At 55.1% G+C, this 139,272-nt stretch overlaps 4 protein-coding genes across 11 annotated transcripts in view; all 4 read right to left on the bottom strand.

Moving 5' to 3' along the window:
* The window catches only part of KIF21B (kinesin family member 21B), a 50,455-nt gene extending 15,110 nt beyond the window's left edge, over positions 1-35,345 (bottom strand). For 2 of the 3 annotated variants that reach the window (XM_028120298.2, XM_028120299.2), the window contains exons 1-26: positions 35,067-35,345; positions 21,290-21,512; positions 20,802-20,984; positions 18,538-18,687; positions 18,320-18,454; positions 17,741-17,908; positions 17,285-17,400; positions 16,616-16,811; positions 15,290-15,479; positions 14,249-14,312; positions 13,930-14,148; positions 13,518-13,599; positions 12,943-13,060; positions 11,970-12,161; positions 9,929-10,128; positions 8,018-8,125; positions 7,458-7,526; positions 6,819-7,051; positions 6,328-6,475; positions 5,907-6,101; positions 5,706-5,807; positions 2,026-2,191; positions 1,771-1,822; positions 1,525-1,582; positions 587-792; positions 434-508 (exon numbers count right to left, since the gene is read on the bottom strand). In XM_028120298.2, coding sequence (XP_027976099.1) covers positions 434-508; positions 587-792; positions 1,525-1,582; positions 1,771-1,822; positions 2,026-2,191; positions 5,706-5,807; positions 5,907-6,101; positions 6,328-6,475; positions 6,819-7,051; positions 7,458-7,526; positions 8,018-8,125; positions 9,929-10,128; positions 11,970-12,161; positions 12,943-13,060; positions 13,518-13,599; positions 13,930-14,148; positions 14,249-14,312; positions 15,290-15,479; positions 16,616-16,811; positions 17,285-17,400; positions 17,741-17,908; positions 18,320-18,454; positions 18,538-18,687; positions 20,802-20,984; positions 21,290-21,512; positions 35,067-35,107 — 3,689 coding nt within the window. In that variant the 5' untranslated portion in view covers positions 35,108-35,345. The remainder of the gene's footprint in view (positions 1-433; positions 509-586; positions 793-1,524; positions 1,583-1,770; positions 1,823-2,025; positions 2,192-5,705; positions 5,808-5,906; positions 6,102-6,327; positions 6,476-6,818; positions 7,052-7,457; positions 7,527-8,017; positions 8,126-9,928; positions 10,129-11,969; positions 12,162-12,942; positions 13,061-13,517; positions 13,600-13,929; positions 14,149-14,248; positions 14,313-15,289; positions 15,480-16,615; positions 16,812-17,284; positions 17,401-17,740; positions 17,909-18,319; positions 18,455-18,537; positions 18,688-20,801; positions 20,985-21,289; positions 21,513-35,066) is intronic. The other variant, XM_028120300.2, reaches the window with a different exon arrangement.
* Positions 35,346-48,128: 12,783 nt separating this feature from the next.
* On the bottom strand, positions 48,129-115,883 carry CACNA1S (calcium voltage-gated channel subunit alpha1 S). Of its 2 annotated transcripts, none has more exons than XM_088017123.1 (44): positions 115,732-115,883; positions 113,905-114,010; positions 98,871-99,010; positions 96,961-97,103; positions 96,629-96,781; positions 93,773-93,978; positions 92,274-92,377; positions 90,299-90,444; positions 89,769-89,850; positions 87,696-87,856; positions 84,362-84,587; positions 83,386-83,593; positions 82,289-82,409; positions 81,330-81,444; positions 80,164-80,257; positions 79,435-79,504; positions 77,000-77,132; positions 76,209-76,338; positions 75,085-75,144; positions 73,376-73,482; positions 72,790-72,877; positions 72,450-72,557; positions 69,986-70,038; positions 69,554-69,700; positions 68,877-69,078; positions 68,244-68,402; positions 66,781-66,891; positions 65,994-66,077; positions 60,292-60,348; positions 59,307-59,435; positions 59,044-59,109; positions 58,373-58,464; positions 57,781-57,940; positions 56,678-56,805; positions 55,589-55,685; positions 55,158-55,260; positions 54,082-54,183; positions 53,658-53,782; positions 52,130-52,258; positions 51,077-51,330; positions 49,691-49,776; positions 48,868-48,959; positions 48,515-48,658; positions 48,129-48,380 (listed from the first exon to the last, which is right to left on the bottom strand). In XM_088017123.1, the coding sequence occupies exons 1-44, from the start codon at positions 115,881-115,883 to the stop codon at positions 48,129-48,131; spliced, it is 5,625 nt and encodes a 1,874-aa protein (XP_087873249.1). The 2 variants fall into 2 exon arrangements, with proteins under 2 accessions (XP_087873249.1, XP_027976007.2); XM_028120206.2 differs by having other exon boundaries at positions 51,080-51,330.
* Positions 115,884-117,727: 1,844 nt separating this feature from the next.
* Positions 117,728-118,300, bottom strand: ASCL5 (achaete-scute family bHLH transcription factor 5). The gene has a single exon (XM_028120349.2). It carries the CDS (start codon positions 118,298-118,300, stop codon positions 117,728-117,730), a length of 573 nt encoding a protein of 190 aa, XP_027976150.1.
* Positions 118,301-135,828: 17,528 nt separating this feature from the next.
* The window catches only part of TMEM9 (transmembrane protein 9), a 19,473-nt gene continuing 16,029 nt past the window's right edge, over positions 135,829-139,272 (bottom strand). For all 5 annotated transcript variants that reach the window (XM_028120047.2, XM_028120048.2, XM_028120049.2 and 2 more), the window contains one exon: positions 135,829-136,882. In XM_028120047.2, coding sequence (XP_027975848.1) covers positions 136,730-136,882 — 153 coding nt within the window. In that variant the 3' untranslated portion in view covers positions 135,829-136,729. The remainder of the gene's footprint in view (positions 136,883-139,272) is intronic.

Genomic DNA, 139,272 nt, shown 5'->3' with positions numbered 1-139,272 from the left:
TGACCAATTAGAGACTTGTCCACTGTTCTGCAATCATCTCCTGGTTTTTCTTTAAACGTCTACACTCTTCTCACACGACAAGAACTTAGAAAGGGCTGAGGCCTCCCGAGGACCCCTGGTCATGAAAAGGAGCTGAAGCACATCAGCACGATGACTAGTTTAAGCCACTACAAAGCCACCAACATTGAGCCCACAACAGCCAACAGTTTTTGGCAGTGGGCTTAGCCATCCAGTTCAAGGTGCTTATGGAGATTATATTTCCTGAGTCCACGTCTGACAAGATGGGGAAGGGATCACTGCGGGGAGCGGAATGACTTAGTGATACTGGCCCAGATTAAAGTAGGCCCGATGACCTCCAGAGTAGAACATCACAGCGACTCATGCACCCCAGGATGGCCGTGACTCTGGTGTAGGTTCGGAAACATGCTCTCACCTGATGGGCTGCCCTCGGTCATAAGACTTTCTTCGGGTCAGAGGGGATGTCTCTGTGCCTCGAGACTGCCGGGGGCTAGAACAGAAGGGTCCTATGAGGCCCAGATCTGACTTCCTGCCCACCCTGACCCACACCCCCAGCTCCCCTCCTTACAAAGTACTGCCTCTGGTCGGCAGGCTGATAGTGCGCGAGACCTTGTCCCGGTAGTAGGGGTCTCGGATGGAGAAGCCTACTCCGTTCTCTTTGATCTCAACAAGGGAGGCCAGGGACTTGGTGATGTTCTTGGTGGAGATATCCAGCGGGGGACCCAGGCACTCGGCTGACACAGCCTTCATTTGGGCAGACAGCTTGGGCTCACCCTGGGAACGGAAGGACTACGGTGAACCAACTTGCCCAAACATAAAGGGGGGCCGGGAATAATGCCTCTTGGCCTGTGGTAGAACCACTGATGGAAGATCCAGGAGAATAGCACCCAGAGACCCTTTCTCGAGGCTTCTAGGGAAGCCAAAGCAACTAAAAGGGTTTTACTGCCCTTATTCAGATTCTGCACACACAGAATGCTCAGACTGACCTCTTTGCTGGTCACCACCTAATCAGTTTATCCAAAAACTATGCACAATTCACTGTTCCCCCCAACCCTTCTCCGTTTAATAAATCCTGTTTCTTAGTTCAGACTAATAACTGATCCCTCGTTGGCGGGTGAACTACCCCAGTGTTGACTCCCATACTGTTGGATCAGTAATCCGCATGCAGAATAACTAAAGGTCTAGACTTAGTCTTTGACCCAGAGCACAAGGCGGAGTCTTAGGTGGGGAATGGGGAGATTTTTGAAAGCAGGGCCTCTGGCTCTGGTGACATCACTAGGCAGTGACTCCAGCCATTTCTCCCACCTTCCACACCCGCAAAGAATGGGTTATAACCGGCTACATATCTGGACACCTCCCAATTCCAACCAGGGCACCTCCATGCCAGATGGAGGCAATATCGGGTCAGGGCTGGGAGGTGAGGGCAGAGGCACAGGAAGGTGGAGACCAGGCTGTGGGGAGACTGGCCCTGTTGCAGCCTACCATCTGCCTTCCCGTGGTACTCACCTTGAACTTGAAATCATCATGGCTGGTGGAACCTTTCATGGTGAATGACTGGGAGAAGCTAAGGAAGAAGCAAAGGGAGTTCAGGATCCTGAGAGCCTATGCTCTGGCTCTCTGAGCCTCAGACTTGTGGGTTTCAAAGAGCCCCCAGATCTAGGCTTAGCCCTGGGACCCTATGGCAACCCGCCACCCCCAGCCCCAGGTTCATGCTGTGTGAGCTGACCTCTCCCTCTCGCCTTGGAAACTCACCTCCCCTCAGAGAACTCTGAGATCTCCTCATCCGTGCTGGCGTAGCCATTCTCTGGGGAGGGAGGAGGGAGGAGTGTTGAGAGGCCCCAACAGAGTGAGGGGAGAGGGGGTGGCCTCCTCCCACATCTCATCCACTGGCATCAGCTTGGGGCTCCTGAGGGAGTTCTGGGGAGGGGAGGGTCCTCCCAGGGATTGGAGCTAGGGAGCACTGGGAGAACCCAGAAGCCTCGAGGCCTTTGCCCACAGCCACCATACCCTGCTGCACATTGTAGATGAGGGCCTGAAGCTCTGGGTGTGCCTCCGCCTTCTCTCGGAGGGCATCCAGGAGCAGGTGGTTCTGAGAAGAACCTGCTATGTCTGTCTGCCTCAGCCGTCCCTCCAGCAGCCGGATCTGGGCCTCCTTCTGTGCCACCTGTAGCCCCTGTGGGCAGAGAGCCAGGCCTGAGGTCACCCTCCCCAACCTGGGATTGTGAACACCCACATCACCACCCTCACAGAACCTGCTCCTGAGACACCCTGGGGGGTGCCCTTCCCCAACATCACCCTCAAACCAGCCCCAGAGCTGGGCTAACTCCCACACATCACCCTCGAACCTGCCCCAGAGCCAGGCTAACTGCCCGACATCACCCTCAAACCTGCCCCAGAGCCGGCTAACTCCCCGGCATCGGGCTAACTCCCCGGCATCACCCTCGAACCTGCCCCAGAGCCGGGCTAACTCCCCGGCATCACCCTTGAACCTGCCCTAGAGCCGGGCTAACTCCCCAACATCACCCTTGAACCTACCCCAGAGCCGAGCTAACTCCCACACATCACCCTCGAACCTGCCCCAGAGCCAGGCTAACTGCCCGACATCACCCTCGAACCTGCCCCAGAGCTGGGCTAACTCCCCAACATCACCCTTGAACCTACCCCAGAGCCGGGCTAACTCCCACACATCACCCTCGAACCTGCCCCAGAGCCAGGCTAACTGCCCAACATCACCCTCGAACCTGCCCCAGAGCCAGGCTAACTGCCCGACATCACCCTCGAACCTGCCCCAGAGCCGGCTAACTCCCCGGCATTGGGCTAACTCCCCGGCATCACCCTCGAACCTGCCCCAGAGCCGGGCTAACTCCCCGGCATCACCCTTGAACATGCCCTAGAGCCAGGCTAACTCCCCAACATCACCCTTGAACCTACCCCAGAGCCGGGCTAACTCCCACACATCACCCTCGAACCTGCCCCAGAGCCAGGCTAACTGCCCGACATCACCCTCGAACCTGCCCCAGAGCCGGCTAACTCCCCGGCATCGGGCTAACTCCCCGGCATCACCCTCGAACCTGCCCCAGAGCCAGGCTAACTGCCCGACATCACCCTCGAACCTGCCCCAGAGCCGGGCTAACTCCCCGACATCACCCTCGAACCAGCCCCAGAGCCGGCTAACTCCCCGGCATCGGGCTAACTCCCCGGCATCACCCTCGAACCTGCCCCAGAGCTGGGCTAACTCCCCGGCATCACCCTTGAACCTGCCCTAGAGCCAGGCTAACTCCCCAACATCACCCTTGAACCTACCCCAGAGCCGGGCTAACTCCCCAACGTCACCCTCGAACCTGCCCCAGAGCCGGGCTAACTCCCCAACGTCACCCTCGAACCAGTCCCAGAGCCGGGCTAACTCCCCAACGTCACCCTCGAACCTGTCCCAGAGCCGGGCTAACTCCCACACATCACCCTCGAACCTGCCCCAGAGCCGGGCTAACTCCCCGGCATCACCCTTGAACCTGCCCCAGAGCCAGGCTAACTCCCCAGCATCGGGCTAACTCCCCGGCATCACCCTTGAACCTGCCCCAGAGCTGGGATAACTCCCCGACATCACCCTCAAACCTGCCCCAGAGGCAGGCTAACTCCCCGGTATTGGGCTAACTCCCTGGCATTGGGCTAACTCCCTGGCATCACCCTCGAACCTGCCCCAGAGCCAGGCTAACTCCCCGACATCACCCTCGAACCTGCCCCAGAGCCGGGCTAACTCCCACACATCATCCTCGAACCTGCCCCAGAACCGGGCTAACTCCCCGACATCACCCTTGAACCTGCCCCAGAGCCGGGCTAACTCCCACACATCACCCTCGAACCTGCCCCAGAGCCGGGCTAACTCCCCGACATCACCCTTGAACCTACCCCAGAGCCGGGCTAACTCCCCAACGTCACCCTCGAACCTGCCCCAGAGCCAGGCTAACTCCCCAACGTCACCCTCGAACCTGCCCCAGAGCCGGGCTAACTCCCCAACGTCACCCTCGAACCAGTCCCAGAGCCGGGCTAACTCCCCAACGTCACCCTCGAACCTGCCCCAGAGCCGGGCTAACTCCCTGGCATCACCCTCGAACCTGCCCCAGAGTCAGGCTAACTCCCCAACGTCACCCTCGAACCTGTCCCAGAGCCGGGCTAACTCCCACACATCACCCTCAAACCTGCCCCAGAGCCGGGCTAACTCCCCGGCATCACCCTCGAACCTGCCCCAGAGCCAGGCTAACTCCCCAGCATCGGGCTAACTCCCCGGCATCACCCTTGAACCTGCCCCAGAGCTGGGATAACTCCCCGACATCACCCTCAAACCTGCCCCAGAGGCAGGCTAACTCCCCGGTATTGGGCTAACTCCCTGGCATTGGGCTAACTCCCTGGCATCACCCTCGAACCTGCCCCAGAGCCGGGCTAGCTCCCTGACATCACCCTCGAACCTGCCCCAGAGCCGGGCTAACTCCCACACATCATCCTCGAACCTGCCCCAGAACCGGGCTAACTCCCCGACATCACCCTTGAACCTGCCCCAGAGCCGGGCTAACTCCCACACATCACCCTCGAACCTGCCCCAGAGCCGGGCTAACTCCCCGACATCACCCTCGAACCTGCCCCAGACCAGAGACTTGGCCCCCACCCTCCTTAACTTTCCTCACGTCCACATGTTAGTGGAGGTTGCCTTAGGCTACACTTCCTTGTTACGGGATGAACTGTGTCCCCACCCTCCCAAATTCCTATGTTGACACTCTAACCCCCAGTACCTCAGAATGTGACTGTATTTGGAGATAAGGTCTTGAAAGAGGTAATTATGCTAAAGTGGGGTGTTTAATCCAATATCACTGGTGGCCTCAGAAGAAGTTAGGACACAGGCACACACAGAGGGGACACAGCATGAAGTGAGAGGCAGTCCTTTACAAACCAAGGAGAAAGGCCTCAGAAGCAACCAGTCCTGCCGATACCTTAATCTTGGACTTCTAGCTCGGAACTGAGAAAATCAATCTGTGCCGTTTGGACCCCCAGTCTGTGGTACTTTGTCACAATAGCGCTAACAGACAGACTAACACAGTCCCCTGTAACACAGAGTACAGCTGGAGCTTCCTGAGGACAGGAAGTGAGTCTCCCCAGCCCCCTTGCCAGAGTTACGCTGCGTGCATGCTGTGTGGTGTCTGTCCCCAGAGACCACAGGCCCCAGCAGGAAGGTGGCACATCCTCTGGCCAGCTGTCAGGGAGAGAGGACAGGAGCCCAGGACATGCCAAGGGACATCCGAGGTTCCAGTGTAAACCTTCCTGAGTGGAACGTGGTCTGTCTGTTTCCCACTGCCCCAGCCCCAACATACACACTTCTCTAACACACTCGAGCCCTGCTGGGGACGGGCCTGGACCAGACACATAGGGTCACTTCTAAGGGAGGCCCTGCTATGTGACAGGCACCGTGCAAAGCCACTGGCATGCATCACCTTGCGAGAGCAAGCAAGGAGCTTATTGTCACTGCCCCAGCTTTAGAGCTTCGGAATCAGAGGCTGGGAGGTGAGGCAACTTGCTCTGGCCTGTAAGTGACGTGGTCAGGAGCCAGGCCCGTGGGCTTCCCCAGGAGGGGAGAGGACAGAGGCGCCTGTGACTGCAGGCCCCTGACCCCCACCCCAGGAGGTGAGCTGCTGGCCCACCTTGTCGATGGATGCCTTGAGGAAGTTGTCCAGCAGGAGGCGGGCTTCAGCCAGGGAGCAGGAGCTGATGACCACGGATGTGTCCGTGGAGTCCAGTTCCTCCTATGATGGAGAGGCAGGGACCCCTTGTCACCGAGGCTGCCCCCCCCAACCCCGCATCCCTCCTGCCTCCACCCCAGCCGGGCGAGGCCCCATGGGCACCTTGGTCTCCTCCAGCTGCACAATGGTGGCCTGGCAGTCGGTGATGCTGTCATTGATATAGTCAATGTTGGCCGCCAGCACCTCGATCTCCTCGGCCAGCTCCTGCAGGCCCTTCTCCTCCTCTGGGCTCTCAGCCTGCAGCCGCTCCCGCTTCCTCCGCAGCGCCTCCTGCAGGAGGAACAGCTCCTCCCTTTTCTGCAGGGAGGGTGATGGACAAGCCTCGGGTTGCCGCCCAGCCCTGCCCACCGTTCCCCTCAGGCCCCCCTGTGCCTCTGGATCCCAGAGCAGGCACAAGGAGTGGGTGGAAAGGGGATGAGGAGGTCTGATGAGCCAGGGACGTCAGAAATGGCAGAGGACCGGTGAAGGGGAGATGGCAAGGGAACAGGGGCAGGAGCCCCGGGCTCCTTGTGGTCAGGCCCACCTTGATGAGCCGCTCCATGTCAGCCTCTAGGTTGACAATGGTCATCCTCTGCATGACGATGTCAATGATCCTCCGTTCCAGGGACTGCCACTTGAGCCTCGCAGCCTTACTGAAGCTCTGGCTGGCCCCCTTCTTCTGGAACTTCTTTCTGGGAGACAGATGCACAGGGAATTGGTTGGGAGCACTCCCCTTTTTAAAGTTTTTTTTTTTTTTTTCAGGTTTTCTGTATGTGTTCAGTCACTTAGCACTGTTAATAATATGTTCTTTGGGGGAAACATGCATTTTTTAAATCATTTTGTTGTATTTTATTTTAATTCCCACTCCCTATTTCCCCATCCCCCTGCCTACCTGGTTAGGAGCACTCTCAACCTCTGCAGCTCCACGGACACCCCTGCACGCCCCCCACCCCGGAGTTGATAGCCATGGTGACCCGTCACAGGACCCCACTTCCCCCAGGCTCGCCTCTCCCTGGCCCTGCCCATCCGCCTCACCTGGCAGGGCGGGCGCCATTGACAGCAGGTGCAGCGTGGTCCCCCAAGAAGTGGTTGATTTTGCGGTTCCATTGGCGCACGATGCTGGAGACAGAGCGCGCCCCTGATTCAGCCTCAGAGGAGGTAGTGCTGGCTGACACCTCAGCCCCCGAGTCCAGCATGGGCGGCTTCGGTCCTGCACGTCCTGCCACCCGCTCAGACATGGGCTTGGCCAGGCGCCTCAGTGCGGAAACCTGGGGTCGAGAAAAGAGGAACCCAGTGAGCGGAGGGGGGGGGGCCCTGGAACTGGTGAAAAGGCCCAAATTGGGGGGGTGCCAGATGGGGCAAATACAGGATGGAGCTTGCTCCATCCTCGCCTGAGCTTGGGACTGAGAAAGAGCCAAGGGCTCTCTGATGTGAAATGAACACAGGGAGACATCAACCTTTTTCATTAAGGTCTCAGACCTCTGGGACCAGAGCCCGCAGCCCTGCCCTTCATGCCTCAGCCCTCTTGTTGAGAAAGGCCCTCGTAACGGGCCTCACACAGCCTCTGCTCCACTCTGCGTGCTGAGTGACAAAGCAGAGCCAGAGCCACCGGTGTGACTTGGTCCCTCCTGACTCGGGGAGAACTCAGGAGAAGGGGAGCAGCGTCTCTCTCACCTCCTGGGTTTTCCTCCTCAGGACCATTTCCTGCTGCCGCTTCTGGGACTCCAGCGCTCGGATCTGAAACTGTGGGTGAGAGAGGGGGGTTGGAGTCCACACTCAGGCTCCACGGCCTGGTCTGCCCAGCTCTGTAGGCAAAAGCCTGGCTTTTGGGCGGATTCTCGTACAGCCCAAACCTATTGTTAATATGGGGCCCCGAGTTCGGCTCCCCTTCCCAGAGGTCACAGTGCAAACCCTTCTCTTGGTGCAGGAAATCCCCTCAGCCTCTTGTGCACACCATGGCCGGGAAGCTGGGACCAGCAGGCTCCGGGCCGGGAGCCACACAGTCCCAGCTCTGGCTTGCCGGCAACCCTGGGCAAGGGCCTGCCCTCTCTGGGGCTCGAGTCTCCCCCCACCCCCCTGCACTACAGGGGGTGGACCAGAAGCCTCTTGTGCTTGTTCCCTCCCATGCCAGGCTGCATCCTGCTGCAGGTGCGACTGTTACTGCTTAGGGTCGTGGGAGCCAAGGGGCAGCCAGGCACACAGTGAGGCGGTGGCCCGCAGGGGCTGCCCCTCACCTCCTGGCGCCGCTGTTCCTTCTTTAGCTGAGCGATCTCCCGGTTCCTCTTAGTCTCTACCAGCCGTCGCCGCTGCTGCTCCTCACGCATCTGCTTCATCAGGGCCACCTGGGATGGGCAGGGGTGGCGGTGGGGCGGAGGGGTGAGGTGGGGCTGGGCAGTGGGGACCCACACCCTCTGGGGAGCACCTGGCTCTGAGGATGTTGGGCAGGGGCGGTAGCCTGCCAGGCAGCACTGGCTTGGGGCTCAGGGGTCTGGAGCGAGGGGTCTGCTCCTATTCCTCCTTGGGAGATGAAACTGCCCCAGCACCTGGGCAACCTGCTGGAAGGAGTGGCCTTCCTGCCAGCCCAGCTGTGCCGGTGCAACCACTCTGCAAGGTTTAACTCCACCCCCCACTTCCAAATGTCACAGCCCCTGGTGGCCCCTTCCCCAAGCCACCATCCTGGGTCTGGCCATTCGAGGACCAGCCAGGGGTTGCTGGAGGCAGGTTATCCCACGTGGGTGGAACACTTTCCTCTCTCCCACAGACAGCTGAGCAGCAGACAGGGCTGAGGCGAGGGTCCAAGCCACATCCCAGGGCCAGGCTCACAGTGACAACAATAAGAGCCACCACCGTTTATCGAGAACATGCTATACACCAAGCACCGTTCTCACAACAGTCACACGAGAGAGGCATTACCATTCTCATTGTAGAAACAAGGAAATGAACCTCAGACAGACATGCACGGTCAGACTTTTGGCCCAGGTCATTTTGCCCCCCAAATCTAGCTCCTACTATAGCCCCAGGGATGACAGCATGCCAGTCCAGAGCAAAGCTGGCGATCAGGTACAGACAGCCTGGAAGCTGGAGTTGTCAGAGCCATGGAGAAGGCACAGAGAACACCCTCGGTGCGGCGGGAGATGACCCAACCTGATAGAGAGCCGTGCACCTGGGACACTGCGGCGTCTGCCCCCTCCCACCAGGTCCCGGTGCCCGAAGCACGACAGTGCAACGTACACAGGGCTTTAGACACTTTCCCAGTGACAGGGAAATGAGAGTCGCGCGGAGGCTGATCCTTCCTCTGCCACTGAGGCCTCAGACATGACGAGGAATATCACCAGCCTGCGCTGCCCTGAGGACAGTCTTGAGAGGAAACGGCCTGGGAGGGAGGGAGGCAAGGCTATAAGGGGGCTGGGGGTTGGGGGGAGGGGGTTGGCTTCTCTCTCAGAGGGAAGGCTCTGCAGGGGTAAATCTACAGACAAGAGGAGGGCTCGCTGCTGCCGGGTCTTCAGGGTCCAGAATGAGTGTTTTCCCCAAGGACTGGCACTGAACAGAGCAGCCCAAGCCTGACCTGAGCCGGTGGTATCTGCTGGGGTAAGGGGTCAGAGGCTTCCTGGGGAAGAGCTGTGTCCCCCTAGACGGAGGGCCATCCGCCCAATGTTGCACGCCTCACTTTCCCATGTAAAAAATAGGAATAATAACAGGACCTCCTTCATGAGGATCTCCTCAGGATTTTAGTATGCTCATGCATATTAGGCAACTAGCCTAGAACCTGGCCACAGTAAGCACTCAAACAATGGTAATTATTGTTATCATTACCATAGGCAAAGCCTGCCCCCAGGAGAGGCCTCACAGGTACTCCCGTGGCTTGGCCGCAACTCTGGTGCAGGTTCCTACAACAGGGGGCAGTATTGAGCGGCACGCCCTGGAGATCCACACCTGCCCCTCTCCTGGGAGAGGTGGTTCCCCCCCCCACCCCCCCCACCCCGGGACGAGGACCGGCTTAGAGGACAGTGTCCAGGACCAGGACAGGCTGACTTATGCAATGCTGCTGTGTCTCAAGAAGGCTGTCCACGCTCATAGTGATGATTATTTTTAACACGGTAAGTGGATTCTAAGAAGACATCCATGGCCACCCCCCTGACCCCTACCTTGGCCTTCTTCATCTCAGCCACCTCGGCCTGCAGCTTCTTCAGCTCCCTCTCGTAGCGGGACTGGTTTTTGAGCAGCCGCGCGTGCTCCTTCTGCGCAGCCTGCAGCTTCTGCAGGTCCCGGTTCATCTCCCGCAACCGCTTCTCGTAATCCGCCTTGATCTTGTTGGCCTTCTCCTCCGTGTAGCATTCCATGGTGCCTGAGAGCGGCAAGAAGCGGCTGTCAGTGCCACGTGCCCAAGTGTTCTATCAGCTTCGGGCTCAGAGGGCGTGTGGCGGGGAGCAGGAGCCTGGGTTCTAGTCTCCCTGCAGGACCGTGAGCAAGTCACACCCGTCTGTGTGCCTGTTTCCCATTTACACAATGAGGGGATCAGGCTGGAAGATGCCAACTCCCCTTCCTGCTCCGACATTCTATTGGACCTTGAGGGAGTGTTTTCATCTCAAAATCTCTGAGCCCCCAGTCACCAGCTTCCTGCGAGGGTACTGTGGTCCACTCCTGCTGGCTCGGTTGGGACCCATGACTGGAGGAAAGGGCGAGGCCAGGGGGAAGGAAAGAGCTAGTAAGAAGACAGTGATGTGGGCCAGAGCAGAAGGAATAAGCAGATTCTCTAACCTTGACCTTTGCTACCTGAAATGCCTACAGGCGTCTCCATGGAGATGTGTCGCAGACATCTCCAACTTAAAAGGCACAAAACCAGACTCCCAAGCTCTGTCTCCCTCACCCTAGCCAGGCTTCCCCATCTCCACAGATGTCATCACCACCCTTCCAGAAACTTGAAGCCCGGAAACATCCTTGGCTCCTCTTACATCCTCCACCCAGTCAATCAACAGAACCACCACTTTCATTCCCCTTCTGAGCAGCCAGTGACCCACCCCCAACACGCTCTTAAAACCTACAGCCCATCCCTCTCTCCAAACTCCACACCTTCCCGTCTTCCTCAGAGAAGAAAGTGATGTCCTTAAAAATGACGGGCGTGACCTGGCCCCTGTAGTTCTTCCATTATCCCATCTCCTGCCGCTGTGTTTGAGCTGCCTGCCCCTTGTCATTCCACCACATGCCAGGCACACTCCCGCCACCGGGGCTCGGCATCTTCTCTGCCTGCGGTGCTCAGCCCGTGCTCACTCTCCGCTAGCCCTCTCTCACCTCCTTGGGGTCTGCTCACATGTCACCTTCTCCGTGACGTCTTCCGTGACCACCCTTTATAAAACTCCACTCTACTCCACTCCCCGCCGTGCCCTGTCCTCCTTCCCTGCTTCATCTTTTCCATGGTACTGATCACCATCGGGCACGTCACAGACTCTGCTTATTTATCTTATTTATGTCTGTCTCTCCCCCCCCAGAACGTACACGTCACGAGGCAGGGATTTTGCTCACCCCAATATCTCTAGCGCCTAGAATAAGGCCAGCTCTGTAGGAGTGAATGAATGAAACCATGATTGAATGAATGTGCTAAAGAGCAAGTATAAAGAAGATAGAACGCAGGGCGCCTGGGTGGCTCAGTCGTTAAGCATCTGCCTTCGGCTCAGGTCATGATCCCGGGGTCCTGGGATCGAGCCCCACATCGGGCTCCCTGCTCAGTGGGAAGCCTGCTTCTCCCTCTCCCGCTCCCCCCTGCTTGTGATCCTTCGCTCGCTGTGTCTCTCTCTGTCAGATAAATAAATAAAATCTTAAAAAAAAAAAAGAAGAAGAAGAAGAAGATAGAATGCAACAGTCGGTTTGTTAATCGGTTTAAAGGAAAATATGCAAGGAACTGAATGTAGAAAAAAAGCTGAGGACACATCATGCCCATGGCACATCATGTCCATGTGCCTAGGGAAACAAAGGATTCTAATACTCAAGATGCTAATAAAATAATAAGAAGTAAAACGTAGCATAGAAGTCAGGTCGGGCATAGACGTAGGTGACAGTGGGCCAGAGGGCCACAGTCCAAGGGTCAGAAGACCAGGTAGATCCCCAAGGTGCCAGCTGCTGGGGGGTTTGTGAGAGCGGAGGGCCCCAGGGGAAAGCGAGCACCGGGGTCGGCGGGGGGGGTGGCCTCACTGAGGTTCTGCAGCACGCGGTCACGCTCCAGCTGTGTGTCCCGGATCTTGTTCTGAAGCAGAATCAGCTTCTCCTCGTACTGGTGCTTTAGAGTCTGCAGTCGCCTCTGGCTGTTCTCCAGCTCATCAATCAGCTTCTGCTTGATCTCGATCTCACACGTCAGGTCGGCCAGGTCGGCCTGGAAGTTCACCTCTGTGGGGCAGAGACAGGCTCCATCCAGTGCCAGGGGCTTAGGGCGGGAGGGGGTGCGGGGGCTTTCTGTTGGTCGGCCACGGCCAGTCAGTGGCCAGAGGCTGGAGGCAATGGTAAGTCCCATGGTGGGTAAGGGCCGCCAGGTGAGGCGACACATTGGAAGACTGGCCTCAGAAACTGGAGGCTGGCCCAGGATCTGGGGGCGGGGGGATGTCTAGGCATCCCACCACCCCTGCTGTGCCCTAGAGGCCAAGGTCTATCTGGCACGGGACCCAGCCTAGGGGAAGGAGGGCTGTGGGTCAGAAACGGTGGCAGGGCAGAGCTGACAGGGCAGGTGCCCCCATTTAGAGGAGTGGGTTTCGGCACCATTCGAGGCCCGGCTCTGCACCTACCACGCTGGGTAAAGTCACTAGACTTCTCTGGGCTTGGGGGAGTTCCGAACACCTATGCACAGGGTTGTAGTGAGGACTGAAAACCCCATGCCACATGGAGGGTTGAGCGCAGTGGTGCCTGGCATATAATGAGCACTGTCATCCTTATCACTACTGTTGTTTTTGTCGGTGGTGGTGGTGGTGGCATGTCTGGGAGTTCCAGGCACTGGACGTCCACATTCTTTGAGAATTCAAGTAAGGACTGACCCCAGCCAAGGGGCATCTGGCCCAGGGTCTTGTAACTGGAAGGTCTGAGCAGTTTCTCCGGGCCCAGTGCTGACTGTCAGCCCACCCCCAGCACCTGCCATTCGGCAAGTCGCCTCCCCCTGCCCCAGCCTGGGCACACGCACCCTTCTCGTCAGGGTCTGAGTCCGAGTCCACCAGGCTCCCCTCACTGCCCGAGTCCTCGTCTTCATCCTCACGCCCCTCCTCCTCCTCACAGCCGCTCTCGTCTGGCTCTTCCTCCTCCTGAGCACCAAGCACCATCAGAGGTGGCCAGTGGGCCCTCCTCACTCAGCCTGGGCCTGGCCTCAGGGAGGAGAGCCCAGAAGCCAAGGGAGTCTGGACAAGGCTTCAGGTGTGTCAAGAGGGCGGGGAATGGGGCAGACCACGGTCAGGGCCCTTTGTGCCCACCCCCAGTCCCAAAAGAGTACCACCTGACTCCCCCAACAGCCTGGGCAGAAACCCTCTGGGAGAGCCTCCCTGCCCAGCCTCACCCATTTGGGATGAAGTGGGGGAACTGAGGGATGGAGACCACCAAGGCAACCAGTCAGCCATATGAGGAAGCTCAGGGACCAATTCAACTGGAGGCAGGCCTAAGCCCCTCCCCCACCCTGCCAAGGTGGTCATGGGGTTCCCTCCACTCAGCAGGGGCGGTGGGGAGGGATAAGCATGGAGAGGGGAGGAGACAGGGGCAGTCCCTCACCTCCTCAGCCTCATTCTCGTCGGTCTCCTCACTGTTTTCCTGTTGGAGTTTTGCCCTCTTTTTGAAGGCCTCCTTCTCTGGGCTGCCCAGGAATGAAGGGTAGGCCAGGTTAGCTTTGAGCATGTGGCAAGGGGTGTAGGAGAGGGCAGGAGGATGGGGCTGGGTTCCTGTTCTGCAGAGAATCTGGCTGCTCCTCTCTACCCCCAATCTAGAATTAACCCTGGGTCATCTCCACCCTCCCTCCCCTTGGGGCAAGGTGCAGCATTAGAGAAAGGTGGGTGGCTTCTGCCCAAAAAGCTAAGCAAATGTGCTCAGTGAGTTCCCAAGCAGCCCCGGGGCAGCCCCCCGCTACAGGCAGGCAGGCAGCCATGCTCCTGGAGAGCCTGCAGAGCCGTGGGTGCACTCCGCTCACCTCTTTCTCCGCTGCCTGACCTCCTTCTTCTTGAGCCGCTCCAGGTCCTGCTTGGCCCTGCGGATCACCTCAGAGGCATCCTCCATGGAGCTGACCGGGCTGCCCCCGAAGGCCGGAGTGCCCGGAGATGCACCCAGGGCGTAGGGGCTCCGAGCCGAGGCCCGGGAGAGGCTGCGGCGCAGGGACTCATTCATGGCCTCACTCTCCAGGAGCTTCGTCCTGCATGGGGAGAGCCAGCAGTTGGGGCCAGGTGAGCCCCGGGCTCTGGCCCGGCCCAGGCCCTCCTCCACCGCTCCCAGATATGCTGGGGCACACTCACCGCAGCTCCTCAATCTCCCGGATGTAGTTCTGGATCAGAGCACCAATGGCCTCATTACCATCACCTGGAGAGGGAAGGTGGCAGAGGGCAATAGAGAAGGTAAGGAACGTAAGGACCTGCGGCTCGGAACTGGTGCTCTGGTACCAGGGCCTCCGATAGGGTACCACACACGGGCCTTTCCCCAAAAGGAATCTACATCGAAGAAACACCAGTCCCTGGGACGGGTATATGCAAGCACTGCTGGAAACAACCAAGCTCCATCCAGAGAGGGCTGCTATCAGTGTTCACCATCCTCACATAGGGAATGCTGTGCAGTTTATAAGAATCAACTAGATTTCTATGTTTTAACATGGAAAGATCTCCAAAGCATAATGCTAAGTGAAAATGGGAAGTCACAGGACAATACATATGGTCTCATACACAGAAAAAGAAAGGGCAGTATATAGTCTCACACACACACACACACACACACATCTATGTGCATATGTACATATGAATATATATTCACACTTGTAGCAAAGGTACTGAGAAAGGTGTGGGAAAATGTGCATGGAGCTACTTCTAAGTAGAGAGGACGTGGAGTGGAGAGTTTAGTGAGGGAGGATTTTAACCTTTATACACCCATGTTACGCAAGGAGGATGTATTCGCGTATTGCTTATGGTCATAAAAAAAGGTTTAAAATCAATTGGGGCGTCTCTGGGGGGCTCAGTCAGTTAGGCATCTGACTCTTGATTTCGGCTCAGGTCATGATCTCAGGGTCGTGAGACTGAGACCCACGTGCGCTCTGTGCTCAGTGGGGAGTCTGCTTGAGATTCTCTCTCTTCCTCTCCCTCTGCTGCTGACCACCCCCCACCTCTCTCTCTCTTTCTCTCTCAAATAAATAAATCTTTAAAAAAAAAATCAACTGGAAAAAATTCATAAATGCATTGCTCTGTGAATTGATTGGCTGGCCCAGCTTGCCTAATATCCTAGGGCAGGTATGGGGAGAGGGGGTCCCGGCCTGTTGGGTGCCTGAGCTGGCCTGGTGCACCCCGACTCACCGGCCTTGGCCAGGAGCAGATTGGCTTCCTGGCTCATGAGATGAGTGACGCGGTTGTTGATGGCATCGATGGCCTCCTGCATGGCCTTCACCCGCAGACGCAGTGCCCCGTTCTCCTTCTGCAGCATGGCATTCTCCCGGAACAGGTCGCTATAGCCCTCGGCACCATCCTCTCCAATCACCCTCTTGCCCTGGGAGGAGGGGCAGGCAGGGAGCAGTCAGGGGCTAGAGCTTGCAGGGCGGGGAAGGGTTGATGATACACCTAGCAGCACCGCCAATCTCCCCGCCCCCACCCCGTGTTTCCTAAGACACAGCTCCTGTCTCCAGGGCTCTCCTTGACAACCGGCAAGTCCAAATTCTATAACCAGCCATTCCAGCCTTCCCCAATCTCACCTTGACTTACCCTTCCACCACCTACCTTCATATCACCATAAGTGCTGACCCAAGGGCCAAAACCCTAAGGGGCCCAGGCAGTTGGCATAAATGAGTCTGAGTACAAAACAACAGGGAGCAGTGGGGACCGGAGTTAACAGAGTCACAGACTCAGTCCCAAATGGTCAGCAACTATGCCACTCTAGACAACGTAGTGCTATATGTTGTTAGGTCTTCACGTTTTTCGGGAAAAACTGAAATTCCCTGATTTTCAGAAAGGTAGGCAACTAAGTTGCATTCTTTTAGAACAAAAGGGCAAGCCAAACCAAAACCCATTTGTGTACCATTCACACCATGGGCTACCAGCAGCCATTGACTTTTGCCTTAGTCATATGGAATTAGACACTTCCCCAAGAAGCACGCATTTTTCCCATCTCTGTTCCTATGTGCATGGCTTGATTGCATCCGGGAATACCTGTTCCACTTGCTTTTGATGATATCTCACCCATTTTTCAAAATCTACACAGAAGGCCCCCTCCTTTGTGAGGCCTTCCCTGACTGAGCACCTGAGTGAAGAGGGCGAGCTCTCTCCTCTGCCCTGCCCCCAGGCACACTGGACTACTCATGTGGTCCCCATCAATTATTCTTATTCTGTACCACAGTCTAGGAATCTCATCTGGCCCAACGCAGCCTAGTCAGCGGACATGAAAGCACAAGGCAGAGCATCTGTCCTGGGCATCAGAGCTATGTTGTGGAACAGCTGAGTGCCCTCCTTGCTCTTAGGTGCTAAAACCCCAGGGGCTCTGACTGTGCTCGATTCACCCAGGTGAGCCCCCTCATCATGGCCGGCACATAGCCAATACTCAGGAAGCAGCGGGGAATGGGTGGAGAGGTGAGGGAGTGGTGGGAGGCATGCCGAAGACCTCGGGCCCACCATGCCTGGGAGTGTGCTCACCGCCTTGTACTCCATCAGCTCCATCTGCAGGCGAGCAATCTCGGCCCGCAGGGCACTGATCTGCTGGCTCGTCTTGTCCTGGTTCACCACCACCTTGTTCTTGATGTTGCGGGCCCGATTGGCGTATTTGAGTGTGTTGAGCGTCTCCATGAAGTCCCGGTCTGAGGGGCTCACACAGGCAATCATGATGGTCTGGCTGGGGGGGGGCGGGTAGTGCCGTAGGAGAGTGAGGTTCGAGGGGCACAGCCAAGCCCCCAGAAGCATCACTCCAGGGCAGAGGCCCCTGCTCCCAACCCATTCCCCTACTGTCTTAATGGCGTAAGGACCTGGGCATTCACCAGGGCAGCACCTGGACCACCTGGCCACGGGGTTCCTTCCAACCCACAGTGAAGGCGGCTGACAGTGTGATATGTATTTCCTTAGTGGTTTCCATCCATTACCCCATTTGGGCTCTATCACTTCAAGACTATCTCTCCCTGATTTCAGACAAGGAAACAGTCTGACCATACTGGCCAAAGGTCATGCAGCATCTCAAGGCTCCTGTCTCCCAAGCCCACAGCCTGCAGTGAGAAGGCCTCCTCGCCCACAAGGCCCTCATGAATCAAAGCCTCACATCAGAATTCTCCAGGAGGTTCCCACCTCCCCTACCCCTTGTTGGCTGTAGAGTACCTGTTGCCCCCCAGCGAGTCTTGGAGAAGCCGAGTGAGCTTCGAGTCCCTGTAGGGCACGTGCACCACCTTCTTGCTCTGGTCCCCCAAGGCGCTGATCACGTTGCCCAAGGCCAACTGTGGGAGACAGACCCCGGCACTCAAGAGGCAGTCCGGGAGAGCGGAGTGGGGACAGGACAGCCCCCAGGCCATCCGTGCCTGCCTCGAGGACCCAGCAGCCCTCAAGCTCCCTGAGAAAGTTTATGTGCCGATGTGATCGTTTGGTGAAGTCAAGAAGCTGGGGGCAAGGGTGAGGGCAAAGGACCAAAGGCCTAACAACAGTGACATAAGGGTGCCCTGGCCAGCAGCCAGCAAGAGGCGCAAGGAAGAAGGGGCAGCCGTGGGTCTGGAGGGTCTGGAAAGGGTCTGAGACTGAGCTGTGCTGGCCACTGGGGCTGGTGACCCGCCGAGTGCCTACCAGGCCGCAGTTGATGGAGATGCCCTCCTTGGCCCGCTCGCCAGTGGCCCCCGTCCGCTTCAGCCGCTCTGAGCCGGCCAGGTCCACAAAGTGAAACTTAGCAGTGAGTGTCTCATACTCACTGGTGGGCGCGGTGCCCTCAGGAAGCCCAGGCACCGCCTCACTGACCTGCAGCAGAAGTTAGCAGCTGACGTGCCTGGCCCTCGCCCCGCCTCGCGGCTCCTCTGCTCTCAGCCCTTGTCCCTCAGGAATGCTGTCTTTGGGGGGGGCTGCGGTTCGGGGCCCAGAGGCAGGGCACACTGCAGCGCCCTCTCCTCTTGCATGTGAGAGCATCTGACCGTGTACTTGCACGTGCCTGATTCTCATGCAAGCCTCACAACCATAGGGGGATGGTTACCCCCATTGTATAGGTGGGGGACTGAGGCTTAAGAAAAAAGAAAAAAAAAATCAACAAGTGGCCGAGGCAAACCCCAAGCCCCTATTTGCTAGCTTCAGACCCATGGCTCCCTCCTCTTCTTGCCCCCCACCCCGGGAAGCGCCCCCACTACACCAGCTCCTGGGCCTCCGTGGGTTCCTTACTGGCTCGGGCTGGGTGCACACTCGCATCTGGCACACATGGATAGTGAAGATGGCGTGTGAGCGGGAGCTCTGCACGTTCATCTGGGTGCTGGCCGTGGTGCGGGACAGGGCCCCCTGCTTCAGGCACTGGATCAGCTGCGGAGCAAGGCAAAAGTGAGGGCAGGAGAAGAGCCGCGGAGCCGGCCCCTACCTGCCCCAGACCTCCGGTGGATGCTCACCTCCTCCTGGGAGTTGATGAGGCGGGAAGTGACACCCGTGGTGTAGATGCCACCATTCCCATCCTCGTGGATCTTGATGTTGGACCTGCGGTGGCGGGCATCAGCGTCACGAGTGCTATCGAACAGGTCGAGGATCTCCTCATTGTAGAGCTGTGGGAGGGGCGCAGAAACAGCTGCTGGGTGCATGTGGCACGTGGCGTGGGGCACCGAGGGGCTTTCCCATGTTTATAAGCCAGCTCTGTTTTGCAGAGGGGGGAACTGAGGCTCTGGGAGGTGAACTTGCCGACCCTGGTCCCCTCTGGGTTCTGGATTCCAGGATCTTTCTCCTAGACAGGAGTCGGGGGCAGCTGGGTCCTGGGCAGAACTATATTGAGGTTATGCTCCCACTCCCCAAAGAACCAGCATTCAGCAGTTTTCAGTCTTGTCAGGGGACTAAGGACCTAAAGGGGACAAGAGGACTCAGGTCCTAGATGTAGATGAGGAAGAGAGGACCATAAATTGGGCAGATCCTATTATATTTGTTGCTAGGCTGGGAAAGGGGGTGGGGACGTGGTTTCGGTTGAGGGAGGGGATGGGCAGAGCTCAGTAGAGACTTGACCCCCATTGTCCCTGGGGGTCGAGGTGAGGATAACCTCCCAGTAGGGGAGGAATGTGGGGACAGAGAGCATGGCACTGGTGCCCGGCATCCTGGGGAGTGCCTGGGGAGACCACTTGGGGTCGGGGGAGGTGGCCTGGCCAGGAGCAGTCACCTTATTTCACATGGTCTCAGCCCTGGAGATTCCTGTCTGTAATCGCTGGCAGGGAGAGCTTCACCTGCTGAAGGGCTGGAATATCCCCCAGGCAGGGAGCCGGGGCTGGGGGCCTGGGGGCGGTGGGGAAAGGGACCGGGCAGCTTGGTCAGCAGCCAGCAGACTCCTGTGGGGGAGGGGCGGGCTGCCGCCCTCCGACATCCGAGGCTTTGATGCCTCAAAGGGACAGAAATACTCCACAGGAAAGGGAAGGGGAAACGGAAGGGACTGGTGCAGATGTGGGTGCCACGGTGTCTGTCTGTCTGTTGGGACAGGCGCACCGGCACCATTTAACCCTTGTGATTCACCCTTGGGCATGAGTTTTCTAGGACCTGCCCTACTCTTTGGGGATCCCCATGGCAACAGGCTAGAGAAAAGAAGAAAACAAAGAGATGGGAAAGCTTATAGAGATACACAACAGTAGGACACACACACACACACAGAGGTAGTCACCTTATCAGAAGCAAAAGTCCAGGAGAACAAAGAAAAACTCTCAAGTCTAAAATACAGGGTCCCCTAAGGGGAAAGCAGCCACTATGAGTGCCCAGGAGGTAGTCATAGTGGTGCAGTGGGCAGGGTGGGCCATGGAAACCCTAGAGAGGGCTCGAGCCACATCCCTCCCTCAGAGGACAACCTGGGTACAGTCAGAGCCCAGGGCAGCCCCATACCCAGCAAATGACCCAGGCCGGCGGGGTGGGGGAGGTCAATGGGTTGGGGTTTCAGATGCTGAGAACTGAAGCCACCTGGTTCAAGTGTCCTAAAGGAGTCAAGTCAGGCACTCATGAGAAGTATCCAGGAACACCTGCTTTCTTAGAGACCCTTCTGAGAGGCCCCTCGATAGGCCAAAGATTCCTTCCTCTACCCGCAAAGTCCCCAGATGCCAAAAGCCTGGCTTGGCACACAGACATTCTCCCAGAGAGAGGCTGGACCAGTTGCAAAGAAAAGCTCCTTCTGGAGGACCTCCCTGCCCTGAGGTCAGAGAAGACTAGAAGCGTCAGTAAGGACCTTGGCCAGAAAGGGACAGGGCAGACTGCTCTGAAGCTGGGGAGCAACCTGGCCAAGGCCAGAAGGATGGGCAGGAACTAGAGTTCTCACTATGTGCCAGGCACATGCTTCCATGCCATCCTCACAGCACCCACAAGGAAACAGATATTACAGCCATCGTGCAGTGGTGACACGACATGCCCAAGGTTACACAGCCAATAAGTGTCAGAGCTGACCATCAGTCAGGGTTTGAAGAGATCTTAAAGGTTCTCAGTGGCTCAAGCCCCTTCTGACACAGGAAGCCTCTTCAGAGTGTCCCACCAAGAGGTCTTCTAGCTCTTGCTTGGATATTTCCAGCAGCAGGATCCTCAACAGCTATAGATGCTACCACGGCTCCCCTAGGCTCATTCCACTGTCCTGGGGTAAGCCCAACCTCCATGGTCTTGCTGTCCCCCAAATTTCCCTCCCGCCCCCACTACAAGGCGACAGTACCTCCAGGAACTGCGCGCTGACTTTGAACTCAGGCCCGGCCACACCCTGCTCCTGTGCCCGCCGCTTGCGCTCTGCAATGCCTCCAAAGAGGTGTGCAATGGCCCTCGGGATGATGCCCTGCTCCTCCTCCGATGTCACAGTGTCGAAGCCGGTGCCCATCGTGTATGTCTTCCCGGCCCCTGTCTGCATCAGCAAGGGTGGAACGAGGGTGTCAGCACCCTTGGGGGGCCACCAGCAAGCCCGGGGACCCCTGGCCAGGCGGACTTCCCTCACCACGTACCCGGGTCACCGGCCCCTCCTGGTCCCCAAGCCATACCCTGAGGGAGTCTCCTCGGAGTGACAGCCTCCCTCCAGCAGAGCAGCATGCTGGGACAATAGACAAAACCGCAGCTCCATCTCCACCGGTCTGAAGGGGGAGGGGGCGCTCTCTCCCACCAGCTGGGGAGACCAGAGTTGGAGGGGCCACGGGTGGGAGTGCAGGCGCTTACCTGCCCATAGGCCAGCACTGTGGCATTGTAGCCCTCGAAGCAGCCCTCAATGAGCTTGCTCACACAGGTCGAATAGATCTGTTCCTGCCAGGTGTCCAGGTCGAAGACAAAGTCATAGGTGAAGGCCTTGTCCTTCCCCAGAAGGACCTGGGGCTCCCCGGGGGTGACAGAGGTGCAGATGTGACAGCCCTCAATCTTCTCCTTTGACAGCTGGGGCCGAATCCTGCTCGGGAAGCGGGGAGAGCCCTGCGTCAGACCCGGCTGGTGGGGGGGCTGCAGTGGCCCTCCTCCCTCACGCTGCCTGCCACGCTTCCACTTCCCCAGGCCCCCTCCAGCCCCCACAAGCTGGAAAAGAAGGAAGGAAGGTCAGGAGCCTCCCCAGAGAACAAAGGCAACTTTTGTAACAATACAATAATACTAATCGTAAGAATAATATCCACTCCACCCAAACATTTATTGAGCGGTTGCTAACATTTATCAAGTACTCTACGTATGGGATCTGGGTTAAAAGTATTTTACATAAATGAATTCATGTATTCTTTACTATAAATCTGTGAGGTACATATTATTTGCCTAATTTTACAGATGAGAAAATGGAGGCTGACAGAGTTTAAGCGACTTGCCCAAGAATGTACCGGGGGCGGGGCATGACAGAACCAACCTCCGGTCTGATGTCAGAGCGCACACTCCTGATTGAAAGCGGAGTCCTAGAAATCAGTGTCCCACAGATCAGGAAGAGAAGACAGCTTGCCCCCTTCTGGGAGGTAAGGCTCAGCACCAGGGTGGGGAGGGACAGGCCTGGCTGCCCCCCAACCCCGGGATGAATTAAAGAGCAGACCACATCTTCTGCCAAGGCCTGCAGGGGCTGCAAGAGTCCTCCAGCTGCAGAGCCCCATCTCAGATGCCAGAGCCTGGCGGAACATTCTCAGGTACCAGACCAAGCACAACTCCGCCAGACCAGGCCAAGGCAAAGTCGGCTGAGAAGGGCAGGACCCTCTACAGGGGACACCGGGCCAGCCACAGAAGGGGCCCAATCCCAGCTCCTGCTGGGCTCCCTTACAAGAGGAAGAAAAGTGGCACTGGAGCTGAGTGGGAGCCAGCCGTAGATAGGGCTATCTCCATCCAGCCGCCTCTTCTCCCTCTTCTAAGCAGCCATTGCCATGACGAAGTCCCCATGGCAACCAAGTGTGAGTCAGTGAGCATGCGCTCTTAGAGACAGGCAGAAAAGCACCTCCCAAATGCCTAAAGCAAAAGGGGGTGGGGGTGGGTTAGGCGCTAATGCTCATGGGCTCACACAAGCCAGCCCTATCAGCCAGGCGCTCACAATGAGCTGCTTGTCAGGCTCCCTTTCCCAAAGCCAACATTTACCAAGAGAAGAAAAGAGTGAGAGGGCCAGGCCAGCATGCATCCAGGGCCGAGGGGGACCTCGCCACAGAGGCAGGGCCACCAAGTTGCCATCCTGTCCCTGTCTGGGGCTGCCCCAGCCCCCAAGGCCCACTCAGAGCTTCAAGCCAGGGGAGGTGCTCCCCTCAGCCTGTTGCCTGCAGTTTGCTGCATAAGGGTCATAGGGGACTGGGGAGGGGGGTAAGTGCCAGGGGAGCATGTGGGGGGAGTTAGCTGTGCCAGGCCAAGTCCACACCATAGATGGTAGCCTGGGTTTTCTCCAGAAGTGTTTTCCCTTCAGTGTCAACAGGTCCTCACAGGTCAGTGGCTCTCCCCTCATTGAGGCTGACAGGAATGGAGGGTTACCACCTTCATCCATGCTACCCAGCTGTTCCAGGTCAAGTTGAAATTAGAACCCAGCCTCTTGGTGTCCCCCCTGAACTGGTTTCTGACTGGGAAGGGAGCGGCTGATTCCTGCTTGTCCTCTCTAGAACCTGCAGACCAGAAACTTGACCCACCAGTAAGAGGTCTGGGCCAGCAGTTCTCCTAACTCGACCACTAATAGTGACAACTGACACAAATTCGCACTCACTGCGTACCCGGGAGGGTCTACACACTGACATATACTAACTCTTGATCCTCAAGAGAACACCTGCGGTGAATACTACTACCCCCATTTGTAGGGGAGGAAATGAGATGATGCCCAGCCAGCCATAGATAGTGAGGGGCAGAGTGGGGCTCGAACAGTGTGTGTGCACTGCCTCTCCACTATTTCTGTGCTACCATGTCCCTGCGGGCAGGGCTCAGGGGGCCGGGGGGAAAGAACGGCTCATGACACAGGGAGCCCCAGCCACAGCTCCAGAGGAGGGGGTGTGGCATGGCACACAAGGCACCAGGTAGGAAGCTGGAGCTCTGGCCCTCAGAGCTGGCTCTGCCCCTGGGCCTCTGGGACCCAGGACCAAACACTTACTGCCCAGGGCCGTCCAGGTGCTCCCAGGTGAACCAAGGGTCTGGCCTGGGCAGGCTCTGAGGAGCTTCCAGCATTGCTGGCTAGCACCAACTCCGGAAGACACACTCCCTACCATGTGGGCGGCTTGTGATAGGATTTCTGGATCCAGTTCAAATACCATTTAATTACCCCAAGCAGATGGCAGTGCTGGTGATTGGAGGAAATCGAATCAGGGTCCCTGGAGACAGTGGGAGCAGGGGAGGGGGAGCAGAAGCCCTGCCTGGCAGAGCCCATCCGGGAGAGGGGCTGCTTCTCCTTCAATGACCAGCCCCAAGAACACGGCGGAGCCCACCTGCCAGGAATAGGAGAGCTGGCAGAAGAACAGTCTGGGCAAGGGGATGGAGGAGAGGGGCTCCAGGGTTTTAGGGTCCAGGAATTATGGAGTCAGTCAGGCATTCATCCTGGGGCCCTCATCCTGGGACGTGAGGCCCAGCACATCTTGATGTGGGGGTCTCTGTGGTCAGAGAGAGCCAGCCAGCCCCAGGCTGGTCCATCTGAAGCACCAGGGAGCTTTGCAGGGTACAGATGGGTGAGCAATGTTACCCAGAGAAAAGGGTACCCGCTGGGAGACAGAGGACATGGGCTTAGGAAGAAGTCACTAATTCCCAAAGCAACTGACCTGGACGAGGGAGAGTGTTGGTCCCAGGAATGGGACTTGATTGAGTAACCAGAGATAGAAGAAAAAGAGAATTAAGATTTTATGTGTGCTTTCCATGTGCTAGCTGGGCCAGGCATCCACTACAGACTACCTCACTTAAGTGATGCAATGAGCTCAGGATTTCCATGACCATTTTCCAGAGAGGAAAGTTGAGGCTTGAACTGGTTAAAGTCAGACACACACAGTAAATACAGGGAACATGGGCATCAACTTCTGCTCTGCCTATGAAACCTACAGGCTCTTCTGCTTCTCCAGCGACCTCCTGCCTGGGAAACTCTCCATCCCCACATGGATAGATAAGCTTTCTCCCACAGCACCCCCATCAGGGCCAGGGAGGCACTCTGGAAGGAACTCTGCTCTATCTGTTCAGGGCTGGCCATCCAGCAGGGGCAGACATCGCATCCCAGCTCTCCTGGGGCTCCCTCCTCACCACACCCTGCCCAGCAGAGCATCCAAACCCACACCCCACAGGGAGGAGACCAGAGGGCTGGGAGATCAAGTCCGGGGTCCCGGACCAGCCCCTGCCCCCACCCTGTTCTGGTTCAGGAGCCACAGAAGGCCACTTGCTTTCTCCTGGGTCCTCTAGATGATCTCCCAGTTTTAACTTTCGAAGAATGCCTTCACCTTCCCCTCCAGCAGCCTCCTCCCCTGGCCCCACCCTGGGTGAGGTCACTTCTGTGGGCTGCCCTCAAAGCAGCAGTGGACTCAGCCAGCCCCACCCCGCCCCAGATAAGGGGATAAGGGGAAGGCGGCCGCTTCCCGTTACAGCAGGGTGGCAGGGATGGGAGCCACTCACAGCCCTGGTCCTTCCTGGGGGCATGGGAGGGCGGATTAGGGATGGAAACCAGTTTCTAGGGTCTTGCAAGTCCCAGTAGCCATGGACCAGATCCAGGACTAGGATGAGGTGAGGTATTTGCCACAAGTTCAAAATTTAATGGGGCGGGACGCCTGGCTGGCTCAGTCGGTTAAGCGGCTGCCTTTGGCCCGGGTCATGATCCGGGGGTCCTGGGATCGAGTCCCACATCGGGCTCCTTGCTCAGCAGGGAGCCTGCTTCTCCCTCTCTCTCCCTCTGCTTGTGCTCTCTCTGTCAAATAAATAAAATCTTTAAAAAAAAAAAAAAAAACAACGGGGCATGAAAAAAACTCAGTAATGAAGATAAATTATAATTTAATGCAATATTTGAAAAACTCAAATCAGCAAACTATGGCCCCGGGGGCCAGCTACGTTTCATCGGTAGTTTTGTGGACCACACATCCAATACCATTTCTGTCCAGGAACCTCCCGACTCTCACCCCAAGCCCCACGCCTGCAAAGCCGCCCTCCATCCCTTCCCAAGGTCGGGGCCCGGAGGGAAGGGGGCGGGCCGGACAGCCCCGCGCAGAAAGGCTCCCGGAATCTCCCCGAACAGAGCCCGGTCTATTTGCCACTTGGCACCCCACCGCCCCGAGCGGCGGTGGGAGCGGGCGCGAGAGCGAGAAAGGGCCCAGGGCTTTTCAGAGGCAGGATCTGGCACGGGCGCGCGGCCGCCGAGCTTCCTCTGCTCACAATTGAGCGGGAGCTGGTGTGATGTGGGTAGTTATTTTCATAGCCCTCCCCCACCGCCGGGGAAGCGGGCACCCAGGCCCAGGGACGCGCAGGCGGCTCGGGCCCGGCCCCCCCACCCGTCCGTGCTCCCGGCGGCGGCGGCGGCGGCGGTCGGAAAAAGGCCGCGAACCCGAGCCGGGCGCTGCGGGAGGAGCTGAGCTCAGCGCTTCCACAGCCCTTTGCGAAGCCAGGGGGACAGGGCGGAAGGGGAGGACAGAGGAGACGGGGAGGAGGCAGGCCCCGGGGGATGCTGAAGGGCTTCCAAGGAGAACAACTCCCTCAGCGATGGGTAACGTGCCCAGAGCCCCACACCCTACCCGCGCCGTAGGGGGTGAGGGGAGGATGGGCTAGCCCCCCTCACGCGCTCCCCTTCCTCGGTGACATCACACAAAGCCAGCCAATCACTGCCCCCAGGGGCTCCGCCCAGCGACCTTGCACTCCTAAGAGTGGGCTCAGCCTCTCAGGTGAAATTAGTCCCACCCAATCAGCCGGCTAGGGCCCCTCCCTGGGCTCTTAACTTGAGTTGCCCCCCCAGTCAGTTCGGAGCTCCTGGAGCTCTTAAGGGGGCAGCTCCAAGGCTCTTCCTATTTGAAGAGTTTTGTCACTGAGAGGTCACACACTGCGATATTAAAATAACTAACCAAGAACTGTTCCAGAGTCCTAAAAAATTCTTACAGTTATGATGTATGGTAATTCCTGACGCCTTTCTTTGCTAGCACCTGGAACCCCTTTACATCTCTGCTTACTCAACTTCCCCAGTTAGTAACTTCCCACACTTATGGAACAAGACTACCTTTTTGCTAGACTCTGTACCTACGAAGCTTTGCACGCTAGATCATTACACAAATCATTTCGTTCTAAGGGGGTGTTTTTGCTCCTAATTTACAAATGAGAGTTCAGAGGAAATTACCTGGGCTCAAGGCCACATAGGTAATAAATAACAAGGTCTCCTAGGAAGACTACCTTTACTAGCCATCAGTCCCAAAGATTCAATCCAGAAGGAGAGCTGGAGAGAACTAGCAAGCATAGCTGCCCACTTGTGAGTAATTTGCACTTTGGGGACTTCCAGGCTGGGAGACACCCTCTCACCAGGCTCTCCCTCAAAGGCTTTGAGAAGAAAAAGGGACTTGGGCTGGAATCACCCCCTCTGAGGGCCAAAATAACCACCATAACCAGCCCCTTTGGAAGAAGCCCCAGGGGGTATAAGCCTATCTGCTCTTTTCTTCTATAGGACCCTTAATGCCTTTCTGGACTCCTAAAAAGGAGCCCCCCGGAGGCTAGTGGAACAGCCCCAAGGAGAAACAGAGAAATGAGGAAGTTCATCCCCTGGTCTCTAGGTGCGCTGCCCCCAAGTCTGAGGTTGGCCAGATTCCATGACCTCCCTTCTGCCCAGCCCCAAGTGGTTTGCCTGGCTCCAACCGCAGGGCAGCAGGGGTCAACTGGAGCTGAGCTGTTGTGTGGAAGTGTGTTTTGGGGGGGGCGGGTGGCGCTCCCCTCTAGTCTGCCTGGCACACTGAGTCACTTAGGCATGCTATGACCTGCCAGGGACCAGCTCTTCCTCATCGGTGACAGATCAAAGGGGAACTCAGCTACAGCAAGAGGGATTTAGATAAGCTAGCAAAACGAACTTCCCGCCTGCAAAGATTGCTAAGCCAGGGGAAAGGGGAGCCTGGGATTCTTTGGAATCTTTTTCCTCAGAAATCATAGTCACTGATACCACTCTTGCTTCTATGCATTCTGCACACCGGTGCCTTGTCTGATCAGGACAATACCTAACACATTTTGAGAACCTAGGTGCCGAGCTCATTTACATACCCGAACACATGTAATGGGTTATGACAGCCCTGGGGAGCAAGGGCATTTGCCCCATTTTACCAAGGCTTGGAAAAGTGAAATTTCACCAGCCCAGAGTCACACAATTCGTAACGGTGGAAATGAAATGCAAGCCAAGCCTGCCCCTGCCCAATCCTGCTATACTCACTAAGCAGCCCTGCACCAGGGCAGGACAGAGGTTGGACTGGAGAAAAATGATCCCCTCAGAGAATCCCTGGACTGATCCTACCAACAGCTGCCCGCAGTACCAGGAGCACTCTGCTGGGAAAGCATTTCCCCCGTTTTGTAGACTTAAGAGAGCGGAGGCCTAGAGCACAGAGAAGCATGGAGCCAAGAACCCAGGAGGCTGCTTCCCTGCCAGAGGAAGGCAGCTCTCCTCGGCAGCAGAAAGAGGGTGTCTACACCCCCACTCTAATGAGCATCCTCTCCTCCTCCTCCCCGTGGCAGCCTGCCAGCTCTGGGGAAGGCGGCTGGAAGCAAAATCCCTGCTCTCTCAGGGGAGTCTGGCTCCCAGACACCCGGGGCCTTTTAGCTGACTTAGCCCAGAGAAGGCATCTTCCCAGAGAGGCTGCTCCTCTCTGGTGGGGAGACCCAATTTGGGGTGCTGGCTCTTTTAGCTGCGGGGATATGGAGTGGGGAGCCACTGGAGCCCTGTGATAGCCAGAGGGTCTTGTCACCCTGTCACCGGACGTTCTCTGGGCCTCTCAGACCCTCCCCCCACAGCACAGTCCTCCTGAGACTGACTGCCCTGAGGAAAAAGACCCAGGCTGGCTCCAGACCCCCAAACAAGGAGGCTTTGTACTGTGGGGTCAAAAAGTATGGGTTTATGAGGCCCTAGCAGATCTGGTGAAATTGGGTCTGTCAACCCTCTGGTGCTTGACTTCTGCCCCCAAACATGTTCCCAAGTGCACAGGGAGAGGGCGCAGACACTCCAAGACAACGCCTTGGGGTGTCGATTCAGGGCACCTGGGGTTCAGCCCCCACTCCTTCCTCAGATGTCCTTGACCTTTCTCTCTCAGCTTATCCAAGTCGTGGCCACCAGCTTCTGGGTCACAACCAGGGACGGGCAGTCCGACAGGGAAGGGAACCTGGGGTAGAGTCTTGTTTGTGGCCCCTAGGGCATCAGGATCTCAGCTCTGCCCCAGGACAACCCCCTGAGAGGCTGAAACTGGGCACAAGAGGAAGCAGGCCCCGCAGAGGGGGGTGAGGGGTCAGAGGCTGGGGAGCGGAGATGCTAGGAGAAGCTGAGGGAGGGGGCCAGGCCCTGTCGTAAGCTGGAAAGACGGGCAGGCCTGGCCACGAGCAGTAGCCAGGAGCTTCCTGAGCCACCAGTCTGACTCCTGTGGGTCTAACTCCTGTGCCACCGGGGCCTGGGAAGAGGGGCGAGCCCGGCTCAGGGAAGCGCTGCTCAGCGGCGTTCCAGCTTGGCTCTCCGGTCCCACTCCCTTCTCAGGGCATCTGGCAGCAGTTTCCCATGACCTCCCAGGAGACTGGAGACTCTGCGGAGTGGGGGCTGAGCAGGGAGTGCCCAGAGCTGTGGCGGCATGTGCATCATGTGGAGGACAGCTCAGTGGGAACTGGGCCCTGGGGACGCTCCCCTGCTGAGGAATGCAGAGGCCAGCCGGCTGCGGCTGCGGCTGCTCCGCAGCAAGCCTCTCCCCCAGCACACTGGCCCTGGTCCTTGGTCCTCGGTCCTCAGTCCCCAGTCCCCACTGCCAGGCTCTCCTAAATGCACCTTAACTCCAGGGTCAGGCAGGACCAGCCAGCCTAGAGAAAGGACAAGTGGCCTCCACCATTGCTCTGATGGTGGGCTTCCACCCTGCAAGGCAGAGGGATAGGGACTCAGGTATTTGGGGACAGGGGACCATGGCCCTGCCTCCCTTCCACACCCCAGAGCAGCCGAAGGTGAGAGAGGGAGTATTCCGGGGGTCAGGGCACTGCCACCCACGGGTCCGCCACCTGCCATGGGGCTTCACAGCCCTTCCCACAGAGCTCCACCACCCCCAGCCCACAGGGATGGAGGGGTAGCTCTCTGAGGCCAAGGCCGACCAGCCCCAGCCTGGCTCCCCTCCCAGGGCAGGGAAGCATCCTCTCTTCTCCAGCCCAGAGGCCTCTCAGTTGCCCCTCCGGCTTTCCTCAACAGGCTGCTATGTCTAGAGGGCAAAACGTGAGGTGAGGAGACCCCAGGACACCTGGGGCTCTGCCGTGTGACAGGTGTGGGGGCATGTAGAGGTAGCAAGAGGAAACTGGGCTGCCCCCAGAATTTCCTTTCCTTTCCTAGAGAGTGGCAAGATGGAACTCGGGCAGGAAAATAAATTCCATGGAATTAATTTCCATGGATCTGGAAAGAGAGAACGGGCAGACTTCTACCCAGTGGGAAGGGAAAAGCTCCCCAAACACAAGAGCGAACAGCACGGCTGAGGAGCTAGGACCGATGGAGGGGACAGGCAGCTCTATGTTAAGCAACCCCAGAAAGGGAAATTCAGACACGTTCCCCCCTCTGCATAGCACTGGACACCTTCTTAAGTACTTTTCCCACATGGCCATTATGGCAACTGGTGGGGTACGGCATATGGAGAAACTGAGGCATAGAGACTCACAGCACAGAGCTAATTAGAGCTGCATTGGGAGGCGGTTGAGAGCAGTCTGAGGAGCATGTGCTTGGAGGGAGAGTGAGTGCCCTGGGTTCAGATCCAAACTCCACCATTTACTGGCTGTGAGTGTTTGCTCATCCATACAATGGGAATAACATCAGTTAGCTGGTGGGGCTCTGGTGGGGTAGAATGGGGCAGTGTAAACATGCTGCCTGGCACAGGGCAAGTGTTCAAGAAGTCATAGTGCTTAGCCACCCCCAAGTTCAGTCTTCTTTCCATCCTGGCATGCTTTCTGCTATAAATAAGTAGAAGGAAGGAAGGAGGGAGGGAGGGAGGGAGGGAGGGAAGGAAGGAAGGAAGGAAGGAAGGAAAGAAGGGAGGGGGGAGGGAGGGAGGAAGGAGGGAGGGAGAGAGGGAGGAGGGAGGGAGAGAGGGAGGAAGGAAGGAAGGAGGGAGGAAGGGAGGGAGGGAGGAAACTCTTCCCTGTACCTAACACTCACTGTAGCTCAAACCAGAGAGACACCTCTTAGGTACACTTTAAGTTAGGGCTTACTTTTAAAACGTTTTATTCACATCAACTCCTCAGGAGCCAACCCTTTACGGGCTGTATGCCTTCTACTTCATCCAAACCACTGCTTTTGACAAATGAACAAATGAGAACAAACCAGCTGTCCCCATCCTCCTGCAGGTGAATCTGAGGCCCAGCAGGACAAACAGAAAGGAAGGCCCATGACCCAGCCAATGGGTGAACTGCATTGGCCCCAGCCCTGCCCTTTGTCCCCAGAGCTGTAAGAGTAAGGGTGCCAGGCTCATGTCACCTCCGCCACTTCCTCAGCCCCTGCCCCACCCCATCTCCATTCTGAGGGTTTCAAGAACAGAGATCCAATCAGCTTCAGGGTAGTCGGGCAGGCTGGCTGGGGGGTGGAGGGGGGATGGTTTCCGGGGCCTGTGGTTACTACACTCCACTTCCTTGTGATGACATAAGCCCTATTTGTGCAGCAGGAGGCCACCGCTAAGATTCTCAGGTCTCCAGGCACAGGAGGTCCTGTCTGGGCCTCGGTTTCCCAGATCTATAAACAGGCAGCATGGGGCACCATTGGCATTGATCGGCCCTGGCTGGCCTTGGGCTGCCAGAGCAGAGGATGGGACTCTGAAGGCACCCCATACCCCACCCTCACGCAGTTTTTTCTGTCTTCTCTGGTCTCTTCGTCCCAAGCCACCAGTTCTTTTGATTCAAAATTTAGACAGACATTGACCAAGATTTCAGAGTAGCTGGAAGCTCTGGAAATAACTACAGCTAGAGAACCCAAATGAGCGAGGACAGGGATACAATCTAACACTGTCCCCTGGTTCCCTGGCTGGTGTCCCTCCAGCCCCTTCCAGCCCCTGCTCCACCCTGCAGTGTCCACGGATGGATGTGGGACCTGTAGAGGGACCTCCCCACCCCAGCCGAGGAAAGGAAAGAAGCTTAAGGAAACCAGGTGAAGATAAGGGGGGTGGGGGGGTGGGGGGGTGGGGGGGGTGGGGGGAGTTAGGACCCACGGAGGGCTCCTCTCATGGTGGGGGCTCAGAACTGGGGGCTTGAAAGGGTCTTAAAGAAACGTACCACGTGTCTTGGCTTCCTTCCGCAATTTCAACTTTGCCAACTTGCATTTCTTAACAGCTACCCCTTCCCCTCCGCCTCCCATTAGTTGGGGCCGGGCCTGTGTTGCAGCCTGGGACAGGGCACAGCTCCGCCTCACCTCTCTCAAGCATCCTTCCCCTCATCCCCCACCCATCCCCAGGTAGAGAGAGGCTGGTTGTAGGCCATCCTTGGGCCCAGGGAGCTGAGTCCCTATCTACAGGGGATTAATGGATAAAGGGATCACAGGGCAGACTGGAGAGGGGCTGGCCTAGGAATCTCCGTGCAAAGGCGACTAGCCGATGTTCAGGGGCAGATGGGCCAGGCTCCAGGGAGGCCTGGGGTAGGGTTTTTAGGGTCTGTTCACACCTACACCTTCTCCCTTTATCCCACAGCCCCAGGTTCTGAAAGTTTCCTCTGGCTCTGCCCCAGCCCTGCCTGCCTTGTGGAGATTTGCAGCCAGCCAGCTTTGATCCTCTTCCCAAGGAGATTATAGGGCCAAGAGCCTGGGGCCTGGCACTTCTCACCCAGTGTAACAGTCCCTGCCAGGACGTCCCCCCTTACACAGGCATGCATGTGTACGCGTGCGCGCGCACACACACACACACACCACACTAAGTCTGGCTCATTCGTGGCCTCCCTGTCCCGAGAGGTGGACCCAGGGCTCGCCATGTTATTCTCATGGGAACTCAGACAGCACTTCAGTTAGATACAAGAAAGGACTTGCAGGAAGTCAGACAGCTGAACCTGACACCGGGTTGGGCCCCGGCAATTCCAAAGCTTTGGCCTTTCCCCACAATGCCCTACTCCAATATTCTACTCCAGCCTGCCACCCAGTCCTTGAGGTGGGACAAGTGACTTCTGGAGGTTGGGATGGGGGGTCGATGGGGATCCAAAAGCACGGATCTCCCCTACAGCTCCTCAGTGACACCATCTGCTCCCTGTCCCAGCCCCAGCCCTAGTCTGGTCCTATCCTCAGCTCTTTGATTAGAAACTGGGTTTTGTCCAGGCATTGTCTGCCTTCCACGGCCGGCTGCCCATTGAGGTCTGGCGTGTGCCAAGCTGGGCACTCATGCTGGAATGGGAGGGGGCAAGTGGGCTGGGCCCTCACCTTCCAGAAGCCCCCTAAAGCCTGGCTCTTCTGATGTTCAAATCTCCCCACCCCTCCATCCGAGATCAGCAACTGGAGGCAAGGAGTGGGGGCATCTGGACACTACTAGAGCAATCTGAGTGGGAAGCAGGGATGATACCCATCACCCCCAAAGAACTGGGTACAGTGGGCAGGCACAATCCCTTCTCTGGAAAGGGTCTCAGAAACCTTCTTTTGGTGGTGCCGAGAAGGCCACACCAGCTTTTCCTCACTCCTCTGCATAAAGTGCCAATCCCATGGGGCTTTCCCACACTTTACCATGCCCCAGTCTAGTCTGGGGAGGCTGACGGTGGTGGTAGTAGAGGGGGGCTTTGTTTGGCTCTCTCCTATAAGATGGAGTCTAAAGGAAAGCCCCCATGGGAGGAGCAAGCACCCTAAGTCCCTTCCTTCCCAGCCCTGGTTCACAGTGAGTGGGGCCAGGGCTTCATTTCCCTTTTATGATGTACTTGGACTCTCCCAGTCTGCTGCAGATGTCATATTTACATTTCTCACTGCCCCCCCCCCCACCGCCGCCCCCACACTTGTACCTCCCTCCCTCGACCTCAACAGAATCCTGCTGCAATGTCAGCCCAAGCAGCAGCCTGGCCCCGCCCCGGCCAGCCCACCAGGCACCTGCAGGGCTCCTCTTTGTCTCTCAGGCTGCTCTGGACCAGCAAGGCTGTGTTCAAGTGATGCTGAGGCCGCGTGATGCATGGGTGGGAGGTACCTCAATCTCCCTTCCCTGACCCCAGAGCTGTGATCGGCTGTCCCCTCCTCCTCTCTGGGCTGCAGAGGACTGGCCAGATGCCTGGGAGAGGGCATCTGCCCTGGGGCAGGAGGGGGAAGCTTTGCCCTAGTCATCTCTGGTCCTGTCTAGAGTGACTTCCATGGACTCTTGGAATCTGGGTCACCTACAACCCAGGGAATCTAGAGACCTGTCTCAGAGACCCACCCTAGCCCTGGACCCAATACTCCCACCCCCATCATACAGGGCTGGAGCAGAGATGGTTGTATTTCTCCACCATCCCTGCCTTGGTGACCAGTCTCAGATTGGCCCTCTCCCATCAACAGACCCCTCTTAAAGAGAAAACCCTAAACAAAAACAAGGAGAGGTGGGGTGGTGTAAAGCCTCTCTGCCCAACACAAAGGACATATATGGCTCAACTTTGCATGATTTCCTGCTTCGCACCTCTGTGTACCCCTCCCAATAGGAGCACCCCCCAGCCATGTCCTCTCCCCATCTCAATTCTGTCAGGACGTCACCGCAAGTCCCAGATAAGGCCATGCACCACCCTACCTCCATCTTATCTGAGAGCCTGAAGATCGGTATCAGCATCACACCCTCCTGCCCTCTCAGAGGTAGAACCTCAGATACACCGCTTCCTCCCTGCCCTAGCCCCATCTCCTCTTGGGACAGGGCCAGCACGGTTCTCTCCAAAAGCCCTTGACTCCCCACGGAAGGCCAAGGCACCGTCCCAGCCCTTCCATTCGTCCCTGCACTCAATCAATCGATCTTTGTCTGCGGAACCGGCTCCCGCCCTCCTAGCTGGACCAAGAGCACAGAACTAGACGACTGGGGTGGATGAAGGGAAAATTCCCCCCCCCCAATATCCCAGTATGAGACAGCAGCCCCAAGGGGAGGCGAAGAGGAAACACACAGACGCTCCGGCCTGGGCCAGGGCTGGGTGTGAAATACCGGATTTCCTTGTTTATTCGATTTTCTGATCATTAAGGGCTCCCAAGAGGGGCCCGAAATTACCACCCAAACAAAGCCACCTTCCAGCAGCCCGCCGGCCGCCGATCTCCTGCGGCAGCCGGTCCAGAGCACTGCGCCCTCCTGCCTGGCCCATGCCAGCCCCTCCTCCCGGGGTGCGGGCTCCGGAGTGCGCCCTCCGGCCCCACGCCCACGCAAGACAAAGCCAGAGCCCCTCCGCGCACGCCCCCCGCCCCGCCGCCGGTCCCTACCTGACGGCCACCTTGACGCAGCAGTCCCCCTGGCCGGCCATGGTCCTCCGGCTCTAGGGTCTGGGCGTGGATCAGGGGCGGGGGTCTGGGGGCCGATGCCCCAGGCAGCGGCAGCAGCTGCGGCTGCGGGAGGCGGGGGCGCGGGTACTGCTGGCGAAGTCTGCCGCGGCGGCTGAAGGTGACATGCTCGCGGGCGGCAAGCCGAGGGGCTCACCCGCGGCTGGGGGAGGCCCCACGGGGCTGGGCCCGCGCGCCTCCTCGCGCCATCGGGCGGCGGCGCGCAGCTAGCTGACAGCCCGCGGCGCGACCCGCCGCTCCCCACGGCGCGGCACACGCGCGCACACACCTCCCACCCTCGCAGCCACCTCCCGCCGCAGCGCGAACAAAGGGGGCGGGAGCCGACCCGGCCCAGGACCCGCCCCCCAGCCCCGCCGGGCCCGCGCCGGGCCCCGCCCCGCTCCGGATTCACCAATCGAAGGTCCGAGGCAGCAGCAGGGGCGGGACTTGAGCCTTTAAAGGGACCTCTTGGCTCGCGTCCACCCGCTCGCTAGGGGGCCGGCGGGATTGGAGGATCGGGGAGGAGGAGGGCCCCGAAGCTGACCACGCCGGAGTCTCTGTCCCCCGCAGTCGCAGAACCTCAGCCTCGATGGGACCTCCGTTTCATAAAGAGGACACTGGGACACAGAGAGGGGAACTTCCCAAGGTCACACAGATTTGGTGGCTAAGCAAGGGGTAAGAGCCCAGGTCTTCCCCGGGCAGAGTGCCTCACTTCAAAGCATCGCACAGCGATTAGCGGTTTATATTTTGAAAGCGCCCTGAAAGCTTCCCTTCTGATTTGTAACAGTGAATTTGTCAACCTTTATTGAAGGAGATTCTTGCTGGTGACTAACAAAAATTCCCTCCACCTCCACCCTGCAGCATTTTAAAATTCATCTTTTGGTTGGTTCCTGGCTAGGCTCCTCGCCCAGATGAGCCCCTCCCTCTGCTACCCCAAGGCGGTTCCACTGACCTTTATGACCCACAGATGACCCTTCTGGGCCTGGCTCACACTCTGTCGTGGCCGTGGCCGTAGGGGCAGAAGGTCAGTGTTGGAGGCCTGAGCTGCTCGGGGAGACAAGGGAACAAAGGGGGCACTCAACTCCAGGCACCTGAGTAGAGGCTGGAGGGGCCAGATGGGTGGGGAAGGGGACAGAGCAGTGCAGCTGCCTTCACATGGATATAAAGGACAAGGGGGGGCCCTGGAGCCTTTAAGCACAGGGCAGAGTTGGAGAAGAACAGTGCTCTGAGAAGCCACAATTCCCTTTCCACTCCACCTACCCTCTCTCTGAGCCCAGACACCTTCTCCCTGCCCCCCCCATACTCCCAACATTGGGGCCATTCACAGGGCCCTCACCAGCTGCCCTCCCTTCCCACACTTCAACCAGCTCCCTCCCCTGGAAAGGGCCCAAGGGGAGGACCCAGCTGCAGCTCCAGATGTGGATCATGCTCTCCGGGGGGGGGGGGGCGGGGGCGGGAAGGGGAGTCAGACTCCAAGCCTCTTGCATCACCCTCCAGTGATGATGAAACTATGTCAGAGATTTTGGCAAGGGTGTGGGTTAGGGTCTGAGGATGTGTCCGTTGGTGCCATCCTCCTTTCCCTCCCCTACTCCCCCGCACAGATAACTGCTCCATCCAAAGTCAAACCAAAACAATGATAACTTCAAACGCAAATTTCAAGGGCAAATCAACACCCGTCTCCCCAACCTGATGGAAAACAGGGCACCACCGGCAGTGCCCCAAGGGTGGAGGAGGAGAGGGAGGAGACTCTGGTGGGATCCTGCACCTTTTATTAGCATTTGAACCTAGAGGAAGCTCTTTCTGGGGCCAGTAGGTCACCCCTCCCAGAGCAGCAGGCCCGCAGAGTGTTGAGTCAGATCCTGGACAGTCTCTCCCCATCTTCCAACCAAAATAAGAGGTGGGGAGGTAGTTAACATTTATGGACCATCTATGAGAACCAGATACTTTATATGCATATTCTCATTTCATTCTCCTAACCTCGTGAGCTGGGCTTTATTATTATTTTTCAATTTTGCGGGGCAGGGGGGTGATGAGTCTCACCCCGCATGTAAGCAACAGACCCAGGATTTGAACTCGTGTGTCTTGTTCCAGATTTCCCAGATCACCTCCAGGCAACTGCCCAGAGGGAGGGAAGCTGGGCTGACCCAGGGTTTTGCTCCAGGTGTAGCCCTCCTGGATGATAGTGCTGCATTTTGCAAAGCTGCTGTCCCGCCCACCAGCCCCTGGACTTCTCTGGGGCTCATCTCTGGTTTCCTGCCTCTAGGAGGTCCCCTCTGACTTCTGAGAGTAGGTGACCCTTCTGACTCACAGCTTCACTGCTGGGAAATGGCGCCGGAGGGGCTGCACCAACTACCCCTCCCCCACACCCATTCCTCCAGACTAAAGGATGTCCAGCCTGAAGAAGCAGGGAGGCGCACGGGGCTGGCAACTCGGGCCACCTCAGCAGCTCCTTCCTGGACCTCCAGGGCAGTGAGATGTCCAGACCCAGCCTCCTGGGCACTGCTGCCCAGAGGTGAGGAGGCAAACTGGGCACAGAGGTCAGAGGGGAATCCAAGTGGCAGGAAGAGGCTTAAACTGTAACTTGGAGAGATTGAGGTTAGATGGGTGATGGGGGGGCCAGGGACAATCCCTGCCCTCCTCAGTCTCCCTGCAGCTTCGGCTCAGCCTCTGCTTCCTCTCTCTGGTCTGTTCCCACCCCCACCCTTTCCCACCGCTTCTCCCTCCTCCCAGCTGCTCTTCTTTCCTTCCCTAACCGTGAAGTTTCTCAGGGAGTTGCCTATACACATATCTCCCCCAACCCCCACCCCTTCCCTCTCTGCCTGACAGAAACAGGTAAACACACATACACGCTATCCCGGGTTTGGCCCCGAGTCCCCTGTTTGGACCGGGATTTGAGCCCCAGTTCTTGTCCTGAGCTGAGGCCTTTCCTCACCAGGCGTCTAGGGGCCTCCATCATTTCCCTTGACAGGAGCAGTGGGTGTCTGGGCAGATGGGAATGTGGGGGAGCTGAGGAGGACCCTCTCCGAGGCAGGAAGCTCCCACTCCTGTAGTTAAAATACTCCAGCAGCAACTTGAGGAAGCCATCTGGCCCAGATCTCTCAGGCACCGCCTAGCTCTCAACAGCAACCCTACAGTAACAAATCAGTATACCTAAGAGATACCCTTAGGCTCTAGAAGTGTCTCCAGAGGTGGCCTGAACTTGAGTCCTATTCCATTTTATCATCTTTAGGATTAGCACTAGGCACTGACATTTGCAGAAACTAGCTGAGCATTGTCCTAAATTTCTGGGGGTGGAAAGTATAGAGTTCTGGACCTCCAGTCCTAAGTGCCGGCCCCACCCCAGCGGCTGTGCTGGTTCCATGGGAGAATGGGCACGAGCCCATCCTGTCAGTCCAGCCATGCCCTCCAGTGCCCACCTGAAGAGGGAGCTCAGCTCCGCCACCAACAGGCGCTCAGAGCCCCAGAGAGGGTCTACGGGGGTGCAGATTCAGAGGTCTTAGCTCAGGCTCGGGCTCATCCTAACTTCCCCTGTTACAGAAGGAGACAGACTTAGTCTTAGAGGAAACCAGAATTTGTTATAAATAGAAGGGAGAGAGAGAACCGCTGTGGATTATAAACACCCTGTCAGTCCTAAAAAACCCCAACTATTTTTGGTTTCAAATGTTAATGACAGTTTAATTAATACTCCATATAACCTCAGACATGGACTCTTCATCTGCTTTCAACTTTGCCATGCTGCCCATGAGGGCCAAAGGCAGGAGGAGCAGGTGTGGGCAAATTCTCAATGTCACAGAATGCTAGGGTTGAAAAGAACCCAAAGATCATCTAATTTTACAGCTTTGTTTTCAGGTGAAGAGACCAAGGCCCAGACAGGTAAAGAGACTTGTCCACAGTTGTATGATAAGCTGGTGAGCGGGGACCCTGGGACTAAACGCATGGTCCCATAGTCCCAGAGCAGGGCAGCTCCCCCAACAGCACGGAAGGACCCAGAGGCCATATGTGAGTTTATGGTTTGGATAAAAGTGAAGACTGTACAAAATAACAGATAGCTTGGAAGCCCAAGTGTGGCGCTCCGAGTCAGAGATCTGGGTTCAGATTCCAGCTCTGCCACTCGCTAGCTATGTAACCCCTTGGTGAGTTACGGAGCTACTGCAAACATCCATTCCCTCACCCCAAAATGAGGATAATCACCCTCACCTCATTGCAGGACTATGATGAGGTGTTGAGATAAGGTAACCTGGATCAAGCACCCAGTACTATGCTCAGCGCAAAATGGATAGTAATTTCCTTCACGTTGCCGTTGCCCATGGATTCTCTGCCCCTTCTTCAGTGGGCCTCTGTCCTCCAAGTGGACATAAAGAAGTTTTTTGCAGGACAGGGAGTCTCCAAGATGAGTGTGGATGAGCCTGGTGCAGACAAGGTGATGAGGTTTGGCTGGCCCGGGTACTCCTTGTTGATCCAGGGAGGTGGAAGAGTTACTCAGCCTCTGCTGGCCACTTAGTGGGGCAGCCCGGGGAAGGGGGCCAGGGGAAGTGTTTGCAGAACGCAGGAAGGAGCCTGGCATGCTGGATCCCTTCTGTACACAAACAGTCCTGGTCTCAGCCCCACTGGAGGTTAGCTGGAGGGCATCTCAGCTTCATTTTACTCACCGCATGTGCTACACTGTGCCAAGGATGTTACATAAGATTTCTCATTTAATCCTCACAACAATCTCCGAGGTAAATACTGTTATTGTCCCCATTTTGCAGAAGAGGAAATGGGCTCAGAGGTCACTTGGCCAGTGCAATAGTCATTAGTGCTGTGCACCAAATATTTCCGGCCCTCTGCTTCTGTCACAAGGGCAGGACTACATGTCCTCTGTGTTAGCTATGGCCATGTGACTGACTTTGACCAGTGACATGTGGGCCAAACTGACACGTATCACTTTTAGGTGGAAGCTTTAGGAGCTCCCGGTGCCCTCACACCACTTCGTGTTTTGTATGGAGTTTAAGTGAGAAATAAACTTTTATTGTGTTAAGCCCCTGAAATTACAGGCTTATATGTTACCTTGGCATAGCCTAGCCTAAAGTCAGTAAAGGGGCAGAGCCAGAATTCAGAGCCTTGGTCCATAAAGATCCCAAAGGGCCCCAGTACCTTTTAGGACTCCTTGTGCATATCTAGAACTCACAGAAGCCCTGTGGGGCCGTAGAAAGGGGGCAGGCAGCCTCTCTGCCTCCGCTTATCTCTACTCCTGATTTGACTAACCTTTTGCCATGTTTCCAGATTGCTGGGTCCCAAATGAGCGTGGTTCCATATTAACCGTTTGAGGGCTTGGGGGTCTCCTGGCAGCTGTCCCGAGCTATCCCTAGGGGATCAGGAGCCACTCTGAGAAGTAATCAGAAGAAATCCAAGGGACTTCCAGTGCTGCTGCCCATCGCTTGCCTGGGAAACTGTTCTCAAGTTGGGTATCAGGACGCACCTGTGTGAACCCCAGTTCAGAGCTCCTGGAGGAAGCCGATCGTGGAGTGGATAGATGCTCTCAGGGCACACGCCGAGCAATGACAGCTACCATTTCGGAACATTGTGTCAGGCATTGTTTAAATGCTTCATGTAGTGCTCACAACAACCCTAGGAGGTAGGAACAGCTACCATCCCTGTATTAACAAAGGACACCAGGAGTTGCCCAGGGTCACACCACAAGCCATAGAGCAGGGGTCGAACCCATCCAGGCAAGCTGATTTCCTGTTTCATCCTGTGTTGAATTACAGTGAAGAATAAGGATGGATCTAGGCTTTGGTGGCTGCTGAGCTAAAAAAACAAGCAGAGCACCCTGAGAAGTCACCTGCTTCATAGGTCCACACAATGCCTTGCACACAAATGTTCATAGAAGTTTTATTTGTCATAGCCCCAGACTAGAAACCCGAATGTCCATCAACAGATGAATGGATAAACTGATGTAGGTCGAATAATAGAATACTATCAGCAATAAGAAGGAAAACTATTGGGGATGCCTGGGTGGCTCAGTTGGTTAAGCGTCGGCCTTCAGCTCAGGTCATGATCTCGGGGTCCTTGGATCGATCCCCACATCGGGCTCCCTGCTCAGCGGGGAGTCTGCTTCTCCCTCTGCCTCTGCTGCTCCCCCTGCTTATACACACACTCTCTCTCTGACAAATAAATAAAATCTTAAAAAAAAAAAAAAAGGAAAACTACCAATGGTACAGCATGGATGAACCTCAAAGTAATTATGCTGAGTGAAAGAAGCCAGACCTGGGCCCAGGGGGCAGTGAGGGTGCAGAGAAGAGGGAGGCAGGGGCAGTGAACAGAGCAGGGAGCAGCAGAGGGGGGATTACTAATAAGCACCAAGAAATTTGGGGGGTGGTGGACAGAGTGGTGTTGGTTCCATGGCTGTGTATACATCTTTCAGAAGTAATCAAATTGAGCACACAGACTATGTGCAGTTTATTATATATTATAACTCAACAAACTTTTTTTAAAAAGGTAACTTGCTCTGACTTCTTTGCTCCAACGGGTGCAGAGCAGCTGGTAACTGTTCCTGGGTCTTCGGGACAATGAACTGCAGCCCTGTGCCCTGCCCCAGGTGGCCTGTGGGCTCATTGAGGGTCCCCTCTCCCCCAGAAGGGACAGGGGTGGGGAATTAGCAGACACAAAAGGAACAAGCAGGGAGCCAAGCAGGGAAAGCAAAAGAGAGGGGAAGAAAAGAGATGATGCCAAGGAAGGAGGAAGGAAAGGGGCAGAACCCCTAGCCCCAAACGTGGTGGCGAGGAGGGGGCCTCCGAGGCGGTCCTAGCCAGGAACCCAGAGAAGCCACGTCCCCTTGCTTCAGAGGCCACCCTGGTAAGCCCCTTCCCTCTGAGTAAGTTGACAAATAAGCCCCACCCTGCCTAGGAGCTAGTGATTTCGAGTCCCCAAGGATGCAGCAATGCCTTGGATTTTAATACATATTTGCTTCAGCCAGACCACGCAGAGCAAATTGCCAGCAAACAAACATTTAACACTTTAAAAATAGGAGGAGATGGGGGAGGGTGTCAGAGACTTGGAGGGAGGTGGTGGGGGGAGATCGCACAAGATTAACCTCTGAAGGACGCCTTTACACAAATATACCAGGTTGTGAATTTTACGGGACAGTAATGAATGCCAGCACACCAGGCTGTGTGTGCGTGTGTGCGTGTGTGTGTGTGTGTGCGTGTGCGTGCACGCTGAATCTCACGGGATGATTCTAGGAGAATTTCAAAGGCCCTTTGACAATGACAGCCTGCGTTGGGCTGAGGTGACATAATCTCTTGAAAAATTAATCTGTGTCTTTCCCCCCACGCTTGTGCTTCCTGACACTTGTCCCTCTGAGAGAGGAGACGCTTCACCTTGAGGAGAATTAGCCAGGCCTGGGCGGATGCAGGGACATCTCAGCGGCGACAAGTGCTGAAAGCCGCCCCCCCCAGTCAACCTCGGTCTGCATGTTGCCCGAGAACAGTCCCACATGGGACACCCACCTCATTGAGCCCTCATCCAGACTGATTTGTATAAACTGCCCCAAAGCAGAAGGTGGGGTCTCTGCCTCCCCCCACCAAAGCGGCAGTGGTGGTACTTGGGTGTGACAGGAGAGTGGGGTAACCACCCTCATTACAGTAGGTTAGACATGAAATTGCTGTTTTATAGACAAAAGAGATAGAATATCAGCGATTTCAAATGATTCAATCTAATACACCCGGTTTAGCAGTCGACGTGGTGTGCTGTCATGCATTCACCCTCTCTCCCTCCCCTTCTCATCTCTCCCTTTCTCCCCTCCTTCTTTCCTCCCTCCTTCCTTTGCGCTTTGCTGGGGATACAAACTTGATAAAGAAACTCACTGTCCTTGAGGAACTCTCAGTAGAAAAAACAAACTTTAAACTCCTGGTTACACTACACGGTAATAAATGCCGTAATAAAAGTTATCACACAATACAAAAGCCCTAAGGAAGAGACAACGGAGTGGAGTGTACCCAGGCCATCGGGGAAGACAGAGGTCGACCGCAGCGGCATTTGCTGGGTGCAGAAAGGCACCGCGAGTGGGGGCTTGTGAGTGTGGCCTGGGCCAGGAGGGGCTGCGCTGAGGGTGGGGCCCACTTGGCAGGGTGCGGGAAGGGTCTTGGGCCAGGTAAGCGGGGGACGGGGTGGGGGTTGGGGGGCATTGTCGGGGGGATCCTCACAACAATGCAAGAAGTCAGCAGCTCAAGAAGAGGGTCCAGGCTCTTGTCTGGCCCCTGGCATCACTACTTCTCGGCCAAGTGACTCTGGGTAACTCACTTAGTCTTTCCGAAGGTGTGTTTCCATCACAGAATGGGATTCACAAGGACGCCTAGTTTACAGACGGTGCTGAAAGACTGAATGAGATGTCGCCGGCCGGGCACTTAGTGAACTGGGCTCCCTGAATACCAGATCTTGGAAACCAACATCTCACCGGCCTTTCTGAAGTTCGACAGAGGCTGAGGTCTCCTCCTGGCTCCTCCCACTGACTTGGGAAGTTGGGTGTCTATGGCTCTGTCCTTCTCTGGGGCTTGGTTTGCTTTCGCTGCATGGAAAGAGTCACCTGGCTCCATCAGCTGTCAGCCCCACGGCAGAAGTGACATGTTATTGGGATCAGATGCCAGAAAAATGGGGGTCAAGGTCAACTCTGGGTTGGCAGTGCCTTCCATAGTGGCTTCTCCGGAAGCAGGAACTGGCCTCTCCAACCACGGGCTGTCCTGGGAGCAGGCAGGGCCTGTGGGGGATGCGGTCTAATGCAGAGATCCCTGGGCTGACGGTCACATTGCCCGGCTTTCCCTAAGAGGCCCAGGACGTCCCCTGAGCTCAGTGTCCTCCCAACTTAAGGGTCTGGCTCTCTCACTGGCCAGCATCAGACAGAATCAAAAGCCACAGCTTCTTACCAAGGGCTGGGTCTTTACATGGTCACCATCACACCTTTCAACACCCTGGAAGTAGGAACTAGTCCCCCATTTTACGGAAGGAGGAGCAGAAGCTTAAGAGGATTGTGTGAACGGCCTGACATCACAGCATGGAGGTAGGTGAACGGGATTCAGGTGTAAATGGGTCTGGCTTCCAAGTCTATGCTCTGAAACCCGTTGCAGAGAGTAGCCATATGTTTCCTTTAAGAATCACTCAGCCCCATCGAGAGCAGGGCCTACACATGCATGGAGACCAGAGCCAGGGAGCTCCTCCCTACTCTGAAGATAGTCTGGAACTGGGCCCATCCTCACTGGTTTTCCAGAGACCGTCCATCTGAGCTTCACACCTGCCAGATGGGAGGGCTCTTCTAGTCTCCACGGCCGGCATGAGGCTTTGTGCCCATTCCCTCCCACCAGCGGCACCCCCGCCCCTTTTGGCAGACCCCGCACCCAGCAGCTGGGCCCCAAGTCTGCAGGGAATCAATAAGGAGAAGATAGGGGTCCAGCAGACACTGCCTCTGGCCTGTGTCCCCTGGCGACAGAAGGCGGCCCCCCCGGCCCCTCCGGGTACAGTGTCTCTGTCCGACAGTCCTGCTCAGCAGAGGGGCATGTCTCCCCGCACGCCGGCCTGCTCCCCTCCGCTCCTACCTCCGTCCTCCTCCTTCCACACCGTTCCTTTCAGGCTTTATGGGAGCAGCCTGGCAGCCAGGCGCGTGTAGGGCTGAGGTGAAGTCCGGCTTGTTGCCCCTAGAGGCAGAGCACCTCCTCCCTGCCTTCCCTGGCCCGGACAGACAGCCAGTGTGGTGGAGGCTGCCGAACCCCGGCGGGTGACGCGGGGCAGGGAGCTGGTGGAGGGGAGGGTCCCCGCTGCTCACCCTTGTCCTGCATTTATTAACAGTTACGGAGACACTGGTCTGGGTTGAAAAGCGCTCAGCTTTGGGGGGATAACTTCAAATAAAGTGGACCTGCTCCTGATTTCGTGAAGCTAGCCCCTGGCTAGGGTAACAATAAACAAGCAGTTATGATCCCCGCTGTACTGGAGGTGGGGGAGGGCGCCATGTTTCTGGGCCAGGCTTCAGAGGGTTGTTCAGGGAAAGCTTTCTGCAGGAAGCAGTAGCAAAGCTGAGCATTGAAAGATGACTAGGGAGGGATCCGTAGGACTGAGGGTTCTGGCGGCAGGAGAGGGGGAGACCAGGCCCTGTGTGAGGGCTAGGCCTGGGGGGGAGCGGGGGAGACGTGTAAGCAGAGGCAAGGGTTTGCACGACATTCTGAGGATTTGGGGGTGCCTTGAAGGCTTTTAAGCAAAGGAATACGACAACAGACTTCTCCTTTCAGAAAGATCGGAGACAGACTAGGGGGAAGAGAAGAGAGGAGGCCAGGAGGGCAGGCCAGAGGCTCTTGCAATAGAAGAAGCGTGAAACGGGGCTGCCTGGGTGGCTCAGTTGGTTAAGCGTCTGCCTTCAGCTCAGGTCATGATCTCGGGGTCCTGGGATCGAGCCCCGCATTGGGCTCCTTGCTCAGCGGGGAGCCTGCTTCTCCCTCTGCCTCCATCCCTTTCCCTCCACCCCCACCCCACTTGTGCTTGCTCTGTCTCAAATAAATAAATAAAGATCTTAAAGAAACAAGAAGAGGCATGAAGCGTCGATTGAACATATCAGGAAAGTCACCGTGGACACAAAGACAAGCTTGGGAACTGCTTAGGAGGATGAGTCTGGGGGGGGCAAGCTGGGAGCCCAGGACAACACCCAGACTTCTGGTTTGAACAGCGGGTGGGTTTCCTTGAAACCAGCAACACCGGAGTAGCAGCCGTCTACGGGGAAAGGACAGCAAGGCTGAATTTGGACACGATGTGCTTTGGGCGCTTTGGACATACGTGAGTTGTCAGGGAGAAGGATACAGAGACGTGGAGGTTCGCTCCAGCCATATGGAATTGGGAATTATCAACACAGACACAGCTGAGATGTGAGTGGCTAAGAGCATCCAGGGACACTTCCCAAGTGGAAAGAGGGATCAAGGACACAGACCCCTGAGGAGTCAATCCCCCACCGGAGAGGTAGCTGGGCCAGGCGAGAGCTCACAGGGAAGTGAGGGCTTGGAGCACTTTAAAGGTAGGAGGAAATTCGGGAGAGCCAGGGGTGCAGGCATGTCAGGAAGGAGAGGGAGGTAAGTCGTTCCTAATACTGCCTAGAAATCAAGGAAGGTAAGGACTTGGGGTCCCCTGGATTGGCAACAAGGTTGTGGGAGATACTGGTGAACGATGGGCAGAAGGCAGGCTGCATGCGGATGAGAAATGGGAACTAGGCATGAAAACGTGGATGAGGAGACAAACCGGGGAAGAAGTTTGGTCTTCAGGAATGCGCTAGACAGACAGACAGAGAGATAGACAGACAGACCTCATGTAGGTAGACAGGACGGCCGGAAGGACATGCTGTGAAGATGGAAACACCTCAAATGTGACCTGCAGACAGAGGGAGGAGGGGGCGAGGGGGAGACAGGAGACTGGCTGGGGGAGAATCTGAGGAGGGGTCAGGAGGGAGGAGAGCAAGAGACAAAGGGCGTGAGTTCCTCGCTTGGTGAGAGGAGCTGAGGGAGGGGCCCTGTGGCGGCAAACAGCAAGCTGTTGAGGGGAGGCGTGGGGGAAGGCGCTGGTGCTGAGGCTTGAGGAGAGGAGCCCCGGACAGAGCCCGGGACCACAGCTCTGCAGCCAGCGGGCGTCCCCCTGCCCTCACAGTCTGGGGCTTTGCCAGGGGGCTGTGGGGTGGCCCAGCGGTCACCGCAGCCACGGCCAGCGCCGGGCAAGCTCGGTGAGGAAGGAGTATCCGGCGAAAGGCACCGCTGGGACTTGGGGGGCTGAACTCGGCCTCTCGCTTGCCGGCTGTGTGAGCAGAGGTGCGCCCCGCCACCTCTCTGGGCTGCCACTGTCGCATCCTTAAAACCCTTTAACTACTTAGAGAAGACCTGCTTCGCGAGGCTGGGATAAGAACGAGATGGACATGGTGTGGAAATGCTTTGTACGTAGAATGTGCGAACTCCCTGGGCACAGGGGAGCGTGGGGCACTGGCGGGTGGGAGCCACTTGGTAAATCGTAGCCACTGGTACTCACTACCGCTTGGTGTGGGCGAGAGGAGCCGTGGAAACTGTAGATCTTTGATGTCCGAGGGTACAAACACTTGAGGGACCCGAGGCCTGTGTCAGCAGTGGGCTCTGGCCAAAGAGACATGGTCATAGCTTTAAAGAAGGTTGGCCTTGGCGTGACCGGGGATGCGGGGCCGTGACTTGTAAGGCCACCGGTCCTTCCTGGGGCTACGGGGCCCCAGGCAGTGGAACGGGCGGCAGACTTCCAGGAGAATCCACATTCTCCACGATGGGCTCCTCTTGGCCGCGTGCGGGATAACAATCCAGACGGCCCTTCCCTTCGGTCCTCCCAGGCCCAGGCTCCCCAGCCCATGAGCAGGGAATGGAATGGGGAAGAGGGAAGAGTGAGGAAAAAAAGAGTAGGAAACGTTTCCAAAAAAGGAGACAAGCAGGGGCCAGGTGCCAATTGTCATAGGCCTGGAGCCTTTAACGTCCTGCTGGTGGGAGTGGCCTTCTGCCAGCCAGACACTGGCACTGACAGGCCTATTTGAAAGACGTTAGAGGCTCCATCCAACTGTGCCTCTTGCTGGTGTGGAGAGGGGCCCTGTCAATCTACTTCTTCTTCTTTTTTTTTTTCTATAAGATTTTATTTATTTATTTGACAGAGAGAGACACAGCGAGAGAGGGAACACAAGCAGGGGGAGTGGGAGAGGGAGAAGCAGGCTTCCCGCGGGGCAGGGAGCCCGATGCGGGGCTCGATCCCAGGACCCTGGGATCATGACCTGAGCCGGAGGCAGACGCCTAATGACTGAGCCACCCAGGCGCCCCGCGTCAATCTACTTCTTCCCGACTTTTTGCAGTGGCTCCTGACCACCCCTACTCAGCCCATCCATTGAGCTGCAGAGAGAGCGTGGGGGGCCCCCGTGGTGGGCTAACCCTTCTCCGCCCCAGCAACCCCTCCCTCGCCATGGGACTTGCTAGGTCTAAGCCCACGCTGCTGCTGGGTGGGCCTTCACAGCCTGGGGGGGATCAGGGTCTCCTGGGAGCCCTGATGCAGGTCAAGGCTGCCCAGCGAGGACCTGAGGCTCCAGCATCCAAGGGCACTGGCCGGACCCTCTGGGGACCCTTGTCTTTTCAGTAGCTCTGTGGCTGCCACCTCCACTTCCTCTGGTGTCATCTGGCAGGCATCTGCCAGGGCCTGGCCGGTCTCCAGGACAAAGTCAGCATCAGCCGCCAAGGTGTCCAGGCCCCCTCGAACCAGAGCCTGCAGGGAGGACAGAGGCTGGGTGGGCTCTCCCGGGGAGCTGTCTCAGGGGTCTGCCTCTACTGGCCTGCCCAGGCGAGCCCAGGGCCAGCCCTTGAATGCTGCCCACAGCTCTGTCCCCGCCCCCACCTCACCTCTTGAATCAGCTGGGCTGTCGCTGGAGTCTGGCACCAAGGACTACTCTCCTTGGTCCTACGGCTGCGGGATGCTTCCTCAGGCAGAGACGCCGGGGTGGGGCTCCTCTTCTCCTCAGGCAGGGGAGACTCAGCCCTGGCACGCTGTTCCAAATGCACAAAAGTGAAGACCCCAACAGGGATGTTGGAGCCCACTGGGATCCAGTGAAACTCCAGCTCTTCAGAGGGAGCCTCTGCCAAGACCCACAGAGAGAAGAGGACCCAGGAGTGCGGCCCTTTCTGTTATTAATGGGCAAATTACGGTGGCCCCCTTCCTCTGTATAGAGTTTCTTCCCAGGCTTCTGCCCCATTACCTGGCAGGGGGCAGGAAATGCCTGGGATCTGGGCATTTCTCTCTGGGTCAGCTGTCCTTTGAGCTGTTCCACACAGGATTTGCTGTGGGGTCCTGTGGGCAATACAGAGCAAGGGCAAGAGGGGCTGCTGAGTCCCGCCAGGGCCCCTGCGAGCTCTCTGAGAGCCTCGGGGCTGTGGAAGGCATCCTAGGGGGGTGCACAGGCTGACACCCAACCAAGTCCAGGCCGGGCAGGACCCTGTGCTGTCCCCTGGCCCCTCTACTTGCCCTGGTCTCTGTCCTTGTGGGTCGGGGAGCGGGGTTGGTGGGGAGGGATCAGGGCCAGAGTTTGATCAGATCTGGTCAAGCTCTTTTTCAGTGTGTCCGTTTGTGCTTGCATGCAGAAGTGTGCGTGTGTGTCCTGTGTGCGTGTTGTGTGTGTTGTGTGCATGTGCGTGCTCTGGGGAGGCGAGCGAGTGCCCTCAAACTCGGGCATCCTCAGGGTTCCTGCTGTCACACACAGCGGTCTAGGACCCGCTGGGAGATTGCCAGACCATCTGCTGAAGGGCCCCAGGGCCAAGGGGTCAGTGTGGCCAGGGGCTGTCCTTCGGAGGGGGGGGCGCGGTGGGTGGGAGTCTCCTGGCACGCCCCCTTCCCACCTCACTCAGTTACCTAGATGGCTCCCTTCTCCTCCGCCTGGATGAGGAGCTGGCCCTGACAACTCTTCCATCCCAGGCCCAGCTGAATCAGGCTCCCAAGCCAGATTCCCCAAAGGAAAGGGGAGAGCCACGCTCCCCAGGCCGCTCTGGGAGGCTCAGCTTCTAGGGCGCACAGAGAAGACTGACCCAGGACCCTTCGGGGTTGGCCAAAGGCTCCTCCTCTGGCAGCAGGTGTCTCTGTCTCTCCAGGGAACTCCCTTTCGTAGTGGATGCTGAAACGGAAGCAAGGCTGGTGAGCCAGAGCAGGCTGCTGGTCCTCCCGCCATCCTGCCCCTCTGTGGCCCCTCAGGGTCTGGCCCCATCATTGGTGTCATCTTGACTCCAAAGCTGGTGCTCACCCCGCTCTCTGCCCAGCCAGTCCTGGCCCTCTAAGAGAAAGAAGCCAAATACGTCCCCTCCTCTTCTCCTTTGCCCAATGGATGCCCCTCCCTCACGCTTTCCACATTCTGTTCATCTTCTGAGGCCCAGCCCCAGCCTCACACCCTCTAGGACACTGGTTCTCAGCCTTGGCAGCACACTGGGTCACCTGGGGGCTTTAAAAACTGGTAGTGGCCGTGTCCCATCCCCAGAATCTGTGGTGAGGCCCCGTGCACTGCAATTTTGGAAGCTCTCTAGATGCTTCTAATGCTCAGCGGAGGCTGAGAAACATTGCTTAGCTCCATTCTAGGCCTTTCCAGCCCTTGGCGATCAGGACGCCTGCATTCTCAGGGCATTCTCATGCTCTTTGTGATTATTTGGTCACAGTCACGTCACAGGATACATGTCCCAAGAAGACTACAGTCCTTTCAGGGCAGGGCCCAGGTCTGGCGCTTCTGTGTCCCCACCATGGTGATCCAGGGCACAGGCACCCTTCCGGGCCTGGGGGTCTCTGAAAGGAAGGGGGTGTAGGCAGCCCTGGCCCGGGGGAATAGCTGCTCATGGGGCATCTGCCCTGTCCTGCCCATTTCTGACCGTGTGTGACAGCCATTCCAGGTCCTCCTATCTAGAACGGAAGCTCTTCTGGGACCTCAGCCCTCAGGGGCTAATTTCCAAGAGGCTCTCCCCCCATCCTGCTGTTTTTCATGGTACTTATGTAACCGCAGATTATATTTAGTCTACAGCTCAGCGTGGGAGAGAGAGGACCCACTCAGCAGTGAGATCTCCCTAGAACCCAAATCCAACAGTTAAACTTTAATTTCCCACAGTTTTTTTTGTAGTAACTCTTCTTGTAGTAACTCTCTTTTCCTAACCTACCACGTTCAATAGGTCCCAGCTCCTAGACCTGCTGCAGAGAAATAAAGGAACCACAGAGCATTTGTGCCGATGCTGCCCTCTGCTGGCTAAAGGAGTCTCTGCAGTCCAGGCCTGCGTCTTGCATTAAGGTGGAGGATGGATCCCAAAGGACACAAAGGCAAGCAAAAGGCAATCTATACATTTCAGAATGTCCCCCTCCCAAGAGCCTGGAACCCACTAACCATGTCTTCCCAGCCCTACCCCAGGGCCCCTACATCCAAAGCTGGCAGTTGCTGCCACTACCTGGAAAACACCTGCCTGTTGCTATGGTTGCTGTTGCCATAGGCGATGTTGGCGTTGGCATTGTTGGTATTGGCATGAGCAAGAGGGTTGGTGCTTGGATCTTGAGGGAAATCCTCCAAGAAGACAGGCGATTCCAGCTCTTCCATCTCTATCTCAGCAAACTGGAGGGGTCTCTGGTTGGCCATGACAGGGGGCAGGGAGTTGGTCCTTTCCAGGAAGTTGTCCACCTGGCCAAAGAGGCCTCCAGTCCTCTAGGGGCAAGGAGGAGAGAGTAAGGGCTGAGAGCAGTGATGGGGGGATGGGAACTGAGAGTGCATGGGCACTGCCATCCTGGCACGATGCCCTGGGAACAAGTGATATATTAGAAGACAGATCCTGTAAGGCCAGAGGAGAATGGACTGGGCTATAAGGTCAGAGAAGAGATCATGATCTCCCTCTTCAGAAAGTTCTCAATTGAATAGGGTAGACAGGACGCAACTAAGGAACTACATCGGAGACATAGACAGCCAGATAGAGAAATATGTTGTCATGGAAAGAGCACCAGATTGGGAGTCTGGAGAACTGGTTCTAGTCCCACGTCTAAAACTAACTTGCTAAGTGATATTGGATCTCTCCTATCATCTCTTCAGGTCACCGTTTCCTCAGGGAAAACCCAAGGGCATTCGCCACTAGGTGGTCATTAAGAACCCTTTAGTTTTACAGCGTCATAAAAAACACTAGACAGAGCTAAAGACTGAGGACCAGTTAACTGGAAGCAGGCAGGGCATTTGGTTTTGAAGGGATTCCAAGAGATGAATGTCAACTAGGGCTTTGGGGGAGGTGAGGACGAGAGTGAGCCTTGGTAGAGGAAGGGAAGAGAGTATGTGTCATATTTGACAACTCCAGCACCTTGGGTCCAGTAGGATTCTGTATTCCCAAGAGAAGTGGGCTGTGGGTGTCTTCAGTTTCCAAATTCGCCCCCTTTATGGCTGGGCTCCTGGCCCTTGTATCTATGGGATGTTGCTGCTCCCCATGCCTAGAACACACGGGGTGGTCACAGTCTTCACTTACCCGGAATATCCCTTCCTCCATCGCAGCCTCCACCATGGCTCTCTCCAGCTCCTCTTCCGCTGTCAGGTCTCCTGAGATGGTGCGGCGGATCTCTGGAGCTGCCTCTTCCTCAATGGTCCGCAGTCCAGCCTGGGGACAGAAGTGCAGTGACCCCTCCAGTCTAGTGGGGGAGACCAGACTGCTTCCCATGGCCTCGCTCATTCCTAGCCCCAGCTCCAGCCCCACTCTCTCCTGGACATTCAATGACCCAGGGCTCCATGAGGCCCTGCTCTGACCATCTGGGATGGTCCAAACCCTCATGTCTCCCAAGGAATCTCTTCTCAACCTTATGCGTGATTTCGCACCCTCCCAGGCCTCCAGGTGGAAAAATCTTTTTACTCAGTACAGTCTTCTAGACAAATGATCTCTTTTGATTGAACATGTCATTCATATAATTTTTTGAGTTGATCAAAGCAATGGGAGGACAACATCATTTCTGTGGCATTCCTGTCCAAGATGTGTATCCTAAATCTATCATGGAGAAACAGCACATGAACTCAAACTGAAGGATATCCTGGCGATCTTCAAAAGTGTCAAGGTCATGTCAAGGAAAGACTGGGGAACTGTTCTGGATGGAAGAGTCTAATGAGATATAGAAACTATGTGTGATTCTGGATTGGATTCTTTTACTATAAAGGACATTATTGGGACAACTGGTGAAATTGGCATGAGGCCTGAGGACTTGATGGTAGTAAAGTCTCAATATGTGTTTTTTTTTTTTTAAGATTTTATTTATTCATTTGACAGAGAGGGAGAAAGAGAGAGAGAGCACAAGTACCCAGAGTGGCAGGCAGAGGGAGAGGGAGAAGCAGGCTCTCCGCTGAGCAGGGAGCCGGACCTGGGGCTCGATCCCAGGACCCCAGGATCATGACCTGAGCCGAAGGCAGCCGCTTAACCGACTGAGCCACCCCAGTGCCCCTAAAAGTCTCAATGTTAATTTCCTGTTTCTGGTGGTTGCATTGTGATTATGTAGGAGCATTATGGAGGAGAATGCCCTTGTTGCATATGAAAATGCTCTGGGTTGATGGAACATTATGTTGGGAATTACTCTGAAATGGTTCAGGAAAAAAGGTGTTTGTATTATACCCACAACTTTTAAAATTGTGAGATAGTTTTAAAGTAAAAATTGCAAGTGAAATAAGTTTTTGAGCACACAACCCAAATGCATGTATATTTTTGAATTTGTAAATTGTGTGCATTATAATTAACACAAAAAATAGAAATAAAAAACAGATGAGATGAAACAAAGTTTTAAATTTCTTTGTGTACCAGTGGATCATTTTAAGCACTCAAATCTCTCTTTTGAACAAATCCCATTTCTTTTGGTTCTATCATCCAGAGATGGAGGAGCTCCTGGCTCTTCTCCTCACTCACTCTGGCTCCCTCCTTCCCTCTGTGCCTCCATCGCTGGCCTTCAAAGACATGAAGAGGGAGCTGGAGCCTGGAGACCTGGCTCAGTGGAGTCCCTTGGAGTTCAGGTTGAGCTTACCTGGATCTGTATGGTGTCCTTCTTGGGCCGATACCCATAATACTCTTCCTGGCGCTTCATGAACTTCCGGAAGTGCTCCTGGATGAGAAATGTGGCGTAGAACTTCCCTACAGTCACCTCATCATCTGCAGAGGAGCCAACAAGGGATGTCCTGAAGGTGGGTAAGAATCTGAACTGGGTTCATAGTGGGAGCCAGGGGTAGCCAGGGCCGGGCCATTTAGGACATTCCTCTCCTTGCTGACTTGGACAGTGGGCAGTTTCCATCCTAAGTCTAGTACCTGCCCTGATGGCCACCATGGGGTCTATCCGAGGTATTTACAAAGAGTCTGGGCTATTCTCAGATTCTCAAAGGGCTTCCTGGAGAAGTTCCTTGTCCCCTCTCCTCAGCTGCTTCTGGACTCTGGTCTCCCAAAGCAGCACTCACCTCCTATTGGAGGAATGACCTGGTCCAGGAGCTTCATGCTGGTTCTCTTCCAGATCTTCTTGATGATGGCCCTCAGCTCCTCATTGGCCTGCTCAAAGTTACCTGGGGGCAAGGGAAAGGCAGAGGCCGTCTAAAGTCACCCAGCCCAAGTCAATGGCACTTGACAAAGCCACCTAGGATTCTCTGTGAACACCTCATTCAACAAATGTTGGCTGAGGTTTTTGTTTGTTTTTTGTTTTGTTGGTTGGTTTTGGCAGCTGCTGTGCTGAGCACTGACCATGGGGGGAGGGCATCACCATCCCCCTGGGGAAGCCCAACCCTTGGGTCATGTATTCACGCCCCACAAGCCTTGGCACCCAGTGTTCAGAGTGGCTGCTTTTGAATGCTGTCTGTCATCTCCTGCTCTTCTCCCTTTCCCCTCAAAAGCCCTCAAATCCCCATGCCCTGTGGTCTTCCCAAGGACCCCCAGGCAGCCTTCCTGCTGCCCTAACTTGGTTTCTCCAATTCTTAACTCTTTGCCTTCCTCTCCTTGCCTTCCCAAGAAAACGTTCCCTGGGGCTGTCTCAGATGCTGGCAGAGGTCCTGATGGTCTTCGGGGATGGCTCTGGTAGAGCTGAGCCCTAAGTGACGGCTCAGGAACAATACCAAGACCCCCACCCTGACTCCTTTCCCTGTTCCCACCACGTCTGCCTTCCTGGCAGGGGGGGACCTGCGGGGTTAGTGGAACTGAGTGTGGACTGCCTGCCCAGTGCGACCTGAGGAGCTTCTCTGCCCCTGCCCAGAGCCAGACCTCGGGTGGCCCTCCCCTCTGTGCTAACACTGCCATTTCTCTGGCCCCATTCAGACATAGTTGTGTGGGAACAGATCCTTAGTGACCTTTGCCCTGTAGAGAATTTTCCAGCTCTCTCTAAGCCCTGAAAGGCATGAGAATGTTGTGGTCATGGTCTGAGGTCCTCCTTCTACTTTCCCCCATGGCTCTTGGTTCCAACCTTTAGCTCTGAGAATCTGGTAGAATCTGCACCAGAAAACTCATCCTCTGAGAGAAGGGAGGGGGCCGCACACCAGAAAGCCCTCACCTTCCGTCTTGATCTTGAGTGCCGTGCGGACCAGAGCGAAGAGTGTGGCATTGAAGGTGACCGTGCCATCGCTGTTCAAGGGCATGTTCATACCCACCAGCCGCTGTGAGGGGAGGGGCAGTGGCTGGCTGCTGAGTTGGGACCAGGCCAGGCTTGGCAGGTCATCCCAGCCTGGTCTCTGGACTGGGAGGGGATGGGACATGAAGGCTGGGGGTGTGGGTGATTCAGGACACCCTTCACGAGGGAATGGAAGGATGAGTTGGGGGGACACTGTTGAGACTTGAGGTCCTCAGGGAGGGACTTGGGGACCCAAGAGATGACTACTCTAAAATGACTCATCCAATCAGGCCCTCCCTCACCAGCCTCCCTGTCCCAAGGTAACTGAGCCTCTCCTTTCCCAAAGGCCACTCCTCTCTGGCAGCACTGGTTACCTTACATGCCACCCGGTGGGGGCAGAACTTCCCGAAGCCCAGAGGGGGCTGGATCCGTCTCAGCAGAGTCACCACATCCAAGTGTTTGATTCTGCCCCTGCAGGAGGACACATAGACTTGTACCCTCGCAGTCCCACCCAGAGCCACTCTCCCTGCTCAGAGAACAGGCCAAGGGGAAGAGAGCCAGGCCACGGGGGAACACTTACTCTTTTCCAAGGAGGTAAAAGCTGAGCTCACTCTTTAAAGAAGAAACAATGTTTGGGTTCACTATTGCCCACCACCAGGAATGGGCTGTTCTTTTTTGGGCAAATGTCCTTGTGAGAGCAGAAGTCCCTCAGATATGGGATCTCCAGGTCTAGAATCTGGACTTCATTTTCCCCATGGCAGAGCCTTCCTTGGGTTCTATTTGAACTGACTGGGGGGCTCTTGGGTTATATTAACAGAAGTAGAGGGTGTGGATCATTGGAGGTAGACCCTCACTTCCAGGGACTGATAGAGAGCTGGAGAGCTGTGTCATAGATTGTTGTAAGGATTAAATGAGATAATGTACGCAGCGGCTAGCGCAGTGCTTGACACCTGGGCAACATTCATCAAATAAGAGCTTATTACCTTTTTAGAAAGAATGTAAAGCAGTAGTGCTTCTCAAGGTTTAACATGCATACAAATGCCCTGCGGATAAGGCTACTAAGCAACGCAGTTTCTGATCAGTCAGTCTGGGGTGGGGCGCGGGGCTCTGCATTTTAATCAAGAATCAAGCTAGCGCGCTGTTGGTCAGTGGACTACAACTCTGACCAGCCAGGGCCTGTGGAGGTACTGAGTTCCCTGCTCCTGGATGTGTCCAAGCAAAAGCTGGATGATCATTTCCCAATAAAGTCAAGGGGTTTTCTGCCCTGGGAGGCTGTGGGATCCCTCCAACCCTAAGAAACTCCAATTTTCTGATCTGGAACCTCAGATAATGGAGGGAGAAGAAGCCCACTCATTCTTATGAAACTTGAGAGTGACTACATATAGGACACCAGGATGGGGTCTAGGATGGAAGGGGGGACAGTGGAGGGACGGCCCCACACAGAGCCTACAGACTGGACTCACTTCGCCTCTGGGTCATACTCTGCCCAAATGGCCTTGAACTCGTCCAGGTGATGAGGGCCCAGGATGGACCAGTCCCGCGTGAGGTAGTCAAAGTTGTCCATGATGACAGCAACAAAGAGGTTGATGATCTATAAGAGGAGAACCAAGGGCTCCCAGCATGGAAAAGCGGGTGATAATGGGGATAAGGTTGGGGGCTGGGAGGTGTCCACTGGGTAAGGGGGCCAGAGCTCCTTCCTCCCTGGGCCCTTCCTTGCAGCCCTTCTGAATGACCTACACCCCCCACACAAGCAACCTGTGTCACACCTTTCGCTCCTGCAGGGGCAGTGTCTTCTGACGGGGATCTTAGTGCTCATCCTGGAAAACCCAGCTCAAGCTCTTCCAGTCTCAGCCTCTTGCCCCCAGCCCAGAGAGGTGACCCTCCTCAGTGTCCTCACGGGACCATGTCCCATCACTGCCCTTGCCTTGTCTGTGTATAGCAGGTGTCCCTTTGAATGGCAAGATTTGCTTACGCATGGATTCCCCAGGTACCCAGTGAGCTCCTTCAGGGCCAGACTGGTGTTAGCATGTGTCTACCCTCTGCACTGAGCCCAGGGGCACACAGATGCTCACACAACAGTTTTGACCGAAATAGGAAAGAAGAAAGAGTGAAGGAGTGACAGCCCCATGGACACCACTGGCTCTTTGCCTTCCACATGTGACAGACAGCAGCCCCGGAGTCTGAGAATAATCTGCGCTCTGTTTCTAACCCCATTAGGGACCTCCTCTGGGACCCTGTTTCCAGGGCCTCATCCCCCTCACGGTGGGGCAACTTTCTCTTCAGAGGAATAGGAAGGGGCAAGTGGCTTTATTGGGAGCCCCTATCTATTTAGGACAGAGCCCCATTAAATTCTTTTGATTACTAATTGCGAATCAAAAAAGGTAAAACTTTTTAGCAACCCCTCTGGAGCATGATAAAGCCCTCAGAAAATCAAGTCACGCCCAGGATATGCGGAACAAGGGGCCATCTAACCAGAATCTCCTGTGTCCCGGAGGCCAATCCCTGAGGGACAGAAGCTGACAGGGGCGGGGCAGGGAGCGGGCAGGCTCCTCTCCTGGTGTCTCACCAGGAAAGCACAGAGCATGTAGAAGCTGATGAAGTAGTAGTAGGCGAAGTTGGTGCCACACGTGTACTCCTCACCCGGGGCGTAATCTGACTCAGGGTCACACAGTTTGCCGTAGCTGCAGGCCAGCAGGATCTCCTGCCATGCCTCTCCTGTCGCACACCTGGAAAAGACAGGATCCTGCTGGTGAGGCAAGGTCGCAGCACTGAGGCCCCACGGCTCCCGTGAAGAGACCTTTGGCCCCGTCTCCTGCTTCAGCGGGATGAGAGCCGGGGGGATAGGCCATACTCCACTCAGGACCAGCTACGTCATTTCTGGGGCCCAGTGCAAAATGAAGATGTGGGGTCACTTGTCCAAAACGGATTTTAAAAAATGGCATTGGTTGAGCAGTGGGGAGCTTAGCTGACTTCCAAAAGCGATTAAACATTTCAAGACGGGAACAGCAGAGCCTCAGCGGGTCAGGGCACGGGGCGCTCTGTAGCTACACCGGCCCCGGGGCCAGGAAGCCCAGGCCTTGCCTCTGGAGCAGAGTAGAGCAAAGCAAAGGCCAAGGGCAGGGGGTGGGGATGGGGTGGGGGCAGCGGGAGCCTTGAACCTGAAGAGCAGCAGCACAGCTTGTGGAAAGGTCTGGAAGTTGTTGTTGCGGTTTATTTGGGTCCCGTCCACCATGGCGATCTTACCAAACATCTGCAAATCACAAAAGGCTCCCACCTTGGGACCTAGATCACAGCCTCCCCTCAGCCCAGGCCCCACTGTCCTCTCCCACCTCACCTGCTCCCCTCTCTCACCCCTACCTCCTCCAAGTCCCCTTCACTGCGGGCCACAGCAGACCGGGAGTCAAATTAATCGGATTATTTTCAAGGTTGGGTGAAGTTCTTCCCATCAAGCCAAGGGGAAGCAGGAGGGCAGACGGCTTTTCCCAGCACAAGCCAACTTAGGGACTCCATGTGGGGAACGGGGGGAGAGGGCTCGCCGGAGGGTAGACTGAGGCCACCTGAGGCCCTTGTCATGTGGCCCCTGCTGTCCACCCACATGCCAAGTCTCCTCCTGGGTGGCTCCCAGCCCACCAGTCCTGTGGCCGCCGGGGATAAGGTGCCCAGCGTCCTTCCTCAGTCCTGTGTCTGACACCTTGGTGGCCAGGATGGAAGAGGCAGGGAGGGTGGAGGATCCAGCCTCCATGATGATTAGGCCTCTCTCGAGGGTCCCCAGATGCCCCTGTCACATGGCCAAGATCCCTCCTTTGACCTGGGCCCCCCTGTCTCTCACCTGCATGCCGATGACTGCGTAGATGAAGAAGAGCATGACGATGAGCAGAGCCACATAGGGCAGGGCCTGGTGGCGAGGAGGGAGGGTCAGTGCGCGGGGCTCGGCGCACCTGCTCGGCAGCCCGTCCCCTCCCTGAGCTCACTGTGCACCCCATGGCCACCCCGGGGCTCTACCCTGGGCTAGCCAGACGTCCCCGACAGCCTCTCCGGGTCCTCCGTGCCGACCTGGCCTGGAGCCTGGTCAGGCGGGCTGGGCAGGCACACCTGGAAGGACTTGATGAAGGTCCACAGTAGAGTGCGCACTCCCTCTGCCCGGCTCAGCAGTTTGATCAGCCTCATGACCCGGAACAGGCGAAAGAAGGCGCTGGAGATGCGGGCACTCTCGTCTGGGTCCTGCGGGCCAGCAGCCCCAGAGGTCAGTCTGGAGGTGGCATCTCAGAGGGGTAAGGAGCAGGTGGGGCGGGAGGGACAATGTGTATGTGCCGGGGAGATGTCCATGGCGGAGAGGAGCTCCAGCCCCACCTCATGGCCCCTGCTGAGCACTAAGTGCCCGATCCTCCTCAGGCTCAGGGCTCTGGGCTTGTTGGGCCAAAAGGAGGGACATGGGCCAAGCAGTGCGCTAAGCCCATTCTCAGGACAGGCAGCAGGGACTCGGCCCCGGGCCCAGTGAGGCTGCAGCCAGGCCCAATGCCTGTCATTCTGGGGCCTCCTGCCTCATCTCGCCTTCTCCTCAAACTGCCACTGAGCGGAGGACACTTTCAGTGCAGTTTCCCTAGAGCGTGGGTGCTCTGTCCCCGTCAATTCAACACGGCCACTCCACCACCCCACCCAGCACATGGCTGTCCTAAGCCAGGCAAGCCTAGCCTCAGACACCGGGATAACTCTGGAAGGGGAGAGCCCTGCCAGGCTTCCTGTGTCCCCAGAGACCTTGCGCCAGCGAACTGTCACTAAGGTCCTGCACCAGCTAGCAGTCACAGTCCTCTCTGGATGCTCCCATCTGGACGGAGGGTGCCAGAGAGACCCCTCACCCCGTCTCCCAGAGCTCTGAGAAAGCCACTGCATCCATGCACGTTCTGCCGCAGGGCCCCCGCCCCCACCCGAACCCGAACCCTCCAGGGCGCCTGCTCTAGGGAAGGAAGCCCTCTGGCCGGATCCACCCCATGCAAAGCCACGGCCAGGCCTGAGCATGCAAGCTGCAGGGCGGAGAGCTGGCGGGCGTGCGGGGCAGGCTCATGCAGCCCGGAATTACAACGTTCCCGCAGCCTCCACCCAGGCAATACAGTCCTCCGCTGGAGGCCAGGAAAGTCTGTGGAGAGAAGAGACCAGGGGAGGGGCAGGGGAGGAGAGAGAGGAGGAGGGACACGGGGGAGAGGGGGCAAGTGAGGAGAGGCGTCAGAAAGGACACACAGAAGAGTTAAAGAGAGAAAAGGAGCGGCAAGGGATGAAGACCCCAGGTGGCTGCCAATCAGGGGCGGGGGTGGGTGGGTGTGAGGACCAAGCTGTGGGAACAGTGAGGCAACAGGCTGGGGACAAGGGAGCAAGAAGGGGAGGGAAGACCAGATGGGGACAGGTCCCGTCCTGTCTCTGGGACGTGCCTACAGCTGACAAGGGGCCCAGGTTCTTCCTGCGTGTCTGGGTTATGAGATGCCGGGGACACATCCCTAAGGGGACACATTAAAGTGCTGGCCCATCACTCTGAGTGGGCTCACACCCCTGTATCTCCCTGGGTCCAAGGCGGCTGCCAGCTCCCTTGTGCCGCCCAGGCCCTTATGGAAGTCCCATCCTGCAGGGGCAAAGGCCCTCCGCGGGAGTCTGAGCCGTCCACAGCAGACGTCTCTCTGCCCCTGGCCCACGAGCATGACCAAGGCTTGCATCCCAGTGGCCAGGTTCTTAAGAGCAGGTGTTGCATGTGTGCAAGCAGCAGTTTTTCCTATTTACTCAGCTTCTCTCTTAGGCCACCCTTCAGGAGAAACCCTTGTCCTGGAGTCACGGGACAGGGGAAGTCGTTGTTTTGTCTTCCCATTATTTGTGGGTGAACTGGTTCCCAGTACACCGGTTTCCCCACCAAGCAACATTCTCTTTCCCCCGGGCCACTGGTTTTCAAGCCTGCCGACACATCAGAATCACACAAAGAACTTCAATAGATGCCTTCGCTGGGTTCCCCACCCAAGCCAATTTAGTCAGCTTCTAGGGGATGGGCCTGGCTTCAGACGTTTCAGTGCAGCCCAGGGCATTTTAATATGCAGCCAAGGATGACCACCAGTGTTCTAGACCTGCGCTGCCCGTATGGTAGCTTCCAAGCACATGTGGCTCTCTAAGTTACAGTGAAAATTAAACCAGATGAGAAATTCATTTGTTCATTTGCACTCGCCACATTTCAAGTGACCAACAAACACAAGTGCCTAGCAGCTACTGTACTGGATGAAGCAGAAGATTTCTATCATTGCCGAAAGTTCTAACAGACAGTGTTGCCCTAGTCTGCTCCCTGGTTTGTATGTCAGGAATAGAAATCAATATCTAAATTTAAAGCCTTAACATGACTTCAAAGAAACATTGCTGGTATCTCTGCTCCTAAAAATCAAATAATGGCCGACACCCTCTGGGTCCTCCACCCCCAAAGAATTGTTCCGATTTACCCAGGCTTCCTCTACAAGGACCCCAAACCTCAAGAAGTAATTACCTTTAATTTGGGCTGTTTATTTTGGCTCTTTAGAGTTCTCCTAACTTTGCTTTCAAACCCTGGGGCCTTTGGGATGCTATTCCCCAGTGGAAACTGAACATAGATGGAAATATACAATACCCACACACCCACGCACGCACATGTGCACACTGGTTCTGCCCAGGACCCACCCTGCCCTTCGTCTGCCCCACCCTCTCAGGATCTGAGCAGACAGAGTTCTGTCATTGTCTTTCTGTACATGGGGGTGAACAGGATTCCCAGGCCAAGCCCTCCCCCAGAGAGTCCGCAAGGCAGCCAAGTCCCCGGAAGGTGCTGTTCCTGCCAGGGCTGAGCCTAAAGGAATCGCAGGCTGAGGGCTTCTTCCTCACAGGCTCCAGACTTTTCCTGAGCTGTCCACCCCCCCACCCTGCCCCCTCTCAGGTGCCTCTGATGCCAATCCTCTTCACCTCCCCACCCACCATAGGCTTCACGCCTGGGCTGGCAGAGTCTGAAGTGCTTATCATCGGGCCAGCAGGAAGTTCAGAAGGAAGCCCTGTACATGGGGGAGGCTCTGGCTTTGGGGCTAGTCCCCAGCCACGCCTGAACAGAAGCCCACCATGGCCATGGTTAGGGTGGCTCAGAAGGCTGAGTGCTCTTCTCCACGCCCGTCCCGGGATACAGCTCAGCAGGCACTCTGCCCAGAGGGCAGCCGTCTTTTGATTTCAGCCTCTGATTCTTGGATCTCTTCTTCCCTGCCCCCTGCTCCCCTCTTTCACCCTGCAGTGACCCCGCCCCCCCCCCCAACACCCAAGCTTCAAATCTGCAGGGAGGCCAGCCTGGAGAGTTCAGCTTCGAAGATCTCAAACACAGACCTCTCTGGCTGAAACCTCCTGCCTGCCCCCAGCGCTGTTTCTCACTCCACCCCCGGGGGCCTCATCCCCTCCACCCCACTTCTCTTGGTCCAGCTCCTGGGGCCATATGCCTCCCCGCTCAGCCTGGACCCTTGTCCTGCCATTTTGACAATGCCCTTGTTTGCACTAAGATGCTCCATGCAATGTGCCGGCCCTCAAGACCACATCTGGTGTCTGGTCCCTTTCCCCAAGCTCCTGGGCCGCCGAGCATGACTCCAGGGTGAAACTGAGTTCACTAGGCCCACTCCAGCCCCATCATTCTTCCTGCAGATGGATTCATCACATCGGCTAGTCCTCAAGAGTCAGTTCCCACCCTCATGCCCACTGTCCTGTCCTCCCTTTCAGTGGAAGGTTCGGCCGGCTGCCTCGGACACTCCCGTGGCTGCCCAGGATGAATGCCCTCTTCCCTCCTCCCCACACCCCTGCTCCCTTGCACCCTTCACAAGTCTTATGGCCTCTGCTCACGCCCTTCCTCTTCCAGTGGTCTGACTTGTGTCCTTTGCTGTCACCCCTGAAAATAATCCCTTCCTCAACAATCTCTTCTCATGTTGTGAATTTCTCCTCTGCACTGGCTCTGCCTGTAGTCTCCCTTTCCCTGATCAACACCCGCCACTTTGCAGCAACTATCTCTACTGAACTCCTTGCAAAAGCTGTTTCCTTTGCGCTTGGCCATTTTTTCTCACTTTCTGGTCACTGACTGCTCCATCCTTATCATTGGCTTCAACCCCACAGTCTACCCTGCTCAATGGACAGCTTCTTTATCGCAGACCAAGTGGCTTTGCTGGCTTGAACTCTGCAGGAAGCTCAACTCTGCAGCTGGCTGGTCCCACCCGAGGCTTCAACTTCTGTGCATCAGACACCAGCCCCTGTGGATGGAGCTGCGCCCCCAATGGATGCAGAGCGACACTCGGCCCCTCTCCTGCATTTCCAACCACTCACTACCCATTTCCACTTGTGTACCCAGCACCCAAACCCACAGCACCAGAACAGAATCACGGTGAGTGCTCCCTCCAAGTCTTTCTTTTTGGGAGGTGCTGAGTCACCCTGACTCCTTCCTTCCTGTGGCCCTAGGTCACCAAATCCTCTTGCCTTTGAGCTTTTCTGTTCCTCGCCTGCCATCTGAGCCCCAACTCTCATTGCTTCGTGCCCATTTGTTTTGCTTCCCCTCTTGCTACCATGGATAAACTGTGGCTTTCTTCAATCCAACTTCTCCCCTGGGACACTGGGTCTTAAACACTTTCATTTATTCAAAGGCTTTGCTCCTATAGTTATATCCTCACTACCAGATATTTGCAGAGCCTAAGGATATGCCGTCATTCCTCCCATTTTCTTTTCTTTTCTTTTAAAGATTTTATTCATTTATTTGACAGAGAGAGAGATAGCGAGAGAGGGAACACAAGCAAGGGGAGTGGGAGAGGGAGAAGCAGGCCTCCCGTCAAGCAGGGAGCCCGATGCGGGGCCCGATCCCAGGACCCTGACATCATGACCTGAGCCGAAGGCAGACGCTTAACAACTGAGCCACCCAGGCGCCCCTATTTCTCCCATTTTCAAGGAAACCCTCCTTGGCTCCACATTCTCCCCCAGCCTCTATCCCATTTCTCTCTGTAGAGAGAAACACCCTAAAGGAATTGCCCCTGCTTGCATTCTTTGCTCTCCTTCCCCGGTCCACTGCAACCAGGCATTCTTCCCCATAATTCCACTGAAACTGCTCTTGCCAAGGTCCCCCTTGATCTTCCCATTGCCAAAATCAAGTCAATGCTTGGCTCTCATCTTCCTTGACTTTTCTGTTCTCCTTTATCTCAGGACCTTCTCCCACGACTTTAAATACCATCTTCAAATTTAGACACCAACCTGCCCTAACCTCTAAGCTCGACTCATAAATCCCAGCCTACTTGGTGTCTCCATCCAGATGCCTCGTAAGCATCCTAAATTACCGCGTCTAAAACAGAAATCTTGGTTTCTGCCCCACACCTGCTTTTCTAGCAGTTTCCTTATCTCAGTAAACAGAAGCTTAATTCCTTGGACAAAAATCCTTGTAGTCACGTTCAGTTTGTTTTTTCCCTCTCACTCTAAATCAAGGCCATGTGCAAATTCTGTCAGCTCAACCTCCCAAACAGATTGCCACAATTCCTGCTACATCCACAGCTAGCCACCAAGTCACCATCACCTCTCATGGACAATCACAACAGCCTCCTGACTGCCCTCCCTGGGCCAGCCCCGTGTCCCCGACAGCTTGCTCTCAACACAGCAGCCGGGGGATCCTTTTAGAACTAAAGCCAGACCAGGTTTAAGCCCTCCAAGCGGCTCTCAACTCTCTCAGGATAAAATGCAAGATCGTAACCATGGCCTTCCAGGGACTAGGCCATCTGGCCCCCGGCCGTCTGTCTCTGAACTCATGTCCAGCATTCTCCACGCCAGCCACGAGGGCCTCCTGCTGTCCCTCAAACTCAGCGCCTTTGTACTCACTTGTTTTTCTCTCCCAACTCTCCTAACACCTGCACGGCTCACTCCTTTGCTTTATTCACGTCGTCACTCAAATATCTTCCTGACACCAACCCTTCATTCCCTTCCCTTCTAAGCTTTTATCCTGCTTTGTTTTTCTTTGGAATACACACTGGACCTACCTGCCAAGTTAGAGATCTTTTATTGTCTGCTTGCCCCCATGTTCTTGTTCATTGCTGTATCTCTGGCGTGGGTAGGAGGTACTCGACAAATACTATGTGATAAGTAAATAAATGACCTACTCCCTAACTGGGTGCTCTCATTTTAGTCATTCTTACCTCTTGCCCCTTGCCTCTAGATTAATTTTTTTAGAAGAATAGCTTTAATCCTTCTACTGCTCGGTTCAAACACTTCCTGTGACTTCCCATTGCCTGCTACATAAAAGCCCAGGCCCCCTTGCCACCCCTTCCCTCTCTAGTCGTACCCCCTCTGCCCTCCTCCGCATGCTCACATGCTTCTGCAAAACAGGACCTCTCAGTGCCCTGAATCTTCTATCATTCATCTCCTACTCCGTGCCCCTCCTACAGCAGCCTGCCTGTGGTGCTTGCTCTTCCCTCCGCCTCCAATCACCAGCTCCCCTTCCTTCAGGACCCACTTCAGTTTGTGCAACCTCCGTGAAGCCTTCCCTGACCACTCCACCCAGAGAAGACCTTTCCCTTCCACAACAGCTCTTGCCTTGGGCAGCCTGGACCATGGATTATGTCCGCCTGGAATCTGAGTTGTCTGTCCGTTCTGTAGGCTTGTGGCTCCTGTCATTTCCATCTTTGTAAGTCCCCAGGGTGCCACGCTGCATACACGGTGGGTACCCCACGCATTTCTGGGGACCGAACAAGGGCCTGCACCCCACCCCAGTGATGGCTCTGTTTGCCTGATACTCACGTCGATTTCACTGAGGATGACGTCGATGATGCTGCCGATGACAATCAAGAAGTCAAACACATTCCAGGGGTCTCCAAAATAGCCCTGGGAAGGACAGCGATGGGAGAATCAGGGGGTGAGCTTTAGGGGGAAGGAGTTTGGATGGCCAGCAGGTGGTGGTGGCCCCCAGCCGAGGTAATGCAGAATAGCCAAGCCGGGCCAAGGTGGGGTACATGTGGCTCTACTTTCTACCAGGGCTCCCTCCTGCCCCCACACCCCCCTACCTCCTCTCCCTTGGGTTCTGTATTTCTCTCCCTCCAGTGCATGATGTGGTCAGAGGGGAGGGAGAGAATGGTTGAGAACTCAGGATTCGGGGTCCTCTTTTTCATCCTCCCCAGCTCAAAGCCCTGTCTGGGGCTCGATGGTGTGGACCTGCCAGGGGGTGGCCAGGTGGGCTGGGTGCAGTGGGAGTGGACTGGGGAACCAAAGGCACAGCGAAATACTCCCCCAGCCCTGGGCCTCTTCTTCAGAAGCTGAAGGGGAGGCAGGGCACATAAGACAAGCTCAACAGAGGGCGCAGGAAAGAGGCAGCCAACACCTATTATCATCGCCAGTTCTGGCAGCCTGAATATCTTGCATGCCCTGTGTCTGGAGGTGGAAATGGGCCAAGGAGTAAGCAGAGTGGGAGCAGAAGTGCTGGACGAAGGAGCCCTTCAGTAGAACAAGACCGGGGTGGGGGTGCTCCATGAGAAGGCCCCCATCCCACCAGGCTCCACCTGTTCATCTTGTCCTGTATCCCAGGGCTCACCCTGGCCTTGAACGCCATGAGCTTGAGGACCATCTCCAGGGTGAAGATGATGGTGAAGGCCACATTGAGGATGTCCGAGATGTGGTTCATCTCCTCTGACTGGTTGTAGTGCTGTGGAGAGGCACAGGAGAGGGGGCTGCAGGGCCTGGCTTCCCCGCTCTGCAGGCTGCCCTCCCAGAGCTCCGTGCTCTTCCCAGGCCACCCGCGTTCCTCTTCCTCGGCCTTCCTGCCCAATTTCTTTTAAAATCTCAGAATACTAGGTGCCTGCTTTAGCCACCTCCTGAACTCCACCAAGTCTGATGGATCCCCCTCTCCCCCGAAGAGATGGTGCAAGGAGGAGGCAAGAGTCCTGCTGAGCAGGCTGGTCCACACGCGGGCTAACAAGGCCAGAGCTCCCTTCCAGATCTGTTACGGGACGGCCAGGAGGAGAGGCCCCCCCCAAGCAGGGCTCTGGGACAGGTTCCATCTAGTCATCCGAGCACAGAACCAGGAGAGAAGATCACTGGTTCTAGAGCTGGTATTATCAGCCACTGCTGGAATACTGGTGGACCGCTGAGCTCACCAGGCTGACTATCTGCACACTGCCCCCCACCCCCTGCCCCATGACAGCGAGGCAGTCGAAGCAAGAACCTCAGCCCCTGTGCCCCACCACTGTGGTCCTCCTTCAATATATTTCCTTATAATATTTGCCAGGAATCTCTTGCTCTTTTTGGAAAGTTGACGAAATCCCACTTTTCCCACAAAACCTTCCCAGATAGTTGAGAAGGATCTGGTGCTGCCCCCACCCTACCGTGTCTTGGCAGGACTGCCTAAGTCTGTGCCCAGTTCAGACCCAAACTTGAGCCACTGCTCACGAGCCTCTGGAGGACCTGGGCCTGCTGGCTCCGTGATTCCTTTTCCATGTCCTCATCACGGGGCAATGCGGAGTCCCGCGGCTGGGTGTGTCTCAGAGAGCCTAGCTGCACAATTCTATTTATACAGGCCTGACGGGATCTGATGCTTAATTAAGGTTTGCTAACGATGCTGCTGATTATGATATTGTCTATGCTCAACTCCTAAGAGACACCTGTTCTGTGAATATTAAATCCATTTTTCTTGAGACCGGAGCCAAAATGCCAACCAACTCCATCGTCCACATTTGCAACAGCAGAACATAAACCAAGAAGGCACTCTCTACTTCCTACGCTGCTTTGTCCTTCTGCTTAGCCATCTCCTGTTTACAGAACTGTGTAGCTATTTGTATGTGTGAATTCCTTCTTAATAAACCGGTGGGTGCCTGGCAACAAGGCCTGGGCCCGGGGTGCTTCTCTTTCCCCCCATGGCACCTCACCGCACAGTGCCCGGCACCTAGCAAGTGCCAGGAAAAGTATCGTGGGGGGGGCAGGAGAGAGGAACCCTGTCCTACCCACCTCCCTGCCCCAGTGCCGGTCCATCAGACTCTTGTCTGCCGGGGGGGCCCTTACCTGCATGCCTAGGCAGATGGTGTTGAGCATGATGAGGGCAAACATCAGGTATTCGAAGTAGGAGGAGGTGACGACATACCACACCTGGTACTGGTATGGGTTTTTGGGGATATAGCACCTCAGCGGGCGGGCCTTCAGGGCATACTGCACACACTGTCGCTGAGACACAACACCAGAGGGCGGGTCAGCACAGAGGATCCCTCCCTCACTCTCACACTCACATGCATGGGCTGGAGGGCACCCTGCATTCTGGTCAGCCAGGAGCAGCTGTGGCCAGGAGCTCGTGGCCGATGGGCTCTGCTGGCCTGTTTAAGGGAAGAGTCCCAATGGGCCCTGGGCTCCCCTGTGTTCCCGCAGCCTATTTCAAACATGGCCCTAGCCCCAGCCAGGGCTCTGAAGGGCCTCCTCAGGGCACGATGAGGGTTCCATGAGTGGACTCCCACACCACCAACTTGTGTTGCTTCATGTTGGGGATGGGTCGGAGATGGGGTAGAGTGTGTGGAGGCTGGGTCTGGGCATGAAATGGAAGTTCTGGGGGTCATCCTTGGCCCCAGGACGTTCACGGTCCAGAGCCTAGGGCTCAGGCTGGCAGAAGGCCGGCTGGAGCTCCACTCTCCACCTCAGCCCAGGTACCTGGTTCTTATCCAGCTCACAGTTCTTGTACTCAGTCTCCCCCTGCTCCTGGAAGGTGACGATGACGAAGCCCACAAAGATGTTCATCATGAAGAAGGCAATGAGGATGATGTAGATGATGAAGAAGATGGCCATCTCCACCCGGTTATTGTAGACGGGACCCATGTCCTCCTTGTATGAGTCTATGGCCTGGTAAAGTAGCCTTGGGATGGGCAGAGAAAAGTCTGGGCTGGACTGGGGTGATGAGACAGAGTGTCAGGCCAGGAAGGTTGGGTTTTACCCCACTGGCCATGGGGAGCCAAGGGAGCTTTCTGAACCATCAAGCGACAGGAGAGAAATTAGGACCACGCCAGAAAATGCTGGAACAGGTCCTGGAAAGGGCCCGCTTTTCAATGGGATGCCCCATCTACCCTAATCAATGAGTAGGGCTCCCCATGTGGGCAGAGAGGCCTACACCTGTTGGGGGATGAGGGACATTTTGTCAGCACCGCCAGGTCAGGATGTCTTCGGGGTGGCCAGTCAACATACTAGTCCTCCAAAACCTCCGAGCTGGTGGGTCTGTTGAGCGCTTACCACAGGCCTGGCACAGCGCAGCAAGGGCTGCAGAAGGGCAAGACGGCTCCCTGGCACTGCCCGCACCGTGCCCGTGTGGGACCCAGGCCCCAGCCCTCACTCACTGAGGCCATCCCTCAAAGGTGGACACCGTGAAGAGTGACATCATGGCCGAAAGCACGTTGTCAAAGTGGAAATCGCTGTGTATCCACTGGCGCGGACGCAGCTCCATCTGCGTGGGGTCCCCATGCTTGTACACGTAGTAGTAGCCCCTGAGGTAGGGAGGCTCAGTCACTCCACTGTGCAAGGCCAGGCTGCCTCCTCCCCACCCACGTCCTCTGGGCCTGGGCAGTGAGCGCGCAGGAGAAATGAAGGCCCAGACAGGGGACCAGAGGAGACACTGCTGGGCACTCCGTCACCTCAGTTACCCAAGGAAAGGCACTTTAGGACACCCCTGCTGGGCCTAGGGGCTCAGGTTCCCCAGGTCCGCCTCACACAAGGTCCCCCATCCAGTGGCTGTCCCACCGTGTGCCCTCAGCCAGCAGCTCTCAGCCCACCTGCACTCCTTCTCCGTCATCTTGGATAAGTCATTGCAGCTGAAGAACTTCCCCTGTGTCCCAAGAAGGAGGGAGGAAGGGAGGGAGGGACACACATGGTCACGGAAACCTCATTCCACGGGCTACGGGGAGGTGACTGGTGGAAGGGAGAGGGAAAGGCAGGGCGTGTGGAAGGAGGAGACTGTCTTTTTCTTTCAGAGGGGGCAGGACCCCAGAATGGTCTTTCTCCTTCCCCGTCATCCGTCATCCATTCCCTCAGCTACCCTGTGGGCTTCCCCACCAGGCCTGAGGCTACCAAGGCTGGGAAGCCAGTTGCTTAGCAGGAGCCTTGGCTGCGAGCCCCAGGCCGGGCCTGAGGGGAAGGGAATATGTATACAGCTTGGCCCTGCTCCTCCCTCAGGCAGACCCCCGTCCCCCACTGCTATAGGACCCCCTCTTGGGGTCTCCCCATGACAAACCCAAAAGAAGGGTTGTCCCACCTCCCACCTTCCCTCTCCTGCCAGTGGGGTGGCCGCAGGGCTGCTGTGGGAATGAGAGCTACAGGCATGGAGCCCATTGGGCCATGATGGTGCAAAGTGGAACAGGGGTCCCAGCACGCCCCTGCCTGAGGGCCTGAACAGACCCCAGCGTTGTGCCCCCCATACTGATTTCAGGCAGAGCAGTTTCTTTTTTTAACTACATCACAGACTCGGCACCCACAGTTCCCAGTTTGCTTGAAGAAAACAAGTTGATGGCTAGGTCTTCATGTGGCTAAATGAAGTTTGAAATCCATGGAATCTGGTCGGGTTCCCTCAAAGGCCCCCCTGAGGGAAGTGCTTCCGTCAAGGATATGGGACCGGTTGAAGGCACAGCTGTCCTACCCGCTGCAGGTTCCTGCTCTTCCAACCCCCTTTCCAGTCGCCGGAGCAGAGGGGCCAGCACAGGGGAGGCAGGTACATTGCAGGAGAAGCAGGGAGAGGACACGCCTGCCACCGGGCAGGTTTGTGGGGACTTGAAACCAAACACTCAATTTCATATAGAAAGCAAACTCTTGATGTGATAGGGAATGCACGCGACAAGGGTGCACAGGGGAAAACGGGAGGTAAAATGCCACTTGGAGCTGATGTCTGACCGTTACCGGAATGGGCAGTAGCTGGGGGTCTTTTGATAAGAGACTAAAACACAGGGGTTGTTTGGGGGTTTGTAGGACAGCTGCTCTTTCTTGGAAGGACACAGGAGCCAAAGGAAGGGGTTGCTTATTCATTCCTTAAGGGAGTGTATCCTGTGGGCTGTCTACAGGCCGGGCCCAGGCTGGGTGCCCAGGTCAGGGATGAGTCAGACACAGACTCTGCCCTCAGGAGGACCCAGGGCCCCTGGCCTAGCAGTGGAGGGGGCAGGAGAGTGAGGGAAGGGGGCAGCCCTCTGCTGGAGCTAGGAGAAGGTCCCACGCAGATCACAGTAAGCACTGTTTTGAGGCTCAGCTATCTCAATCTCGATGCGGGTTCCTAGGTGATGCCCCCTCCACCGCTCCAGGACAGCAACCCACAGGACCCATCTCCCTCCAGGTCATCTAGGAACCCCACCCTGACTGCTCTCCCCAAAGCCTGCTCCCTGCCCACAGGGAGAGACTTATGGGGTTTGCTTCATGACCCCTGACCCCTTCTCAGCCTTAGCAGAGGCCCTGGCCCAGAGAAAATGCTCCATAAATGTTGTTGGATGAGTGAATGATTGTAAGAGGATGCCATTGCTTAAGTCTGGCTGAGGTGACATCATTGTGATTATCATGCTCCGGGGGCAGGAGAAGACTGGGTCGTGAGAGGCAGTGTCAAGGGTGTTGGGGAATGTACTCAGATACCAATTTCTGTGTGAAAGGTGGAGGCATCCAGAAATCAGCTGGGTGGGAGGGGACACCCTTGCAGGGCTGATTCCTAGAGAGGAACTGCAGAGCTGTGTCGTCTCAGGAAGGCGAGAACACAGTGAGGCAGCTCCCAGACTAGAAGGATGGCCTCCCGCCCTCAGAGGCTCCCGGTAGATAGGAATGATGCCGCAGGCATAGCAGCCAGGAGAATGGGGTGCAGAAGCCCAGCTGACCAAAGAAAGTGGAGTGGCTGGGGCTGGAGTGGGGAGCATGTTTAGACGAGCCTGGCAGGATGGGAGGGGTGGCAGGGGTGCTCACAGGGCCCGGCAGGTAGGGGAGGGGCCTCCATCCTCCAGGAGAAGCCACGGAGAGCCAGGAAGACAGCAGGTGCAATGGCCATGGTGGCCAGCAGAGCCATGGGGGCCAGGGAGGGGCATCACCCAGAAAACTGCATCCAGACTCCAGATGGCTTAGCCTCACAACCCTGTGCACTCAAGGACATCTGTTTGCATAGTTTGGGGCTCCCTTTGCTTAGAGGCAGGGAACAGACCAGCTCTGGCCTTGGCCTGACAGCTGGCCCTAGAGCTGGGGAAGGGAGGCAGGCTTCCCCGCATGGGCGGGGCTCACCTTGAAGAGCTGGACGCCGATGCAGGCGAACATGAACTGCAGGAGGGTGGTGACCAGGACGATGTTCCCGATGGTGCGGATGGCCACAAACACGCACTGCACCACGTGCTGCAGAGGGAGACCGGGTCGGCACCATTCCACGCTTGCTATCCCTTGTTGCCTCCCAGCTAGGTGGAGGCAGAGAGACGTTCCTGGGGGCCACAGGGCTGCCCAGCCTCCTCCTCCTCCCCCGACTCCCGTTTGGCAAAGGGGATAGAACACACACTGGGCTGAGGTTTCTAGCGTCAGGCCCTTGCAGCCCCTCTTCCCTGCTCCTGGGGTCCTGCACACGCCCTCTCACCTTCAGCCCTTTGGCTCTGTTGATGGCCCGGAGGGGTCTGAGCACCCTCAGCACCCTCAGGATTTTCACCACGGAGATGGCGCTGGACCTGGGGGAGGGCAGCCGAGGGGTGGGGACTGAGGGCAGCCAGCTCTGGCCTGGCCTAGACAACCCCCCCCCATCTGCCTCCTCTCCGCCTGGAAGCCCTCCCACCGTTCCCCACCCTCCCGTAGGCTGCCCGTGTGCTCTGCCCCAGGGTAAAGCCGCCTCCTGCTAACGGTGAGGGACTCCTCCCCCGCTGGCTACAGGGCTCTGTTTCTCCCATCAGACTGGGGCCCCCCCAAGGTAGGAGCTGTGCTCCCCGCGGCGTAGCTGGAGGACTGCCTTCTCCTTGCCGCATCCCCTCCTACTTTCCAGGACACTGCTCTGCTCGCTGAGTGTGGTCCCTTCAGTCCAGTTGGTGACACCTCCGGGGGCCCTGGACCCCCATCCCCGGCCCTGAGAATCCCTCCCCTTGCAGCTTGGGGCCCACCAGCATGCAGTGGGTGGGGCTCCACTCCAAGGAGGGGAGCCCCCCTCCCCGGGCCGACCCCTGCCCCTGGCTCACTCAAGTCCCATTGAGATGAGGGACACGGCCACCACCAGCAGGTCCAGGATGTTGAAGTAGTTGCGGCAGAAGGAGCCCTTGTGCAGGAAGGCGCCGTAGGTCGTCATCTGGGGGCAGAGGCAGCATCCTGGGTGGGGGCGGGCGGGCTTGGGAACAGGCCTGTCCCCACAAAGAAGGGCTTCTCGAGGCAAGAGCCACCTGTGTGCTCACAAGGCACTCGCTGAGGCAAATAGCTGCCACGGGTCTCTGTCCTTCACTCCACTCCTTGCTGCGTCCTCAGGGCTGTTTCTCCCATTCTCTGCTCCCAGTTCTGGAAACAGGACTTTTCACGGGCAGCTATGCCACACTTGGCTCTCTGAGCTCATCTCTCTGCTCAGAGGCCATAGGGCGCCCCAGTCTCCTGTTCCCTGGGGCCACAGAGTGGGGACGCCCAGGCCCATTTTCCCCTGCACAACATGATGAAATGCCTATTGCTCCTCCCCAGAAGGCTTCTTCAGAAGCCGCCTCCGCCCTGAGGATTGCTGAGTCGGGCTGAACAACCTGGCGAGGACCGGAAGACCTCCACCAGGCCCCTGACCCCTCCTGCCCCCGTTGCCCCACCTTTCGCTGGTCTCTCAGCTTCTTTCCTGTGCTCTGTGATAATCTCCCAGGCCCTTTGCACCAACACGTTATACCCTTGAAGTCTGATGAGCACGAAGCCTTTCCAGGCATTGAAGGTGATTTCATTTCAACTCGCCTTCCTGACTTCTGAAGCCAGGCCTCCCGTGTGTTCTGTGCTATGTCCCAGTCCAAAGGGACCACTTTCTCCTCTCTGAGCACATCCCAAACACCTTCTCACAATGCATGTGCTGTTGTTCTGTCTTCCCGGACTGGCCCTGCTATCTCTCTCTAATGAAGTCCTGTCCAACCTCAAGGTCTAACTCTAATGCCACCACCTCCAGGAAGCCCTCTGGGACCTCAGGCAAGCCACCATCCCTCTGCTCAACTCCTTTAGTATTCAAGGGCCCTGATATAAGGAACTGTTCTGAATTCATATTGCAGCCTGCTCTGGGCTCTTCTTCCTGCAAAGCCCCCCTCTCCCCTCCTCAGTCATGAAGGTGAAGACTGGGGCTAGTGGGTCTCAGTCACAGATGGGCCCTCCCTCTGCCTCCCGCACCCTCTACGGCGGTGATGGTGATGGCGCGAACTCCGTGTGTCCACCTGAGACTGGGAGAGCAGTGATGTGCTATGGGTAAGGAGGGGGAGGGCCATGATAGGGCAGAGCTGCCCGAAACCCACCCAGGGCGGGGGTCCCTTCTCTGGGGACTCCCGGAGAGACCATGTGTCACAAAGATCTAGGAACAAATCACAGCTCCCTGGGTCTATTCTTAGGCTAACTGTGCCTTCCCTCTGGGGGAAAAATGCCCAGGGTTTCATAGAGATGGGTTGTGCTCACTGAGAGGTGCCTAGGGGTACACAGCTGCAGGTTGGTTGTACTTCATGTCCCCACCTGGCCACCTGCTCACCTGCTTGCCCAGCTTACGAGCAACAACCCCATCTGCTCTCCTGGGTCTGGTGAGTCCTTCCCTGATGTTCTCCACTTTCCTCTTGCTTTTCCCTGCAACCCAGCCTCTGAGTGAGTGCAGCATGTGTAAGTTGGAGCCACATCGGGTCTGGTTTCCTGGCCTGTAGACACTGCTCACCCAGGCTGTCCTACAGACTTCACTCACCTTGAGGACAATCTCCACAGTGAAGACAGAGGTGAACGCGATGTCAAAATACCCAAGGATCTGGTGACAGCGTAGAGGGGACAGAAGTCAATGAGAGGAAGGGCCGAACAATGATATCATTATTATCTTCAACACCATCACCACCACCACCACCATCATTGCCATTACCATCACCACCATTACCACAGTCATCATCACTATCACCGTCACCACCACCACCACCACCATCACACCATCACAGCCACCACTACATCATCACCATAGCCACTGGCATTACCATCATCACCACCACCACCACCACCACCATCACCACCACCATCATCATCGCCATTACCATCACCACCACCACCATCATCATCACCGTCACCATCACCATCACCACCACCACCATCATTGTCATTACCATCACCACCATTACCAGTCATCATCACTATCACCATCACCACCACCACCACCATCATCACTACCACCATCATCATCGCTGTCACCATCATCATCGCTGTCACCATTATCATCACTGTCACCATCACCACCATCACCATCACCACCACCACCATCATTGCCATTACCATCGCCACCATTACCACAGCCATCATCACTATCACCATCACCACCACCACCACCACCATCATTGCCATTACCATCACCACCATTACCACAGTCATCATCACTATCACCATCACCACCACAACCACCATCATCACCACCACCATCTTCGCTGTCACCATCATCATCGCCATCACCATCACCATCGCTGTCACCATCACCACCATCACCATCATAATCACCACCACCATTACCATTATCACCACCACCACCACCATCACTACCACCACTGTCATCACCATCACCACTACCACCACGACAACCACCATTACCACCATCACCATCATCATTAAAACTCGGCCTCAAGAGCCTGTCTGTGCTGCATGCTGTGACAACAGTGTTCAGGAGTGGTTTGGGCAGTCTTGACCCTCCTGGGACTTAAACTCTAAGAGACTCTGATGCCTACGGCCGCGTAGAGCCTACATTGAACTCTGAGCACCAGAGTGAAGCGTGCGGGTGGCTGAGGCCTGGGGTGGGGAGGGGTGCTGCGCTGACAGAAAGCAGGGGTCCACCATCACCTGATTCCTCACAGACTCGGCCCGGATGGGGTCCTCAGCGGCCAGTGCAGCACTGCTGAGCAGGATGAAGAGCAGGATGAAGTTGGTGAACCAGGTAGCATTGACAATACGATGACACAAGACACGGATCCTGTTGGGGGGACGGCAAGGGGGTCAGGAGAGCTGTGAGCTCTCGGGCCCTCAGGCCTCTCCAGCCTCTGTCTGGCAGAGAGACACTGGAAGCCTCCCTCCCGGGTCAGTGGAGAAGGATGGCCTACATCTGAACAGTCCTCTGGCTGGACACGCGGGGCCCCCACCCCTCATTCGGTTCCTGCAGCCTCAGTCCCCTCTCCCAACCAAACCCCTTCCCCCAATACTCCTCCACCACCCTGTGGTTTTGAGCCAAACGAATGGGGCAGGCTGATCTCCAACCGTGAAGCAGACAGATGAAACTCTGTGGCGACTACAGTCTATGCATATTTTAAAGGTGTAAAACTGTGAAGCCAGTAAGAACTACAGCTTCACCTGGTTCCCATCCCCTTGTCCTGTCTAAATTTGCCCTCAGAAAGGAACCAAAATATACAAAATATACACCGCTTAGGTGTAAGTAACTGCTAAGGTTTCAAGCACTACTTCTCCCAGAGATACTAGCATTTTAAACAGGGCACAAGATCTTAAGTTAAGGGAGTCAGTTTCTCACGGTTTAATTGTAAGCCCAGAGAATGAGGAGAAAGGGGTCTTTTCAGAGCAGAAACCAGCCCTTTTTGAGCACCCCATCAGTCACCCGGCACAGCAGCCAAGGGGCCACCCACTTGTTGGTGGGGCTGAAGATGAAGAAGGAGCTGGCTTCTGGAATGGGTACTGCCTTCTCTTTTAGCTGCAGCTCAGCCAGGGGGCGTGGTCGGGGGCTCACGGGGATCTCAGGCTCATCTTCTTCATCATCGCCTGTGGGGAGGGGAGAGAGAGAAATCAGGGGCATGTTTACATACTTTACTGCTCCCCAGGCTTCTGTGCTCTGAATGCAACCATGAATCCCCAGCAACCAGAAAGTGAGGGTGGTAGCAGGTCAAAGGAGGCCACAAGGATGTCAGCAGAGTCCAGCCCAGGCATCTCCCTTTCCCCTCAGGGAATAGGTTTGAACTGTCAGGGAAAACTGTCAGTCCCAGAACCCTCCTGAAGTGGGGCCAGGAGCAAAGTCAAGGAGCCTTGCTGTTTCATCTTCTGTCTCAGGGCTGGACTCACACCATCTCAAATGCTCGCAGCTGGGAAGTAGAGAGGGGACCCTGCTTCAGATGAGACCTGAGGTGTGATCCAGGCTCTGCCCCTAACTTGCTGAGCCAACTAGGCAAGTCACTGTCCTTCTTGGGCTTCAGCTTCCCAATCTGTGAAATTGATTAGGGGCAGGAGGCCTGTGGAAATAAATAGACTCTGAGTTCCTCTCCTGGGCTAGGATTCTAAAAATAATCATTTCAGAAAGGAACTGCCAGCATGAAAAAAAAAATCAATATTCCTTGAGCTTCAGCCAGTCGCCAGTACCGAGGCAGATACCGGGGTGGGAGGGGTAGAGGAGGAAGAGACGGACCCTCTAGGTTTATTGGTAGGTCTCATGGCCTCGTGAGACAGCTGACTACCTGAGCTCCCCAGCTGGGGAGAAGAGAGAGGTGAGGATCCAGTGATCAAACTGGAAGGCACTGTCAAAAGTCGGGGTGCCCCTCATTGTGCAGGTCTTGCCCAGTCTCTTATTGCCCTCACCCCACAGTCACCTCATCCCTACCTCTACTGGCCCCCTGACAGAGCCCCTTGGGGAAGCCCAGAAAGAGCCACTATATTCTGCTCTCTCCACTCGATTCTGCTCTCCGCACAGGCTCTCAGCTTCACCACCCTTTCTCCTTCCTCACGACGAGTGTCCTAATGTGACACTTCCCATCTTGCCCTGGCTGCCAAGGACCCCGAAACACATCTTATGCTTAATGGAAGAAACTGTTAATTCTTAGAGTTAGTATATTTGCTTTCTTTTTTCCCTTGTCTATGCCCATTTTGTTAATTTCATTGTACATATATTTTGTCCTAAGCGTAAGCCATTTCAAATGGTCTTTGGAAAGAAGCAGGATAAACATATTCAACCCCCTTGGTGAGAACTCTCTTCCAACTGCCCACCCCACATCCCCTCGACCCTCTACCCTCCCCCTTCTTTCTAACCCTTTTCCCTTTCCTTAACCTCCCATTTCCTGGGTCAGCCATTTTCCCCGGCACACCAGCCATGCTCATCTGCTAGGTCATGGAACAGCCTGAGATGAATTATTTTAAAACCCAAATATTCATTTCTAGCAGACATTTGAAGAAATATTATTGAAGAAATATTATTAGTCCTGTCTCTATCAGTTCCATGCTCCCCACACATTCACTTTGCAAAATCCTTTCATGTGTTCATTCATTCTATTTATTGAGTGCCTACTAGGGTGCCATTTGGAGCACAAAAAGTCCCCCCTGGAGCTTAAGAGTCACTGGGGCAAACAGATGCTAATCAGCCAATTCCACAAATAACCGTGTAATTGCACCAGTGACCCTGTGTTCTGAGGACCCGTGAGTGAGCTAAGAGAGAACCTCAGAGCCCTGGGGCTTTCAGGCCTCTTCCACGTGGCTCTTTCACATGAACCCAGCCTGGTTCTGCTCTTCCCAAGGTGTTCTCTCCTTGGCACAGATGAATGGTTTTCTGCGGCAGCCATGGTTATTTGCATTTGCGAGACGTTCATAGTTTATCTGTGGCTGTGTATTACACTCCTGCCCACCCCACCCTTGTCTCCTTCATTTTGATTTTCCCACAGTGCAAGTCAAGATTCTATTTATTCATGTGTCAGTCTAGCCCCCAGCTCTGCCGGACACTGGGGGGGGTGGCGAGGAACCTGTCCATCTCCTACCCCACACAGACAGACATGTCCTCGTCTGTGGTCTGCTTTGTGTGGCCAGAATGGAAAACTTGAAAACGGAGTCCTCAGCACTGAAGTACATAATGGGCACTCAACAATACTAGCTGAATTAAATGAAAATAGAATGTGTGGGGTTTTCGATCGTGTGTATTGTAGGGAGAGACAGGCTGGCAGATGGCTTACATGTGTGACTAGGTCAGAAGGGATGTCTCTGTGTCGTGATCCCCTCATGGAAGTGTCCAGGTAGGGGACATGCAAGAGATTGCCCCTGGAGAGAAATCAGCCCCAGGATACACCCCCAACAGTCCCAGGACCCTCACCTGGGAAGTCAGCCGAAGGGTAGGGATCCTTCACTTCATTGACATTAGATTCAAATTCATCGATTTTCAGCTGTAGGAAGGAATACAATGAAGATGACGAAAGCCAACCTGCAGTTTCCACTTACTGAGCATTTACTGGAGGGTCAGTGTAGGCATTAGCTCAATCCTCCCTGCAGCCTGGGGGGTAGGGAATATTAGGATCATTCCCTCTTTACAAATGAGAAGCCAGGCCCAGAATGGTCAGATGAGTTGCCAAGACCTCAGCCTGTCTGAGCCTTTGCATGGCACACCCGGTTTAGTTCTCTGGGGCCCATCTCCCCAACCTTCTGACCTCTGCTTCCTCAGCTTCCAGAAGGGTTGAGCAGAGCAAGGCTGGAGCAAGCAGGAAGTGGTGGGAATCCTGTCTGGGTCTCACAATGGAACAGGGGGTGTCAAGTGGGGTGGGGGACACCCTGACTGGGGTGGGAAGCTGGGACTCTGAGGAAGCCTGGTTCCCAGACTGGGGCATCTGTCCCTCTCAGTACAAAGGCTTCCTTGTGGGAGTGTAGTCACTGACTTTCTCTCTAGTAGAGTGGAGACAGATGCCCTCACCTAGCTGATAACCAAGCAGACAGCCCCTCTCCACCTCCCTACCCACCCACCAGCACCCTAAGTCATGGGGGTGACCCAGAGGACTTGCAGAGTTCCTCCCCATCCTCCCTCTGAAAATACCCCACACGATATGCTCACCTTGGCCGTGGTAGGGATGCCCTCACCCTTGGGTTTCTGTTCCACCTTCTTGGCCATCACTGATTTCTCCTCCTCTGACTTGTCGGGGAGACCCCTGAGTTAAAGCACCAAGGAAGCCCACAGTGGAAGCCCAACCAGACAGTTCTCGGGGATTTGCTTAGTCTGATGGCACCCTCAGGGGGATCCCGCACCAAGGGCTCAGGGGGCTCTGTGGAGGATGGGACAGTGTAGGCTGCCAAAAGGGAAGGGTTATAGGCCTGGGCAAGTCTGTGATGAGAGGGCATGATGCCCAGCTTGGGCCCGTGGCTAAATATGGCTCACTGGTCAGCCACACTCAGTGTTCATTGATGGGTAAATGGGTGGAAAGTGGCTTTGCACCTGGTTCATAAAGAATTCACAGTGTGGGAGCATGGTTTGGTCCAAGGTGGGGCTCAACCATTGCTGGTCTTTCTCTCTTTCTCTTCCCAGCCTGCCTCCCAGGAATGGGCATACCATTCCTGCAGGCACAGGCACTGGAGGAAGCAGGCCTTTGTCTAGAACCACTCAGTATGGTTCTCCAGCCCACAGCATCTGCGCCACCTGGGAGCTTGTTAGAAATGCAGACCATCAACCCCACCCCAGACTTCCTGAATCAGAATCAGTATTTTAACAAGATCCCCAGGTGATTCATTTGCAATTGGAGTTTGAGAAACACTGTCTGGGAGACCTGTCCCGCTGTTACTCCTAGAGGAAAGTCTCAGGCTCTGGAGAGTTACACGACAAACTCATAGACGGAGAGAATTGTAACAGACCCGAGAAGCCAACCACCACTTCACATTTGACACACCCCCCGGCTCAGCAGAGGGAAGGGACTGCTTTCAAGAAGCACAGTGACTCAGTGGCAGGGCCAGCTGAATTCCTAGAACTCCCCACCAGGGTCCCCTGGTCCAATCCGCCTGGCTCTGCTGTCACATTTCCTGAGGCCACCTCCAATTCTGCACCCAGGGACACCCCTCATAGGACATCAGCCAACCCTAGACGTGCTGGTTGCAGAAGACTGCCCCCCTGGGGCAGGGGTCATCGTGGCACAACCCCTGCTCATCAGGCTCCAAGGAGCCACCTGTGCAGAGCTGGGAGACCACCGCCAAGCACGCCACATCCCTCCCTGCTGGGGATGCAGCACTCACTTGGACATCTTCCTGCGCTTTCTCTCCTCAGCCTTGGCCTTCTGGGCAGAAGTCAGGCTCTCAGCCTCAGCCAGGTTGTCCACAGCAATGGCCAGGAAGACATTGAGCAGGATATCTGAGGGCATCCCGCTAAGGAGTCGGGTTGTGGATGAAAGGGAAACCTCTGGGGCCAGGATCCCACCCTGCCCAGGGGTTGGCAGGACTTAACCCCACTCCCTTGGTGGACTTATCAGAGAGCCTCTTGCCAGAATTACCACATGGGATGGCATGGACCCTAGGACATCGACGAACATCCTCAGGGAAGCCTGGCTGCACAGGGGTGCCCATGATGAGCCTTGAGGGCCCCCCCCATTTCCCATCCAGGACTGATCCCCGCTCCCACAGGGGGCTATGTGGGGAGCCAGTGAGGCACTGTCCGTGAGGATCATGCTCGGCACACATGAGCTCAAGGAACGCTAGTTCCCTCCCCATCCCCTCTACTCATAATACCAAATTCCATGCGCAGACGTCAGAACCCCCCGGGGAACTGCTGGTTCTTTCTGCCCCATCCATCTCACCTCCCATCTGCTTGCCTCATTCTTGGTCTCCTCTTCGCTCATTCCTCCCTCCCTGCCTCCCAAACCTTTGGACCAGGCTGCCCACCATCTTCATGGCCCCACAGCCAAAACTTTTCCTTCCTCCTGCGTGCTCCAGGCTCACCAGCCTCTCTGGGATGAAATCCTCCCGCCTATAACCAGTCACCTCTGTGGTCCTTGAACTTTCCCGGTGGAAGGAATTATCCTGCACTTGCTATTTGCTATGTCCTAGCCCCCCGCCCCACACCATGAGGCTGGGGGCGCCCCTCCAGCCAGAGAGCCTGCTGCCTGGCATGTGCGTGCCCTTGACCCCCCATTTTCAGACCGTCTCTCCCACCCCCTCCCTCAGCTCTTTTCTGTGCCCTCTTCCTCCCAAGGGGATACAATTGCCACAGACAAAAAGGATGATGAAATAAACACACACGAGCACCCCCGGGTAGGACGGTCCACCATAGGCCATGATCCCATTGTACATCATGGAGTTCCAGTCTTCACCTGTCAGGACCTAGGGGGACAGGGAACACAGTGGGGGGTGGCGCAGAGGGACTCGAGGGTCTTCTCTCGGGACCGCATAGCCCAAAAAGCCCCTAGACCTTTCCACTCTTCAGCCATGGCCAGGATGAAAGGTCCCAGCTCTCCCCCTAGAACCTCTTCCAATGGTCAGAAATATTACCGCTGCCCCTCCAGGGCCAAGGAGTTTGACTGTGGGGTCACCACCTCCCTGTGCTCTGTTCCTAATGCCCAGGCTTAACTGTACTGAGCCCACCCAGGCCTCCTGGCCTCCCAGCCTCCAGAACTAGTGTGAAATGTCAAGTGCCTCGTCAGACGTGATGCCCGACCAGCCACGGGGTGAACGGAAGAGAGGGTGAGGTCATCTATAAGACCAGCTGATGGCCACACACTGCCCTTCTCACTGGTACCAACAAGGTGACGTTCCTCGTGAGTGCCGGCTCCAACACAGGGGAGCGTTTCTCTGCCCTACACTGAGGAAGCTCCTCCAGGAGGCCCATGGCTCTGGAGGCCTGAGGTAAGTCACAGCCACGCTCCTTTGGTGGCTTCTAGTGAACATTAGCTGAGCCATGTCTTTGCAGTGAGAAACGGTTGGCATTTCTCCGGGGCTTTTTCAGTCTTGTTGGGGGAGAGCTCACTGTCTGTGTGCTCAGAGAGAGGAGTATGGCATGGGAGAGAAAGCAGGCCCCTGGACACCATTCAGTCAGCATCAGTGTCCCTACTATGGGCCAGCACTCTGCTAGGTACCAGGGACAGAGACAAACAGGACAAACTGGGTGTAGCTCCTAGGCTCCAGAGGGTGGAGGAGACAAATAGCAACTATCGCAATGGAGAGGAGCACAGGGGAAGACAGGGCCTGGAGAGGGACCTTGAACTCAAACCAGCAGATCCAAGAAGGCTTCCTGGAGGAGGTGATGCCCACCCTGCTCCTGAAGGACAGAAGGCGATTCAGCTTCTGCAGCACCGCCTACCTGGAAGACACTGATGAGGGCCTGCGGGAAGTTGTCGAAGTTGCTGCGCCGCACCTCCGTGTCCTCGAAGTCATACCTGCCGCCGAAGAGCTGCATGCCCAGCAGCGCGAAGATGATGATGAAGAGGAAGAGCAGCAGCAGCAGGGAGGCGATGGAGCGGATGGAGTTGAGCAGGGATGCCACCAGGTTGCTCAGAGACGTCCAATACCTGAAGGCAGAGGGTCACAGGTGGAGCGGAGCAGCACCCCCCTCCAGCGCCCCCTCCGCGGACTGCCTGAGGTCTGGCCAGGCTAGGGCAAAGGCTCAGCCTGAGGGGACACAGAGGGAAAAGGGGCAGCCTCTGGGCGGGAGGCCCCCAGACCAAAGCTGCACACCTACTCTTTCTGCCCTCCTGAGCACTTCTCGTGGTTCGTCATTTCGTATTCCTTAGTACGACTGCTGGCTACCTTCCGGTCACACCACCAGAAATGTAGACCCCATGAGAGTAAGGACCACGTCTCTCCCGTGCCACCCCTGCACCCCCTGTGCCTAGCACAGTCCCCAGCTCAGGCGGGTGCCCAGTAAACCCTGGGAAACCAATGAGCGCATCTCTGCTCCCTCACCACGCTCCCTCCCTCCTTATTCATTCTGCCTCCTCATTTCCATCGCCTTTCCCCACTTCTCCTTTCCTCTCATCTTCCTCTCCTTCCTCCCTCTCCCACGCTCTTTCCTCCCTCCTCTCCACGCCCCCCTGCATCCCTGCCCTGCCACAAGATGGTAAGAGATAAGGAGGAAAAAGTAAAGGAATTAGGTCAAAAGGGGAAAGTCATTTCTTTCAAGGAGGGAGGCAAGTCCTGGGCAAGAGGCCACATGTGAACTTGCCCAGACCCCAGACCCCAGACCCCAGGGAACAAACCCGTGTGGACCAGACCAGGCACGCTGTCCGCTTGGGCCCCCCCGCCCCGGGAGCCGCGACTGCCCACCGCCCAGTGCTCACTTGGTGATCTTGAAGATCCTAAGGAGGCGGATGCAGCGCAGCACGGAGATGCCCAGGGGGCTCATGGCACCCGATTCCACGAGCAGGATCTCCAGGATGCCGCTGCACACCACGAAGCAGTCGAAGCGGTTGAAGATGGACATGAAGTACTGGCGCAGTCCCAGCCCGTACATCTTCATCAGCATCTCGATGGTGAAGAGGGCCAGCAGCACTCGGTTGGCCACGTCTGCAGGGTGGGCGGCCCAGCCTCAGCGTTGCTCTCTCTCTTTCTCTCTCCCTCCCTGCCCTGCCTCCAGGCCTCTGCCTTGGCCGAGCCCTCCGCCCCAAACACCCTCACCATGTTTCCAAAACATCATCCCTTTTCCACTCTCAAAATCCATAAAACCTGGCAAATGTTTGCCCTTTGAAGGGACGCTGACGTAAATTTCTCAAACGCTAAACCATACCACGTTTAACTCAAGTTGAGTCTTACTACTTTTAATTTCACTTAAGTTAATTAAGCTCCGCCACACTCTCATTACTGTACACGTCCTTCTCTCCTGCTGGAGGAGGGGGCCCTCCACCTGTCCAAAGCCAACCTGTCCACCCCCCAACCCCCACCTCACAAAATCCACTGTCGATCCCTTTTCTTTCCTGTGTGTTTAACTTCTTTCAACTGGATTCTCCCATCACCATTTTTAAATGCCCAAGTCTCTCCCATTTTCCCCATAGCTCCTGCCCTAGCTCTGTCCTCCCTATCACCGCCAAACTTCCAGAGAGTTATCTACTTGGATCCCTTCACTTCTGCCCACCCTGCCCTGCCCTATTTGCTCTCTAACTCATACCTAACTGGGTCCACCTGATCACATCACCAACAAACTCTCAGGCTTACCAATGACTTCCAGGTCGCTAAATCCAATGGGCATTTTAACCTTCATTTTTTCCTGACCTCCCAGAAGCCCTGGGCACAGTTGCCCAGCCTTGCTTTTTCAAATGTTCTCTTTCCTTAGCTTCTGTGACCCCATATCCCTCTGGATTTCTTCTGCTTCTCCTGCTTTTCCCAAGCTTCCTCTGCAGATGCAAGTCTTTACCTAATCTTTGGAGGCTGACCTTGAGCTGTACATTTAGCATATACTATCCTCTGGTGGTCTGGTGCTGTCTTCTAAGACTGTAGCTTCAATGGCCATCCCTGCCAATGACTCCTGAATTTTATTTCTTCAACTCAGACCTCTCCATTGAGTTCCAGACCTGTTTTTCTATCTGTCTTCTTGACATTTCCACTGGGATATCTCAAAGGTACCTCAAACTCAACATGCCCAAGACTAAGTTGCTGAGTACTGCCCATCCTCCCCCACACCCAAATACACCCAGCCATTGATTGCCTTCCCCATCTCAGTAAGTGGCACTACCATCCATTTATCTGCATAGGTCAGGAACCTCAAATCTCTGACTCCTTTTGGTGGACAGTACTCACATCTTGTCCACATTTGGGCATTGACAGTGCATTGGCAATCCTTGGCAAAGTCAAGGGGATCTCGAGAAGATCGGTGGCAATGAATGTATGCATGCGTGCATCTGATCTAGTGCATTTTTTCCTAGCTCCTTCCCATAGGAAAAGACAGTCTTCGTTTCTAGTTATATTCCTTCTTTTACCTTTTTCATCACTTTAAGCACAGTGTCTTTTGTACTGTTCTACTACTTCAGGCTCCTGGGGTCGCTAACTCCTGTTGGTTGTGCTTGATAATTCTTCCTCAGGGTGGCCCTCTTCCTAATTTGGTTTGTGATTGTTTTGTTGTGAGCTCTTCTTTGGGAAACATTTTCCCTGCAGGAATTCTGTATGTCTTGGGTTGAGAAGCATCCCTAAGGGGTGGCTTGTGTTTGATTCTGCTGGGCACCACCGGGGTTTCACTTGCCTGTGACTAGTTTTTTATGTTACTATCTTAGCTTAGGATCCCTATACCATATGGAACAGTGCAAATTGGACCCCATACTTTTACAGGGCACAGATTGGGTTTCAGTTTTTCACGTGAGACATTTTTCCTTATTCCCAGAGCCTCTAGCACAGATAAACTTCCACCTTCTTTCCCTGACTCAATGCGGTGAAATTTTTGCTTCCCTCACATAGGGGCAGCTCTAGGCTCTGGCTCTATGCAGGGGGTCAGTTCTGTTCCTCACCTCACCCAGGCTGTGGGACCAGTCTCCTGTCCCTGCATGTGCATTAAGAACCCAACCGCCACCCTTTAGGGTTTAGTTCTAGGTCTAGAATGTTCCTGGAAATCAACTCATGAGCTCACTGCTCTGGCTTTCAGTGGTTTCTTCATTTCTGCCATCCAGGGATTTCCTCGCCTTTCTTTGAAATATTATTATTATGACTTAGGCAGCATTGCTATGTGTCTATAGTGGGGAGTGCGCTTAGTTTGGTCCACTATGTTGGGACTGGTCTCCCTTTTCTCTTAGTCTCTGCCTTTTTGCAGTCCAGAGCTCCACACGCAGAGGAACATCTATCACGGGGATGAGGCTGACTTGACCTCCACCAAAGCTGATCTTTCAGAAACTCCGGTCTGATCGTGTTATATTCCTGCTGACAACTTTTCATTAGTTTCCCATCGCCTGAGGCTTAAAGTCCCCACATTTTACTCAAGTATTTAAGGGCCTCTATGCACAAACACCCCTCCTGCTGCTCTCAGTCCCATATGAAGTTCTTACAGCTCCCTGAATTCTCCATACTGTTCTATATGTTCACACCTTGGCACCCCCCTGTTCCTTCTGTGGGAATACTCCCCTCCCTTTGACTGCTGGTGGGGGGGGGGCTCATCTACTTATTCTTTAAGATCGATGGAGCTCCAACATTCCTCCCCTGTTATCCTTCTCTTGCTACCTCATATTTGCCTCTATTGTTGCCCTCCCTCTATGGACTTGACATTATTCGTGAGCATCTATCTTCTCCTCTGGCTAAGAACGCTCCTGCAAGGCAAAAGCAGTATATTAATTCTCTCCGCACCTGAGTTCTTTTTCTATGCCTTACATATAGTATGCATGCAATAAATAGTTGGTGCGAGATTGCTGTTTGGGGAGTAGAATTTGAACTTGGATGCTTGGAGATCTAGATTGCTGGTAATCCTTATGTTCGGTATCCGAAATTGTAATCATCTACCCGGACGCCTGGGCTTCCCAACGAGTTGCTCTTATTGCCCCCTGGTAATGCCATAAGGAAAAAAGTACTACCAGCCTGTAATTGCTAGACAACAATGTCAATATCTGCCTGACGTCTTCTGCCAAACCTGAGGTGCTACTGGCTGGCTTTGGCCATCGCCCTCATCTGTCCTCTTCGCGGCTTCACTCTGTTGCGTCTCACCTTGCAAGTGGGTCAGCCACAGAGGCTGGGTGTGGTGCTCGGAGGCGATCGACAGGGTGTTGAGGGCAACGACCAGGATCACCAGCCAATAGAAGACCTTGGACTTGATCACATCATGGCACTTCCAGCGAAAGATGCGGTTCCACTGCCTCCAGTGGCGACTGGGAGAGGAGACACGGGAGGCTGGAGGCAAAGAGCGGCCTCACTCCGAGCGCCCACCTTTCTGGGAGCGCCTTCAGACAGACTCCAGCCAGACTTGGTCTGATGGCCCGCTCTCTCCTCCGGCCACACGGGAGACGCTGCGGGCATGAGCCGCAGGGCCAGACCGATTTAAAGTCTTGCCTCTTACTAGTGAAGTTCTTCTTGCAAAGGAGAACGATAGCGATGCCAGCCTCGGGGCGGGGGGGGGGGGGGGTAGTTAGAGATAACGCAAACAACCATGCTTAGCACAACGCCCGCCAAACAGCAGGGGCCCCACACACTTTCATTTTAATTAAAGCCCATGGTGGGGGGGAGGGCAGTTTTGCTCATGATAAAAGCAATTCTGTAATGGATTAATCATATCTGGTGTTGGTGAGGGTGTGTGGAAAGGGCACTGTCACAGTCATTGCAGCCTTTTGGAGAACAATTTGGCAGCGTTGACCAAGGTTTAAAACTATATACACTTTGACCCAGCAATTCTATTTCTAGGAAGCTGCCTGGTGGAAATGTTCATACTTATGCATGACTGTTCCTGTGGTGCTGTTTGTGTTGCCAAAACCTGCAAAGATTAATATTTTATGGCATATTCATACTGTGGTATACTTCACATCCGAAGATACACCAAACAAAGGTGTGTGAGCCATCCAGCCATGGAAAAGTCATGGAAAAGTCATGGAGGAAACTTAAAGCTCAGTCACTGAGTGAAAGAAGCCAGTCTGAAAAGGCTACATACTGTATGATTCCAAATATATGACATTCTGGAAAAGGCAGAACTATGGAAACGATAACAAGATCAGTTGTTAGTTGCTGGGTGGGGGGAGGAGGGATGAGTAGGCGGAGCACAGGATTTTTAAGGCAGTGAAAATACTCTGAATGATATTAGAATGATGAATTCATGTCATTATACATTTGCCATATGTATATATGAGAGTGTATGGCACCAGGAGTGAGCCCCAAGGTAAACCACGGCTTTCTGGTGGGGGATGTTGATTAATGGGCTGTGCATGTGTGGTGGCTGGGGGATATGAGAAATCTCTTGTACCTTCTGTTCAATTTTGCCATGAACTTAAAACTGCTCTAAAAAAAAATTAAAGTCTTAAAAAAAGACGTGTTTTAAGTTAAAAATAAGTTACTAGCTACTATGTATATCATATTCATTTATTCATCAAATATTTGGCAGTACCTCTTGGATGCCGGGCACTGTTCTAGGCTCTGTAGTGACCGTAGTTAACATAAAGAACCCTTTCATGTAAAAAAACCAAGCAAAACAAAAAACCTGGGGTGTGTGTGTGTGTGTGTGTGTGTGTGTGTAAGAGATAAAAACATAGCAAAGGTCTTGGAGGGATACACATCTGTTGCCATGGTTACCTCTTTGAAGGGCAGTGGGGACCTTCATCTTTTCTTTGATGTATTTCTCTATTGTTTGATCTTTCAAAATCACAAGTATGTATGAATTTGTGAGAGGAAGTGGCCAACCAAACAAACACATCTTCCTCTTGAGACAAAGGCCCTTGAGCCTGGAGCCAGACTCGTGGGGGAGCCAGCCTCCTTCCTGCAAAGCTCTCCGTGCTACCTCTTTGCAGCACACACCTTCCCTCTTCCCAGGCAGAGCTTTCCAGGACGAATTACCCTGCCAACGCCACTCTGATCAGAGGGTAGCAACCAAATTCTCTCCTTGCCCTCTGGCAGGCTCCCACTTTCTTCCTGAGGTAGTATATAATTAGGTCATCTGCTGAGTGCCCTCTGGTTGCACTAAGGGATGGGAATGTGACTCTAAAGCCCAGTAAATGGGGAACAGTAAGTGGGTTCTAACTCCATATCTCCAGGAGCTCTGAGGCTGGGAAGACTCTGAGGAGAAGGGTGGATACTCACGCGAACTGGATGATTTTGTTCAAGCCCTCGATTTCATACAGGCTCTCTGTGTCGGAGCCTCCTTCATCCAAAGACAGCTTCCCTGGGAACAAGAGAGAAAGAACGGACCAGTCTTCTGGGCCCCTCTGGGCTGGACACACCTAGGCTGGGCACCCTGGGAAAGGGACCATTGACCAGAGACAACGGTGACAACGGGCCCTAGGTGGGCCTGAATCCCTGTGCGCTCCCAGCCCAAGAAAGAGCCCACACCTGCAGGGGTTTGGTATGGACAGGTGGCATGGTTCTTCGTACTCCAGGGAGAAACCCGGGCACACCTGGATGCTCTCATTTCCAGGTGTAAGGCTTTAGGCAAGTCACTCACCCTCTAAGGGCCTGAGTTTTCTTACCTGCAAGATGGTAACATTATACCTGCTCCGTGGGCCTTCCAGGCTTACAGGAGGTTCCCTGACGCAGTGCTCCCTACGGGCGCTGACTGCGAGGGACAGCTCAGGGGTGGGGAGGGCATGCTGACCATGCCTTTGGGCCCGAACCTTCTCTCAAGTCCTCAACGTCCATGACCTCGCCCTGCGTGATCCAGCTCATGTAGCCCCGGAGGTCCTCCTCCAGCTGCTGCTTCTCCCGGAGCTTTTGGAAGGTTCCCCTGGACTTGGCCTTCTCCCGCTCCTTAGTGAATTCCCTGAAATGGAACAGGGGAGACAGGGGAGGGAGGAGAAAAAAGAAAGGGGGTGAAGGAGGATTGAGCTTCCTAAGGACAGAGAGAGCACATTCTGTGGCTGGGTGTGTCCCTGCCTTCTGGCCCAGGGGGTCACCTGGGGTCCAGGTGCCCTTCCAGGTGACGGAGGGGCAGGCCCTCTCATGCCCCCTCACCATCCCCTCCCACGCGGCCTGCCTTTCTCATTGCTTTCTGCTCCTCCCATCTGACATTTCACCCTACCTCGTCTTGGGGTTACCTTGGATATTAGGGGTTAATGACATGACAGCCCATTGCTCTCACAGAATCAGCCACGGATCCTCACATTTTCCATGCTGCCCTGACCTTGAAGCTACCGTGGAAACGTAATTGTGCTTACAGACCTCAGGCCTGGAGGGAAATCTCCTGAGTCTAGAAGAAACCAGCTGGCAGCACTAGAAGGAAGGGACCTGAGGGCCAGCAAGGGGTCTTCAGACCAGTAGAGGCAGCCCTTACCACTAAGCAGGGTGGAGAGAGAGGGAGACTGGAGCACAGCGACGGGCTTGTGACTTGAGCAGCTCAGCTCTCTGCACCGCCCTCCCGGGGGCAGGCCCCTGGCAGGGCCCCTGTACCTTTTCGTGCTGTGGATCGTTGGGTAGTCCCATGAAACCTATGGGTCCCTCCTCAGAATAATGTTGTAAAATACACAAAATAAAACTATCTCGTTACAAAGGAATCGATTATATTAAAATACAGTTATTGAATTATAAAGAAATTGTGATAAAGTACCACGTATGTTTCTTTATTAACTCATTAACTAGCAACATCTAGCTGCCGATCTTTATAGTTTCAAAGTAGTAATGAGTGTAGGCACTATTTGCAACATTTGTAATGTGACGTGGGGTTTCTACTGGGACAAGTCATAGCGCTAAAACCACTACTGTGGCATGTTGTCTCCATGCCTGATGAAAGGCAACATTAAACTTCAAAGAGAGTTAAAAAAAAAGAAAGACAAGTTTTTCTTATTCGAGTTCACAGAACCCCCTGAATTCTGCCTACACAATGCCTGGAGGGAAGCTTCTGGAGGGGGGTGATGGCAATGGGGAAGGGGGCAGACAGTCACTTCTCGACTGTCCACTGTGGCCGAGGTGGAGCCGTCACAGAGAGAACCTCTCTCATTAATAATGACCGTTAGTACTTAGCGCTCATTATGTGTTGGACTCTGTTCTAAGTCCTTCATATGTATTAACTCATTTAATCCTCCCAACAACGCTATGAGATTACTCCCACTTGAGAGATGTGGACTCTGAGGCACAGAGAAGTTAGGTAATTAGGCCAACGTCACACAGCCACCAAGCAGTAGTGCACGGATTTACGCTTGGAGAGTCTAGCTCCAGAGTCAGGTGCCTCACATGAAGGCTGCACTGCCTCCTAATGCCAAGCATCAGCTCAGGCACATCCAGGGGCAGGAGGCTGGGATCTTAGGGGCTTCACTCAGAGGGAGTGTGGGTGCAGAGGGACAGAGGAAGAAAGGATGGGAGAAGGCTTGAGGAGAAGGAAGAAGAATTAAAAATGAAGGGGCTCCTATGTTTATCTTCTATATCTCCCTTGCTAACCCAGGAGCATGCTCTTGACAGAAGGGATAGCGCAGGTTCTAATCCCCATTCCCTGCCCTCCTCCTCTACCCACTACTCTCCTTCTCCCTCCGGCTCTTTTTCTCCTTCCTACCCTCCTCCCCACCCCCACCCCAGCTGCCCCTTCTCCCTCCCACCCTCCACCCCTCTTCACCTCTTCTCTTCTTCCCTCTCCTCCCAGCTGCCCGTGAGCTTCCTTACCCGCTCAGGACACCCAGCACCAGGTTGAGAATGAAGAAGGATCCCAGCAGAATGAGGGTGACAAAATAGATCCAGGGCCACTCGTTCCCGATGGCATCATTGACCTGGTCCAGGCAGAGGTGTGAGTCCCGTCCACTGACCCGAGGGCTTAGGTCCCCTTCCAGACTCAGGGCTCTCATGCTCCACCTGACCCTGGGGGAGAAGGAGAGAGGCCATCTGGGCCCAGTGAGGTGACTTTCCTCCCTCTCCAAAGACCTAGGACCTGGAGTTAGAAGGACTTCTCAAAAGGAGACTCGCTGACTGTCCACTTGGCCCAGACATGGCTGACCCATTTTTCCCTCCAGCCATCCACGTCCCTGGCTGGAGTTTCTCATACACTCTCTGTCCAAGTGGTTTCTTTACAGCTAAGATTTTTCAAAGCAGAAGAAACACTAAAAAGTCTTGGCCTGAGCGTGGCCAACTTCTCACGAACAAGCTCTGTGACCCTAGACAAGTCACCTAACATCTCTGAATATTATCCCATCTGTCCATGGGGATGGTGATATGTGCTTGCCCCCACAGGCTTGTAGTAGAATCGAAATAACACATGTGACAGGCCCTTGAAATGTTTGATAATTTGCTCCCATAATATGAGCTCACAAGAACTATTCGCACTAATCCTTTCTGTTTGCAAGCATCTGACAGTTTGACAACCTTTCCTCAAAAGGCAGTGTCACATTGTGGTTAAGAGTTCTGGGATCGGAGCCAGATGGATGAGAGTTCAATTCTTGGATCTATTGCTCACTGGCTCCATAACGGCAGGCAAGTTACTGAACCTCTCTGAGCCTCAGTTTACTCATCTGTAAAGTGGGAACAATGGCTTCCACCGTTGGAGGATTAAATAAGAAATGCAACCTATCTCTGGATAACACCCAATAAATAATACACTCCAACAGGAAAACTAATATAGCATTGACCATGTTGCTGGCACTGTTGTAATTCAATTAATATGCCTAGTAACCATCATAACTACCCTATGATGTAGGTAGTATTTTTATTTTATAGACAAGGAAACTGATATCTAATAATATTTATATCAGAAAGCAGTCTTGCCCTGTGGCAAAAAGAGACTCAAAGGGCCCTTCATCCCTCAGGAAATCTGAGATTCTAGGTCATTCGGGAAATCTGAGATTCTAGGTCATCAGGAATGAGTCACCCTCAGGCAGGCTTCGGAGAGAGTTAGCAGTTGAGACCAGAACCCATGGATTCCTTGTTTTCATTCCTCACCCACCTCTTAGGTCCTGCACAGACAGGTTGTACCGTGGGGACTGCCCAGAGGGTGCTGGGACACACGCTGGGGACCAGAAGGGGGCCACGCACCCTGTGTCGGTTTCCCAAGGACGGGTGAGAAAGAGCAGCGGACCCTAGAGTCAGTGAACATCAGGCCCCACCTCCCCCCCGCCCCCAGGTGAGCCTGTGGATGAAGGGAGGGGGCTCTGCAGCCACGGGGCCAGACCCACCCAGTAGAGGACGTCGGTCCAGCCCTCCATGGTGATGCACTGGTACACGGTGAGCATGGAGAAGCCGAAATTGTCGAAGTGGGTGATGCCATGGTTGGGCCCCGGCCAGCCGCCCCGACACTCGCTGCCATTGATGGTGCATGGACGCCCCGAGCCCGTCCTGGCGCAGGGTGAGGGCTTCTCGTTCTCCACTGTGGCCACGATATCTGGAGGCAGAAGGCAGCGTGAGCGTCAGATAAGAGGCGCAGGTGGACAAGAATAGGAGAAGAGTGGTCCACAATCACTGAGGACTGGGTCTAGAACACACTCAGCCGGAAACACAAAGGAGTGCTGCCCGGGAGCATATGGTGCTAGAGGAGAGGGCTGCTTGGGGCCACGGCCCGGCCATGGGCATCTACAGGCAGCAGTGCTCATATCTTGGGCCCCAGGGCCTCATCAGAGGGTCGGCTTCGAGGATTACTTTCCTATGAAGTGCCCCCTATGGAGCAGGTGTAACCTGAATGTCATGTCTACCCACAGAGCTTTTAAAAACGAGGCACCTGTGTGGCTGGGGCAGAGGTGTGGGGTGGGGCCACCCGTGTTCTGACTTGAGTTCCTTCTGGGAGCTGGCATGGAGATGTCCCAGCGGGACTGAGATGAGCTGCATGAGATGCGAAGCTTTAGGGGCGGGGGTCGGCTCTTAGCCGACGTTCCCAACAGGCTGCAATCCCTTCCGTGTCCCTGGATGGTACTCTTTGGATGACATCCTGGATCCCCTTTTATCTCAGGATGTTTTAGTCTCCTATTGTGTTTAGAGATTCGATTAGCTCATCATAGCTGGAATGCCCTACCTTACCCATATTTACCATAGTGGTTCAGTCTTCTGGAGATGCGAGAGGAGAACATCGATGAGTTCTGAGCTCTGAGTGGGTCCCTGACCCTTCAAGTCAGGTAACTCCCATCCCAGAAATGTTCTTGAGCACTGCTGGCTGGCACCAGTCAAGAACGCATGAGAACACCAGAGGAGACCTCCAGATTTGGTTTGAAGGCTCTGATAGAAAGCCTCCTCTTCTCTGTCTGGATAATGCTAATTATAGGACATAGATTGTTACAGGAACATGAAGAGGCTGAGCTGGGAGGGGACTAGGAATGGAACCACCAAAAGCTCTATCAGAGTTCACTGTCTTGACTTGGATTTGGACCTTGTGTTGCCTGTCCCCTTGTCAGTGGGCCTGGGGAAGTGAGGAGTCTCCGGAGATACTGCAGATCTTGGCGGCCTTGTCCATCCTGGGTTATTCTGGTGAGTTAGATTCTGGGCTTTGGGTGGGAGGGATTGTCCTAATAGAAGTCACTTCTTTCTTGTGCCATGCCCAATTCCTGTAGAGCCTGGTAGAAGCTAGGCTCTGACCGAGACAGACTGACACAGCGGGCTGGCAGCACTGAATCTTGGAGTGGGGGACCCATATCCTTTCAGGGCACCCACCTGGTCCAAATTATTTTTTTTAATTTTTTAAAAAAGATTTTGTGTATTTATTTAACAGAGAGAGAGAACACAAGCAGGGGGAGTGGCAGGCAGAGGGAGAGGGAAAGGCAGACTCCCAGCTGAGTAGACAGCCAAATGTGGGGCTCGATCCCAGGACCCTGGGATCATGACCTGAGCCGAAGGCAGACGCCTAACGACTGAGCCACCCAGGCGCCCCTGGTCAGAATTATTTTTATAAGAATGCCAAGACAGTATTTCATCTCCCAATCTTTCAACGAATGCAGAGTGCAGTATTCTAGAGCCTACGTGACATGTGATTTCACAATAGACTGAACACAGAAGTAGCTGTGAGAGTCCAGCAGATTCTATTAAGCTAAGTCATTAAAGAGATTTAGATAAAATGTAAGACAGTACCATCCTTCTCACTAAATGTTCTTGGTTTGGGAAAATACAGTTATTTTTAATAAGATATTTATGTTCATAGGTAATGGGCTAATCACTGTTCTTTTAAAATGAATTAATAAATTAATATGACATTTTCCTCAGTTTTCCTATTTATGAATATCAATGAATATCAATAAGTAAAATCCATATTAACAAAAGCTCTTTGGGGTCATTAAGAATTTTTAAGAGCGTAGAGAGTCATACGGCAAATAGTTGGAGAACGGCTGGTTTGGAAGACTTGGCTCAAGTTCATTTGGGCTTCAAGATACGTTATCTCCGATAACCCTACAAATGACACTTTGGCTCTTGGGTGCTTTCTTGAGATCCCCTTTAGACCCCGCTCTGTGGGCCCCTGCTCTGAGGGGCTGCTTAGATTAAAGCTAAAAGGGATGGCTGCAAAGAAAAGTACAAATAGAAATTCAGGCCTCGGGGCGCCTGGGTGGCTCAGTCGTTAAGCATCTGCCTTCGGCTCAGGTCATGGTCCCAGGGTCCTGGGATCGAGCCCCACATCGGGCTCCCTGCTCTGCGGGAAGCCTGCTTCTCCCTCTCCCACTCCCCCTGCTTGTGTTTCCTCTCTTGCTGTGTCTCTCTCTGTCAAATAAATAAATAAAATCTTAAAAAAAAAAAAAAGAAAGAAAGAAATTCAGGCTTGTCCTGAGCCTGCATCTCAATCCACAACTGGCCCAGAAAGCCCAGAGATACCACACTGATCTAGGGTGGGAGTGCTTCAAAGCAGGCTGTGGCCCAGCCCTCAGCCTGCTTCCCTTGATCACTGACCCTGACAGACCTGTCCTTCCTCCAATTTCCCTTGTCCAAGAGAGACCTACCCCTCAGGGTAACAGGTGTGGGAGGAAATGACCTCGTTCTGGGGGTTCTTCAATGGCTGAGACGGCTGTCCCTTCAAGTCGCCCTAGGGCCACTCCCACCTCCCCAGTCCCTTGGGAGCTCACCTGTCCCAGTGAAGTAGCAGGTCTTGTGCATCTTGCCCTTAAAGAGCTCCAGCCCGATGATGGCGTAGATGATGACCATAAAGAGGACGAGCAGGGCGATGTGGAACAGGGGCAGCATGGCCTTGAAGATGGAGTTGAGGACCACCTGCAGGCCTGCAGAGGGCGAGCAGGGAGGACGGAAGGGGAGTCTTCTTCCCTCTTGGACTCCTGGCCCTCCCTCTCTCTATCTCCTGGGAAGCCTCGGGACAGCAAGCTGGGAGGGGGACCCAGAGCCAGGCAAGGGAAAGGGTTGGGAGAGGAGGAAGGGCGTCTGCAGGGGCACTGGCACCCACTCGGGACCCCGGACACCAGCCGGAGGGGTCTGAGCACACGGAAGGCTCTCAGGGCCTTGACGTCCAGACCAGCCCCTTTGCTGCTCATTGGGGCTGTGTTGCTTTGGATGACGTTAACCTGTTCCAGAATCACGGTGAAAACCCTGGAGTGGAGAAGAGGCAGAGAAGAGGGCCCCATGGTCAGACAAGCCCCTGTTCTGCGGCTCTGGGACCCCGTGTCCCATCTGTGCTCAGGGGACCGGTGGAAAGGCCTAGTGGAGAGGTGACAACTCTCATCAACCACTAACTCGGATTTGGTGATGTCTGTCTGGAAAATTTTATTAGAAAATATTCCGAGGCAAGTTCAGACTCAGGGAAAAGAGTAACGGATCCATCTGCAATGTCTCATCTGGGAGCTGAAGGGAATTGAGGTCCATGTGCCACAGGCATTCATGGTCCCCAGCCTGCAAGCTGAGCCTACCCCACAGTGGGCTGAAGGTCACAAGCAGCGGTGGCCTCCGTGGGGACCCAGAGGAGAAAGCCCAGAGCTAGGTCGCCCCGTGACTGTTCCTCATGCTGCACTTCCCGACAACGCCCTTTTATTTTCTTCCCTGCTCATCTGCTCCTCCTCTCAATTTACTCAAAGTCCCATTATCCTTTGAAGTCCATCTCCAGCCCTTCTTTATGAATCCTTCCTTTGACAACCGAAACCCTGGGACACTCTGCCGTGGCAATGATGCACTGGGTGGTACTGTTTTCCGGCACTCCATTATTCTGTATACATTGGTCCTGGCCTCCCAGCAAGGCAGCTCGTTAAGAGTGGAGGCTGATTCACAGAATCCTGTTTTCCCCAGGGTGCCTAAAGCAGCACAGCATAATGAGTAAATAATCAACATCACGTTTATTGAATCGAAGGGCAGCGTCGTGGTTAAATAGCAGCCTCTGGAGCCAAGATCGCCTTGGTTTGAATCCTGGCACTGTCACTGGCTAGCTCTGTGACCGTGGGCCGGTTGCTTGACCTCTCTGAGCCTTAGCCTCCTTAAATGGGAAAACTGAGAGTGTTGAAGAACCTAAATGAGATGTTACATGTAAAACACATAGTAAGTGCTTAATAAATGCTCCTGTTACAATGGGGGTTATTATGTTATGGACTGAATTGTGTGCCCCTCAAATTCGTATGTTGAAGCCCTAACCCTCAGTACCTCAGAATGTGGCTGTATTTGGAGACAGGGCCTTTTGAAAGAGTTAAGTTAAGTGAGGCCTTGAGGGTCGACCCCAATCCAGTCTGACTGGTATCGTCGGAAGAAGAGGAGATTTGGGTGCGCAGAGAGGCCTCCGGGGGAGCGTGCGCACAGAGGAAAGACCACGTGCTCACAGGGAGGAGGGGGCCACCCACAGTCCCAGGCCACAGGAGAAACCAAACCCGGTAACACCTTGATCTCGGACCTCCAGCCTCCAAAACGCTGAGAAAACAAATTGCTATTGTTGGAGCCCCCTGTCTGTGGGACTTTGTTATGGCAGCCCCAGCCAACAAATACAGGTTCCTAAATGTCTATCTCTGTGAACCCAAATAACAGGTACTTAGTATAGGTCCATGGAAGAAATAATAGATGATAAAGGTTGAGAGATTTATAAACGTCCAGAAACTGCTGGCCACTGAAAGCACGTACATCATTTCCAATTGTGTGTGATGGGAGAAGAATAAAGGAACGTGGAGTGCCTAGCTGGGGAAGGGCTGTGTGAGCTGGCAATGCTGCACTCTCCCCCAACCCTGGCCACATCTCTGCAGGGGCCTGCCCTTCCAGAGGCTGCCCCCTGGCACAATGCTTGGGGTTTCATCCTGCCTCTGGGATGCTGGCGGGGGTGGTGGGCACAGTGGCCTCAGAGAGCCCCTCTGACCTCAAACCCCACGCCCCACACGGGGGCCTCACCCCAGGAAGACAATGATGAAGTCTAGCACATTCCAGCCACTGCGCAGGTAGGCATCCTGGTGGAAGAGGAAGCCGTAGGCGATGATCTTCATGGCGGCTTCAATCGAGAACACAATGAGGAAGAAATACTCCAGTTTCTCCTGTGGAAGCAAACACAGCCACACCACTCTTCTGTGCATCCTGAGTGCATCCTTGAGCCACCCTGACTTCTCTTCCAGGCACGCAGTTCCTCCGATGCGCCCGCCTCAGGACATTTGCACTGGCTGTTGCCTCTGCCTGGAATTCCTCTACCCCCATCCCCCACATCTCCACCACACATTCCCACGTTGCCAGCTCCCTCCCCTCCTACAGGTCTTTACTCAAGATTCATCCCTCACCCAGGCCTTCTCTGGCCCCACAAGTACAATATGAGGGACCTCTGACATTTTCTGTTCCTCTTGTCTGTTTTAGTTTGTCTTCTTAGCACTTATTCCTAGCTAAAAATACCATATATATATTTTTTATCTCGTTCATTTCCTATCTCACCCCCTTCAAAACAAACTCCATAAAGTGTGCGGATTTTTGTTCATTTCTTTCATTATGCTTCTTCCTGGGCCTCGAATCGGATCAATAAATGAATGGTCTGGGCAGCCCTCAAAGGAAAGGTCCCCAGGTGGTTTCCGGTTTGGGCATCTTTCTTCTCGCACCATCCTGAGGACTGACGGTGGGCACGGCGGCGGAGAGGGGGAGCGTTTCTCAGAACCCCAGATGGCCCTCTCCGGGCTGATCTTACCAGGGTCTGACCTTTAACTGAGTTTTCTGGAACCTCCCCTGCGTGTCCTACAGCCCCACACCAGCTGCCTGCCGGCGGCCACACACTCTCACTCAGGGTGAGGGGAATCGGGGCGTGCCGGGGATGGAGGAGGCCCCGCAGGTAAGAGGCGGGGTTTCAGTTCAGCCCCGCCCTGCGGAAGGCCTTGGTGACCCCTCCAGGTTCTGCCCCTGGAGCCCGGTCTTCTGATCCTCTCAGATACCCCTTCCTGGGCCCAGTCACCCTTCCCCCTCCTCGGGGCCCGGGAGAGCTATTTGTAAAGGAGAAGGCAGAGTCCCCTCTGCCAAGACTCCAGGCTGAAACTGCTCTCCTTGCAGCCGACCGAACCCTGGCTTGGGGGCTTCCAAGAGCCCTGCGTCCCATCCCTCCAGGTCTCCCCAAACAAGCACAGTCTCCCGAGGGGGTGTCTGCGCAGCCTGCTGCTGATGGGACCGGAGGCACTGCACGACCCTGGGAGGCATGTAGAGAGAAGCTGGCTGGCCCTCTGGAGCTGACCAACAAGGGGGGGCTGTGCCTCACCCCAAGCCCTCTCTTACCATTAGTCACCAACACCCACACCCGGGAAAGCACTCCCCCTGACCAGGGCCTCTCTATCAGCACGCCAGGGAGGCCTAACTCATACTATGAATTCATAGTTCCTTCATTCCGGATGGAGCCAGATCAGGAGACAGGCCACCTTATTAATGATTTGGAAGAGAATTTTTTACTTCCAAGTGGTAAGTGTGGGAAGCAAGGGAAGAGGTCACCAAATGGCCCGTTGATATAGATACGGTCCTAGAAACCTCCCAACTTGTCATTCAGAGAAGTTTCCTGAGAGCATAATTTCCCCTTCTCTATAGAAAACTGAGGCACAATGGACTGAGCCTACTTTCCTTAACCTCACCCCTAATTCCTCCCACCAGTTTGTAATACCAAAGCTTCCTTTCTCTTCCATTCTTTTTCTGGAATGCCATTCTACTAACGGCCTGTTTCGCTTTGTTTGCTTTAAGATTTATTTATTTATTTGAGAGAGAGAAAGAGAAAGAGAGCATGAGCAGGAGGAGGGGCAGAGGGAGAGAATCCTCAAGCAGACTCCCCGCTGAGTGAGGAGCCTGCCACGGGGCTCCATCCCAAGACCCCAGGATCATGGCCTGAGCCGAAACCAAGAACTGGACACAACTGAGCCACCCAGGCGCCCCTAACAGGCCTGTTTATAGGAATTGTACTTAATGGGAACATGAGGTGGGGATCATGGGGCACCTCGCTCCAGGAAGAGCTGCAAAGGGCAGTCTGGGCAGCTCCCTGCTGAGGTGGAGTGGGGCGCAACCATGGAGGGTCTCCTTGGAATGAGCTGGGTCCTTCCGTTCCTGGGCAGGGCAGGCTTCCTGGGAGTCAGGCACACTAGTGAGGAAAACTCGTAGGGAAGAGGCTGAAGTCAAGTCAGCATTTACATATTTAAGTGGCTGCAACCCCAGGGGCAAGACGCTTGAAGTGGGGTTGAAGGGAGGGAAAACCGGGCCCAAAATAGTCATGGTGCTCACAGGCTGGGCGGCCAGTCACGTCCATGGGAGAGCCGCCTGCACCTGCTACTGTTTGTCCGGCAGCCACTAGGCCCTGAGGGCGCTTGTCGAGGGCCGCGGGCCACACTTGGGGTCGCTCGGCTTCCACAGCCTGATAGCTCCGAGGCCCAGCTCTCCCTACGGCACTGACCCGGCCTGATCCCAGAGCTCCTGGAACTCCCCCGGGTGTGCACATAACATGGGCCCTCGCCCAGGATATGCCCCTTCTTGAGTTTTGGGACAGTGTTGTCCATGTCTCATTGGGTTGCCCCGTGGCCCCGCCAGCCGGGGCTCAGCCTTCCACAGAGGAATGAGGCACATTCATGCCACAGATATTTATTAAATGCTGGACTGGAGACAGCAGGCAAGCCCCGGTTCTCTTTCCCTAAGATCAAAGTTATCGACCTTCCTTAAACCATCCCAGTTCCCTCCGGCGCCCCCTCGAGAGGCCGCCATCAGCAGGTGGGAGGCAGCAGGTATGCCGCACAAGGTTTCTCATCAGCTCCGCGCCTTTGGACAAGCTCCTAACCTCTGTGAATCTCGCCTTCCTCACTGTACAACTGAGATAAGCCTGCTCCCCGCAAGAGTCCTTTTGAGGAATAAATGGCATCCAGCAAGGAAGTGCCTACAGTTGCCTGGCAGGTTCCAAAAGCTCAGTACATCACAGCTATTCTGATGAGAGACCTGGGCCCCTCGTGGAAGTCTGTTCCCTGCTTGCGCCCTGTTCTCTCGGTTTCCGCAGACCTGTTGTCTGAGGTCACGTCTGCGGGTGGCTCACCAGCTCTTGCCTCTGTCCTACCTTGAATTCAACATGCTTAAAACTGAACTCCTCTTGCCCCTGCACTCGCTCTCCCTCCTTTGTCCCTGTCTCAGTCAATGGCACCGAGCTGCCCATGCCAGGAACCCAGGGTCCTTCCGGGTGCTGCCCATCACTCTCCACTGGGTCCCACCGCCCACCAAGTCCAGACCTTTTTATTCCCTGACGGTTCCCGAACCCACCTCCTCCCCTGCTTCTGCACTGCCCTGGCCTTGCTGGCTCTCACGCTTACCCAGCCTGCCGCCCTCACTGCCACCCTGGTCCCCTCTCCATAGAGATCTGACCATCCGCTGGCCCGCATTCTCCAATGGCTCCATACTGCTTACCAGAAAAAACCCAATGCCTTCCCTTGGCGTGCAAGGCCCTCTCTGACCCGAGCCCTGCCGACCCCCCTGGCTTCCCCGTGGCCTGCTGCCTCCCCACCAGTCACGTGCAAGGACGTTCAGGTCCCCTAGCTTTCCCCAGCTTCCGTGCCTTCGCTCACAGCGGCCCCTCTGCCCAGAACCTACCTGCGGCCCGTCACCCAAGCAAGACCTGTCATCTAAGAAAGTCCTTCTAATCCCGCACAAGGAGAGTTTAAGTTCTGGGTGTCCTCACCTTCCCCTGTAATACTATGCTGTTCTTCACCGCCTTTCACCAAACTGCAACCTTCTTGAGACCATGTGTATTCTCAACTGTGGATTCTCCATGGTTTTTCTGCCGCGTAGACAGGAGAGATGTACGTTTCCCCCTCAGGAGTGGTATTTGGGTAGGGGGGGCAGGGGTCTCCCTGTACAGAAGGCTGCTCAGAGTCTCTGGTGGTGGTGGGTGGGGAAGGTTTTGTGGTTGGACCCCCACCCCCAGCGATGATTTTGACTCCTTGCCCTTACAAGTGTCTGCTCTCCCCATGCGCCGCTGAAATGAGCTCAGGGCTTTGGCCCCTGCTCTTCCCTCGGCCTGGAATGTTCTTCCCAGATAACCTCTTGGCTCACTGTCTTCTTTTGGATCCATTTGAATGCCACCTTATCACCGAGGCGCACCTGATGCCCCTCGCCCCCTCCCCCCTGTCTATCTCCTTACCCGGCTTTGTTTTCCTTTTCAGCAGTGATCACCACATAGTGCACCATATAATTCTTTTTTTCTTTTAACTCTTTCCCTTGGCCTGAATTTAAGGTCCATAAGAGCAGGGCCTTGGCTTTGTCCACTGCTGTGTCACCTGCATCTAGAACAGTACCCGCCACACCAATCTTTGTGATCAGAGGAATGAGCCAGTGTCCTTAGTGCACTGCTTCTCCAGATCCAGGCTGGAGACCGGGGCTGTCCACGAATTACTGTTATTGCTCTGAGACAAGTGCAGCCATGGAAAACAAGCATTTGGAAATCGTTATAGCAATTCGCCACAACTTCCCAGCACATGGGTGGACTATAGGCTCAGTTTGGGCTTGGTGAGCCTCACAGGGTGCGCGCTCTGAAGCGGTCCCACGAAGCAGCACGCCCTCCCAGTCCACAGTGGACTGCAAATTGGAAGCAACAAATTGGTCTTTCCCCACAAATCATCGGAGAATCTCTGCTGTAGAGCATTCCGTGCTGATTGGCACGGAGCAAGTGCTCAAGAAATGTTTGTTGAATGAATGAAAAAAAAACAGTCAAAAATCATCATCTCTCCTGCAGCAAAATTTAAAGAGAGGTGCTGATATTGCATTTATAATGTGAAATACAAATTTGGTCTTCATCCTTGTTAATGGCACAGAGTTCCTAAAACACTTGGAATTTTCTAAGTGATGAGAGTGACAACTCTCATCTTGTGGAACTCACCTAAGCTTGGGGACTGGCCACCAGAGGAACCAACCATGTAATTAGAAGGTTGGAACTTTCAGTCCCACCCCCTTAACCTCCAGGGAGGGGAAAGGAGAGAAAGGTTGAATCCATCACCAATGGGCAATGATTTAAAAAAATCCATCATGCCTATGTAATAAAGCCTCCGTGAAAACCCAAAAGGACAGGGTTCAGAGAGTTTCTGGGTGGGTGAACAGCAGAGATGCAGGGAGAGTGGAACACTCAGAAAGCATGGAAGCTTCATGCCCTTTTCCCCCATACCTTGAGGCCACAGTATACATCTCTTCCATCTGGCTGTTCCTGAGTTACATCCTTTTATAATGAGTCAGTGATCTAGTAGGTAAAATGTTTCTCTGGGTTCTGTGAGCCACTCTAGGGAATGAATCAAACCCAAGGGGAGGGTCATTGGAATCTCCCGTCCGTAGCCTGTCTGCCAGAAGCACGGATAACAACTTGGACTTGCTATTGGCTTCTGAAGTCGGGGGTGGTGGAGTCCATCTTATAGGACTGAGTCCTTAACCTGTGAGATCTGATGTTCCGTCCAGGTAGACAGTGTCAGAATTTATTCACATTGTCGGACGCCCAGCTGGTGTGAGAGCGTTGCTTGGCGGGCAAACCCCCCAGATACACATCGGAATTGGGTGCAGAATCAATACAGGCGTAGCCGCGGGGTCTCTATTCCTAAGAAGGGACACTACACCCCAGGCTCTGAAACGGGGGAGATAACTCTGATCCCCTGACCCTCCTGACCTCGTGGGAAGACCGTGAGCCCGTCTGACTTTGTGAGATGAGCTTTGTTACAAGCTTCCTTCAAGGGCCTTCGTTGCCACATGTCCCTTTCAAGGAGTTCTGGTCTCTCCACAGACAGACCTCTACCCGGGGCTTTTGGGGGCCCCTCTTGGCCGGAGGTAGGCCTGGTATATGGCCCAGACCCACAGGCCTTGTACCTGCTCCTGGGGGCGTTACAGCTGGATGCTCCTGAAGTCCTGGGCTGAAAAAGCAGGGCTCATACTGCACTTCCCTCACCGTCCTACTGTCTCTATTTTCAGGCTGTCTTCCAGCCATAAGGGTCAGCCAGACCTGCCACGGGACTGCTCCTCCCCTTGGCTTGTACTGGGCACTGAGGGAAGATGGCGGGAGCTGGCTGGTCCCTGTCTGAGACCACAGAGGCAGCTGTTACCGCACCCTCTTCCTCCCCATCCCTGCCCCAACTCTGTGGCCAGCAGGAAGACTGGACTGGACTCCAGGCCCCCAGGGCCCCAGCGGCCCCCTTGGAGGGCTTAGAAAGAGCCATAGCAGCCTAGAGCAGGGCTGACGGAGGAGTCAGAATGGCTCAGTCAAAGGGCTCCCTGGGAAGGAGGCCTGCCCCCACACACCCTCCCCATCACCTGGGCCTGAGTCGCCTTCCTTAGGGTCAACCCCTTGTGGTCTGTTAGGATACAAATCTTCCTGGTGGGAGGGCATTCTTTCATATTTGTTGCTAACTCTTTAAGGCACATTTGCTTCAAGGAGCCGAAGTGGGTTTGGCTGAAGGAGAGGGAACCCGGGTGCTTGGAGAGGGCTCGGCTGGGTAGGGCGGGGCTCCGGATGGGCATCCGCACCCAGCCCTTCGTGCTTGCGGGCCTCACAGCAAGTGTTCGAAGCAGGCTGGCTGGGTGCTGCTATTATAAGATACTTTCATAACATTAATGATTGTTTTCCTCCTGGATTCGTCCCCTTTCTTGCTCCCTTAAGCAGACAGCAATGGTGGGCCTCCGGCCTCAGGAGAGGTTTGTGCCAGGGCCCCAGGCCTTTGCTTTCTAAAGCCTGAACCCACCATGTGGAAAAGGGTTGAAGAGACAGAGCCATCTCACAGGGAAAACAGAGATTCCCCGTAGGGTCGAGAAGCCTCTAGGGTAGACTTGGTCTGGGGTCTGCTTCCTCATCATGCCCTAAAGATGTAGCAGGGTCTGGGAGGAGGCCCCAGGACCCCCCAAGAAAGCAGGGTCCCACCTTGCCAAGGATTCCCGCCCCTTCAACTTGGCATGGAGACAGTGGGGGGCGGGCCTGAGGGGACCATGGGCCTGGAACAATATGGCCTCATCTCGGGTGGACAGTGCACCTGTAACCCGGGACCCTTAGCGCTGCCTGAGACGCAGAGCCTGGCCCAAGCCCAGGGCAGGCAGGCTAACAGAGAGCACTGAGAATAACTGAGGATGAGGTTCTCCCCATCCAGAGGGACACAGGCTCAGAATCAAGAGAACGTTGATTTCTAGGAAAAAGGATGACATTTCCTGAGCACCTCAATTGTAGAGGAAGGTTCAGCCCTGCTACACTGTTTTTCCTACTTCCCGGATGAGGAGAGTGGGGCTTAGAGAGGGAAGCGGGGTGCCCGAGGCCAAGAGAGCTTGTCCCACCTGCCGTGACTGAGTCAACGACTTTTCTACTAAGCCAGCCTGGTGTCCGGTGGCCACACTATTCACGGGGTGACCAGGGTCCTGGCGTCTATCTCCATGACCACCTCAGCTTCCAGGTTTGGAAAATGACCCGTTCAGGAGTGAGGAATGTGGCTATATTTAGCCTGATGGACTCTTACCCAAATAGATCTGATCTGAGTGGGTCTCTCCTGCCACCCTACTTCCCCTCCACTTCCCACGCGGGAGAACCAGACTCTCTCAGGTCTTGGTGGGTCAAACATGTCAGGGCTTTCTACCCAAGCAAGACCATGGAGCCGAGAGTATCAGGAGGGGTCTGCATACTTGCGGTGGTGGTGGCAGGTGGGATGAGGAGAAAGCGGGGTGCCCCAGGCTGGGAGGGGTTGGGAGACCAGTCCTGTCTTAGGTAATCATAATGATAGCTAAGATTTATTAAAAATCCACTTAAGTACCAGGCTTTATTCTATCCACATACATACATTTAATCCTCACAGAATCGTATAAGGGAGGTACCCCTACCCTCATTTTACAGATGAGGAAACTGAAGCACAGAGGGGTTAAGTGATTTCTCACAAGTACTATGTGATAGAAACACAGTGTGAAGCTAGACAGTTTGATTCCAGGGCCAGGGGTCTCAGCCAGCAGGCCACAGTGGGGAGGGGGAGAAACAGCATGCCTGGGACACCTGGAGGGGTTTGTCAGGTCCTGCCCCCCGCAACCCCTTCCAGGTCTGTCATGGGCCCATGCTTGTGGTCTGGGAGGGCGGGTCGGGCAGAGAAGGAAAAGAATGAAAACCGTACAACCCATGTGTGCCAGGTGGGACGTGGCGTCATTGTCCTCATCGATGTGAGAGTTCTGCAAAAGTCACTGTCGTGGTCCCCTGTGAGGTGACTGGGGCACAGAGAGTTTAGGAAGCTGCCAGAAGTCCAGGTTGGAGGCAGGTTTGTCTGATGTGAAAGCCCCCTGTCCCCCCTAACTCCCCCAAAGTCTGCACAACTTGGACAGGGCGCCCAGGGTTTCTTCTAGGCTTCCGTTGTTCACTACCTCCCCGTCCACAGCCCTGCTCTGTGCGAGGGGTGCAGATTAGGGTGGGGAATGCTAAGCCCCCAGAAGGGGAGCTGAGTCCCTGCAGTGGGAGAGGGCAGGCTCCGAGGTGAGGCCGAAAGGCAGGCTTTCATTTTACTTTGCCAGACCCTGTACGGTGACCCAGGCTTGATCACCTGGGCCCGGCAGGTTCGGATCTCCGAAGACCAAGGCCAGAGCTGGGGTCCATCTGAGGCCAGAGCCTCCCCAGATGGTGAGGTGGAGTGGGCTGCCGGCCGCAGGAGTCGGCGGGCACATTCCAGACCCTATAAAAAGACAAGTGCCCTGGATGCCAGAGGCTTAGGCTGCAGCCTTGTGCAGAGAACTGCACAGGAACCTGAACCCCAGGAATGTACTGGGGCCTGGCCGAGAGTCTGCTGACACAGGAGGGCTGGCAGGGGTGGGCCCACTGCTCTCCGAGGGCCGGGGATGGGGAGGCCACAGACAAGCTGAAAGGCTGAATCCCACTAAGCCTGGCCCTGCCCCGGGCACCACCAAGGCCCACCTGACTGGTGTGCCAAAAACCATCCAGAACTTAGAAATTAGGCAAAGGGAGGTCGCCACGTCCTTGTAATGTCATGTTGGAGCATTTTATAACAGGCCTGGCCAAGGACTATTTCATGATCTAGGACAAAGTTTATCAGCCCCGGCCTTATTCACATTGCAAGCCAGAGAATTCTTTCTTGGTGGGAGGGGGCCATCCTGGGCATGGTGGGACGTTTAGCAGCATCCCCGGCCTCTACCTGCTGGATGCCAGGAGCGTGGGCACGGTCCCCACCGGTTTCCCAACATTGCCTAATATCCTTCCCCCCCCTGCCCTTGTAAACCACTGAGCTGAGGGAAGGTACCTGTTCAACTCTCACAGTTCTGTCCTGTAGAGAAGCAAATGATTTCTGCCTGCTAGAAAATATAACCCCAGTGGGTTACTGTGTCATTGCCCTGTGGGACATCAGCCAGCTTGGCGTCTAACCTGGTAATCTTATTCCATCCTTTCTTTCTCCAATATCATATACTTCTGTTCCTCTAATGCTCATTGAATCAGCTTTACCCTCCTGTTTGTTCTCTTCTAGGTTGAATTGATCTTTGACATGTGTTCCTTCTTTATTTTAATCAGAGTCATGTTTGCCTTGTTTGAAAAGCGTACTTGGACACAGGATTGCTTTGAAGATAAAGTAAGATGATGTAGCAAAAGCAATCAATTCCCAGTCTGTGCCCAATAATTAGTAACCCTGATCCTTGTTGCTTTTCCACATGGGTTCCCTCAGGCTGCTCAAGGCTGAAATGGTGACCCTTCCAAAGACCCTGTTAACTCAGTCAGGGGTATCCCCTAGGAGCAGCATTCCTTCAGACCTCAGGGAGCAAGTGGGGCTTCAAGGAGCAGAGCTGGCTTGGGAGGGTCTTGGTCTGGGTTGGGGGCTGGGGCCCTGAGCTCTGGTCTTGGCTTCCAACTGCCCTTGGACTTCTCACTGCCCTTTTGCTGGCCCCCGTGGTGACTCAGTGTCTAGTCCATCCTCCTGCTTCTCTGACAAATGGTGTCCCTTTGTGACCTGCATCCCCAGCCTTCACTCTCCTGGGAGAATTCTGGGACAGGGCTGTGTTAGACACAGGCTTCCCAAGCCTAAGGCAGGCTTCTCTCTTGGGCAAGTGGAGTCCGGCCCAGGCGGAGGCTGAGGCTGGATGCTCTGAGCGTCCATTCTGGCCTGGGCAGGCAGCAGCTTCACAATCAGGAGAAAGCAGGGTTACAGCGAGGGGCTGGGGTCTGCTCTCCTGGGACTCCTTCCTGTGCCACTTGCCAGGGAAGCAGGGATGGTCATCTCTCCCGATATCAAGACGCCCAACACAGGGTACGGGCCTGCTCACGTAGCCAGCTGGGCATGTGCGGTGCTTTAACCTCTCTGTGCCTCAGTTTACTCCTCTGTAAAGATGAGAAAAATAACACTACCTGCCTTGTGGGCCTGTTGTGGGCAATAAACGAGATCATGTATGTAAGGCATTAGAGTAGAGCCTGCGCATTTGTGAGCGCTCAACAAAGCCTGGGTGCTGTTGAGGAGGAGGAGGGGTAGGATGATAATTTGCTGGAGGAGGGGGGTTTGTGGGGGCCGGGAAAGCCATTCAGATAAGGTGGATGTTTCAAGGAGTGAAAATGAAAAATCTAAGAGAAATCTGGGACAGATAGTGGGTAGGATGAAGAGGAACTTTATTTGGAATAATCCTTTGGTCACCGCCTTTGAATCTAGAACAACCCAAGGGTCTCTGTGACCAGGGCTTTGTGACTGGGGAACCTACTCTGAGGCACTGCGGGTCCTGCATAATAAAATTCCTCATGTTGAGAGAAGGCACGCTCCAGCACCCCAGGTCTTGACTCATCCAGTAACTTCTCTCAAGTATATGATGTTATCCCCATCCTACAAATGAGGGGACTGAGGGCACAGAGAAGTTCAATGACATGTCCAAGATCACGCAGCTAGTATATGAGTGGTCCTGGATTCAAAAGCATACACTGGTAGCTCCAGAACCCACTCTGCTTCCCCAACCTGGCTGATTCCAGAGCCCCCTTCCCCGTCCGCCATGATGCTACACGGCTGGCCAGGGCACCAGCCTCCCCGATTCTCTTGCAGCCCTCCGACCCACGGGGTCTCTCCAGAGCGCCCCTGCCCTCCCCGAGCCTCAGTGTCCTCGTCTGTTCCGGGAAGACCCGGGTTTCCCCACTGACACAGAACAGGCAGAGTTGGGGGGTAGTTCAGCTCCAGTCCATCACCTGCAGCGAAAGCTCGGGGAGGGGGGGAGAGGGAGAGCAGGAGAAAGCTCCTGGAGGGGCACCCAGACCTTGCAGGGGAGTCTGCTCCGCAGACAGGTATCAGGGTTTCTCTTCCACAACGGAGGGTGCCAACTGCCTCCTGACTCTGTTCTGCACACAAGCTACCTGTGGGGAGCCTTTCTCGCCCCCTGACCAGCCCTGCCCCCTACCTCCCACCCCCCACCAAATGCTCAGACCTGCAAAGCCAATTGCCCGGTGAACCCCGGCGCCCGTATCTCAACATGACGGAAACCGAAAATCACCGCCTCCCTCCTCCCACCTCAGCCTGCTCCTCCCCCGGGGCTGCCTGTCGGTAAAGCGATACCGCCACCCACTCTGTCACCTAGTCTGAAAGCCGAGTGTCATCCTTGCCTCTCCTTCCCCTCCCCCACGCCTCCGTCCCCACACCCGTCAGGCACCAGGTCTCACGGAGCCGTCTCCTCGGTGTCTCTCACCGGCACCCTCTGACCCACCACGCCTCAGTTCCAGTCTGCCCCATTTCCCGCCTGGACAACGTCACGGCCTCCTCCCTCCTCTCCCTGCTTCCTTTCTCACCCCACCCCAGTCCACCCTCTACGTGGTGGCCCGAGAGATTTTTCTAAGTCCCAAACTTATCTCTCAACCTCTTGCCTCCTGCACTTCGTTCACGGGGCTCCCTGCTGAGGCTTCTACAACCTTTCCCCTGGTGCCCCGACCCCTCCTCCAGGACCAGCTACATAATCGATGGGCCCAGTATAAAATGAAAAATTGTTCAAAAAGTAGGAAATAAATGCCATTAAAGGTGTTAAAATATAAAGCCTTTTCCTTCCTTCCACAGTTTCCCTTTCCTTCCCACATGCTTTTTATTGCCTATTGACTGTTGTGGGGGGCGAGTGCAGACCCTCACAGGCACTCCCCGACCGCCTTCATGACCCTCGGCATGCTCAGCCCGCCACCATCCAGCAGCCGGACATCCTGCCCCTTGGCTAGAGGTGGGGAAGTGGAGGCAGGCCTCTCCCTTCCCACAGGCTTGCCGCCTCCACCCAAGGTGGACAGCCAGCACACAACGGTGCGGTTACCTCTGCTCCAGAAGACACTAAGTATCTGGTTGGGGGATACCATAGGCTCCACCCAGCAGTCGTCCACTGAGTGGGCTATGATCCTGTCAGCCCAGGGTGGGGAGACACCCAGGGTCTTGAGACACCCAAACCCCGCACGTACCCAACCCTGAGTCCAGCTCAGGACACCAGTGGGGAGAGACTAAGCAGTGTCTGTCTGTTGAGGTGGGAAGCTGGTAGGAGGTGACAGAGGGGGGAACTGTGAAGGGGCCATGGCTCCAAGCTACTGGGGCATGTACCATTGTCCCATTGGTCTTCACTCACAAAATAAGGAGTCAAAGATGAAATCGTTTAAATTTTCTGTACTGCAACCACAGATCATTAAACTCCAAGCATGGGGCCCTTCTGAGTGTGGGCCCCAGAGCGACTGTATAGGTCATGCCCATGAAGTTGGCCCCATCCTCATACTTCACATCTCAGGGTAAACATCTCATCCTCTGGGAAGGACTAGGTCCGCCTGCACTATAATATCATAGTGTCCCAAATCTTATACATTTCCCATCTCATTTTAACTATTGTGTAATTGGTTTAATTATAATTATTTGTTTAATTGACTTAATTAATTAAGCCCTGTGAAGATTGGAACTATGTCCACTTGGTTCCCAATTATATGCCCAGCGTGTGCCAGGGATATAATAGGCACTAAATAAATATTTGTTAAATGAATGAGAAAGTTAATGAAAAATTGGTCCTTGGGCCTTCCTTCTTAAAAACTATGGGTTATTTTGGATGACCTAAAAATCCCTAACTTTTCTCAGAAACCTACAAAGCGGCCAATAGGGTAAGAGAGAGATAAATGTCTGATTTCCCTTCCTTCTGGTCTAATTCCTCTCATTTCCCTCCTGCTGGATTGTACGGAGATGAACATATAATTGACATGTGGGAATAAAGAGTCCACAGCTAGAAGAAACTGGCTCTGTGACTCTGAGTATCACCTACCCTCTCTGGGCTTCACCCCAAAGGGATCAGATTAGGATCCCTCACCCCTGTTAATAGTCTGTCCAACTTTGATATTTGAAGTGATATTCACTGCTTTGGAAAGGTTTGTGCTCAGGTTTTCCTCTTCCAGGAAACTCACCTGTGCCTGTGAGCTCTAGACCTTACCCAAGGCTTTGTAACTCCAACCCACAAACAAAAGGCAAGTTCACAGGACCATGCAAAATTTTTAGGGTGGCCATTTTGTTTCAAGATGGAAGACGACAGACCCAGTAAGGTGTAATTTAACACCCCCCAGAGGGCAATTTCTTTTGAAAGTAGTCAAATTCTTAAGGAGTTGAAATGGAACAAAGGCCCAAAAATATGAAATCGTGAAGAGTGGGTTGGACCCAGAGCTCTCCTGGATTCAGGGACATGGAATATGAGGCCTGTCTTGTGGAAGGCTCGGCGCCCCCTGCCAGCCCTGGTTGTATGGGCCCTGCTTACAGTTCATCTCACTCTCCTTCCACACTCAGGAGCTCAGAGTTTTTTCTGTTTATAGCCAAGCACACACTTAAAAATCCCAGCTTCTTACCAGCTCAAGATAGATTCCCATGGAAACCAGCATAAGGGAGGAGAGGCAAAGATAAATACCTTTCTTTCAGGCCCCGGATGCATGTTAATTGGCCTCCTCCCTCCCGCCTCTGTGGTACAAATGCAGGAAAAAGCCTGTTGAGATGGTGGGTCCATTGTCTTGTCTCCTTGGGGGCCTAGACAGTAAATGCCTGAGAGCCCTGTTTCTATGAGGGCTTCCCCTAGAAGTACTCATGCTGTCACCACGTGGGCAACACAGGGCTCATAGGAGCAGGTCCTAAAATCAGAGAGGCCTAAGTTCTGTGGCAGGACTTGCATGTGGGGTGACCCTGGGCAAGGCACCCAAACTCTCTGAGCCTCAATTTCCTTGTCTTTTACATGGATTTAATGGTGTTGCCTCACAAGGGGTAGTTAAGAGAATTAAGAAAGACAATAATATAAAATATTTAGCACAGAACCTGGCATCCAATAAGCACATTGTAAATGGTAACCATGTTTACCATTATCTAGCTGTTAGGTCAAGTCAGCCCCTTCACCCCCACAGGGCTCGGTTTCCTCATTGGTAAACCAGTGAGGTGGGGAGGAGCTAGGACAATTCGATCCTGGAAAATCCCTTCCAGATCTGGCATCTTATGGTTCTGTGTCCATGTTATTGGTGAAGGAGCAAGGAGAACGTGGTATAGAGCTCTAAAACATGTGCTCTTTGGGAATTCCTAGATCCCACTCTCCCAGGAGACAAGTTCCTTCTGGATGAGATCCAGGAAAGGGAAAGTAGCACTCGGCCTCCATTGCTCAGTAGCTGACTTTACTAAGCCTCAGTTCCCATATCTGTCAGATGGCACGACTTTATAGGGTTGTCGTGAGGATTTTCTGAGCTTCCTCTCATCAGGGGCTTAGCACAGTGCCTGGGCACAGTGAGTAGTCCGATCAGTGCTGGATGGTAATGTTACAGAATCCAGAATTAGCAGGTTTACCCTGCAAAGCTGTTGAGTCACCCCGTCAGCCCCACAGGTGGCTGGGAGGGTGGGGTCTGTATCCTCAGGAGACCATCCACCAGCTCCAGCACCATCCAGGAGCACGCAGTCCGCCAAGGGGGCCTCCCCCAGCCTGGGGCTGCAGGCCCATAGGAGCTAGGGAGGAGGACCTCTCTTACCAGGCCAAGGTTCAGAGTGTTGTTGTCATCTTCTGGCATGGGCAGGTACACAGCCAGGGCCACACAGTTGGCAAAGATAGTGAGCAAGATGATTGTCTCGAAGGGTCTGGTGTCAGGGTTAAGGAGACCCCTTGAGTGAGGGATTGTGGGATTGGCCCCTTTAAGGGAGTGGTACAATACAGGCTGATGGGCACCATGTTGCTCCTTCCCTGCTCTCCTGCAGGTTATAGAAATGGCCAGGTTCTCCTCAGGAACAGGTAACTTCCACCTAGACGTGATGGGAGCTCGAGGCTCTGGCTCCTGGCGGAGGGCTACTCAGCTTCAAGGGCCAGGAGGACTTAATGCTCCACAGCAAACACCTGCCCATGCCCCAACCCTACCTGCCGGGCTCCCGAGGAGCCGTGACTTTCTGAGATTCTCGCCAGACAACTTGGGGGGCTCACTCAGAGAACTGGCAAGGAATGCTGGGGGCTGAGTATCTGCGGGACAGGCCCGGGAAAGGGGAAACTGCAGAGGCGGTACCTGAACACCCCCCTAACCTGAGGAAGGAATGGATAAGCCGACTGAGTCAGCAGCCCATCCCGCGCCCTCCCCAGCCACGCTCACACGCTGGCGTGCGCATCCCACACCCACTCACGCCTCGCTCCCAAGCACACCCACCCCCTTCACAGTCATTTCCCAGGGGGCACCCCCAGGCCCATTCCTTTATGGGTGAGCAGCCCAATCCACCCCATAGGCTGAGCCACTGGAAAGCCCGTGGTGGAGGTGGAGACAGGTTGGTGGGGGGGAACGCCCACTATGCAGAAGGTCTGGACTGACTACCCCCTTTTCTTGCTGCTGGGGTTTGAGAAGAGGTGGGCCCCAGCCGCAGAGGCCTGCAGAGGATGGTGGAGAGAGAACCCACCCCAGGGAAACCCGATCCCTCAGGAGACAGGCCAGGAGGAAGAGGCAGGGGGCACTCCATGTCACCAGGTGCAGCTGTGGGCAGCAGGGCCGACTCTGACCCCGGCCATTCCAATTGGTCCCATGTTTTTCTTATCCTTCCTATTAGCCCTTATTCCCCTTTCTTCTAGGCAACAGCTGGTGGGAGCCCAGTCTTCCAGAACCCCACAGAAATATTTCAAATATTCCTGACCTCTCTCTCAGAAGGCACTTGACACAGCCGCTCCCCCCAGTCTCCTTCCTCCCTTCCCCAAATAACCCAGATATTTTCATCATTCTTCCCCTCAGAGCTAATGCAAACAGAGAGAGGGATTGCAAGTCCCTGTCCCCAGGGTGGTATGTCTGAGCTAAAACTGCCAGGCATCTCGGCCTGCCCCCAGAACCCCTCACAGCAGCCCTTTGTTCAAGGCCATTTCTCCCTTGACTCCATCTTCAGCTGGACTCCCCTCACTCGGCAATCTCTTTGCCTTCACACCCTCCCACCAAGGGGGGGGCGGAATTTTCTTGCAGAGGCCCCTGCTTTTTTCTCTCCCATCCTGTATCAAAATGAGACCGTCGCCTCAAACCCCTCAGTGAAGCCCCACGATAATGGGATTTGGGCACACCTGCAAACCGCCCCTGTGAGCCATCCGGGCCCCTTCCGCAGATGGTTGTCACCAGGCCTTGGGCCGAGCACTCAGGCCACAGCGGCCCCACCAGCTACTCTTTCCTCTCAGCTGAAGCCTTCCTTCCCAAAGGCTCCTTACACCCTCCTAGGGCAGTTCACCCCATCTCCAAGTCCCCAGGCCCCTTGGCCCCCAAAGTCTGTGATCTGTGACCATGCTGTGCCTCCCTCTCCCATATCACACGGGCTCTGCCTGACACCCTGGAGGTCCCAAAGGATACTTCCATTCCACGATGTCGATGCAGGCCTTCCTCAGAGGGTTCTGGAGGGTCAAGCAGAACAAGGCCCGGGGTGGTCTTGGCAGAATCTCAGGAACGGGCTTCTTCGGCTGTTTCTTCCTCAGGCCCTCATCCTGGGGTGAGGACGGCTCCATGGCTTTCCTGGTGGTCTCGCTGTCTCCTGCTCCCCCACCCTGCTGCTCTCTCCTCCCTGCGTCCCCAGTGCCCCCCGCCTTGGGGACTGGACCGGCTGAGCCTGCTGGGCCAAGTGTGTCCTGCTGAGCCAGCCAGGGGGCGGGGGCAGGAGGATTACTCTCCCTGCTCCCAGCAAGTAAAATTAGCCTCCCCTGGCTCCCTGCTTGCCTGGCCTGAGCTCCTGAGGCCAGGCAGCTGTCATTCCTTCCCAGCCCAGCCAGTGACATCCCAATATGTCCCTGAGGAGGTTGGTAGGGGGTGGCGGAAGGAACTTTCACACGGGCCTGGGATGGGGTCAGTGGGAGACAGGATGGAAGACTTCAAGGCTTGGGCAATAGAGCTGAATAGAGTTCAGGAAGGGGGTAACCTATGATATGGAGCCTCAAACTGCAGACGGGCTCCCTTGTGCCAAGATGAGCTTCCCCCCGCTCCCAACCCCATGGCACCCTCCTGAAAAGGTCCTGGGTGGCCTAGTTCGGCACATCTACACCACGGCCCCGTCCATCTCAGAACCTGCGGCTAGTTATCAGGCCAGACCTCGCCACCACATGCACACCCCCTGCCGGGGAAGGCTAACTCCTCCACACCGGGGTGAAAGGCTCCCTCAGAAGAACCTCGAACGTGCACACTTCAGGCACCGCGTGTAGTGACTGTGTGCTTTGTACCCTCCTCCCTCCACCCCTCCAGCGCCTAACTGTACAAGGGTTGTGTCTCCTGCCTGGGACTCTGGCCCCTCCCTGACACTGTCCCTGGCATACACTAAGCTCTCTGTAAATGTTAGTGGAATGCAGAGCTAACAGAGCACCCCTGACATGGCACCCAGTACGTGTTCCGAGCTGCAGGTGGGAGTGACAAAGGGGCACTAGTGAAGTGAGGTAGACAACCTTCTGGAATCACACAACTCGACAAATCTTTTATTTAGCTTCTTGGTACAAACACAGCGCCATATGGTCCCATTGCCCACAGAGGGATACAGTCTGAGGGGGAAAAACGCAGTCCTCAAGCAACCTGGGGGGAAAAGGATGAAAAGGCCACACTGGGGGGTCGGGGTGGGGGTGGGTAACCGCCCTCCATGGAGGAAGCCAGAGTGCGCCACCAAGGCACGCACACCGCCTCTTCTCAAGTCTGATCTGGGCGGAGTGTAAGCAGCAGTCTGGCCTCCTGTCTCTGCATCTGGCTTCCTTCCGGGGTGGGTGGGGTCGGGTGGGAGGCAGGGTGGCAAGCAAGCTCCCGAAGTGGACGCTAGGATTTGAAGCCATCTCGTGGGCAGCAAGGGCATGGCTCATCCCAACCAAAGACGGGCCGGCCTCCTGGGGAGTCGCAGACACAGGGCTGCACCCATGGCGACGGAGGTCGAGGTCGGAGAGGGCCCCCACAGCGGGTAGTGCACAACCGGGAGCTGAGCTCTGACTTTCCGCAGCGCGGGGCTGAAGCCGAGCGGGAGGCCGACCCAAGGGATGGCCGCGCTGGGTTACCCTCCTGCGGCCTGGAGCGGGCGCGGCGCGCACCCCGAACTTCCCCAGGCCCCTGCGCCCTCACTGCACCGACGGGGCTCCTCCGGTCTCTGTGGTGCCCCTCTCTCCCCCCCTCCCTGCACCTCTGCCCCAAGCTGGAAGGAATGAGGTCGGTGGTGGCGGTGGCGGTGGCGGAGGGACGGCGTCGCAGACACCCAAGCGCCGCGGACCCGCAAACGCCAGGGGCCTGCGCCGCGCCCCGGGTGACCCGGCAGTCCCCGGGCTGCTGTCGGGAGTGGGACGGCCCTGGCGGGTCCCCCCACCACCACCACCACCAGCCCCGGTCCCGATCAGTGGCTGGATTCTTCCGACTCAAAGAACGGCGAGGAGGAGAAGCAGGAGGACTCGGACGACTCGGGCACCAGGGAGGCGGGCGCCCGGGCCTCGCCGTCGCCGCGGCAGTCGGGCGGGGAGGCGGCGGGCGGCGCGCCGTCGGGGGCCGCGCTCAGCAGCTCCTGCAGGTACTTGATGTAGCGGATGGCGGCGCGCAGGGTCTCCACCTTGCTGAGCCGCTTCTCGGCCAGCGCGCCCGGGAGGTGGCCGCGGAGGCGCGCGTAGCCCTCGTTGACGCACTTGACCCGCTGCCGCTCGCGCTCGTTGCGCTTCTGGATGAAGGCGGGCTCGAAGGGGTAGTCGTACACCCCGAAGGCACCGGGGAAGGGCACGTAGGGGAACACGCCCGCGTAGGCATCGTAGTACTGCGGCTCGGCCGGGCCCGGGTACAGCAGCAAGGGCACGTTGCCCAGGGGCTCGGCGGGGGGCAAGGGCGCCCGGCGCGGAGCCGGCACGACGCCCAGCTGCATGCAGCTGGGGGACGCCAGGGGACGCCGGTCCACCAGGGCCCGGCAGAAGTTATTGTTCATGGTGCTGCGTGGAGCTGCACCCAGAGGCAGACCCTCCCCGAATCGCCCCTGCCTGGGCTCTGCGCGGTCCCGACCACAGGGACGAGTCACATCGCCAGCAGCAGCCCCGGGGTACCAGGATGGGTTAGGGCTCCTCTTCGCCCTCTGGGGTGGCCTCCGAGATCTCCCTGACAGGAGTCATTGCTGTGGCCTTAGTGTGGCTCCTGGCAGAGGCTCAGCAGTTCCCTCTCCGGTCCAGCCGTGGCGCCGCAGAACTCCGGGGACCCCGGCCTTCTTCCGTGGCGCCCATGGGCGGGACAGCAGGCCTCGGCACCCCGGCTCCTCCTGAGCCCAGCATGGGCACCTCCCACGGGCACTAACCCTGGGACTTCATACTTGGGGCCAGAGGTGCCCGGTTCTTGTTCCTCGCGGCCTTGGGATCCCCCAGCCGCCAGGGACCTCACAACCGCGGCTGTTGTGAGAAGTGTGCCCGCTCAGCTCAGGGAAATGTTTCTAAAGAAGAGGAGAGTGAACATATCAATTAGGAATTGTATTATGGGATCTTCTGTGTCACACCCCCCCCCAAGGGGATCGTAAGTGTCCGGAGCTGAGGCAGTGTGGCTGCTGAGGAGGAGGAGGGTAGGGGCAGAGCTGGGTTCAAACCTGTGTTCATCCTTTCATGGTTGGGGGACCTCTCTGCGTCCTGGTTTCCACATATGGAGATAATTCAACATCCCTCACAGGAGATTAATAATAATATGTGAGAATCAAATGAGAAAAAATATACCAAAAAACACCTCCTGGGCCCGGCTTATAAAAAGCGCCCAATGACCCTATGATTTAGCAATTTCACTACTAGCTATTTACCTAAATGACACAAAAATACGAATTCAAAGGGATTCATGCACCCCGATGTTTATAGCAGCATTCTCTACAGTAGCCAAATTATGGAAAGTGTCATTGATAGATGAATGGATTAAGAAGACATGATGTGTGTATACACATACACACACACACACACACACACACACACACACACACACACACACACACAATGGAGTATTACTCAGCCATAAAAAAGAATGAAGTCTTGCCATTTGCAACAACACAGATGGAGCTAGAGTGTATAACGCTAAGCAAACTAAGTCAGAGAAAGACAAATGCCATATGATTTCACTCAGGTAGAATTTAAGAAACAAAACAAATGAGCAAAGGGGAAAAAAGAGAGAGAGAGAGGCAAACCAAGAAAGAGACTCTTAACTACACAGAACGAACTGCTGGTTACCAGCGGGAAGGGGGTGGGGGGGAGGGGGGAAACAGGTGATGGGGATTAAGGAGGGCACTTGTGATGAGCACCTTGCATTGTATGGAAGTGTTGAATTACTATATTGTACATCTGCAACTAGCATTACACTGTATGTTAACTAACTGGAATTTAAATTAAAACTTAAAATGAACTAGCACAGTGGCCACCACAAGTCCACCAAGGGGGGTAACTCTTTCCTGAAGGAAGTGAATCTGATTCCGAGAGACTCGGGTGTTGCTGGGACTTCCACAGCCCTCTGTCCGGCGGAGCGGCAACACCAAAGCCTTCTGTGCCCTGTGCCCGTGGATCCAGGCTGCACCCTCCCACCCCGTCCTGGGCTTCTCCTTCGTGGCACTTAACGGAAGTGTCTATTCTCTCACCTCTGTGTGCCCAGAGCCCGGCCAGCTCCTGGCCTGTAGCAGACGCTGCACAAATGCTCGTTGAAGAACTGGCCGGAGGGCTAGGCAGCAAGTTGGGCTTGTCAGGGTTGGGCTCGGTTACACACGGCCTTTCCCAGGCTCTAGGAAGCTTCTGTCTCAGAAATAAGTGGCCCGCGTCGAATTTAAGTGTCACCAACCCTCATCCCATGTGATTAGCAGGTTCGGCCTGGGTGTCATTTCCTCCAGGAATTCTCTCAGGCCCTGTTCTCCCCACTTGTGTGTGTCCCCAGTGTCCTACAAATGCCATCTTAGCCCCTGTCACACTACTCTGTCATCGTCCTCCTCATGGAAGATGGAGTGACTGAGGGAGCTGCACCCACGCGGGGAGAGATGGGGCAGCAGGAGGCCTTGGACCAGGCCTTTCCATGAGACAAAAAGGGGCTAGCTCTCTCCCTGACAGGGGGAGGTTGGTGACTCAGATTCCTGGGGGAGTCTCCTTCTGCACTTTCTCATCTTAGTCCTTAATTGGGTCCCAACTCTGTCGCCAGCTAGCTCTGCCCTTGCTGAATGAAAACTGGGAACAATGAACAGCAATTCTAAGTGTCATGCAGACTTGCATCTGCTCTCAAGAGTGGAAGCAAATGTGCCAGACATCAGGACAAATTCACATACCCCTCCCCTGCTCAGCAGCATTTCAGGGCTCCCTGCTGCCTTCGAGGGAAGGTTCTAGACAATCTCTTTCCAACAGTCTCTCAGCTCCATCAGGACCAGTCTCCTCTCGTCATTCTCTGCTCATTCCTGACCTCTCTCCTTGGCTTCTACTGACAGGCCTTGGGACCCTTTTCATAGCTTTCTCGATTTTCCCCATTCCTGCCAACCTTTGAGGGAGCTCCCGCCCATGCTGACTCCCTGAGCTCAGCAGTTCCCAGCATGGACTCTCAGGGTTGTGCCTTCTGAGTCTTCAGCCAGATTGTAAGCCACCAGAGGGCAGGGGCTTGGCCCTTCATTCTAAGCTAAAGCTCTCTGCCCCTTGCCCGGTGTTGGGTACCTAACACTGATGAAAATTATTTGCTAGCAGTGCCCTGTTTTGGTAAAAACATGAGATCCAGACTGTACTCTCCCACATGACCTCTGTCTATTCAAATTTAATTATTCAACTTTACTTTGATAGAGGTCAGAAGTTTATTTGTATCTAGTGACAATTTTACAAATATAGCTTAATATCTATTTGTGTTGACTCAATATTCAATATTTACTTACGTTCCAGACATACTGTTCCCATTGTTTTCATAAAACCATTCAGACAAGTGACAAACAAGAAACCTCACAGCCTTACGGCCCCTGAGACACTTCTCTCTCTACTGTCAGGAAAGAGCTCATAACCTGGCTGGGAGCCCAGGTGAGGACACACCCGCAGCTGCATTGTGTTCTTCTTCTGCCATCGAATCCCCCACCCCAGACCAGAAGCCGAGGACACAGTGTGGTAGGTTATCCCCGAGAGGCAAGAGAACCGTTCACTCAGCACTTATTTACTGGGGCCCTTGTGTACATGAGGGGCACTCTGGGCACTGGGATAGAGCAGTGAACAAAACACTGTAGTGAAATAACAGTAATGATAATTCTAGCTGTTATTTATTATTTGTGATGCGCGAGGCAGTGTTACGTGCTTTCCATGGACTGTCCCATTTAACTCCTACACCATTCTCGTGAAGTCAGTGCTAAGATCACCCAGTTTTACAGGTGAGGAACCTGAGGCTCATAAAGGTTAAGGTACTGGTCCAAGTTTCCACAGTTAGTAATTTCATAAACTAACAAATCTAAATGACCATACCCTTCTTCACCCCTTCTCCCAGGATGTCTCCCCGCGGCTTCACATTTGAACCAAAAGATCAGAGGAGCTTGTTTTGACCTAACACAAGTATCTTATTAAATTATGATTCCTGTTGGAGGGGATGTCCCCCTGCAGATCCGAGTAATCGTGCTGTGATTGAGCATCTGCTCTGGTGACAGAGGTTCCGCAGGTCACCTTGGTCAACCTTGGGAAGGGAGCGCCCCCTTGAGGATATTCTCAGGAGGGTAGTCGTGGAGATCTGCTGGTGGAAAGGCAGGTAACTGGGATGTAATCAGACTGAGTCAAGCACCAGGAGCTGTACCCCAGGGATCCTGATAAAGAGCCCCCTTGCCTGAGCTCAGACACCCTGAATAGTGGGATGGTCCACACTCAATGATCTGCAGCCTGGTCAGGATCTGATCAGCAGCCAAGAACTGCTAACCCTTGCGCTCAGGCCGCCGGACTGGGCAGAACCATTTGCTAACAGTGCCACCGTGTGGCGAAGAGAAGCAATGGCAGTAGCTGATCGAAGAAATTCCAGGTCGGGACCTCATGAGTTTTAACCAACTTGCTGTTATAACTCCCTTCGGGAACTGTGTTTCCAGATCTTTTGGAAATCTAGGGGGACAGGAAGACACTCCCCGATGAAGAGTCACTCAGTTTTCTGTTAACATGCACGAATTCTCTTCCTGAGTTTGTGGATCAATTCGCATCACTTAAACTTTCATCATATACAGATACATAAAGCACGTATAATCAAGCATATTTTGTGATTTGTTTTGAACAGAAAATAGCACATTGTGTTAGTATCAGGCAACTCACTAGAGAGAAGTGTGGTTTGGAAGTCAGTATAGGAAGTCCCCCCACCCCCTCACTTCCCGCACCACCCACCCCACTCCTGCACACCTTAGCAGTGGTGGTGACTATTGACTGGGTCAAGTTCAACCAACCCATAGATTGTTTTAAGTAGCCACAAAATAGCACCCGTGGGCAACACTGTCCATGTTTCAAAGGGGCCTTGGCTCCTCTCTGGGGCTGAGGGCACTCCTTGCCCGTGGCATCCCCCCCCCCCCCCCCGCCGCACAGTTCTGCCCCACTCCAGTTTAATTTCACCCTGGCATGGCAGAGCAGATGTGCTTGGTGAGAGGCACCTGATATTCTTCCATGAAGCTCACTTCATGATGCAAGACACTGAGCTTCCCCTTTTAGGACCTCAATATGTTCACACCATATAGCTGCTTTGTTAAAGGACAACTGTCATCAAGTTATTATACAAAGGACTCCATAACCCCGAATCCAACTTGCAACAGAGAGAGTCAGTTGCCAGTGGGGGCGTCCTGGGCTTCCTTCCCAAAGTGTTGCTGTTCCTAATTGTGCAGCATGTAGCATTTGCCCCACCAGTCTCAGCTACTTGTTGTCACATGCTGCCAGAGGCACTAATGTCACAACCCCCCGGGATGGCACATTATTATAACTCCTTGCTGATGGTGTCATGAGCACTGCCTGCCGACCCCTGTCCCAAGTGTCCAGTGGCTACTCAGCCCCATCTCCCCACTTTGCCTCCCGCTGTACTCTTGGTGGCCCACGGGCAGCCAGCAGGCGCTCTCCCCAGGGTACCTCCTGACACCGCCTCCCGACCAGGTTGTTAACTGGAAGGGAAAGAATGCCTGTCTTATACTTCATTTTTAAGACAATAGTATGTGCTCAATCAATGTTTGTTGATTGACACTGGGAATCCCTGGGGAGGGCTGAACCATCATTTATCAAACAAAGGGAGATGTGAACTTCCAACAGGCTGGACCACTTAAGGAGCAGGTAACCTACTTTTCTACCTTTGTAGCTTCTCTCACTGTCTTCACCGGGACTGGAGCCAGAGGGGGGAGTCTGAGGTCAGAAACTGGCTGGCATGGAATGCATGGCTTCAGCAGTGGCTTTGGGGGAAGTGAGTTCATGGTCTTCTGCTTCTCCTACCACTCTGAGAGATTCCTCCAGTTGACAGATCCAAGATGGTGCTTTTCAACACCTGAATCGAGACTTCTTCCAGAGCCCTGCCACCCCCTGCTGCCAAAACCTGGGAGGATTTATAAGGAAACCAAGCACTCAAAATGACAGAGTGGGGGGCCTGGCTGACTCAGTCAGTGCAGCATGCAACTCTTGATCTCAGGGTCGTGAGTTTGAGCCCTACACTGGGTGTAGAGATTAGTTAAATTTAAAAAAAAAAAAATGTTTTTAAGGACAGAACTCATTGGCTTTGTGCTGTCATCTTGCACATCCCCCAGCCTCTAGCAAGGTGGTCAATAAAACTTTTCCCCAAAAGCTCCATGGTCAAATACTTTGAGAAATGCAGCCCCCTTTATTCCCTTTCTAGGAGACTCACAGGGTCCATTAGCATCCCAGAGAAAGCCCTGCAATAAAGAAAGCTGGTTTTGGCTAACTCAGAAATTCCCAAATGGACCTAAGAACACTTCTTTTTCCCTCAAGCCTACTAACATCAAATAGAATACATTTCAGGGAATTGTACTTTAAATCTCCAGGATAAATATGTACTTTGTCTTTTTTAAGTAAGAAATGTCACAACCTTCCTTGGGAGTCTGTCTTATAGCCTCTAACTCTTTCTAGAAGGATAAACTCACCACTCCCACCATATTCATATGCAACACCCCCAAATATATGTATAACATACATAATCATTTCAGAATCTCAATGATATTACACTGGATCTGACCAAGGCCAGGCCCAGTGGCCACATACCCACATAGTGCCTTTGGAAGGTTAGAAACTGCCTTGTCCTCTGGGCAGAAGCGGAGCTTGTGCAGGCTGATTTCAGCCCCTCTGCCCCCACCCCTGCACTGGACGAGGCAGCACTGCAGTGGCCTCAGCCCCAGAGCTGCCTAGCCTCCCACTACCCGCCCAGCCATCCTTCCTGCTCAGGTTCTGGAAAGCTCGGGTTGCTCCTGAGCAAACTGTGTGCACCACTTCCAGCAAGAGAATGGCGCTGCAGACCTTTGGCACGGGCTGACGAAGCCATGTGCTCGAGCACGGCGTCACTCTGCCGAGCATCTCCAAGGAGAGGAAAGGAGGGGAAAGGAAGCCTAATGGGGATTAGGTGCCTTCTGATGTCGGATATTCTGCTTGCTGCTCTGCTCTCCCCGGCTCGTGTAACCCTCACCGCCTCACACTTCCACTTCCAGAAGAGGAAATGGAGGCTCAGAGGTGAAAAGAGCTGCTCAGTGTCACACGGCTTGGGTGCGATTTACCAGAGTTGGATCAGGTTGATACAGCATGTGTCCCACTGTCTGTCAATTCACCCACCGAACATCTCCTGAGCTCCTTCCAGGAAGCTGCTGTGGGTTGGGGCCCAGCACAGGACAGCCGCAACTGCCGTCCCCAGTTTGGCAGAGGAAGGAAAGACTGCATGCTCGTAACAGTGCCCATCACATACCCAGCGCTCTCCTATGTGCCAGACACGGTTCTCAGTGTGCTCTCCTTACAGCCCCAGGAGGCCAGCGCGGACGGCATCCTGTGTTACAGGCAAGGACGAGAAGGCTCAGAGAGGTTAAGCGTCTTGCCCAAGGTAACACAGCTGTACAGAACAGAGCTGAGATTCATATCCAGGTATTTGGGCTCCTGAGTAAGCACCACTCACCATAGTACTTAGAGGGAGAAATCCCACCAGAGAGGCAAAAGCAAATGGAGCTGAGAGAAGGTAAAGACACCCGGCACGATGTGAAGGAACATGCACTGGGTTACTCTCTCAGCTCAGCTCCGGACGTCCCAGAACCAGAACATGGGGACAGGGACATATGCCTGATCTGTTTGGTGATCCAATGGGTAAGTTTGTAAAATCACTCTGTGAACTGCAAAGTTCCAGACATATGTAAAAGGATTATAATTATTAACTATGTGATTGCCATTTTAAAAGAAGCAGCCACCAATCCGGTGCCATCTCTCTCTACACGTTGGAAGGGCAAGAGCCAAGGGGTCGGGAAGATTCTCAAATATCCTTTCAAGCCTGCAATGAACTTTGGGGAAAACTCATTCTTGCATTTACTACCAAGGGACCCGCTGGATCTACCTTCAGAAACAGTGACCTGCTGGCTCAGGAGCCATTGAGAGCTTGAAATTCAGAGCACGGCTGGACAATAGCTAACTTATAAGATTTCCTCCATGTTGGCCACTATTGTAAATGACACAGGTGTGCTTGCTTGTACATACACACACACACACACACACACACACACAGCCAGTGATTTAATCCTCACTACAAGGTAGGTACTCTTAATATCCTTATTTTGCAGATAGGAAACTGAAGCACAGAGAGGTAAAGTAACTTTCCTAAGGTCACACAGCTGATCAATATTAAACTTGGCACTTAAGAGAAACTGGCATACACCTTGGGACTGGCTAGGCATCACCCTTCCGTCTGGGGGTGTCTTTTTTAGCAGCCTAAGAGAATGAGTAAAACCGAAATTCAGAAGAAGAAAGACCATTCCAGTCATTGCTCTTTCTACCCACACTCTCACCGTTGTCCCCTGCTGTCAGTGACACCCAAAACAGGGAGGAAAGACACTACAGTCTAGAAGCCAGGACATCTGGAGTCCTCTGGATCCGAAGCTACCAATAAGTACTAATGTGACTTGGTGGACAAATCTCACCATCAGACAAAACTGCTCCTTCCCTAGCCTTCAGAGAGGGTGTGAGTAGAAAGAGCTCAAAGGAGCCCAACAACCTCATGGTGGGGGTGGTGTTAGGTTGCAGGAGGGCAGCTGGGGAATGAAAGGCAAAGGGAAGGGACCCTGGTCAAAATTTTGAGGGGAGCCCAGTGTTTAACCTGATTCCCCTGGCTGAAGGAATACCAACTGCTTCCAAATGCAAGTTACTCTGATTCCTGTTCGGACCATTACCTGCACAGAGCAGGTGCTCAAGAGCATTTCTGAACCCTTGTGATTAATCAACGCTAATTTCAAAGACAAAAACGGGGAAGGAAAATCATCCTATGGATGCCTGAAAGGCATGGGGAGCATCAACCAGGCAATTCTGCAGGAGAGCTTGGACTGAGAAACTGGAGCTGGGCCTGAGTTTCCCCAATGGAGAACAGTCGGTTGCAGGCTGGGTACACAGGCCGAGAGGGCACCATGGAAGATGGCCCCGAGGGTGCTGCTCTCCAGAACCACCCCCTCAGCCATGAGTGTGGCAGTCGCCTCCCTGGGTGGGCCTCCTGCCCTGGGCCCAGCACCCACCTCAGGCAGAGACCTGGGCTTTAGGGCCCCTATCATTGCCGACTCAGGGAACAAAGGAAAAAGAGACTCTCACCCCCTTTGCCACAGAAGAAAGTTGCCCTCGTAGGCGATGGGTATTTCATGGGTAAAAAGTCCCTTTGGGCCACCGAACAAAAGTCTGAGGTTCCCTGAGGCCCCTCCCAGCCAACTGTGGCTCGGGATTCTGGCTTTGCCACCTCCCAGCTCGAGCAGCCCGAGCCACCCTGTTCTATTTCCTCTTCTGTAGGTGGGGGACAGCAGTGGCACTCACTCCCTAGGGTCACCGTGCGGGTCCCAGAGGCCCCAGGTGAGAGCGTCGTTGGGTGCCGCCCGACTGGTCAGCCGCTGCCACTGTGGGTGGGAGCTGCTCTCCAGGCTCTGGTCCCGACCCCGCAAGTCCTCCGGACGCACGGAACCAGTTTATCCTCTAAGACGCTACCTCGATCATGTTGCCCCCCGCCTAGACGATTTATAACTCTGACGAGCCTACACTCTCCCGCCCAGCACTGAAAGGTCCCCAGCAGTATGCCGTCCTCCTCGCCGTCCGGTCTTCTGTCTCAGCACATCACCAAATCAGCCCTCGCCTCCAGTACGACCCATTTTGCCACACCAGCTACCTTCTCCCCACGAGGCCCAGGTCACTTCCCTCCTGGAGCTTGAGCCTTTCTACCACCGGTGTGAGACACACTAGACGTGGTTAGAAGTGCTTAGACCAGTGCTTAGCACAGAGTAAGTTCTACATTTCTACCTTTCTACCCATCCAAACTCAACTCCTCCTCTGGAACCAGCTGGAGTCTGTCCTTGCCCGGAGCCTTCCCTGCCCCTCCCGTTCTGTTCTGTTCTTGTTCTTTCTCCCCTGAATCCTAAAGCCTTTGCGTGTTGGTCCCTCACTGGCCATCACAGGCTTGGGGACCTCTCTCTCTCTGCTTGCTGATGACCTTGTTTACAGATTTGCATCTTGGTCTCTCAAAGAGCAAGGCAGGATGGTGTCGCATGCACCTCAGCATCCTGCAGGGCCAGTGCTGCTCCCGACACCCGGGAGGTGCCCCCAGAAGGAGCCGAAATGCGGAGGGGCAATTCAGTGGCCAAGCGCGTGGTCATATGTGAGCGTCGCCCACGTGATCCACAACGCCGTGGGGACGCAGGCGCTCACGAGCCACGTCTAGTGTGTCTCACACCGGTGGTGGAGCAGCTTATACAGACCTTCCGCGCCTGAAATTACAAAACTTTTCAGTCCAAGCTGCTTCCTCCGGCAGGAGGAAAGACAGTGTTTTAATGAGGACAGAATCTTGGCTCACTTTACAGGGAAGGCGGCTGCAATTTATTGGGCACCTACCATGTGCTAGCAGCGTATCTAATCCCCTTGTGCTAACTTTTCTTCCCTGTGTTGCAGACGGGGAAACTGAGGCTCGGAGAGCTTCAGTGAGACGTTTCTAGGAAATAGCAGGATTAAAAAAAAAACTTATGTAGAACTTACTCTGTGCTAAGCACTGGTCTAAGCACTTCTCTCGTTTGATTCTCACAGCAGCGCTGTGAGGTAGGTATTACCGACCCATTTCACAGGTGATGGGACAGAGACCCAGAGAAGCAAATGGTCTGTGGTCACACAGCTACTAAGTGATGGAGCTGGGAATTGACCCAGACCGTCTGCTCCAGAGGCCGTGCCGCTAACCACTGCCCTGTACCACCTCCAGCCTGCTCCCACGTTCAGGCAGAGGACCAAGCTCTCCCCTGCCCAGACCCTGCCCATTTTAGCTGCTTTCCAGAAGACATTACCCCCAGCTGATTTCCACCCAGAAAACCCATACTTTAGTCTCTGGACACTGGCAGGCATCAGGCATTGGGCTAAACCCAGTGGCAATGGACTCTCCCAAGATCAAGTCCACAGAAAAATTCCCAGTTGGTGGCAAAGCCCTTGGCAGCACAGCTAATCTCGCCTGCTCCCCTCGGAGATGGGTGCCGTTACACCAGCCAGCAGGTGGCTCGGCTCTGCTTTCCTTTCCTTTGGGGAGGAAAGCCATTGGGGGTGGCTAAGCCCTGAGTAAACTGTTCCCAGCCTCACTCCTCCAGGCCGGGTGGGGCCGGCACTCTTTCGGCACAAAACTCAGCGCCATCCCTCAGCCCCAACCTTTGCACAGTTACCTCTCCGGGGAGCACTCCACCAGCACTGCTGCTGCCACTCCCAGGGATCTGCCGCTCGCGGGCCTTCACAGGGACAGAGGGATCTCCGGGGCTGCCCACCTGCCCTGCGGTGCCGTCGGCAGCCTCTGGGCCAGCTTCCCTGCCACAGCACCAGGAGCCAGGTACACTTTCCTGATTAAGCTTCAAACGGCGACACACCCAGAAGGGGAGGGAGGAGGGCGATGGGGGTGGGGGGGCCCCTCTGATCTGGGATCCACTCCCAAGGAGGAGAGAGGGCCACTCTTGGCCTCCTGTGATTGGCTGTGCTGTGTCCAAGCAAGACAAATGCAGCTCCAGCTGGAGCCGAGGGCGAGTGGAGATGCTGTCGTCTCAGGGTCCTGCCCAGCTGAGGGACAAGGGCGCGGGGGGGGGGGGGGCTTGCGGGGGGACGGCACACCTGGCCCCGGGCTGGCCGGGAGGTTCTAAGCCTCTAAAATGGAAATCAGTGCAGAATTAGAGCTTAGGAAATGCCTCCTGAGTGTGCAGGGCGCAAAGCCCAGGAAGGCGCAGGGAGTCTCTTCTCGTGGGGGCGGTCCTTACACTTAGGGGAAGACAACCCTCTCTCTGGAGTGGCTTTATGACCCCAGTTTGGGTGTTGGAGCTGTTGTGATCACTGGGCACTCCTGGGGATGAATGGGGAACCCAGAGGGGTGCAGTGGCCCTCCAGGGACACAGTTCCAGGGCTAGGCAGGATGCTTACTCGCACTGCCGGGCTGGGGGCTGCCGTGCGCCACTGGGGACTACCGGGCTGCAGGAGGCTATTCCACAAAACTGCCTCGTGCCAGAGCTGGAGGGGGCCCTTGGAGGCCACCCAGGCCATGGAAACTGGCACCCAGAGAGGTAGGGTTTGCCCAAGACACACAGCCAGCTAGTTTAGCCTTCTGCAAAGCAAGAGCCCAGCACCGGCCAAGCTTACTTAGATGAGGTAGAAGCATGGAGACCTGTGTTCTAGCCTCTGCCTCATCACGCTCACCTCTGCGGTGAATCCCATACTGTTTCCTTGCGCAAAGTGCCTGGGGAGCCCACGGGAGCCCTCTCAGCAGCAGGGGAAGACACTCCTTTCCCTCAAGTGGTTACAAACTACACCACAGAGCACTTACCACCCGTCAGGCCCTGTTCTGCTCACAGACGCACACCGACCCCTTCCAACACCCTGTGAGATAAGCTAATATTCCCACTTCTCGGTCGAAGAAACGAAGACAGATTAATTTGCCCAAGTTCATAGGGCTCGGAAGAGGCAGTGCGGGGACTGGGCCCTGGGGGGCCTGGCTCCCATGTCTATATCCCTGACCACTGCGCTATAGTGTCCTTTGGTGGGTCCCAGGTCGAGGGTTTCCGGGCATGGGTCCCCTTGGTGCCTGCTCGGAGTTCCCCTGGCCCCGCTACACCGGCAGAAACTAGAGAAGACCCTCCTTCACTACTGATTGGCACCCCCCTTCAACCAGGGGGAGACTGAAATCTAGGGAGATTGGGTGGCTTACAGATGTCAGGTCTGAAGGTGCTTGAGAGAGTGACCACTTCAGGGGTCCCAAACCAGCATCATCAGCACCCAGCCTCTTCCAAATTTCTGCCATTTATACTGACTGTTTTGCTACTATTTTCTTCATATGCACTTGCATCCCCCCTTCTCACTTGTCCTTAGCACCAGTTTCCTCGAAATCACGAAGTTTACAAGTTTACGTGCTGACTGCATTTTTTTCCTAATACTCATTAAAATAATTACATAACTACTAGAATGAAAAGTACTTTTTGGGAAACCCCTACAATCGCCATGCTCACGTGAACTGCTCTGGGCAACAATGGGCTGGGTGTCCTCACTCTATCCGGAGACGCTCAGGCTCAGACAGGAGGCCTGCTGTTTGAGGTCACCCAGCAAGGAGCAGCAGAGCCAGGGTGGACCAGAGCTCCTGACTCCCAGCCTGGAGCCTTGCCCTCCGTGTCCGTCCCGATGCAGTAATCAGAGGAGCAGGGGCGCACGGGATGGGCCCGCCTCTGGCCTTGACTCCGAGCTCAGCTCAATGCCTAGGGAGCAGAGATGTCACTGGCCAAGAGAGCCACCAAATAATCACCCCCAGGGAGTTCTGAGCAGAACTTCAAGAGTGGGATTTAGCTGAGGGGGTCAGGGTTTCCTGGAGCCCTAGGGGCCCCCATCACGCCAAGTAGGAATTCCCTTTTGAACCTACAGAGCCTTGACCGGATGGGTAGGTCATGCCGTACTAGTAACGACAGTGAAGTGAGTAAGAATAGCCAATACTCACCAGGTGCTTATCTACGTTCGAGGATTGTTCTAAGTGTTTTGTACACATCAACAATTTATTCCTTACAACAACCCAAGGAAGGAGGTAATCACCCCCATTTTCACAGTGAGCAAACAAACGCACGTAAGGCTTTAAAATGTGCTCACAGTTGCCTGGCCAGTAGGTGGCAGAGTTAGCATCTGCACCCAGGCTACTGGCTCAGAGGTCATGCTTTTAACTGCCCCGCTTGCTTTACTAAATGGATGACAGATCTTAGGGGGAGAATTTGGTGCAGGCCCTCAACATGGCAGCCATCTCCTGAGGAGCGCTTGCCACGGGCTAGGCCCTGGGCCATGGTACTATTACAGATGGTGGGGCTGGCTCAGAGGGGTGAGGGGCTGGCCAAAGCAGCCAGGTCCTTTCCAGCTTCTAGGCCCACACTCCGACACCCCCGCCTAATGGCTCCCCGGAGCCGGCACAGTCCCCTGTGCCTAGAGAGCAAATGGTCAGGAAGAGGAAGCGAAGCAAAGGTCTAAGCACCCCGCTTCTAGCCCTTCCATCACTCCAAGCTCTGCTTTGGCCTCAACTCCCCGTCCAGGGCGAGCTAGCGAGGCTCGGAGCTGGTGAGAGGCTCGAGCAGCTTCTGCCAACGCCTCCCGCCCAAGACACTGAGCCTCGCAGGGGGCTTAGGACAAGCTGTGTCCCTGGCAGCTGCGGCCTGCACCCCTGACGTGAGCTCATCTGTGGAGGGCCCATCAATTTCTCGCTACCAACGGCTCCACCGGGCAACTCCGCCAGTTTGCCCTGGAGCTAAAGGCTGAGGTATGGGCAGATCATGGCCACAAGCCTTAGGAAGTGGGGGAGCCCTTTATGGTTCTGAGGGAGGGAAGTGGCATGATCCTGAGAGAAATGATGAAGGTGTGAACTGGGGAGTGGCAGTAGGGGCAGAAGAAGGGGATGGATTCCTGAACTAGTTGACTCTTGTGCAATGTGGGAGTTATGGGCGCCGACCCCCCCTTCCCCTGTACGGGTGAAAATCCACATATAACTTCCGACTCCCCCAAAACTTAGCTACTAATAGCCTGCTGTTGATTGGAAGCCTTACTGATAACATAAACAGTCGATTAACACATATTTGGCATGTTATATGCACTAGATACTATATTCTTAGAACAAAGTAAGCTAGAAAAAATATTAAGAAAATTGTAAGGAAAATACATTTACAGTACTGAACTGTAAAAAGTAAACATATAGGTGGACCGAAGCAGCTCCTGTTGTTCAAGAGTCAGCTGTACTTGAAGGTCAAGTTGGTGGGACTTTGTGAATGACTGGGCATAGGCATCGCAGAGAAAGGGAAGAATCAAGAATTGAATGACCTCCAGGTTTCTGGCTTGAACAAGTTGGTGGGTGGGGTTACAACCGATTCAGACAATGAATATAAAAGCCAATTAAAGATGAGCTTAATCTTGGACACGCATATTTTGACAGGCTTGAGGCACCCAGTGGAGGATCCAGCTGAGAGCCAGGTAGACAAGCCTGGAGCTCGAGGGTCGGGTCTGGGCTAGAGAGAGAGATTCTAGAGTCAATACCAGAAAATCACAAAGGAGAACAGACTTCCAGGGAGAGTACTTAGACATTAAATATTAGATGGAGTCATGTAAGCTGGGAATGGAAGCCTGAGAAATAGCAAATATTTAGGGAGAAGTGAAGGGATGGTCAGAAAGGGCAAGGAGGACCAAAGAGGCAAGGTCCCAGAAGCCAAGTGAAGAATTTCATGAAGGAAAAGGATCACAGAATCATCATATGTAGTGGGGCGGGGGGGGGGGCAGAAAGAGAAGAACCAAGGACATCCTCTGGGTCTGCTGGCAATTAGTCATCAATGACCTTGCCTCTGGAGGGCTTGGGGTGAAGGACCGAAAGGGCAGGAGGTGGACATGAAGCCCATGGAAGTTTCTTTGTAGGGCAGAAGACCTGAAAATGTTAACAGGCTGAGAAGGACCAGGAAATAAGGTGAGGTTGAAGAGATGACAGAGGTCCCAGGAAGAAGGGGATGGGTGAGTTGGCTTTGAACAGGAGGGACATACTATTCCCAAGACCACAGCAAAGAAGACCAAGATAAGTATGAAGAAAAACTTGCAGAGGGGAGTAAGGAAGTTGAGAGATGGCACCCACTGGTCTTGATTTTCTTGAAGTAGCAAGGTAAGATCTTCTAGGGTAGGGAGAAGGGGAAATACAGGAAGGTTGCCTAATGACCTCCAGAAGGATTCACACCAAAGGATTAATGCTCCCCCACCCCCACCACAAAGGTAGGGAGGAGGTGGGTGGTGGAAAGTGCAAAACTCTAGTCTTTCATAAGCAGAGCAGAGCTGCCCAGGGAGGAGCAGAGAAGTCAGGCTGGGTTGTGGATCCATGGTTGGGATTTTGCTGGTGGATGAGTATGGTGGATACAAGGAAACAAAGAGTACAAGGGAGACGGCAGTGGGTCTGAGTGAGGAACAGAGGAGAATCCACCAGGAAGCGTGCTGGCCTCTCCCTGTCCGTTCCCTGAATGTCACTTCCCTTTGAGCCAAACGAGGATGAGTGCCAGCCTCAAACCATGGAGACCGATTCTAAGGCTCTAGTCCCCGGGGCCAAACCAAACCAGTGTCTTCCAGACAGGTCCAATCCATTACAGAAGAGCATGTCTGGTGGGTTTGATGGGAAACACAGGATTTCTGAGCACGACACTAACATTCAGGTCACACCACATGAGATGGGATAGTGTGTCACTTCTGCTCTTTTCTGTCATCAATGGCAGGGATCCTAATTTCTGTTCCAGGTGACCAGCAAAGCAGTAAACTCTCCTTCTGCTGGGCCCCCTGTTCTTTCATCATCCATAGAAAGATGAGATACACTCTGCAGTTGTCTAAAAATCAATTTTTTGTGTGTGAGGTGAAGCATATTTAGATATTTGGCTACTAGGAATTCCTATGTAAAGTGAACAGTCATTCTAATTTTTTATATTAATTTATCTCCAGATATTTCGCTTATTTATGGTGACAACTGCTTGCTTCATATCAAATCCTTAAAACCACCAAAGCCTGGTTGGATCATCTGCAGGACTTAACCAAAACTCAGAGACACACAGGACTCAAGGTTTCCCCTCGGCGGTGTGGTTTAGTGGGGACCCAACAGCGTTAGACACCCATTTCTGGATTGGTTATTCTCAACAAGTTAACACACCCATCTGCCCACTTTAGAAAAGACCCAATTTTGTCTGCCCCTTGAAGTGCACATAGCCCCATTGTGAAAGAATCACATTGCCCCCCGACCAGGCTTCGAGAGCAGTGGGTAGCCCTAGTGGGTGCTGCGTCTCTACCAGGCAGACAAACACGGTAGGAACCAGGGCTGGCTCCTCTGCCTGGCCTCCCATCCAGGGCACATATAGCTCCCGTCAACCCCACCGTAAACCTTCATGCTGGCTCAGCATATCTGCGCCGGATCCCACAATCATTCTGGTCCTTTCTCTGCTGTATCCCTCACTTGCTTCCCAGGCCAACTCCCAAGTCTCTGCTCTTCCCAGAAGCCCCATCTGCATGTTCACCCCCTCCTATCCCCTTTAGTGCTCGCACTGGACTTTGAACTTGGGCAAATCTTGGTTAAACTGAAATCCCCACCTCACGTTTGTTCTCCTGGCCCCCACCTCTCACCAAGAACCAGCATGGGGCTCTGCACACAAAGCTTCTCAATACCTGTTTGTTCACACAACCCGAGGGCAGAAACTTCAATTAGCTCCCCTGGTCCCTCTAGGTGCACTGTTTCTGCGGGGTCTTGGATGCAGCCCGCGCTGCACTTGCCAGGAGGGCATGGGGGGCCCCTGATGGTGCACACATTTGCTGCTCCCAGGCATTTCTGTTTTCCTGGCTGCCCCAGCCCCTCTGAAAAGCTGTGGGTTTTCATCAGGGAAAACGTATGGATTTTGCAGCAAGCACTTTGTACTGCATCTGTATCTCTATCTGCTGATACAGCACTTTGTACTGTATCTGATACTGACAGCAGGCCCTGTTCAGAGTTTAAGGGGGAATCTCCCACAAAGATGAAACACAAATCAAATCTCAGGGTAACTGCCCAGGGCCTGTGGACAGAGCTTGTGAGGAGCCAGTCCCCAGCCGTCAAGCGAGCAGGAATCCTGGCGAGCCCCGGGCCTCTGCCTGGAGCCCCCGTGGGCCCTGCCACAGCCACCGGGACTGTCTAAGCTGTGCTTCTCTGCACGGACCTAGTAAGGACCACGTTCTCTGTCCCCTCTCTGGGACGCAGCGTTTATCAGATCACTTGTGAAACACTCCCAGCTCTCTAGATGTCTTGAAATCCAAAAAGTGAGAGAAATCAGACAATTTAATGATGGCTTCCTTGGTCTACAGACAATGGAAGGACAAAACATTTCTCTCCATGCACTGGTACAATGAATCAGAGACGAGCAACAATCCCAGGACAGGCGCTGGGGTATTCAGACCCACTGCTCGGCCTCCCGGTCACGTGGTCCCACCAACTGTGTGGCTCAGCGACTGCAGACCTGGGGAGGTGGGGGGACCGGCCTGGCCTCCTGAGGTGGGAGTGAGGGGCCACGGGCCACAGGGAGCAAGATGCAGCGGCACTGTTGTGCACTGGTGGAAGGGTGTGGGGGTGGGGGGTGGGAACAAGTGTCTGGGTATGCCCTGAAGACAGGGCAGCTCAGTGGCATCAGCTGCCCCATCAGAGCCGTCCTGAGGGCTGGAAGCAGGCTGAGCTGGGGCTGAGGTATCGGGGTTGGGAGGAAGGTGGCCAGAAGTACCAGGCAGAGAAGAGGCACATGCTGACTGCTTCCCTCCCACAAACTGAGTTCTTGATGACCCAGCTCCATCTTGCAAAGGGTAAGGACACTCCCAAGATTTGGAGCTGAAGGGGTGGCCAGGGGTGAAGTAAGGAGGTACAGACTGTTCTAATCCTGAGGCCACCTGAAGCGTCTCCGCTCTGTTCTGGCCTGCCACCCCCTCCCCTCAAGCCCGAAGACTGGAGCAGGCAAACCCGAGATCAGGGACCCCACCACTCTTCCCAGATTCCATCAGCAGATGACACCTTTTCTAAAGAGAGGGAGGAGAAGGAAAAAGGCCATGGGCTTCTAAAGAGAAATCCTGGGAAGGGTGGCACCGAGGGCTGGGGGAAGGGGCCTCTGGCTCCGTCCAGCCCTGGAAGCTGGCAGCTGTGGCCTCTGGTCCTTGACCCAACCTCGCCGGCCCACCTAGCTGAGCATCTTGTGCCGATCGAAGACTGTCTTGCGCTGCTCCTGCACCTGCAGCTTCCACCGCTGCTGAGCGCCCTCCACGCGCTCCAGGACGGTGTTTGCTCGAGGGCCCCCCAGGGAGGCAGTGGTGGCAGCCACAGAGCGAGCATCCTGCAGAGGGAAGAAACAAGAGAGAAGGTTCAGCACGGTGAGCCAGGGTGGGTCTCGGAAATCCGACACGGAAAAAATGCCCTTACAGCAGTCCCAAAGGCTGAGCTCCCCCCCCGCCCAAGGCTGGGAGGCTGGACCTCCTCGACGGCTGGGGGCGGCTCGAGGGCCTCACCCAGTGCACCGGGCCAGTGGCAGGCTTGGTGTTCAGACAATGTGTAAGGCGCCCTGGGAAAGGGGGCGCTCTGGGAGGAGCATGATCTAGGGCCCCAGTTACCACACAGCTGTAGTTCAAATTGGGTCCCTGATTGTACCCCACTGGCCGATTTCTAACCCTCAGGAGGAATACTGAGTGTTGGCCTCAGGACCTCACCGGGTCAGCGCAGAAGCCCTGATGCCCTCTGTGGCTTGAGGAAACGCATTGGTGAGTGCCAGGGCAGGCACCAGGCTGCAGAACCCCCCCGCCCTGCCAGCCACCGCCCAGGGACAGCAGGAAGACCCAGGTGCTAGGGCCTGGCTGCCCGGGGCAGGGAGCACATGGGTGCCAGTGGGGAAGATGGGCCCACCGAGGAGTGTGCACAGACACTGCTCTGCCAGGGGCTGGGACACCCGGCTGACTGCCCCCAGGAAAGAAGGCATGTCCCTCACTCAGGGAGTCTGGCAGGGATGTAAATCCACCCCAGCACTCCCATTCCAGAGCCTGCCCTGGCCCACTCTCCTCTGACAGGTTAGGATAGCTCAGCTCCTCCTCTGTGTGCCCCGCTGATCCCCTTCCCCTCTGCTCTCAGAACCGTCAAAGGCAGCAGCTCCCCTAATTACCACCTCTCTGCCTCTGAAGCTCCGGAGCCCATGCATTTCCTGCAGGACCCCAACCTGATCTTTGGGGGGAATTAGAGCCGAGGGCCAGGCCCACACCCCCATGGGGATTTCCTCCCCCGCTCTCCCTGCCTCTCATCTCCTGCCACACATCTCTTAAGGGATTAGCACACCTCTCTTAAGCCCAGAGCCGCCCAGTAAATGCAACTTTGCTTCTAATGCCCCGCGCTGGCACGGCTTCTGTCGCCTCGCAGCTGCAAGGCTGGGGAGAAGGGAGGGGTGGGTGAGGCGACGGGAGGGGAGGCAGAGAGCTGGCAGTTGCAGAGAGGTGGCCGGCTAGGGGTGAGGCTGGGAGGCAGTTCACTGTCGCCGCAGAGCTGAGTCACTGTCTCGTGAGGGACAAGGCCTCCCTGGGGGGCCCGGGTCCAGGACCCTGAGGAAGGCTTCCTGGGCCCGCAGAGCTGCCAAACACCAAGGACGCAAGTGCTGACGGCCTCGGGCAGGGGGCACACTGAGCCCAGAGTCAGGACTCCTGGGTTCTAAACTGGGCTCCAAGGGGCCATCTTCTCCCTGTCTCAGGTCCCACGGCCCCCAGCCCCCCAGGGGGCCCATCTCGGAGGCCTACAGTGGGAGCTGGGACAGAGCCACCCGGCAGCTTTGGGTCCCTGGACAGGTGACTATTTCTCCCAGCTTCAGTTTAACAAGCCAGTCTTTGCAGACTTTTTTGACTGTACTGTCAGCAGAAATAACATGTACCTCATGACCCAGTGTGTGTGCACAAACATATGTATAAGCAATAAACAAGTTTTATAAGACACTTAAGTATGAGGCATTCTGGTATTCTTTGCTCTGCTCTCCTTCATTTTTTTAAAAATGCTGGTTATGACTCACAACTGATTTCATGACCTAATGGCTTGTGACCCATACTCTGAAAAACAAGGTTTAGGATGAGTGGATGGGTATGGCCAGGTTAAATAAAATCATACATATAAAGTTCTTAGTACTCTGGCCATCACGGAGTAGGAGCTCAAGAAACGTTTCGTTTTCTTCTTCCCTGGCAGTTCAGCTCAGGGGTTGAGAACACCGTGGAATCAGACAAACCCAGCTCTGAACCTTGGCTCTGACACCTACCGGAATAGGAGCTGGGCAGGTCCGCTCATTCTCGGAACCTATGTCCCTGTCCGTGAGACGGGGGCGGCAAGAGATGCCTCTTCATGAGACCATGAAAGCAAAGCCTTTGGCGGCGCCTGGCAGACAGCAAGTGCTCAATTCACAGCAGACACTAGGGGCCTCTGGGGTCTCCGAGGCAGGAGAAAGGGGGAGAGAGTTGGCAGACTGCTGCCAGAGGGAGCTGACTTTGAAAAAGGACCACGGCACCACACCACTTTTCAATGCCGTCCCTTCCTGGTTCAGCTGCACCAGCCGACTGCTACCGGGGGCCAAGGCCAAGCGTCCGGGTGGCCGGGTAGGGGAGATGGGCACTGAAGCCCCACTGGGACCTGGCTGTCCTGGTTTCGGGGGCCCAAGGGGCTTCTCTCCCTCCCCATCTCTCATCTTGTCCCTTCCGGGGCCCACGA

The sequence above is a fragment of the Eumetopias jubatus genome, unplaced genomic scaffold (assembly GCF_037043125.1).
Source record: "Eumetopias jubatus isolate StellerSeaLion01/CBP00866 unplaced genomic scaffold, mEumJub1_p1.0 scaffold_12, whole genome shotgun sequence".
Lineage (NCBI taxonomy): Eukaryota > Metazoa > Chordata > Mammalia > Carnivora > Otariidae > Eumetopias > Eumetopias jubatus.
Note: the sequence above shows the minus strand (reverse complement) of the source record. Positions and strands in the feature narration are given on the sequence as shown.

Excerpts from the sequence above, each read along its gene's own strand:
- ASCL5 (XM_028120349.2), bottom strand. The coding sequence starts at position 118,300 with ATGAACAATAACTTCTGCCGGGCCCTGGTGGACCGGCGTCCCCTGGCG.
- CACNA1S (XM_088017123.1), bottom strand. The coding sequence starts at position 115,883 with ATGGAGCCGTCCTCACCCCAGGATGAGGGCCTGAGGAAGAAACAGCCG. Across the intron at positions 79,505-80,163 it reads GCATCCCTACCACGGCCAAG|CTGAAAATCGATGAATTTGA; the intron begins GTGAGCATATCG and ends TCCTTCCTACAG. Across the intron at positions 48,381-48,514 it reads CAGCCCAGCTGATTCAAGAG|GCTCTGGTTCGAGGGGGCCT; the intron begins GTGAGGTGGGGG and ends TCCTCCCTGCAG.